The 144,179-nt window shown below is 32.6% G+C and overlaps 5 protein-coding genes and 7 long non-coding RNA genes across 23 annotated transcripts; 7 read left to right on the forward strand and 5 right to left on the reverse strand.

The window, feature by feature from the left end:
- Positions 1-9,200: 9,200 nt before the first annotated feature.
- On the reverse strand, positions 9,201-13,154 carry LOC107950498 (auxin-responsive protein IAA9). Of its 4 annotated transcripts, none has more exons than XM_041089633.1 (7): positions 12,920-13,145; positions 12,611-12,659; positions 11,384-12,050; positions 11,059-11,285; positions 10,808-10,949; positions 9,689-9,750; positions 9,201-9,494 (listed from the first exon to the last, which is right to left on the reverse strand). In XM_041089633.1, the coding sequence occupies exons 3-7, from the start codon at positions 12,022-12,024 to the stop codon at positions 9,433-9,435; spliced, it is 1,134 nt and encodes a 377-aa protein (XP_040945567.1). In that variant the 5' UTR covers positions 12,025-12,050; positions 12,611-12,659; positions 12,920-13,145; the 3' UTR covers positions 9,201-9,432. The 4 variants fall into 4 exon arrangements, with proteins under 4 accessions (XP_040945567.1, XP_016740836.2, XP_016740834.2 ...); XM_016885347.2 differs by having other exon boundaries at positions 11,384-12,053; XM_016885345.2 differs by lacking the exon at positions 12,611-12,659 and having other exon boundaries at positions 11,384-12,053; positions 12,920-13,154.
- Positions 13,155-18,882: 5,728 nt separating this feature from the next.
- On the forward strand, positions 18,883-21,724 carry LOC107950495 (biorientation of chromosomes in cell division protein 1-like 1). Its single transcript, XM_016885342.2, has 2 exons — positions 18,883-19,646; positions 20,795-21,724. Exons 1-2 carry the CDS (start codon positions 19,017-19,019, stop codon positions 21,563-21,565), a joined length of 1,401 nt encoding a protein of 466 aa, XP_016740831.1. The 5' UTR covers positions 18,883-19,016; the 3' UTR covers positions 21,566-21,724.
- A 930-nt stretch (positions 21,725-22,654) lies between these two features.
- LOC107950496 (transcription factor bHLH93) lies at positions 22,655-24,401 on the reverse strand. Of its 2 annotated transcripts, none has more exons than XM_016885343.2 (4): positions 23,557-24,401; positions 23,303-23,473; positions 23,045-23,212; positions 22,655-22,969 (listed from the first exon to the last, which is right to left on the reverse strand). In XM_016885343.2, exons 1-4 carry the CDS (start codon positions 24,226-24,228, stop codon positions 22,883-22,885), a joined length of 1,098 nt encoding a protein of 365 aa, XP_016740832.1. In that variant the 5' UTR covers positions 24,229-24,401; the 3' UTR covers positions 22,655-22,882. The 2 variants fall into 2 exon arrangements, with proteins under 2 accessions (XP_016740832.1, XP_016740833.1); XM_016885344.2 differs by having other exon boundaries at positions 22,655-22,962; positions 23,557-24,395.
- Positions 24,402-42,735: 18,334 nt separating this feature from the next.
- LOC121215304 (uncharacterized) lies at positions 42,736-44,063 on the forward strand. The gene is made up of 2 exons (XR_005911034.1): positions 42,736-43,342; positions 43,680-44,063. It is a non-coding gene; the product is annotated as an uncharacterized lncRNA (long non-coding RNA).
- Positions 44,064-62,954: 18,891 nt separating this feature from the next.
- On the forward strand, positions 62,955-68,818 carry LOC107950494 (uncharacterized). 7 transcript variants are annotated; one of them, XR_005911039.1, is made up of 7 exons: positions 64,742-65,099; positions 65,465-65,538; positions 65,666-65,783; positions 66,462-66,528; positions 66,996-67,074; positions 67,697-68,034; positions 68,123-68,818. It is a non-coding gene; the product is annotated as an uncharacterized lncRNA (long non-coding RNA). The 7 variants fall into 7 exon arrangements; XR_001698084.2 differs by having other exon boundaries at positions 64,743-65,099; positions 66,993-67,074; XR_005911038.1 differs by having other exon boundaries at positions 64,733-65,099; positions 66,996-68,034.
- Positions 68,819-73,648: 4,830 nt separating this feature from the next.
- Positions 73,649-74,651, forward strand: LOC107950493 (uncharacterized). The gene is made up of 3 exons (XR_001698080.2): positions 73,649-73,928; positions 74,179-74,263; positions 74,348-74,651. It is a non-coding gene; the product is annotated as an uncharacterized lncRNA (long non-coding RNA).
- Positions 74,652-89,841: 15,190 nt separating this feature from the next.
- On the reverse strand, positions 89,842-94,174 carry LOC107950492 (glycine-rich domain-containing protein 1). 2 transcript variants are annotated; one of them, XM_016885340.2, is made up of 9 exons: positions 94,089-94,174; positions 93,789-93,957; positions 93,467-93,584; positions 93,132-93,386; positions 92,593-93,048; positions 91,959-92,500; positions 91,506-91,701; positions 91,006-91,161; positions 89,842-90,907 (listed from the first exon to the last, which is right to left on the reverse strand). In XM_016885340.2, the coding sequence occupies exons 1-9, from the start codon at positions 94,114-94,116 to the stop codon at positions 90,110-90,112; spliced, it is 2,718 nt and encodes a 905-aa protein (XP_016740829.2). In that variant the 5' UTR covers positions 94,117-94,174; the 3' UTR covers positions 89,842-90,109. The 2 variants fall into 2 exon arrangements, with proteins under 2 accessions (XP_016740829.2, XP_016740830.2); XM_016885341.2 differs by having other exon boundaries at positions 93,789-93,954; positions 94,089-94,144.
- A 9,758-nt stretch (positions 94,175-103,932) lies between these two features.
- On the reverse strand, positions 103,933-106,485 carry LOC121215305 (uncharacterized). Its single transcript, XR_005911041.1, has 3 exons — positions 105,377-106,485; positions 104,614-104,687; positions 103,933-103,988 (listed from the first exon to the last, which is right to left on the reverse strand). It is a non-coding gene; the product is annotated as an uncharacterized lncRNA (long non-coding RNA).
- Positions 106,486-108,423: 1,938 nt separating this feature from the next.
- Positions 108,424-111,818, reverse strand: LOC121215306 (uncharacterized). Its single transcript, XR_005911042.1, has 3 exons — positions 111,777-111,818; positions 108,675-108,747; positions 108,424-108,578 (listed from the first exon to the last, which is right to left on the reverse strand). It is a non-coding gene; the product is annotated as an uncharacterized lncRNA (long non-coding RNA).
- Positions 111,819-112,881: 1,063 nt separating this feature from the next.
- LOC121215307 (uncharacterized) lies at positions 112,882-117,102 on the forward strand. The gene is made up of 2 exons (XR_005911043.1): positions 112,882-116,115; positions 116,835-117,102. It is a non-coding gene; the product is annotated as an uncharacterized lncRNA (long non-coding RNA).
- Positions 117,103-119,199: 2,097 nt separating this feature from the next.
- LOC107950491 (L-type lectin-domain containing receptor kinase IX.1) lies at positions 119,200-121,411 on the forward strand. The gene has a single exon (XM_016885339.2). The coding sequence runs from the start codon at positions 119,243-119,245 to the stop codon at positions 121,274-121,276; it is 2,034 nt and encodes a 677-aa protein (XP_016740828.2). The 5' UTR covers positions 119,200-119,242; the 3' UTR covers positions 121,277-121,411.
- A 2,060-nt stretch (positions 121,412-123,471) lies between these two features.
- LOC107950490 (uncharacterized) lies at positions 123,472-124,453 on the forward strand. Its single transcript, XR_001698079.2, has 2 exons — positions 123,472-123,770; positions 124,106-124,453. It is a non-coding gene; the product is annotated as an uncharacterized lncRNA (long non-coding RNA).
- Positions 124,454-144,179: the final 19,726 nt, after the last annotated feature.

The following is a 144,179-nucleotide window of genomic DNA, read 5'->3' on the forward strand; positions in this document are numbered from 1 at the left end:
TTTTGCCCAAACCCATATTTCGGGCCTATATTTTTACCCGAATCCTCCCATATTTTGAGCGGGCCGTCGAGCCGGGCCGGGCCACCCGGCCCATGAACACCTCTATTCATATCAATTAGTCCAAAATTTTTTTTACCTAAAAATATTTTTTGTAAAAAAGGTGATTCCAACCACAAATAAATTTTATTTATTTTTAGAAAAATAATTTTCTATTTAAATTATGTCTGACTTAGCAGTTAACTATACTCATAGTAGTTTTCTTTCGTTCACATTATATTTAGAAACTATAAATTTAACTAATAATTATAATTTATACATGATAATATTTTTCTAAAGCTTTTATAATTATCCTTATTATCAATTTAATTTACGTATACGGTATAAAATTTTAATTATAAAAACTTTAGAAAAATCTTATTATGTATAATTTATAATTATTAGTTGAATTTATAGTTTCTAGATATAATGTGAACAAAAGAAAATTATTATGAATATCATTAACAATTATGTCAGACATACTTGAAAAAAATTATTTTTCGAAAAATAAATAAAATCTATTTCCGGTTGGAATCGATTTTTTACAAAAATACTTTTTGGACTAATTGGTATAAGACTTCTCTATTTTTGGTGTTGAAAGAGAATAATAAATAATAAATAATAAATAAAGAAACATATTTAAAAATAAAAAAATTATTAAAGAATATATAATTAGGAATAATTATTAAAAAGAACAACTAGATTAATAACTAAAATATATTAAAATCTAGATTAAAATAAATGTAGGCGGAGTGCATGGTGCATAGGGATAAAATCTAAATAGAGAATCCACTTATGATTTACAAAGAATTAGGCTATATCCTAAAAGTTTCAAAACATTAATTTTACCATTTCAACCAAAATTTATACAATCAATTCTCTCTATAACAGTTTCATTTATTTGTCGAGATTTTACCTCTTATAGAGAGATTATCATTGTAAGCTTACAATAAAATTCATATCGTGAATTTTCATAAAGTAAAAAAGAAGAAGTAAGAATTATGTTCAAAAAAGGGAAAAAAATGATAATCAAATTAACAAAAATAGAAGACGTATAATAGATGCATGTATTATTGCTTTTATGCATATTTTATTTTAGATTCTTTCACATGATTGATTATAAAGTTCATAAATCTAACAAGTTCAATTAATCAATATGAGTTATGGAATTAAATTAATTAATTAATTTATCATGAGTTGTTAAATTCAAATAATCAATTTACAAGTTTATGGTGTTCGAAATTCATAATAAAATATTTAATAAATGATAATGATTAAATTTGCTTATATGAAATAACTATAATTTTACTTAAAAATTTAGACTATATGTTGCTATAGAGAACTAGTTTAATAAAGAACGTACTTCATAACTACAGATGTTGATGTTACAAGTGAAACGCTATTATGAAAAGTTAAAATAAAACATAAAAATTAATTTTTTTAGAAACTTAACTGTTATAACGAAATGTTGTTATTGTTATTATTAGCGAGACTTAAAAAAATATGTGTATATATATATAAAATGTTTAGTAATGGTATGTGTTCTTGGACACATGCTATTCCCTTTGACCACACTCCATTGATTGGAGAGTTCAACCCCATAAATATTATAAATAAAAACATGATTATATGCTTTTCTGAATTTTATAACCAAAGATGTAAGCATCTTGTTGGTGGGGACTATGAAAGTACTCATTTAAAATTTACCCTGGATCAAGCAACTATAAATAATATTAATAAAATTCCCAATACACCTGATCATATAATATACATATGAGCCTTTAATTGGACAGAATTGCCCCCCCCCCCCCCCAAAAGAAAGAGTAATAGATTTCATTGCACATGATTTTGGGTCCTTGGGAGGCATCCCATAGGATGATTCTACACAAAATTTCAAATATCAAGGCTCCTTTTAATATTTTAGTATGGAGAAATGTTTGTGGTTAATGTACCTAAAATGTATGAGTTAATTTTGTGTAATAAACCCAAGGTGGCATTTAGAGAGGATTATGCATATTGTCGCCTTAATGAAGCCTAGCTATGGAGCATAAGAGATTTAATTTCAATATACATTTTCCTTTAGTGTCAACCAACATTTTGGTGTCCATATATTTGGATCTCAAATGTTGAAATACACAATAAAGGGAACTTCTTTTTTAAAGGCTCCAATATAATTTATTTTGGTATTTGAGTTAGAATAATTTTAGATAAAAATTGTATATCGTGTAATTTATGTCAGGTACAAATTTAGATATAGGATGAGACTCAAATTTAATTATTCAAAATTTGAAATTTTCATTTTTATCAATTGTGTTAAATTTCGGAATTGTTCAAAATTTGTTAATAAAATATATTTATATTATTTAAATTTTGGTCAAACTACATCTCTTTGACCAAAATCATATTATTTTATATTATTGAGGGACCAATGTTTATTCAAATTAGAAAAGAAAACAAAATTGCTTTTAAATAATTTTGGTGAAAACATAACTTGATATTAGTGACAGATTATTCTAGTTCTTTGCTGTAAATTAAATATAAATTATGAAAAGTTGTTTTTGTTTATTCAAGAAAATTATGTCTAAAGGTTTTAGATTTTATATACATGTATTTTATAAAGTATAATTAAAAATAATAATAAATATATAAATAAATGAGATACTCGTCACATTTTTAACTATGTTTATGGAATATAAAAATTCCACAAGTTGTGTATTAAATAATTACCCTTCATTTATCAACAAGTTAGGTTAATTATTTAATACACAAACAGTGGAGTTTTTTTTACTTGACAAGTGGAGTTAAGAGGTCGACAAGTAAAAAATATATAAAAAAAATGAGACACATAACAACCCTTTGTTACTCTTGCTTATGGAGTTGAAAAACTTTATCACTTTCGTATCAAATAATAGTCCATTTAGTAATGTTTCGGTTGTTTGAAGTTTAAGCTGTTTAGGGTTCAAGTTTTTCAGGTCTGAAGCTCGAGTTTTGTCGGTCAAGCCATTACGAGTTTGAATCATTTCATGTTCTAGTTAATTCATATTAAAGTCATTTTCAATTTAGGAGATTTTGAATTATGACAATTTCATGCTCGAGTTGAATAAGTTTGAAATTTTATCAAATCAAGTTGGTTTAAGTTTAAATTAATTTGATCGTTTTTTCAAATTAAAATTGACTAGTAGTTGTGTGTTAAATTATTAGGCCTCCTTTGGATGGCCAGTTAGCTCCATTTCAGTGTGTTTGAACCACTTTTTGAGTTCAATTACTCACAGGTGATTTTTGCTTCAGTGCACTCAATACAATTCTTTTTTTTTCCAATTTTACCCAAGGCCCTTTTTATTTTCTTAAAGTTTCTTTTTCCTCTTAATAATTTCGTAAAATAAAATAATTTAAAAAACTTCTATTATATCATTTTCAATCTAATATCCTTAATACCCAGTTTCTATTCTCATCTTATTGCTACAGTTACGTTTAAATTCAAACACACGTCCATTCACTATTTCTAATCTCACCGCTATAGTAACTAATATCACAGCCATCGTTGTTTTAACCTTCACCGGAGGAAAACACACCGCCCATCCAAACTAAACCTTAGTCAATTACTATATATTCTATTAATTCATAAATTGAACCGTAAATAAAAAGATTGCCCAAATTCAGTATGGTCCGATCTTTAATTTGGTCATAATAATTAAAATAAATTTGAAGCATTAGGGAGTAGAGCAGAACATTCCATTGTATTTGTGGGGGTGCAAAAGTGATAGCAAAGGGTCTCACAATCAGACAGAAATCAGTGATATGAGTGTTACTTTAAGCTAATTAACATTTGAATTGGCCTCACATGTCCAAACAAATTGGGTACATTAATGGACATAATTATGACAAAAAAATATTTTTTAAAAAATCAAAGTTCAATCTATTGTGAAGGATTATTGGTTAGGATCATGTAAAGATGCCATTAAATTTAGGTAAAGTCACATGAAAATAAGAATTTATAGGATTACAAAATTTTCCAAATAAATTAATAGTGTGTAGTGACTTTAATAGAAGAATTAATTATAAAAAAAATCAGAATTGTAATTATAAAACACAGTTATATAGTATTGAAATGTAATTTTAGTGGCAACTTAACTTGCAACTTGCTTTAATACACGTATTTGGAGGATTTTTAGTAGTACTTTACTAAGTTAAATCGTGAATAGAATAAAGCGCATATTGAAGATTTTATTGAACAAAATTCAATTTCACATTTATTGTAGTTTTGTAAGTCAATATATAAGATTTGTTGTAAAATAAATTGTTTTCGTTACTTAGTTTATAACTAAACTTTTAAGGGGAAGGCTTAATGAGAATCACATATAGAAATAGATTTATAGTAAATTATTCTCTCAACAAGGCGCTTGCACCGTAGACGTAGGAAATTTACAAACTACGTGACAAACTCTTGTTTATATTTTGTTTTTTTTATTTTATTAGTTAATTAGCCCAGTTGCAACTAAACATGCACCTGAAAGGCAGGTCTCATACATGATGTGACTTAAACCAATATAAATCTTCAAAAAAACAAAAAAACTCATACATGATTTACAGAAAATGAAATGCGGTAAAAGTATCATGGAGGCCCCTATATTAGAAGTCAGACTGCATTTTGCGCCATCTACTAAAAAAATGGGCACATTAATCCCTGTACATTAGATTAAAGAGCAAGTTGATCTTTTTTGTTAAAAATTCCATCCATTTATATTGATAAAATTTCGCATGGCTAGTAGAATAACCAGACAGTAACACATTGTGTGTCACATGTACCTCACGCTAATGACAAATATCGATTTTTAATAACAAAAATAGATGAAATTTTTAACAGAATGATCAGTTTGCTCTCTAATCTAACGTAGAAGGATTAATTTGTCCATTTTTTTTAGTAGAGAGGGCAAAATGTAGTTTGACTCTTAGTATGGTAGCTTCACAATACTTTTACCCATGAAACGCAAACAGGAAATCTTAAAAGGATTAATATAGAGAGAGGTACCTAAACTTGGCAACTTATACCTATTTGGTACCTAAATTTAAAAATCGTAAGTCAACTTGATACTTTTTTTAGGTACCTCACTAATACTATTAAAACATGCTAACGTGACCCTAACTACCAATTGCTTACTGTTATTTAAAAAAAAAAAAACATGACATTAAATTCAAACACGTTATTTAGATACATTTTAAAGGTAGAATGAATAATTTTATTTCCATGGATATGTATGGAATGTGGTTGGTGGTTGAGTGGCAACAATTATTAGGGCATATGCCCTAGAGTCCTACACTAATTACTCCTAGATCTTTTATAAAAGAGGTTAATTAATTATTAATCCATATCTTTTAAAATGCTTTTATTTATTTATTTTACAAGTTCAAAAGTAGAATGATGTAGATTACATTTGGTTGGATCCAAATTATCATTTAAAAATATTAATTTAATTATAAAAAAAATAAGGGTAAACTACTAAAATAGTCACTTTTGTTTGTCTCAAGTTACATTTTAATCATTCATGTTTGAAATGTTATGTTTTAATCACTTACGTTATTGTGTTATAATATTTTAGTCACTGAGTCGTTAATTGTCGTTAACGGTGTAATGGTAAGCTGACGTGGCATGTTAAATCATCACTTCAAACAAAAATTTTAGGTTAAATTCTACAATTGATCTCTATATTTTTTTCGTTTTGAGCAATTTAAAATTTTTTTCTTTTATGTTATTTCAACTTTTCTCTTTTTTTTTTTCTATTCTCTTATGCTTCTCCAATTGTTTTCCTCCTTTCTTCATTTTTTTTATGTTTTCCATTTGTTAAAATAAGTCCACAAGCTCGCCTCACTCGAAAAAATTAAATTGTTCAGAAAAATAAAAGTATAGGGACTAGTTTTAACAAATGGAAAACATAGAAAAACTAAGTTAAAAGAGATGGAGAGTGGAGGAAAATAGAGGGAGAAGCAGAAGGGAATGAGAAATAAAGAAAAAAACATAAAATAAAAAAATTAAATTGTTCAAAACGAAAAAATATGGGAACCGATTGTATAAATTAACCTAAAATTTTTGTTTAAAATGATGATTTAATATGTCACGTCAGCTTATCGTTACACCGTTAACGACAATTAATGGCTCAGTGACTAAAATGTTACAGCGCGATAATGTAACTTGAAATAAACAAAAGTGACTATTTTGATTGTTTTCCCAAAAAATAAATATTGATATAATCACAAGGTTAATGCATCTCCTGTAAAATGCTCTAATTATTTTATTATTAAAAGAAAAGTTAGAAAAAGTAAGAAATTAATGAGAGGGCATCAATAAGATGAAAGAAATATTGGACTGTCGAGAACTTAGCATATTATAAAATTTATATGGGAATTTTTTTTGTTCCAAATCTGAACAATTTTTTAACTTGAAAAAGTTAGTTTAATTTTGTTGTTAAGTGGAATCTTTGTTTTTGTGTTGTAATCTAGGACGGCTATATACATTGTACAATGTTAATAATGTTGTAGATCATTAATTAAGCTTAATTAATGATGATTTTGTCATCTTTGTAATTACTCAAATCAATAATTGATTCCTTCAATCAATTCTCTAAAAAACCCTAATTTTAAGCCTAAAATGATATGTTCCCACAAGGTAGCTACATTACATAATTAAAGTTATTCTATGGTCGGGTTGAGTAATAATTCGATTTTGAAAATTTTTAAATTTAGATATAAATTAAGTTCGTCTTGATCTAATAAAATATTAAAATTATTTTTATAATAAATTTAAATTTAAATTGACAGATCAGATCTGTTAAAGTTCAACTAAATGAATCAACCATTAGCCGAGTCAAGTTCGAATAGTGCAAAGCTCGAGCTTAAGCACAACTCGAAATTCGAGGTTTAATACTCAACCTGAGCTTGACTCCAACATCAATATAAGCTTGAGCTCAACTCAAGACACAATCAAGCTACTCAAGCTTGACCTCGATTATACTCCTTTATCATTTTTTGTATTCAAGTTGGAACTCGAGTTTGATTAAGCTTGTTTATTTTTAAGCTCGAGTGTTCTTATAATTAAACTCTTTCAATACAATAAAGGTAAAAATATAATTTCATAATATAAATATATAGAGAAAATGAAAAGCTCAATTAAGCTTATAATTCATTCTAATCAAGTATTGCATTACCCGAATTTGACTTGATTATTAATAGTTCAAACTCGACCTGATAATTATCGAACCAAATTTTTTTTATTCATACTCGAATACCTTGCAATATATTAAACTACATTAATGTATAACTTCCTTAGCTCTGGAGTCTTACAATTAGGAGGACAAAGACAAATTGGGATGTGAACAAAAAGCAAGAATTTGTGTTCTTATCAAACAAGTAACCCACTTGCATGTTCAAGTGCTACTCACGTTCTCCCTTTTACAAAATCAAAATTCCCAATCATGAGAAACATGAAAACGCCCAACATTTATATACATACATCAAACGAAGAAGTTGGAAGATAAAAACAAAGACTTAGAGATCCCAAAAAAAGAAATCTCCCACTAAAAAGCTATTATATTCATGCACTTCCATGAGTTAAATCAAAAAAGACTTGCTTACACAACTTGTGTAAACCAAAGTTTCAATTACTCTCTTAGTGGAAAAAAGAAGGAAGTGTTTTGGTGCAATGTTTCTAATTTATCAGTATTTTTTTCAAATGCTTTTTCTAGTTATTTAACAAAATTTATTTGAGTGAAAATTTATGTAAAAAGTATTTGTTGACATAAAGAGTTTGGCGATGGAACATGCAATGGTGGATGTAAGATCGGTTCACTCGTGCGAGTGGAAAATCATCGAGTTAGGGCGTTTTGAGTGTTTTTGACAAAGTAGTTCTGAGAGGAATGGAGAGAGAGATTGATAAGATAATAGGTTGTCTCTATCTTCTCATTGGAGTGAGATAAGTTCATATAAGAATGTACTTTTTACGAAAGTGCTCAAATAAAGGTTTCTCAAATATTGTATATCAAGTTTCAAATTATGTTGACTGCTTTCTTTTCTTTTCAAACAATATTTGATTCAAGTGTTATGTGTTCAATTCTAAACACATATGCATTTAACTAGTTTTTTTTTTTACAAATTAGATTGAAGTGCGTGAAAAGCCTTTATTTGACCATTTATGTAAATGCTAGATCCTTATTTAATCATTTTGAAAACTTTAATCCTTATGTAACCCATCTCTAAAAGGTTAAGTTCAAAGTTAAGCATTTACCCTTTAAAGATTTTATATAAAAAAATATTAAAAAACAAGAACATCTTCATAGTAATGTTTTGTTATTTAAAAAATATATATATTTAATCTCTTCCTGAGTACATAATATAATAACATTTCAAATATTAAAATTTTTTTAAGTATGGAATATATATATTACACACAAATAAAAATTGACATAATGATAAATTTAGTCTTTAACATTTAATTTAATTGTCACTTTGGCATTCAACATTCAAATGTTAGTTAAATTACTTTTCTTTAAACGAAAAGGTTGATCGAACTGTTAAAATTTTAATAACATTGACATGATAATTTTATGTAACATCCATGTGTACTTCATTACTAGCGTGAAATTTTTTTTAAAAAAATTTTTATCAACTTTTTTTGAAAATGTTGAAACATTGTATTAATTCTTTATTTTTTTTTCCAAAAATAATAATAAAATGTACGCAAACTGCCACATACCACGACACCATTAAAATCTTAACATTTTAATCTCTCAAAGAAGCAATTTAACTAAAACTGGAGCATCAAAGCGAACATTTATACATGTTCGGATTTTAAAAATATAGATATTTAACATCCAAAATTTTGAAATATGAAATAAATATAGAAATTATCAATAAAATAACAGAATTCCAATATGAACTTTGTGTGAGATTCTGGGCTTCTACATGCGCCTCGATTGTACTCATTTCCTCTCTTGAAAGTTGATGAGGTGAATGAGCTTTAGAAGCAACTTATGTCATCTTCACGTAATTTTACCTGTGCTTAAGATATTCGATATTTTTACGTGCTTCCATACATCAAAAATTCGTGTACTTATGTCGTGTTTGTATTATTTTACTTTCTGATCATTTTACGGTATCGTGTAATTGTGTAGTGATGAAGGAGAAGCAGGTACTAGCTTTATGATCAAACACACATTCAACACACAATAGAGAGCATGTCTTAAACGTTACAGGTTCCTACGAGATCATATGATATCTATGAGTAAATTGTTCTTGCAACTAAACTATAGATGAGATGAAACATGATATGATCTTTCACTCTCCACAACACACCCTACAGATTTCACCTCTGAATTGTTGGTTTGGTTCGGGTTTGGCACGAGGAAATTAGCACCCATATCCAAATTCTTTTTTGTTGTTGGCCTTGGATTTCTCCATTGCTCTAGGAGCTGTAAACCGCAGAAAATACAATCAACATCAAGCCTATGACTTCGCACATCAGTTCAAATTGTAAGACAAAAGATGAGCATAAAGAAACAGAAACAAAAGCTGATAACACATTTGTCGATGAAGTGATGTATAACAAATGTAATGATCGATTTGATCACATTTTTGGGAAGAGTTCGGGAAACCAAATAGTTACCTAATCCAATTGCATCAGAGCTCTTCATGATTTTCAACCTCTTGCACGTTTCGATAAACATCCTGAGAGAAAATCAGAGCGCAGTTTCAACACAAGTACTTCAAACAAGATTTGAAAAAAGCCAGGAAGGGGGGGAGGATGTTATTGAACAAAGATTGATTCAACAGCCACCAAACAAATCATGCACATGAGCATGTCAATCTAGATCCTCAAACTAGAAAAACTAGCCTACAACAAAAGTGAAGAACTGAACCTAGATCTAGAAGAAATAAGAACATAAAAAACCAGTATTCCTTAAAAAGGACAAAACATTCTCAAATTCTACCCTTTTTATCGAAAAGAATAAGTTTGAAATTATCAGCACAATATTTTCTCTTTTTTTACCATTGTTGTGAAAAGGAGATGATGTCTCAAATATTTTCTCTGAAAACCCGTATTATGACTAAAGTAACCTTCATGCAACTTTATCGTGCTTTGCTATGTCAAAACTTGGGTGAAGTGAGTCGAGAAATTTCTCCTTTTTTGGTATTATGACTAAAGTAACCTTCATTCAACCAAAGGTGATGCCAGATTATTACAATTAAAATTATGGAATTCTTAGATTCTTATACATAATCCATCAATTTTAACTATATAAGTAATCCGTCAATTTTGCCAATAAAGAATTAAACATGCAGCAGTTACATAGCATATTTGTTTCAGTATGACAGTGTGAAAACACGTGGATGGCAAAGATATAACAGAATAACGGACATAAACTAGATCTATTAGTTCATTTGCTTTCCCCCATTGGAAAGAAATGGAAGAGCCAATGTGCACATGGAAAAAAGTAATAGTAATACATACACATGCATCCATCCAATCTTTAATATGTTGTTAGCCTCTCATTGGTACCAATATGAAGCCATAACTATAATTACAGAGGTTCAGTCTGTAAAGGATACTAGAAAAAATTCTGCTCAGGTACAAATGAGAGCTGAACATCTTCTCAAGAGCAGAAACTTACTCCCATTTACTCTAATATTAAAGATTCTGCTCAGGTATAAAACTTATTTTATAGAGTAAATAAGGAAAATAAAATATTAAGGCAACCGGTAAATTTGAGTGACTGAAACTTACTCCCATGGAACATCGCCGACAAGCATCCAGTCACCATCTTTATCTTTGTATGTTACCACATATTCTGATCCATGCAAAAGATCCTTCAACCGGCTCTCACTCAGGGTTTCCTTCCCGGCAGTACCATTAGACCCACATTGACCTAAAATCATAACAAAAATGCAGTAACCAGATCTATGCCAGACAGTTTTTGTATCGGGAACAGTTTGAATTGATATTGCCACGGGGCTAGGAAAGCAGTAACAGCTTACCAAGGGTAAAACAGCTGAACATCTTCTCAAGAGCAGAAGACAGTTCCTGATATGTAGAATAAGTTCTCAAATCTACCTTCCTCAGATAAGGAGCTCCGTCCATACTGACCTTGACAAAAAGAGCACCAGGACCGGGCTTTCCATCAACTTCATCATTGTTCTTTGAAGAAGCAGCCAGCGTTTTAGTCCTAAATGGTCTTATTGGTGGCCAACCAACAACCTGCGCCCTGTCAAGGATGGCAAATCATACCAACAGTCAAATAAAAAAGGTAGATACAAATGTATAATGTCCTTTCTTAAAAGTCCTTTCTCAAGTAAATTATACTTGGCAGCAGGTGCACCGGTGTTGTTGTTAGAAATGACAGTTTGCTTGAGACTGGTTCCATTAGTAGCACGAGGTTGCTCTTGTAACACATTTGCAGGCTCATCTTGCTTTACAGATGCTTGAACTCCCGGAGACCTTGTTGACAAAATCACATTAACCCCTGAATTACCAGGATATTTTCCATGTCCCACAGATTGTGGAGATTCAGAATCAGAACCAGCTTCATGAAACATCCAACTTTTCTCAGTGTACACGTAGCCTTTCACCTCGGAGAATCCATCCATGGTATCAGAAAAACCCCTTTTGTTTCCAGTAACAACATTTTTCTGAGATGATGAGCAGATTCCATCTTTGGAAGGGAGTAGAGGAAATAGTGGCTTCTCGTCAAGTTTTCCCAAGTTCAACAAGCAAAGCTCTGTTTCTCTCTCAGGGGATTGTGATCCAGGAAGACCAAGCCTAAGCTCCGTAGCCTTCAAATTCAGATTACTCGAGACACCGGAGCTGTCAACTGAAGAACAATCTGATAATCCAAGATAATTACGCTCCTTTAACCCCATGCCATTCTCGGAGATACATTCAACAGAGGGAGAAGAAACACTACTCTGCACTTCCTCCTCCACGCCCAGCAGTGGTGGAGACATCAGAAACCAAAACTTCTCAAAACAGCCTACTACATAGAAAAAGAAAAACAAATCAAAATTTTCAACTAACTTCAAGAAAAACACTTTTTAAGCCAAACCATTTAAGAAAGGAAAAACAAAAGATTCAACACCACTAAAAATACAACAGACAGATCCTGGTGAAAAGCCACTTCAACCTTTTTTTCTTAAGAAACTCCAGCTACCATGGTTAATTTGTGTCATTTTTATGGCTTCCATTCTAAAGGATAAATTACTGAAAGTTTTCAGCTCCAAAGCTCAAACAATGGTGTAAAGCCCTAGCTAATCTGCATTCAACCAGTCTTACTTCACAAAAACTAAATCGCATGCTAATAAAAGAATATACAAAAATCCTTAACATATGGAGAATAATCTCTACTCCGTGACTTAACAAGAAAAAAGAACATACAAAAATCTGAGTACAATTTAAAAATAATGCTACGAAAAATCAACTACTATTAGTATTGTTTTTCCAATAGGTTGCTGCTGATGAGAAATAATAGAAATAAAAACACAAATTTTGTTTAGATCATGAAAAAGGGAAAAAAAATGTTCACTGAAGCCTTACTGTTCTATGCATTAAAATCCTTTTTAGATAGTTGAGTTTTCCATTTTTCCTGAACAATAAACAGAACAAAAAAGAAAAATAAACCAAACAAAAAATAAGCAAAAAAAAAAAAACACGGAAGGTTCTAATCTTTCTCCATCCATTTTCTTTCGTTTTCCGGGCAACCAAACAGAACAAATTGAATTTAAGAAAAAAAACTGGAGATCTTACAGTTGAAATGAAGCGGAACTGCAAAACAGAAACAAACGAACAAAAAAAAGGAAAAAGATGCAAATCTAAACAAAAATTTCACAAAAAAAAGGAACTCACCGAAGAAAAGTTTAGTTTAGGGAACAAAGAGAAGAAGACCGATTACTGCTTTCAAAAATTGCAGGCGAAAAATGCACGAACTGCAGAGAAAATGAATAAATAAATAAATAAAGCTTTAAGGCCCTTCCATTAAGCAGAAAGTAACAAAAGCCGAGGAACTTGAAAAAATAAAAAATGGAGGGGCAAAAGCGAAAATAGAAATAAAAAAGGTGGCGTAATTTTTATGATCCCCTTTGAAAGATTGTGGACCAGGTCGTTATGCTGCGCCGATCAAGAAGTTGGAGTGAGGGGAATCTTGATCTAACGGTTGAGATTGGCTTCTGTATGGAGGTTCTAAACCGTTTGATTTTGAAAAAAGAAAAAGAAAATTTGTATTTGTTATTCTTAGTTAATTTATGCATTACTCGTTGTATTATGCATAAGTTATGGATTTAACTATTGTATTTTTTTATTTTTGAAATTTTAGTCGTACTTAAAAAAATAGCTAGTGAATTCATTAAGTTTTGTTATTTTCAAAATTTTATGCGGCAAACATATTATTATATGTCTAATTTCATGTCAATTTATTATTTTCACTTATTATTCAAAAAATATATATTTAACGATGATTATTTACGTCAAAATTTAAAATTAAAAAATTCGAGAATATTGATTAAATCTACAACTTTGCTCCTAATATAAAACTAATAGCATAAAATATAGAGTTTGCATACAAAAACTAATAACACAATTTGTCTACTACTATTATTAAAATTTATAATTTCAATGGAAATTTGTAGCTATTATAGTAAATGCATATTTTTAATAATTTAAATGTAGTTTCAAAAATTAATGACAATATATAATTTGATTTATCTCTGATTAAACAATTGATATTCTATTAATTCAATTAACGTAATCAGCTGATAAATTTAATTAAAGCTTTTTTATAGTTTTTTAATTGATTTAACTCAAATTTAGTTAGGAATGAGCTTGGTGGATTTTGAATCGATAAATTCTATTCGGAAGGTGGGGTGGATTTTTTCTTTTGAATAATGGATCTGGGGTGGTTATGGTAATGTTTGCCCTGTATCGACCTACTTCACTCTATGAAATTACCATTTTATTCTTGTGTATGTAAACTATTAAAAGGATAAAAATGTACTAACGTAATATAAAAAATTATATATTTTATGTTTAATTAATTTCTGAAGAATTATGTTTAAGTATTTACTTAATTTTAAAAAATATTAAAAACGATAAGCAAAAATTAAATTGAAGTGAAGCGGAATAAGGGTGGGTTTGGATGGGCAATTGGGTGCGGTGCGGTGCGTTTAGTTTACTTTTTGTCTCACGCTATAGTGTCGCTACAGTATCTAATCTCACCGCCACCGTTGTTTTTACACTAACCGCAGGTAAACGCACCATCTATCCAAACTCGTTTGAATAGTGTGATTATTTTGTACGAGCGTTCTAATTGTTCTATTAAAACAAAGGATGATTACAGAAAGAAAATAAAAATGGTTAATTATTAATTAAATTAAATAAGTGTTTCTCTTAAATATTTGGAAGGATAAGATTGAATAAATAAATAAATAACCGAAGGTATTCAAATCTTAAATTTCTAAGCTCTTAAAAAGAAAAGGAACAATCATTGGCCAAAAATGGAAGAAAATAAAGTGATAATCATTAACCAAAATATTTGTTGATTTTCTTGTAAGACTATAATCATACGCAATATTTTCTCTTCATATTAAAATTATCAGTAGAATATTTTACTTTCACAAGTTAAGACACCATCACATATGGGGAGTTTTGTTTGATTCCCATTAAATTTTGTAAGTTCTTTTAAACCCCTTTTGAGATTTTAAAATTTTTATTTTGATATTATAAGTAGGGTATAAAAATAGGAAATATTTGGGTTTGTCCCCTCAAAAGTTTTTTAGTGTTTATTAAATTTGATTTTTTTATAGATTTTATTATAAATTTAGTAACATATTTAGTTTAGTATGATAAGCTAATACAAAGTAGTATTTAAATATTAGTTTAGTAAAAGTAAACTTAAATAATTGCAATATCTAAGTATAAATACTATCTAAATATCATTTACATAAAAAACAAATCGAACATTTAACTTATTTTGTTTTTCTTTAAATTTGACGATCAAGATTACCCCATATTTAAAAATATCTTATTGAAAGCATGCCCGACCCATAAACATATATGTTTTAGATAAATATCCCCCTTCTCCCATCAACATTTTAAGTTTTGTAATTATAAATATATGTCTGACCTGTTACAATGTAAAATCTAACCAACATAGTGCAACAAACTAAAAATCGAAAAAAATAAAACAATACAAAACTTACATATGACATATACACATCGTAATTGATAGGATGGTAGAACTACAACCCAAATCTTCAAAGTCTGAAACTTTAATTTTTACTAATTATCTCTTTAGTTTTAACTAATTTTTGATTTCCTAAAACGAGGGGACAAAACTCAAAAAGAAAACAGGGGAAAGGAGATGTTGTGATTGGGGGACAAGAAAGCGGCATTTTTTGACATTTTAAGATCTCTTTTTATATCTCAGCTTTGCATTCTCATGCAAAAAAGGGGGTTATTCATTGTTGCTTTGCTCTCTCGTCTCTCGAATCATTAGGGCAAGGGTTACTGCTTGAGCACGCCTTGCCTTGGGGGTTGGACTTGGGGGTCATCAACCAGCTCTGCTATGCCAGGGCTCACCTCAAACCATCATTCGTCACCCTCACATCACCTCACGTCATTCTTTGTATTTGGTATTTAACCAATCTTTTTTAAGATTAATTTAGTATTAGATTTTTTTTTTTAATTTCGTACATAAATTTAACTTTAATATTTTAATTAGTATTCAAACCAAACGACCTCGTATGACTTAATGAATGGTTAATATATGTATTTAAAAAAAAACATATGTACTTAATTGATATAAAGAAAAAACTTAAGTATCAATTTAAACATTGAAACTAAACTCAGTTATCAGATTGGCACAAAAATGCTTAGGTACCAAATTGAAAAAAACGTAGGTATCAAACTAAAGATTGAAGACAAATTCAGGTATCAAATCGGAACAATAAAACTTAAGTACTAATTTAAATATTGAACTAATTAGGTACCAAATAGTATATCAACTCTAAATATTTAACATACAAATAGAGTCTCTTTAGAACAATAGTTAAAGATGACACATGTTTAAACTATGCTATTCTTTTCTATTTTCCTTAATTTTGTAACGATAAATAAATAATATATAAATGGAATAGTATGATTTAATTTTTAGTTCATCTACATGTTTGATTTGAAAATTAATGTCCAATTAATAACATTATTAATCAACTTCAATTAAATTGAATGTCAAAAGTTTGATATAGAACTTGTCCCATTAATAACATGTATTGTTAATATAATTTCGATTTTTAAATTATACAAATAAATATAGTAATTTATCGAAACCAAAATTGGATGGACTGTTTTCCTTTTCCTTTTAAATTTACCTCGACTCTCCCTCGTACAATTCTTGATCTTGCCCATGATGCAAGTATTACTCATTAACCCTCTTTAAATATTATAATATATATTTTTTAGGATTTGGTAATTAATTTCATTTTAATATTTGTATATTTTGTAAATTTTGGCATCTAAACTTAATAGTTAGGTTGGTTTTGACTTCTAAATTCGGATTTTGTAGAAGTGTAATGACATGAAATTATAGGATTATGTCATTTCAAATTCTAAAAAAAACATTATAACTTTTATAAATTTTAGGTGATGACGTGACATAATTTTAAAATGACACATTATTGCATATTTATAAAATTTAAATTTAGAGATTAAAATAAAAAAATTATCAAATTCAAATATCAAAACAAACAAAAAAATTCATACGCTAAGTGAATATAATTTACCAAGTACCGGAATAAATAAAAATTACATTAACTTTTTTTAATACAAATTGGTTTTACTTTAGCATAAAATTTAGAGATTTTTTTGCCATTAAAAAATATCATTAATGAGTACTCTAAAATATTAAGTATTATTGAAAATTAAATATTGATTCAGGCATATTGGTTTAGTTTTAATTCGACTGAGATAGATATTGTTGTTAATGTAAGAGAAAGTGAGTTTGAATGCGTTAAAATATATTATCTTTCTATTTTTGAGTTAAAGAAAGAGTATAAATAATTTTAAGCACCGTGACCCCGCAAATAAATATTAAAAATAATCGTATGGTTGGGTTAGGATTGGTCCACACACCTCTTCGTCACCCTCGCATCACCTCACGTCATACAAATTGTATTTGGTATTAAGCCTGGTTTTCTTAAACTAGTTATGGATTTTATATTGGAATAAAACGTTTAATTATGGCACAGTCTGAAATTTTTGGATATTTAAAATTTAGTATTTGAGTTTTTAATTCTAGGAATTTCTTTAATTTGTTTTTTTGATTTAAAAATTAATCTCTAATTGATAATACTATTTATAAATTTATAAAAATTTAAATATATGGTATTTTAATATTAAAAAATTGATAACATGTAATATCAATTGAAATTTAATTTTTAAATAAAAAAAGAATTTAATTCTCAAGATAAAAAATAAATGGATTAAATTTCAAAAGTTCAAAAAACAAAAAGATTAGAGGCATAATTAAGCCGAATAAACTTACATAATATATAATATTAATATATTAACATAAGTTATTTGTAATCAACTTTGTAAGCAAATTATGCTTCTTGGGTGGGTTTGAAATATATATGCATAACAATGAAAATAATCTTTAATTTTAGTAATTTAATTTATTTTAGTTAAATTCGACCGTTAACATTTCAAAAAGAATTAAGTTGTACTTTTTTAACGAAATGCTGAGTAAAATAACAATTTTTTATAATGTTAGCGTGTCAATTCACGTGATAGTCATGCCGATATGATATTATTTTTCTTATATGTCACGTCAATAAAATATTTAAAAATTATAAATATATTCAAACAACAACAAAATTAAAAAAGTTCATGAAAATTAAAAAAATAACATTAAATAAATATGAGTTACTACGTTTTAATCAATATTTCCGTAGTTAAATTTATCATTATCTTAAATATATATTTCTTGAATTTAGTTAGTGTAATTTGCAAAAGTGGTTTTAATAATTAAAACTCCAAAGTTACTGCAATATACCTAAGACATAAATGAAGTGATAGATTATTTGCAGACAATAAGTTTCTTTATTAATTATTACATACACCACATAGATTTCACAAAGGTAATGAATGAGCATAAATATGTGAATGTAGCATCATTTATATTTATAGTATATGTGGGTTTAACTCAAGTATGTGAGATACATTTATATTTGGGAGTTATGATTATGAGTACAGTCCATTTATATTTAGGTTTAATTCAATTATGGGATATACATCTATTTATTTAGATTTTTGATTTTAGAAAATAGGCATGAATGTGATGAAATTTATTACGGCTCCACGGTCGTTTTGTTCTACTTCATCACTACACTTTATTATGAACATCTACTATTAAAAACTACAATTAATTTTACGAACATTGAATGCATTCATCTCCATTGTATACAGTTTCGTTGATTATTTATAATATTTTCAAATTTCTAAAGACAAATAAATGTTTTTACATACGAGTTTTTTTAACATATTTTTACATTTTTATCTTCTTGATAGTTATAAATATACATAAGTAATATAGTGATTTTATATAATGAGGTGGAACGTGGTAAACAATTACAATAACCACTCTATAGTTATAGTTATAGTAACAAAAAAAAATCATCTCGCCTTTCACTTAAAAGAAAAATTGTTTTATTCAAATAGAAGCTGTTTGAACAGGTATGGCCCATTGAAAAAAATGTGGAAAGGAACATAAATAGCCCATTCCTACTGAGCATGACAAGGACACACGTGTGCACTGTTGCACGTGCGAAGCCCGATACGTTAACTAGATGACCTAAATTTGAACAGCGGAAGCCATTTTCCCTCTCAAAAGAACCCCCAGAATGTGAGCTGAATTATAAAAGGAGAAAAAAAAGCCGACCAAGTGTTTGGCAAAATGCTTACGAGAAACTCCGTTTCTGAAACCCCGCAACGAACCTCACTCCGCAGGTCCGCAAGGCTTCTTAATAAGAAAACTCCCATAAAACCAATAGATTTGGATACCCCAAGGTCGAAATCAAAGGAAACCCGCGCTCGCTCCACGGTTGAAGTTTCCAGGAAACTGATAACGTCAAGTTATGGTTCATCAGATTGCGAGAATTTGAAGTCTAGGTTGCGAAGATCTCCAAGGTTGAGCAGTGCATCGAGTGCGCTTTCAAAAAGTTGTGTGAATTCGACGTCTGGGTTGCGAAAATCTTCGAGATTGAACAATGGGTCTTTGTCTAACGAGCCAGAGGATACCGAAATTTTCGAGACGAAAAAGGACGAGTCTAGGAAAAAGAAGAGTGTGAAGGGGGAACCGTTGGATGAAGAGAAAAAGGAAACTAATGTTGGGTTGAAAGCGGTTTCGGTGGAACGGAGAGAAAGTGAAAGAAATGAAGATTTTTCGGTTAGGAGAAAGAGGAAACCCCTTGTGGAAGCTGATGGAAATGTTCAAGGGTGGAGTAGGGAGCAAGAATCGATTTTGCAAAAAGCTTATTTTTCGGCAAAGCCAACGCCTAATTTCTGGAAGAAGGTTTCAAAGCTGGTATTTTTTCCCCATTCCTTGATCTGGATTTTCTTTTCTTTTCTTTTTTTTTAATAAAATATGACATAATGTTGTAGATTGATGTGCATATTCTTTGAAGCTAAGGATTTTTGGTTACTGGTCTTAAGTGAAATTCATCTCAACTATACATATATATATATTATATGTCAACTAACTTTGGCTTTAATCCTAATGGATGATGTAATGTTCACATTTGAGGTTATAACGCCGCATTTTATTAATCTTGAAGCTAGGGGTGTAAATGAGATACGGGTGTTTGCAAGCTACTTGAGTTCGAGCTTGATTATATGTTGAGCCGAGCCTGAGCTTAAAAACAGATGTTTGATCGAGCTCGAGTTGAGTATCGATCTTCAAGTTTCAAGTTGAGCTCGAGCTTGGCAGTATTTGGGCTTTGCTCGGCTCGGTTACATCCCTACTTTAAGCTAATCCATGAATTATGATGTCATTTTCTAAAATATACTAGGGTGAAGTTTGGACCTATATTACTTGGACTCGGGTGTGAGTGTTGAATACGGATATGTATGCGACACAGATATGGCTAGTTTTTCCATGTATTTGAAGGATCCTTGGAGGGCATATCCCTATATCCACGTATTGGACACAAGTGTCGGATAAGGTACTTTATGAAAAATGAAGAGTCCAAGCAACATAGGTTTGGACTTTCAAGCTGCTTATATGTTGTGTTTGTTTCCTAGATGTCTAATTTTATGTAATTATTCATGAAAATGCATATTGTTTTGAACATAGGATGCATATGATTTCTCTTACACTATCTCAGTCACATAATGTTTTGTTCATGTATGCTTCTTGTCTAGTTCTACAAAAGGAGCCCTGAATTAGGGTTATTTGTGTAAGATCCTTCCCAAATCCGGTTGATTACAGAATGGATTAAATGTCAGATATGAATTATTCATAAAATCACTAAGTAATATCTTCATTTGTAAATCTACTCTTATCCAAAGACTCGCTGCTACGATGTGTTTTGGTGTCAAATAGTCTTGCATTAGCTATTATGCTGTAAGTATTAACTTATCTACTTCAAATGCTGATGTGTTTTACCTAGAATATAATTTTTTTCCCAGTATTATTGACTCGGGACTTGATTACCCGTCAAAAATCTGTTGCAGGTGCCAGGAAAATCTGCACAGGATTGCTTTGATAAAATCCACTCTGACCATTTAACTCCAAATCAGCCTCAGCCTCGATCAAGGTCAAAAAGAAAAAACTTATCACCCGTTGAACATTTGTCATTCTCTGCAAGCAAATTGCTTAAATCTGTTTCGTCTGCGAGTAAAGGGTCAAGGTCTAGCAAACATAAAAGCCATCTTGTACAGAAAAGAACAGTGAGACATTTGTTGCAGAAGCAATGTTATGTAGACCAAGGTGATGAAGCAGATCTATTCCCCATTCTTGAGCCCAACACAACTGCATCTATGCATGCTCTATCAAATGCTACGTTTTCCACCCCGGAAAAGTTATTGGTAAAACAGGGATTTCTCCGTAAGTGTCCCGAGAAATCTTCTTCTGGTACTAAGAAGCACCGTTCAAAACTTGGCAACTCTTCTACAGGAGCCCTTATTAGTCCCCCAGTGCTGAAACAAATTAAAAACAGAGCTTTACATGAGAAGTATATCGACCAACTACATTGCAGGGAAGCTAAGAGAAAAGCAGAATCCTCACGAGCAGGGAATCAAGTTCTTGGAAAGGAGAATTGGGGATCTCAACTTCATGGAATTGATAAGGTTCGAGCAGCGAAAAACACATTGGTTTCCGACACTAAATATGTCATTAACCAGCTGCAAAATCTGCAGAACTCTTCTGTCGATAACTCTTTGGATTTGGATAACGATGATGGTGAGGTAGGCAGTAGTGACAATGAAGGTGATCTTCAGCTTTAACAAATTCTTTTTTGATGTTTCGGTATCTGCCATAACTAGCATGCTAATTAGAGCTGTTGACTTGTGACCCTGTCGTTTTAGCCTAAACCAAGGCGTTGGAAATTCTATGCTGTAAATTTGACCCATATAATAATTTCATTTGTAGATTATTAGCTGCTATTGACTATTTGGAAGGGTTTATGGTAAGTGTTAAAGTTTTAGCGGTTGTTGGTAAAAGTATTGTGGTGGTCTTTGTATTAAAAGTTGGGCTTTAGTTTGCCCCCTCTATTGAAAAAATGAGCGAGTTAGTCCAATTAAAAATTTTATCCATTTTTACGGTTAAAAACTAGTTTTTGTGCACTAAAATGAGGTACACATAGTATGTCACGTGTAATTGTTTGATTATTTTATTAGTTACACTAGTTTTTAACAGAAAAATGGATAGGCTTTTTACCAGAGGAACTAGTTTACTCTTTGATCTATTGTACAAGAATTAATTTACTCAATTTGAGTAGAAGGGGTAAAATACAATCCGACTTCTAATATAAGGGTCTTCATGGTACCTTCAATTGTTAGAACGAGAAGCTCATATTTGATGCATTGTGGAAATAGTCATTATTAGTAATATTGAGAAGATATTGTGTACTTTGGGAGACTGGTCTAAACAAAAATAAAAGTATCTATTTTTTAGGGGTCGGGAATATGATCTTTCACATATATGAAAACGATCTATAAAATTTAAGCATATTTATTTCAAACAAATACCTATAGTTTATGTTTACTCTCGGGTTCGAATATTAGAGACGGCATTGTTGAGAGGGATAATTATGAACTCAAAAAGATTAGTCTTTATGAACAGTAAGACAGGCCTAGAGGATGCTTTGATTGTACCAAAAATGATGCTGTTGATGTGTATACATTTGCTGGTCCTAGTAAACTGTTGCTTTTATTAGTGTGGTTTGTTTTATGCAATTAACAATTGCATATCATATGCTTTTTCCATGTTTTAAATAACAAGAAGTCACTATCTCTTACCAATCTAGATTTTAATTATCGGTTGGTTATGTCTGCTACAGCAATATGAAAATGAATAATTAGAGCAAAAAGAAATTAATAGACCACTAATTTCTGCACACATTTTCCTCTAAAATACATTCTTGTTCCATTAAAAATATGAACAAAATTCCCTTTTTTTTTCAACCATCTAATAGTGTACAAGAAGAGAAAAATCATAGTTATATCATAACATGCTCCATTTGTGAGATTTTTGATTTGATGAATGAGCAGAGCTTTATTGATAGGAACTTGATGTTGTTGCAGATCCTCACTTGTAATGTTCTATAGACATGTTCCTCCATAGCCTGCATTTCTGAATAATGCTTGCTTTATGTCTTCAGTACTCATCAATGTCCTCTGTTCTGCAACCTAAATAACCATTACAAGACACACTCATTTGAAGTTCAAGGACTTGCACAAACAACATGAATTCCTAAACCATACCTCTGAACAAGAAGCTTGCATTGAGAAATCATTGAAGCAACTTATAACACATTCTTGAATCTCAAGGCCTAGTGCTTCCAATGTGTTCACAGTAGATAATAGTAGTCCTGGTTTGGTTGCACACTGGATATCGATTCGAGTATCGGTCTCTCTCCTCTCTACATCAAACTGTGATGAAAAAAGAAAGCTCAATGTTTAAAGGATTAATAGGCTAGAACCTGAAACACAAGCAGAAGCAGAAGCACAAATCTGGTTTACCTTGGGGGAGTTCCTCACCAACATTTCATTTGGTTTTAACTCTTTCATGTTGTTCATTAGGCTTAAATGATTTGAACCCAGTTTTGTTTTATCTTCCTTGAGTTTATTGACCTTTTCTAAAAGCTCTTTCATGTAATCTATGGTATCTCCAAGTATAGATGTTCTATCCATCTGCATGCATCATTAAATTGCTTAGATAATGAAACTTTTTTTGAACAAATTAGAGAAAAAAGTAAAACCAAGGGGTAAGTAACCTTGCTGATCTTGGGGACTATTGATCTGAGCATTGAAAGCCTGTCATTTAATCTCTTCCTCCTCCTCCTTTCAGCCATTAGATTCTTTGAGGGTTGACCTTCTAATCTCTTGGCTTTAGTCTTTTTCTCTACAAACAAGCCCATGTTGAAACCTTGAATGTTGTTGATAGTTTGCTCCATTTCAACTTTGCAACTATGCTTCGTTTCTTCCAAGCTGTGCTGCTGCTGATGATGGTGGTCAGTGGTGAGAAGGCCAAGCTGATCTTCATCATCAACCATTGATGGGTAATCTTCATGAGCAGGTGGGAAAGGTGAAGTTGAAGCATCCATCTCTGATACTGAAAACCCATCACCAAAAGGGTAAGGTTGGTCACTAAAAGGACATTCAAAGCTTGGGTTTTCAATTTCATCAGTTGTTGTTGTAGAGAACCCTAAGAAGGCAAGATTTGGTGGTGTAGCATCAAAAGATTCGAAGTTCCATCCATTAGGGAAGAACTCGGTCACCCCATTTGAAAAAGTGGTCCAACTGTCCCTTCTTGGAGCAGCAGCCATTAACTCCTCTAAGAAACCATGCTGTGAGAGCTCCATTTTTTCTCTTTCTCTCTCACTCACACACACTATCTGTTTTAAAAAATGTCTCAATGAACTAATCCAAGGAAACCATGAAAACATGAAGCTGCAACAAGTTATATATATAAAAATAACAGCAGAAAAAAAAAAGGCTTTAAGAAAGATTAATACTGGGGAATCTGCTAGTTTTCACTCTCAAGGTGAATTCATGTCTTTTTCACCAAAATTTTTAATCAGACAAACCTTAAATATTTATTTATTCCCCAAGCTCCCCCTCTGAAGTGCTTTGACCCACAAATCTGTCTTAACTGAAAAAATAAATTAAGAAAAAGGGTAAACTACACCCAATGTCACTAAACTATTAGTAAATTTACATTTTGATCATTTAACCTTAAAAAGTTACAAAATAGTCACTGAACTATTCAAAAGTTTTCATTGAGTCACTTGGCTGTTAAAATCGTTGTTGTATGGCATTCGCACCACTTGCATAAATCAAAAGCTCTCATTCCTTCTTTTTTTTACCGTTCAACTTATTTTTTCATAAAACAACTTTGAACTTCACAAATTTGCGAATCAAAATCCAAGCAGCTTTCTCCTAATATTGATCATCATATCGACTTGGATCTAAGGTATCCACCTTATCATTCATCAAATCATCACTTGAAGCTCACTAGCCAGACTTTTTTGAAAAATAAACTTAACAACTCAATGACTTGAATGAAACTTTTGAATAGTTTAACAATTTGAATGAAAATTTTCGAATAGTTTACTAAGTATAAGTGATCAAAATGTAAACTTATTAATAATTTAATGACCTTAAGTGCAGTTTATCAAAAAAAATAACTTTAGCTTAGCATCATCCTCACCTAGTGTCTACACTGTTTCATTTCATTACCTCATTTAATATTAGTATACTATAGTTATTACCTATTATCACCCTTAATAATGCATGCCCTTTTTATCTATCTTTTATTTTTTGTGGTTTAATTATTATGATAGAGGAAAAGTACTGTTTCTTCACCATCATACCCAATAGAGCTGCCTATAAATATAGTTAAAACCCTATAAATTTTAAATTTTAAATTGAAAATGGTCAAATGATGGTTTTGGTCCTTCTACTATATTCAAATTTGAGATTCAGTCGTTATATTTTAATTTGGCATAATTTGACTGTTTATTTATAATTTATGGTAGGTGAATGTATTTGGCAGATCCTTCTATTATGGAGATCGGATCGAATTAGTCTCTTTACAATTAAATGGTATAATGAAAAAGAATCAAATGATATCTAATTTCCATAGAGAAAGCATTTTATGGTTCAAAAAATGAAAAAAAAATAGTTTTTTTAAGTCATTTTCTAAATAGAAAATGTTAACTCTATTACAATTTGATTTTATTTGAATATTTTTAAGAGTAAAGGGATTAAATTGATGATCTATTTAATAGTAAATGAATTAAATTGATCTAGTCCTTATAATAAAGAAACTTGGCGGGTACTTTGACAATTTATAATATAATTAATTAGTTTAAATAGTTAACACCTTTAACTATATTCTGATTAAAATATTTATTTTAATGCTCATTTCAACTTATCATACTAACAATTTTTTCAACAGTATTTTTTAAAGAAAAATTCAGCTTAACATTTTAATTGAAATAGTTAACATCGTTAATCTTCTAGATTAAGTTATAATATTATAAAAACTAAATTATAAGACACAGGTGGTTGAAAAAATATAAAAAAATTATATTGGTAAATTTTTTTAAATAATAGACTTCTTAAGACACAAATACCCTTATAGAATCTATTATTAACTTATGAAAAGACAATTTTTAAGTAAATTCGTAACATAATTGGTCTCATTTAACTTAGACCTTATTTGATAAATTGTTGAACAGATTAACTCAATTTACCATAAATATTTTACATACATTTGATAATTAATAATAAAAATAATTTGATAAATGTATTTTATACAAAAGTGTGTAAAACAATAAATAGATAAGAGCTATTTATCACTTATGAAGAATATTTTAAATTAAATTAATTTATTTTAACATTATATTATCTTGTAAAAAAATTATGTTTATTTTAAATAAGGTGAAATATTTAAAAATTAAAATAATTTTTTTCATAATTTAAAGTTCATATTTATCAGACATATTTTTCATAGAGGACAAGTTGACTAAGGAGATAATTGCTTAGAGTAATTTTAGGGTATTGAAAATCGATTATTTCTTCCTTGTTAGTTAGAATATTTAAATGAGAGGTCTATTTATCCATTAACACAGCATGACATATTGCTATGAAAGAGATTGTCCTCATCTAATGTGTGAAAGATGTATTTTATGGGGTCTATTCCGTTATTCGCTCAATTAGTACGAGATTATTACGCTCAACTAAACTCTATAAAGGTTTCAAGGTAGTGTTTACATTAAATGACTGTTCATACCTAAAAAGTAGGGGTGAGCGTTCGATCGAATTGAATCGAATCGAATAAAAAAATTTCGAGTTAATCGAGTTGATGAATCATATTTTATCATCCTAATTTGATTTGAAATTTTCTCTAATCGAGTCGAGTGAGATGGAATTCGAATCAAATCGAATCGAATATATTTGTTCGAGTTAAATTTTAAAAAATAATTTTGGGTCCTTGTAATCACTGTCACCCATCGTAATAAAATTTGTCCATCTTAATCAAATTTTTTATTAACTTTCATCACCTCATAATTTATTTATTAATTTTTTATATACTGGTTAGCTTCTTTGCTTGCTTAGTTGTTTCAATTATCTTTAGATTCTTGTCACTATGCATTTTGGAATTAAAAAATATATTAAATGTAAAAATATAATTTTTAATAAAAGTTATTTTAAAAATAAAATGTGAAATTGGTACTATTATAAAATTTTAACACGAATATTTTGTGGCATAATTAATAATTCAATCTTAATATAAATATTCAATATGACTAAACAATTCAATAATATAAATAATATAAAATGTGAAATTTAATTTAATAATATAAATAGTAGATATAAATAAAAGTTTTGAGGGAAAAGTAAAAAGGTTTGAGAGTTTGGGGTAAAAATGTAAAATCTTATAGTTTGATATTTGAATTATTCGAGTTATTCGAATTCGAAAACTCAACACGATTCGAACTCGAAATTTGAAAAAAAAATTCGAGTTGATTCGAATAACTCGATTAACTCGAATAACTAGATTCGTTTAAGTTGAAATTCGAAATTTTTTTAATATTTTCGAGTCTAATCGAGTTTTACTCACCCCTACTAAAAAGCGAATGCTTTGACATCTTGAGGACAATAGATGGGGAAAGCTTCTTATTGCAATGGTTGAAAGTGTGGAAGGTCAATACCTTCCGTTTTAAAGCGGGTGGTCGAGAGAAGTACTTTCTGAGACGAGATCAATGGGAAGTCAACGCTACTTGTACTGTTACCACGTGTCTCAGGGGTGAAGGAATATAACAATAACAAAAAACCAAATTAAAGTTTATAAAGTAAAATTTAAAAATAAAAAATTAATCTATTTAAATATTTGTAAAAGAAAAAATCTATTTTGTATATTAAATAATAAGTCGAATCTCAAATAGTGCCCCTAAATTTAGGCTTAGATTTGCCTTTGGTTTTGGTTCTTCTTCAATTTTCCCCCCTAATGGCTAAGGCTAGGGAGAGAAATATTAGGCCTAAATTTGTCTTTATCTTGACTTAATAATTAAATTAATGTTTAATTTTGTTTCCTTTTGGTAAAATTTGGTAAAATATAATTCCAATTGCTTGAGAAAGGCATTTCTTGCCATTTTCAAAGTTGGAATCTTAAAATAATACTCTAAACATGGACAAAATAATTATAGATAGTTTATGTTTTGAGTTAATTATAGATGTTTTTTTTATACAATACTTATAATTGCTATAATTTTTTTTACCCTTAAATATAAAGATAAATACGTTTTTAGCATGTTCAAACTTATGTTCTTCTACTCTGACAAATACTAATTGAGCTAAGATTCAATCGACTATTTTCTGCTTTTTAATCATAAACATAATACATGAAAATAAATATATTGAATTTTAAATATAACTACTAAATGTGCTTTTATAATGTCTGCGAACCGTATTATATTAAATTATGTTATTAAACCTGACTAGACCCACGTTGAAGTGTGTTATATTTTGAGAATTATATCTAATCACTTGCAAACCTACAGTTTCTATACAATAAACTATCTTAATTGAATCTTTAAAATATTACTATAAATCAAATATTCTTTCATTTTAAAACAATGTCCGGTAAATCTCAATATTCTATATGAGAAAAAATTAGTGCAAATTTATATTTGATGATTTTTTAACAAACTTATTATAGGTTCTGATTGTATATACAATGTCTACCCCTAATTCTTTCTCAACCCGTAAATAGGAGGATAATGCATTTCAGCGCACTCAAACCCATATATGGAGCATTGACCACAATGTTCATACTAATCGAACTAAGACTCAATCTATGAAGTAGCATTTTTATATGTTAAAAATTGAATAATACTGTTTACTCATACTTTTAATGAGAGTTACTTTTAGAGATTATAAGGCTTAGTTTGGATGTGCGGTGCGTTTACCACCGGTTAGGGTAAAAATAACGTTGATGATGAAATTAGATACTGTAACTGTAGAGCCCAATTCTTGCCCGGGTTCGCACCAAATAAGCAACCCACATAAACCAAATCAATAAAATAGTTTATTACAGTACAAACCCAAATTCCCCAAGCCCAAATCAAATTAACCCTAAGCCCAAACTCAAGGCCCAACGAACTAAAAAAATTTCAGCAAAAAACCCTAGCAAGGGCCTCCAGCGCCGCATGCCCCCAGCCTGGTCCCTTCACGCTGTCGCACATGGCCTCCTCACGTGCCCGCCGCTGCTCGCCAATCGCCACCTTCCCATGCGCGTCAGAACACCTGCAAAGAGTAGCAGACAGTAGAGCTGGCCCGACGGTCCACCCAAAATATGGGAGGGTTCGGGTAAAAATATAGGCCCGAAATATGAGTTTGGGCAAAAAAATAAGGTCCGTTTAGAAAACGGGTCGGGCATCGGCCAGCACTTTTTTGGCCCGGGCCCGGCTCGGCCCGAATATAATAAATATATTTATTTTTTATTTTTTATTTTAAAATATTTTTAAAATACTTTTTTTAAAATTTTTTATTTTTAAAATACTTTTTTATTTTAAATTTTTTTGGTGTTTATTTAAAAAATGGGCCGGGTCGGGCTCGGGCTTATGATTTTTTCCGGGCCAGTCCTGGACAAAATTTTAGGCCCATATTTCAGGCCGGGCCCGAGCCTAGGACAGGGGCCGAAATTTTTTTCTGGGCCTGGCCCGAACCCGGCCCATGAGCACCTCTAGCAGACAAATAGACAACCAAACAAAGCACAAAACGACAAACAAACACAATCCAAATCGGAAACGACAAAAAATAGAAGTTTAGGGGTTGTAAAAATCGGCTATATAGGCCGAACAAGAACACTGTACTTTTTTTACGTACATCAGGAAATTGAAAAAGCAGAAACCGAAACCAAAAAGGTTGATTGTAGTTATTTCTCTTCGTTTTTTTTACTTTTATTTGTTTTTTAACTTATTTTTAAAAGAAATATATCAAAGAAAGTGAAAAGAAAAGGGTTACCTAAATTGGCCCTTAGGCCTGTCGTCGATGGTCCTTTGTTGTCGCCGGATGCGGGTTTAGGGAGGGGCCAAAGCTTTTCTTTTTCTCATCGTTTCCCTGTTCCAAGGCCTTGATCTCTGAACGTGCTTCAACGTGTTGATAGGAGGTGCCCTCGCATAACTCCGACCACCAGGCAGTGGGGAAGCGAGACGGCGGCAGGGTTCCAAGGCTAGGCCTGGACTTTCGTATCAGGAGGAACCATTTATCTTGAACGAAGGACACCGATAAGGGATACTACGGAAGAAATGTTAGGAAATCTGAACATCAATGCCATATTCAAGGAAGAACTCGAAGAAGGAAGTATATCAGGTATTCGCCCTTATGAACCTGGAAGTGTTCTAGACAACTGGACTGTAGAAGAGATCCCTGTAACATTTAGAACTAATTCAGAGTAATATTCATAACACTTATTGCCCTAAGCTTGGGGGTAATAAGAATCTTTTGTAAAAGGCACATGTCCAACATCTTATTTCAATAAAAACTCATCATTCAGTCTCATTTTGAAAAAATATTCTTTCATTCTTGTCAAACGATTTATAATCATATTGTGCATACAATTATTCTTAGATTCTTTTTTTTTCGGACCTCCCTTCGTCCCAATAACAGGTCCTCAAATATCAATGATGTGAGCGATGTTGTTACTAGCTCAGAATCCCTATTTGAACAAGACATGGGTACGGATGATCCTTAGGATTTTGAAGATGACCAAGACAGCGTCTTATCTCCTAATTTGTTAAGAATGGTAGAGCAAAAAGAGAAACAAATCATTCCTTATAAGGAGTCCGTGGAAATGGTGAATTTAGGAGAAGGGAAAGAAGTAAAAATTGGCGCTTGCGTTACCGAAGAAACAAAGCGAAACCTCGTTGGGTTGCTTCAAGAGTTCAAAGAGGTTTTCGCATGGTCTTATCAAGACATGCTTGGCCTGCATACTGATATTATGGTACACCGACTGCCTATAAAGGAAGAATGTAAACTGGTGCAACAGAAGCTATGAAGGATGAGGCTCGATGTTTTGTTAAAAATAAAAGATGAGGTCAACAAGTAGTTTGATGTGGGGTTCTTACAAGTGGTTAAGTACTCTGATTGGGTAGCCAACATAGTCCCTGTCCCTAAGAAAGATGGAAAGGTGCGGGTGTGCGTGGATTACAGAGATTTGAACAAAGCTAGTCCAAAAGATAACTTCCCATTACTCCATATCGACACTTTAGTGGATAACACAGTAGGTTACTCACTCTTCTCCTTCATGGATGGCTTTTCGGGGTACAATCAGATAAAAATGCATCCCGAAGACATGGAAAAAACCACGTTCATAACTATGTGGGGAACATTTTGCTATAAGGTGATGCCATTCGGATTGAAGAATGCAGAGGAAACATACCAAAGAGCCATGGTAACCTTGTTCCATGATATGATGCATAAAGAGATAGAAGCCTATGTTGACGACATGATTGCGAAGTTTAGGACAGAAGGAGAACATGTGCAAGTACTAAGAAAGTTGTTCTTAAGGTTAAGAAAGTCCCAGCTAAAGCTTAACCCAGCCAAATGCACTTTCGGGGCTAGATCAGGAAAGTTGCTAGGATTCTTAGTCAGTTGAAAGGAGAATCGAGATTGACCCGGACAAAGTTAAGGCTATACAAAAATTGCCTCCGCCGCGCACTCAGAAAGAAGTTCGGGGTTTTCTAGGGAAACTAAATTACATTGCTTGGTTTATTTCACAGTTAACTGTGAAATGTGACCCAATCTTCCGTCTTATTAGGAAACACAATCCAGGTGTATGAGATGAGGAATGCAGAAAACTTTTGACAAGATTAAATATTACCTGTCCAACGCCCTAGTACTAATTCCACATTGCCCAGACAAGCCACTGATACTATACTTGGCAGTATTTGAGAATTCCATGGGTTACATGCTTGGCCAACATGATGAGTCAGGACGAAAAGAAAGAGCGATCTACTATCTCAGCAAGATGTTCACTGAATGTGAAACGAGATATTCGCCAATTAAAAAATTATGTTGCGCCTTGATATGAATTACTCGGAGATTGAGACAATACATGTTATACCATGCGACTTGGTTAATCTCGAAGTTGGACTCTCTGAAATACATTATGGAGTCAACCGCTCTAAACGGAAGGATGGCCCAATGGTAAATTCTACTGTCTGAATTCGATATAGCCTATATGAATCAAAAGGCCGTAAAAGGGAGCGCAATAGCAGATTTTCTAGCTAGTAGAGCCCTGGAAGATTATCTGCCTTTGAACTTTGATTTCCCAAATGGGGATTTGATGTATGTGGCAACTGCTGAAGCAGACACACAAGAAAGCAATGCTTGGAAATTAAACTTTGACGGAGCCTCAAATGCTGTGAGTAACGGGATCGGGACAGTCTTAGTATCTCCAGATGGTGATCATTATCCGTTCACTAGCAAATTAGATTTTGATTGTACAAATAACATGGCGGAGTAAGAAGCATATATCATGGGAATCCGTGCGGCTATAAAACGTAAAATCAAGGTACTTAAGGTATATGGAGATTTCGCATTAGTGATTTATCAGCTCAAAGGCGAGTGGGAAACAAGAGACCCCAAGTTGATTAGTTATCGGAAGCTAGTCCTGGAATTAATTGAGGAGTTTGACGATATCACCTTCTGTTATCTCCCACGAGATGAGAATCAGATAGCCGACGATTTGGCTACATTGGCTTCCATGATCAAAGTAAATAAACAAGAGGATGTGAAGCCTATCCAAATGAGCATTTATGAGGCTCCAGTCCGCTGTTGTAACATTGACGAAGAAGAAGAAAAAGACGACCACCCTTGGTATCAAGACATATTGTGATACGTGAAAAATCACGAATACCCAGACCAGGCAACTGAGAATGACAAGAGAACGTTGAGGAGGCTGGCTAATGATACGCCTTAGACAGAGAGATCCTATACAAAAGAGGAAAGGATCAGGTGCTGCTAAGATGTGTGGATGCTATTGAGGCTAAGCAAATCTTAGAAGAGATCCACGATGGTGTCTGTGGAACACACGCTAACGGTTTTACAATGGCCAGGAAAATCATGAGATTTGGGTATTATTGGTCTACTGTGGAAGGTGACTGCATCAAGTATGCTAAGAAGTGCCATAAGTGCTAGATTTACGGAGACAAAACTCATGTGCCTGCCTCACATCTTCACGTCATGACTTTTCCATGGCATTTTTCTGTGTGGGGCATAGACGTTATTGGGCCGATATCACCAAAGGCTTCAAACAAACATCGTTTCATCTTTGTAGTGATTGACTGCTTTACTAAGTGGGTAGAAACTACGTCTTACGCCAACGTCACGAAATCGAAAGTCAGTAAATTCCTAGAAAAGGAGATCATATGTCTGTATGGGATGCCCGAAATGTAGGGGTGTTCATTCGGTTAACCGACCGGTTAGCCGACCCGAAATAACATTAACCGAATTAACCGACCTTTTAAAATCTTTAACCGTTAACCGAACCGAAATTTTTTTCAAAAAAATTAACGAACCAAAATTTTATCGGTTAATTCAGTCGGTTAACCGAATTAACCGAAAATTATATGTTTTTTTTATTTTTGGTTAAAAATTAACCGAATTACTCGAATTACCCGAATTAACCGAATTACCCGAATTAACCGAATTAACCAAATTGAATCACTACATAATTAAATTATTTTTAGACTTTTAGACTTTAGTTTTAGTCTTAGTTTTAAAATTTTATTTTTATTTATTAAATTATTTGTAATTTAATTTTATGATTGGGTTGGGTTAGGTAATTGGGTTTAGATTGGGTTTAGATGAATAGTGGGCCTATTTATATATTATAATTTTATTTATTAATTTTTTCAATTAACCAAAAAAATTCGGTTAACCGACCGGTTTCGAACCGAATTAACCGTTAACCGAAAAATCAAAAAATAATTAACCGACCCCCGACCGAAAAAATTCGGTTAACCGACCGATTAACCGAATTCGGTCGGTTAACCGAATTTTTTCAGTTTTACCCGAATTTTGCACACCCCTACCGAAATGATTATATCTGACAACGTGTTGAACTTGAACAACAGCACGATAACGGAGGTCTATAGTCAATTCAAGATCAAGCACCACAACTCATCGCCATATCGCCTAAAAATGAATGGCGCGGTGGAGGCAGCTAATAAAAACATCAAGAATATTGTGGGGAAAATGACTGAGACTTATAGAGATTGGCATGATAAGTTACCATTTGCCCTCTATGCTTATCGAACGTCTGTCAGGACTTCTACCGGGGCAACGCCGTTCTCTTTGGTTTATGGAATGGATGCAGTGCTGCCAATCGAGGTTGAGATTCCCTCTCTCCAAGTTTTGTCAGAACTAAAGTTAGATGAAGCAGAATGGATCCAATCCCGATATGATCAGCTGAACTTGATTGAAGAAAAGAGGCTGAGAGCTATCCGTCATGGTCAAATGTACTAGAAGCTACGAGCTTACAATAAGAAGGTTTATCCTAGAGACTTCCATGAAGGGGATTTGGTACTGAAGAAGATCCTTCCCATACAAAAAGACTTTAGAGGAAAGTGGATGCCAAACTGGGAGGGACCTTATGTAGTAAAGAAAGCCTTTTCTGGAGGGGTGTTAATTTTGACTGAGATGGATGGAAAAAGCCTGCCTAATCCTGTGAATTCGGATTCAGTAAAGAAGTACTTTGCCTAAAAAAAATGAGAGGCCAAGGCGAAAACCCGTAAAGGGCGCTGTGAGACCAAAGGGGTTTTGAATTGAAAACCTAGGAATGGGTAATTAAATTTTTTTTTTATCAAAGGTGGGGCATGCGGTAGTCTTGTCATCTCTGAATTAATAAGAAGGAGAGATGCAACATTTTGGGGCATCAACAAAGTCTTTTAGGACTTCTAAACACATATCAAGTTCAAAAGGGTTTTCAAGAAGTTTGGGGCAGAGAAGCTCATGCTACGATATCTGGGGCACCTATTTCCATTTTATTAATTTTTGTATTTTTGACAAAATACGCCATATTGATTAATTTATTCTCATTTTGTATTCTAGTGAAATTTTCTATCTTGGTTAATTCATTCATTTCGAGCTTTGCTCTCAACAAAACTTCATCTTGTCCATTTTGATAATCTTTTTCAAGCATTTTTTATTGAAGTAACGATTAATGGACTGACAATATTCAAGCAGAAGAAGTTCTCAATATTACTCTGAAAGCTTCTAAATAGTACGAGGACCTGAAACAAGGCTATTGTTTAGAACTAACCAACTTAAGGGTTAAAAGCATTGGAGAAAGAATAGTCGAAATTACGACTATTTCTTTGGGTTTGCTGTCAAAAATACCGGCTGAACAAGAAGGCATTAGTGATAGCACCTTAATGAATAGTGAGTAATGACAACCTAAGCATTAAAAGAGGATCATTCTCGAAAAATGACATTTTGCATTCATGAAAATATCATTCAATGCAAAAATCATACATACACATCTAGTTAGGAGCATTTGATTCATTCTAATCATGACATCCTAAACGCTAATAGGTCCATGAAATGAATTTTGCAGGTCATGTTCCCTAGAGAATAGATGAATGAAGTTACCCATACCTGAAGTTGCAGTGGGATGGATTGAAGTCATCATATCAAGTATTATCTCCCTAAAATTGCAGCGGAGTGGACTAAAAACAACAGATCTTATCTTCCTGTATTGGCAGCAAAGTAGATCGTAGATAGCAAGTCTTGTTTTTCTGTATTGGTAGCGAAGTAGACTGAAGATAACAGATCTTATCTTCCTGTATTGGCAGTAAAGTAGATCGAAGATAGCAAGTCTTGTCTTCCTGTATTGGCAGTGAAGTAGAGTGAAGATAGCAGATCTTATCTTCCTGTATTGGCAGCGAAGTAGATCGAAGATAGCATATCTTGTCTCCCTGAGCAGTAGTGGAGTAGGTCGAAGATTGTAGATCTTGTCTTCCTGTATTGGCAGCAAAGTAGATTAGAGATTGGAGATTGCAGATCTTGTCTTCCTGTACTGACAGTGAAGTGGATCAAAAAAAACTAGTCCTATCTCCCTGAAGTTGTAGTGGAGCGGATTAAAAAACATAGATCTTATCTCTCTGAAGTTACAGTAGAGCAAATCGCGTCCAGTCTTATCTCCCTGAAGTTGCAGTGGGGCAGACAGAAGAAACCAAATCTCACCCCATGGGGTTGAAGCAGAGTAGATTGAAGTCATATCTCTTTAAAGATGCTGTGAAGTGGATCAAAGCAATAAGACGCGGTGGACTGAAATGAAGCTACCTGAAGAAGATGAGCACCAACAAGTCAAGAATTGGTGAGACTGGGCAAAATTGGCCCTTTTAAAGTCTTTGCTCCATTCCCGTTACACGATAATGAGCAAAGAGTGGCAGCTGTAGAGCCCAATTCTTGCCCGGGCTCGCACCAAATAAGCAACCACATAAACCAAATCAATAAAACAGTTTATTACAGTACAAACCCAAATTCCCCAAGCCCAAATCAAATTAACCCTAAGCCCAAACTCAAGGCCCAACGAACTAAAAAATTTTCAGTAAAAAACCCTAGCAAGGGCCTTCAGCGCCGCATGCCCCCAGCCTGGTCCCTGCACGCCATCACACGTGGCCTCCTCGCGTGGCCGCCGTTGCTTACCAATCGCCACATTCCCATGCACGTCAGTACACCTGCAAAGAGTAGTAGACAGAAAGACAACCAAACAAAGCACAAAACGACAAACAAACACAATCCAAATCGCAAACGACAAAAAATAGAAGTTTAGGGGTTGTAAAAATCGGCTATATAGGCCGAACAAGAACGTTGTAATTTTTTTACGCATATCAGGAAATTGAAAAAGTAGAAATCGAAACCAAAAAGGTTGATTGTAGTTATTTCTCTTCGTTTTTTTTTACTTTTATTTGTTTTTTAACCTATTTTTAAAAGAATTATATCAAAGAAAGTGAAAAGAAAATGGTTACCTGAATCGGCCCTTAGGCCCGCCGTCGATGGTCCTTCGCCTTTTTTTTGTGTTCTTTGCAAAAAAATGAAACAGCAAAAAAAAGTAAAATTTTTAGCTTTTATGGTGATTGTAAAACGGCGCCGTTTGAAGGAGGGAGATCTGCGCATTCTTGCCCTAAATGGGTAATTTACGCCATTGGCCCCTCCAATTCTGCGGCACATTCAATGCAGCCTTTTATTTTACTTAATTTCGGCCACAGAATTTTGCGTCTGTTCCAATCTAGTCCTGCGCAAAAAAAGACGCGCATAAGGGACGGGGAATATTCGCAGTCAGTCCCCCATGTCCTCAGCATATTTTATTTTGGTCCCTCGTAACCATATTTTGTGTATTTGCAAATTTTAGCTCTATTTCAACCACATCCACGGTACATTTAATTTATTTATTATTAAAATATACTATTTTATCATTACTTGTTTTAAGTCTTTATATTTATTATTTATTTGAAATTGTCTTACATTAAATTTATTTAATTTTTTTATATTATTGATTATAAGTTTATACATGAATATTTCTCAAATCTTTATGTACGTATATATCTTCAAAAAATATTTATATGTTTTACATATATATATTTTCTAATTGTTTTCATTGTTATTTATTTATTTTTATTAATTTTTAATTTATATATATATTTCGTCTATTTGAATCGTTTATCATTTATTTTGAATCGTCTTCATTAATCATTTGTCTTTTAAGTTATTTTTTCTTTGAATTGATTTATATATTATTTTGTTTTGTTTGCTTTGATTATTAATAGTTGTATTTGGTGTGTTGTGTGATTATTGCCATTGTGTATTATTTCATTTACTCATATTTTCATGCTGTAACGATTTATTCGTGTAACATGTTGTTCGTAAATTGTTTCCCCATATTGTATATTATCATCCCATCAATATAGTCCTTCATTCACACTCTATTTCAAACATTACATTTTTTTTACCCAAAACATACAAAAAATGAAAATTTCAAAGTAAGACAATATTTTGCGTTTGGAAATTCGAGAAAACGTGCCCTAACGTGCTGGGTTTCGATTTCTCGTTCGACCAAATAGCTAAATATCCTTTTAAGGTTTCAAAGTAAGGCAATATTTTGCGTTTGGAAATTCGAGAAAACATGCCCTAACGTGCTGGATTTCGATTTCTCGTTCAACCAAATAGCCAAATATCCTCTTAAAATTTTAAAGTATGGGTTGTGGAAACCATAAGGTAATCTTGGTTTCGATGGTTTAAAGTATCGTGTCCTAACGTACTGGATGTGATATTCCTTCGGAACAAGAGAATCTTAAATTTCAATCCATGTTATTCGAGGTTTTTTTTAAGGATCGTATTTTTTAAAACTCTTCAAAATTTTCAATTTTCGACACTAAGACACTAATTAATCAACCATGTACTAATTTTGGGCGTTACGAGGGTGCTAACCCTTCCTCGTACGTAACCGACTCTCGAACCTGCCTTTTTGAATTTCGTAGACCAAAATCGTTGTTTTAATAGAAATCAAATCGTTTATTAAAATAACTACTTTTCGAGGTGATCTAATCACACCTCATTAAAAAAAAGATTGGTGGTGACTCCAATTTTCGTTTTCATTTTCAAAATTCAAGTCGACCCTATTTTCACAAAAAAAAAGATATCTACAGTAACGATACTATATCGTGAAATAAAAAAAAGAGCTAAACGCACTGCATTAGCATGATGTAGTTGAATAAATTTAAAATTTCATATAAGTAGTTATATAAAATCAAATGATTTATTATATTTTATAGTAAAAAAAGGACACATTTCTGGAGGAGAATAAAAAGGGGACAAAATGAGGAGCCCAGGACCATGTGAATCTTCTAAGCTTAAAACAAGTGGCGATTTGTTTCCACTAATTAAGTATTAATTAAGCTTAAGCAACATTAATTTATAATTTTCCATATGCGCCAAAAATTTAACCTATCACCAATTTAGCTTTATTCATTTTATTTTTATTTTAATAATACCACAATATTTTTAAATATGGTAGGCTGTCAAAGGAATGCTACTTTGGTCCATTTCTTTTAATACCCCATTCATCAACTTGATTAAAGAACAACTTCTACTCTCATTTTTAAAATATTCGCTTTTTAAGGATTATTTTTGGGTTTTTTAAATTTAGTTATTTTACATTTAATTTATCAAATTTAAAAATTAAATTTTATTAATATCTTATTTTTTTTAATACGTGCTTAGAATGCATGTATTTTACATTTAATTCCTAAATCGATAAATCAAGATTATATTGGTTTTGGTATCCATTTAATCAAAATTTAATTTTGTGTTGTACTGTATTGTAAACGAATTAAATGTGTGGGATGAAGAAAAAAAGAAAAAGAAATCCTGGGGCTGGCGGTGGCAGCCCACAATATATAAAATACCATTTTCCTTCTTCTCAATACCGCTTTTCACAATCCACATGGCAAATTTATTTACTTTTACATATATGCATGTATCCAAAATATTATTTGTATTTTTAATATTAGGTTGGTTTTATAGTTAAAAAAATATTTTTTTTCGAGATTCATGATTTTCTCTCTAAAAAAAATATAATTTTTAAATTTTTAAAATTTTTTTGAGAGTATAATATGTTTTATCATTGCGCTCAACACTTGTTAGTATAAATAAAGAAGAAGCTACGGAGCTATAACTTTGTATAGGGGGAGAATGAGATAAAATTATAAAATTTTGAATGGATTAAGATTTTTCTTCTTCGAAAGTCATTAATTAAATAATTAAGGGGCTAAAAGTATAAAAATTCAATTTATACAAGTGAAAATTTCCCCTTTCCCTAGCTTTTTCCATTATTATAAATTCAAGCGTAGACTACATTTAATGTTGATAAACTATTAATAAATTTAAATTTTGGTTACTCAACTTCAAAAGGTTACAAAGTTGCCATTAAATTATTCGAAAAAATTTATTTAAGTCACCGAACTGTTAAAACCATTGCTATATGGCCTTCTCCGTTCTCGCATTCAGCACCAATTGAAAAGTTAAAATTTCTCTCATCTTCTACAATTTAGTTTTTTTTTTCATTAAACAACTTTGAGCGTTAAAAAATTACGAATCAAAATCTAAATAGCTTTCTTTTCTGATCGCTGACATCGACTATTAGATCAACTTGGATCTGAAATATATATTCGATCTTAAACTAGAATAAATTTAAATAAGGCCCAATACATAGCAAATCATAATAAAATTTTGTGAACAGTTACGCATAATAAAATTTGAGCTTTAAATTTCAAAATTTTCAAGAACTCAACTTTATAAAAAAAACTCGATTAATATTATTTTCGTGAATAAAATATAAAAGAAATGATAATTAAATTAAAATATTTATCGTAGAAAAGAGTACAAAATGGACTAAAAATTACATTAATATATGATATTTATTTAAAAAATATAGACACACGTATTAGTACTCGTCTGTTTTTGTTAGCTTTTGTTTGGCTGCTTTGACTGGGTTCCAAGTCTTCTATAATGGATCTTGGTTGTCCTTTGTTTGATACTATAATTTTGACCATTTTAAGAATAATTTTATACCTATAAAAATTATAATACAAATTACTAAATTTATAGGCATGAGCGAGCTAATGTCATGAAATTTTATTGCAATTTTTGAAATCATTGTACAACCAATTCTTTCATTATTCCTTTGCATGATTAATATCCTGAAATGGGATGATGTATGTTTTAGGTTTTTTTAATTCAGCTCCACCATATGTCATTTTTTGTTTGCTTTTGATATTTTGTTTCTTTTTAATTTTGTTGATAATTTCGGTCCGTTGGTAAAATAAGAAATGTCTAAATAGATAGAAGTCATGATTGTTGCATAACTTAAACTCAAAATTTTTAGCACCTCAAATTTGCTAATACTATGTTTATTTCAATCAGATTGGATCGAAAATTAATTAAGATATCGATCTAGAAATATGTATTATATTGATTGATCCATGAATCAATATAAATTAAATAGATCTATGAATTGATCAAACTGATAAACCGATAACTTGACCGGTTGAATCAATTAAAAACCTTATCTAAAAACCCTGCAGACTGAAAGGTACATTAACAGTACAAGTATCATGGTATTGGGAAATCAGTTGGATTATGTTTTTGATCATAGAACAAGTTTGATATATCTTGTTGGCATTGGACAAGCAGATAGATTATGGGTATTTTGGACAAAGATTATGTTTTATATAACAAGACAAGAGAAAAGTTAATTGTCTGCTTCTTGATCGTTTGCAGGTGTTAAAGACAATTTGATTAGTTTTTCTTTTACTTAAAAAAATATAAATTGCTTTTAATTTTTTTTTAAAAAATTCAGGTTTGTTACATTCTCATCATTTTATTATATAATTATTAAATGAATATTTTTTTTTAAATTTTAAAATGATGCATCAATAAATTTAAGGATAGACTTCTAACAGAATTAACAATTAGAGTTAAATTTTAAATTAAATAAATTAAATTTCACATGTATCAAAAATAAAAAAAAATTAAAACATATTTTAACTTCTCAATATAGATTGAACTTGTTCAAGGGGTGAGATTATTTATTCAACTCGAGCTAGGGGTGAGCAAAACTTGATTCGACTCGAAAAAATAAAAAAAATTGAATTTCGAGTTAAACGAATCGAGTTATTCGAGTTAATCGAGTTATTCGAATCAACTCGAATTTTTTTTTTCAAATTTCGAGTTCGAATCGAGTTGAGTTTTCGAATTCGAATAACTCGAATAATTCGAATATCAAACTATAATATTTTATATTTTTACCCCAAACTCCCAAACATTTTTACTTTTCCCTCAAAACTTTTACTCATTTCCACTTTCCCTTTAAAACTTTTACTCCCCTCCCAACCCCCTAATCTACTCAAAATTCATTTCCCACCAAAATTTTATTTTCCCATTTACTTTTTCTCAAAATTTTACTCCCAAAACCCCTCAAAACCTTTTATTTTCCCCCAAAATTTTTACTCCCTCCCACTTTTCCTTTAATACTTTTATTCCCTTCCCATCCCACCTCCCATCTACCCCAAACTCTCCCCCCTCCAAATTTTTTTAAATACTTTTCCTCCAAAATTTTACTCCTCTATTTACTTTCCCTCAAAACTTTTATTCCCAAAACTTTTTATTTTCCCCCTAAACTTTTACTTCTCACCCTTTACTCTCAAATAAAAAATTAAAATTATCCAAAAAAAATCACTAAACATAAGTAGTAATAATTTTATTTATATATACTATTTATATTATTAAATTAAATTTCACATTTTATATTATTTATATTATTGAATTGTTTAGTCATATTGAATATTTATATTAAAATTGAATTATTAATTATGCCATAAAATATTCGTGTTAAAATTTTATATTGGTATCCATTTCACATTTTATTTGTAAAATAACTTTTATTAAAAAATCATATTTTTACATTTAATATATTTTTTAATTCCAAAATACATAGTGACAAGAATCTGAAGATAATTGAAACAACTAAACAAGCAAAGAAGCTAACCAGTATATAAAAATTAATAAATAAATTATAAGGTGATGAAAGTTAATAAAAAATTTGATTAATGTGGACAAATTTTATTACGATGGGTGACAATGGTTACAAGGACCCAAAATTATATTTTAAAATTTAACTCGAACAAATATATTCGATTCAATTAGAATTCCATCTCACTCGACTCGATTCGAGAAAACTTCAAATAAAGTTAGGATGATAAAATAAGATTCGAAAACTCGATTAACTCGAAAATTTTCGATTCGATTCGATTCGATTCGATCGAATGCTCACCCCTAGTCTTGCCCTCTCTATTAAATTATAAATTTATAATTTAACCTTTTAAAAATGAACAAAAAAATTTGTTTAGCTATTTTAAAGATGATGAAATTATAAACTAAAATATGATAAAATTATATTTTGACTTCTCAAAAAAATTATAAATTAATTCTAGATTCTCTTAAAAAATTTTCTTATGCATTAAAATGGTTAAATTTTTTTATAAAAAAGTAAAAATTCCATGTCAGCTTTTGTTTTAAACCAAAACCAACCAAATTTAAACACGTAGCTTTGGTTCTTGTTTCAATCATCATCACTGTTCATCAGTTGAAACCACCACTATCGGCATCTTCTTCTCCAACACCAGCCTCCAAGATCTCTCTAACAATTATGCTTCTTCAATCGTTTCTCCGCCGTCAACCACCATCTTCACCCCTTGAGTCTTCTCCAATTTCCTCTCTTTCTGCTTCTCCAACAATGGTTGGCTTCATCTCTTATGAATCCTCTAAGTGTTGCGGGTTTGAACAGGCACTCACTCTCGCTAGCGATTGGAAATGCTCTGCTTTCTCTTATTGTTCATTACGACCTCAAATCCCTCCTAGTAATTCCATCGAACAACTTCAAGACCAACCCACCAACACCATGTTCTGGACTTTATAATCCCCCTGGTAACTTTTTCAGCTCCACTCTATCTCTATATTCCTATCATTTCACTTCTTTTTTTTCCCTTTTTTCTTTGGTGGGGATGTTTTAGAGCATTCTTATGAACCTTCCTCAGACTCTGAATTTGTTAAGCATCTCAAAGGCATTATTAAAGTTAGTAAAAAAATATGTTCTTCAATTCAATGCATTGAAATCGCTAAGATTACCTGTCAACTGCTGCATTTAATTGTAGTATCATTAGGACACTTGTTAGAGAAAACCCACGAGCTTATACTCTTAATGTCTCCTTTAGTACTTGAAACTTGAAACTGTGCCTAGTGTGCTTTGAAACCATTGCTGCAGAAACAGAAAGAGAGGAAGTGGGAGAAGATTTAAGGGGTGAAGATGGTGGTTGACGGCGGAGAAACAATTGGAGAAGCATAGTTGTTAGAGAGATCTTGGAGGCTGGTGCCAGAGGTCGGTTCGGAGAAGAAGATGCCAACGGTGGTGGTTTCAACTGACGAAGGACGATGATGATGATGAAACAAAGAAGACAAAGCTACGTGTTTAAATTTTATTGGTTTTGGTTAGAAATTAAAAGCTGACATGGAAATTTAAATATCGATTTAATTTAAAAAAATCCATATAAGATTTCCATTTTAACAAGTGGTTCAAATGATCGAATTATGTATTTAAATTGTAAACATATTTATTTAGAAGTTTAAAATGAAAATTTTTAATAGTTGATTGATAATTTGTATAATTTATCTTATAAAAAAATTTCATTAAAATAAGTTTCACTGTAATTAACAATTGAAATTAATTTATATTTTTATGGTAGAAAATAACAACATAAAGCGATATATTGGCTAGTTACATCTTAACCCGCCATTGATCGAGTTAAATTGGCTAATAGCAAACTTTTCACTGAATTCGGGGATCATCGTATACTTGCAAACTTGAAACTCCAGGAATATAACATTGAGCCATATGATCGGCCACTTCATTATGAATTCTTAGAATATGATGGATTCTCACTCTCCACCTCATTCTCAGGATTTGATGCAACAAATCTAACTCAATCAAACTGCTATTTTTTCCCCCACCAACTAGAAATAACTTCACCAGTAGTGCATTATAACATTCAACCTCTTGACTAAAAATCATAAGCACGAAAACAAAAAAAACTTCTAACATGATTTGAATATTAAAATTATAAAGAGTATTATTGATGTGCTAATATTAAAATTTGGGTTAAATCACTAGTGCATTTGACAAATATTTTCATACTGGGTTTGAATGTTTTTTAGTTAATCCTTAAGCTTGGTATTTGTTCTCACGCTAGGACTTTAACTTTAAGATTTTCAAGAAAATATAAAAAATTAATTTAAACAAAAAAAATCAAGAAATAACTTAAAAAAAATTCAAACCTCATTTAACCTTTAAAATTTTTAGGTATACTTGTTTTAAAGATGGGTTTATAAGGACCTATACTCTTAAGAATTTGTCCTATCTTATAGATCACGAGAATGTTTTTATAAACTCTAAACAAGTTAAATTACGGAAATCCAAGAAGCTGCATATCATGCCTTTAGCATATAGAAGGTGCAACCACCATGCAGGGCGAAGCCAAGAGCGTAAATCAATCATAAATGTTTTGAGAGTTACCATTATTTTTGAAGAGGTCAAATGGCAGATTTACCATTTTTAGTATCCCTTTTGTTTACGCCCTAGTTGCCATGCTTAAACTCTTCAATTTCTGTAGTTTAATTTGTTCACAACTGTTCATGACTCTTATCATGACCACACCAAAATTTTAAGCTCCCGATATTTTTATATGAACTATTTTCACTTATGATTCTCGGTATAATCATATAAATTTGAGTTTAAAGTTTAGGGTCTGAATTTTTTTATAGGCTTTAATACCTCGTGTGATGTATAAATCCTATGACGAAGTAAAATGCTAAACGGTGAGAGCGATGAAACAATAAGCCATTGGAAGAACGTGAGGTAACATGGAAAAAAAGAATGAAAGGGCTATCATGTTGTACTCTGGTTCTTGAGCTGTTTGGGTTCAAATGGAAAATTGAAAAAGATAAAAAATAAGATGGAAAAAAGAAAATTAAATGGTGACGAACGATGACATATCCCCTAACCAGTCAAATCATCACATGAAAATGACTCAAAACTGACAAAGGGTGCCATCAAAAGTCGTGTAATTTCACTAACACGTACCAACAATTAATCAACTTGTTCATTGGTTTGCAAAAATAAGAAAAAAAAAATCGATTGGTTTCAAATCTTTTTTCACAATTTGCCAAGTAAATTATCATCTTTTAACTTCGGTCGTTTCATTGTTAATTCAACTGCTGCAAAAGATATGGTTGATTGATTCACTAAAGTTAAATTTTGCTGGATTTGTGAATTTAGTAAGTATATAGTATATCTTAAAATCTGATATTAGTTTTCTACCATGTGTAGCCTATGTTTTTTAATTTGATCATTTTTAATATGGTTAAAGTATGTCATGTACTTTTATATTTTTTTGCATATTTTAAAATTTAATTTCTCTATTTTTTTTAAATTTAAAAATATAATTAAAATTATTTTTGTTAAATTTAAGTTCATTTTACCATTGTTTTTTTGCTACATAACTTCTAAATGAGTATTTTTTATTTATTTCAAAATGCCACACTAAAGAGGTTAGAGTTTGCGTGACCCGAATCCAGTCACTTGTTGAAGAAATAAATACAGTGACAAAATAAGAGAATCTGTGAGGTGAAGGCTCATAGATGGAGCTTGCCATAGATCTCCATTAAGCACAAAACAGGATTGGAGTTTCACCTCTGCGGTACGGACCATACAACACAAGTTGAATCTCTATAGAACTATTATTCTTCTATTTGACTTCGATTAGAATAGAGTTTTTCAACCCTTAAATAGATGTAGTTGAAACTCTTCTTGTATCATTCATTTTTTTTTGTGAAATTGTATCAGTCGTTTTTTAACATTAATTTTTTTATTGCTTTGAGATCGTTCTACCGCGATTATCAATGTTTATTATTATAACAAAAAAAGTTTAACAGAAGAATTTTAACGGTGTTAACAATTAAACCTTTTCACTCTCTATACTAAATCAATATAGCTCTTATATAAATCGATTAAAACAACGTAACTTTCTGTAAAAACTAACATGATATTACAAATGTGATAATATATTTACAGCATAAAATTTTAAAATAATATAATATAATTTAATGGATTTAACAGATTAAAATTAAGGTAAATATTGAAACCTCAAAATAAAAAAATAATTAAAATACATAATATCTTTGTAAGGCCTTTGCATATTTAAACAAGAAAGGTGTAAAGGGAATTTATGGGGGTCTCACTTGTTTGATGTAACAACAAATGAAAGATGACAATTTGTCATAGAATTTTTTCCACTGTTTTGATAAGGATTTTTCACGGTTGTAGTTGAGTTACTTCTGCCTTGAATTATTTACACTCATCTGTTTTTTTTTTTGGCTCAGTATTTATCAGATATCTATCGTTGCTTTTTGAGATTCTTGTTTTCTATAAACGTCATGTACCCTTTTTTTCTTTTCTCATGCAATACATAAATGGGGGTGAATGAGTGTCTCTTTTAACCTTCAAAGTTCATTTCACCATGGAGACGGCTAGGTTATATAATGAATCATGCGGTGAATCTCGTGTTTGGTCTATTAGTAACCTAAAGTATGAGTCTGAGTCGTAATGTATACGTGATAGTATTTGCTCTTGTTGAGAATGTATACGTTGTACAAAGAAAATCAATAATGCAGTACTGTTCATGAATCATGAAATCAGTTTTTTAAAAATGGAAGATGATGTAGTAATAAAATACGTTGCACTCTTAATAAAAATACATATCCGTATACCTTGATTAATCTTATAGGTAGAGGTCTTGCCCTGATCAATCCCGTGCAAAGAATAGTTGGATCCCCACATATGGTCGTAGTAGCAGCAATTGTGAAGGCCAAGAGAGACCATGGTATAAACCGTCACCTTAGTTACTCTATCGAAATACTCTATTTCAGATCTATTTTCAGATTATAATAAATTGCAAATATTTAGGTGTAGTGGGGCAAGTGGGGGGAGCAAAAATGATGATAAAATTTCAGACCCCGCCAGGATCTAACATGACTCTGCCCTACAATGATGAAGAGAACTGAAATCTTTTGGTACGAAATTGAGGATTAATTAAGCAATGTCATGACTACCACTTGAGTTATGCTAATTATGGCCAAGGAATCAAACTTTTCTTTTCTTTTGAGCATCAAAAAGACAGTATAAAAAGTCAAATGTTTTGCACTTTATTTTTGAAAATCAAATTGTTTTTGCACTGTTATTTTTACCCTTCTTTCTACTTATATTTATAAGTTTGTTTTAAAAGATAAATTCTATGTTATGATTATTAATTGCATGGAGACATAAAAACCAATAAAAATTTAATATTGTTGGCACAAACTAATGTTTCGAGTTTTATGTTTAAATTTGAGCCAAGATGTTAAATTATGTATTCTGTGATTTGTGTATTATAATAATAAATAATAATTTAATCATTATATAATTATAAAGCCACGAATTGGTTCATGCATTTGTCAGGTTTATGTAAATTATATATGTATAGTCATTTTATCACTCACTGAATCTTACTTTATTCTTGTGGTTGAAACTTCAATGTCTTTTAGTTTAGAGTCACATGTCGAAAATTACAAAATATTCCGCCATAAGCAATTGATCTTAGTAAAAGTTTATCAAATCTTTCAAGAATTTCAAAGCTCTTTGAAGCACATGTTAAGTGTTTATTGACTTTAATCGTAACATAAACTCCAAATTTTAGGATTTCAGTATATTGATGTAAATATATAAAATATGTATTATTTATTGTTTAGATTGGGTGATGAATTATTTCGAAAGTTTATAATATAATTTTTAATTATAAATTTTGGAATTTGAGGAATTAGGTTTTAATTTTATTACGTGGATTTTTAATTTAAGTTTAGATGTATTTAGGTTTTTAATAAGTTATGATGTCGTGTTTGTTTTTATAATAATAAAAAAAGGTTGTGTTTACTTTATAATAGTAGAAATCGCGGACTATTGAAGAGGGCTATGATTTTGTAAGGGTTAATGTATAATTTGATATCTAATTTTTAATGTGGTATATGTGTTATTTTTGGATTCAATGTAGTATATGTATTTGTCAAAAGTTATATATTTTGGTACCTAAAGGTAACAATATTAACTTTTTAGTGTTTAACTCAGGTTTTAGAATTGATTTGATGAAAATTCATAATTAGCTAGTAATATTAGCAATTAGCTTTAATCAAATCAACCCTAAAATCAGAATTAAATCATATCCGTCGAACTATATTTGACAAATTAAACGTAAGATTAAACAAATTTGTAATTAACTCTACTATTCTATTAATAAAATCATAAAAAATCCAAACTTAATAACATTAACAATTAACTTTCATCAAATCAATGCTAAAACCCGAATTAAACATTGAAAGATTAACATAGTTATCTTTGGGCACCAAAATATATAATTTTTGTTACATACAAGTACCAAATTGAACTAAAAAATAACGCATATACCATATTAAAAAATAATCAAACTCGAGAGCTTAATATACAAAAAATCAACTATAAAACAACCGATTAATTCAGTTGATTAACCTCAATGGATTAAAATGTTTCAGAAATCGGCTTTTTCCCGAAATTAAAGCATCTTTATTAAATATTCCTTACATAATTAGATAACTTATAAAACAAAAAACATTAATTGAAAACAGCCAAAAATTTGTTCGGCCGACAATGCACTAATTCATCTTATGCCTAATTAGGCTTTGTTTGTTTGTAGGAAATTCGGCCACAGGAATATACTTCATAGGATTAGCGTCTACATTATAAAGATTAGTAAATAGAAGGGTCGTAAATTACAAAAAGAATTGAAAAACCAAAATCAATCCAAACTGATGATGTTTGGTCGGTTTTGGATAAAATTATAAAATTACCTTATTCAAATCGACTTAAATTATATGTTGAATTTATTATCATGTAAAAATAAAAGTTAATTTTCGTTATTAGTCTTTGTATTATGTGTAAGTTGGGGATATAATTTATGCATTTTAATTTGGTCATCTTTGCTCTCTTTCAATTCTTACCAAACAATAATTGTTAAATTCATTAATTTAAATTTTACTATTTTCAAAATCTGATATGACAAACATATTATTATATATATAATATCACGTCAGCTTACTATTTCCATATATTACTCACAAAAAAGTCAATTATGAAATTTCAAAATTTGAAAAATATAGGTATTAATAAATGATCTAATTGGAGAACATGAGCTGAATCTACAACTTTAGACATAGTGTAGGACTAATAGCAAAATTTAACCAAACGGATTTAACTACTACCATTTAGTTAGGACTGAAATGTTAAAACTTGAAAAGTAAAATAACTAAAATTGGCCAATTCAAAAACTACAAAGACGGATTAAATCAACAATTTATGCAGAGTACATAGACTTATATCAGAATTTGATAAAAATAAATATTCTATATTAACCATACCCAACCCAATTGTTGTACCAAACTAAATTTCAAAACAAAGCCCAAATTTACATAACTTCAGGGACGTTCAATTTATTTAAACTTTTAAAATAGAATCAGTAGATGCTCATTCATAGCAATTTACCCAATATCCCATTTTATTATTAATATTTTAAAATTGAATTTAAATTAAAAATATTTTTATTATTTAAATTAAGTTAAGCTGACCATCAACGATTTTTGGTAACTGTTGGGATGCCCAGTTTCGCGGACTGGTAATATGAAATTATAGATGGGCTTTTGAGGTTCAAAGCAATAAATAGTATTAAGAGGTAAAATTTAGCCAATAAACTCCCAACTGATTTTGGACCTTACTTTTTTGAAGTTATTGTTATGCTTATACATAATTTTGTGTTTAATTTTTTAGTGTTTAATTTAGTTTTGAGTATTGATTTGATGAAACTTAATTGTTAATATTATTAGGTTGATTTTTTTTCTGATTTTGTTAATAAAATAAATTTAGTGTTTGTTGATGATTTTCCTCTCCTCTCCTTTCATGGGATTTTTTATAAGGTACGGTTATTTGACGGGATATGTTAGGGGATAATTAGGTGCCATGCATGATGACATGTTATCCCTTCTAGTCCTTACAGGTATCCTTGCGGGTGTACGAATAAGGAGATGGCGAGCTATGGCCATCTGGCGGACATCAGGCGGAGTTGTGTAGATTTCCTTAGTCAAGTCGTCATTTGGACCGGGTCGCAAGACATGTAATGATAATAATATTAATTATATATTTATTTAATTCAAGGTACATGGTTTGATTTGTAAAATTTTTTAAACCTTGGTAAAAAAGCCAGGTGGTATTATTTTAGAAAGGAAAAAAGAGAGAATATGACAAGTAATAATAGTCATTCTTTTGCCGACCGTGGTTAAGGCTTTTCTTTTTGTTTTGTTTCCGGGGAAGTAGTTTTATAGGGAAGGAATATGTTGTCTTATTTTAATAGAATTCTTTTATCATTTTATATGCTTGTTAGTTAAGTATATTATTATAACTAAATTATAGTACATTATATTTTATATAAAATAACAATGAAATGGTAGAATTAAAAGAACAATAAAATAAAATCATATAATTTATTAATGATGCGGTTGTCTGAATCACAAATAAAATGATAATTAGTTTATATTCAAGTTATCTTTCGAGAAAATATTAAGTTTTTAATTCATTCTAATATCAAATTTAATTTTTGGACTTTTTTCTCAATCAACAACCATAATTCACAATTACAAGTAATACATATTATTAATAGAATAGATAAATATAAATATAATTATAATTACAATCAATATATTTATTTAATTAATATCAAAATCAAGTTATTATAATTTATAAATGAATGAATTGATAATTAAAATATAATTTTTGACTTAAACCAAAATAAATTTAGATAAAATCTACACGTGATGAAACTCGATTTACCCCAATTTAAATCTCATACCTTAAACTATTGAAAATAATGGAAAAAAGAAGAAGAAGAAGCAAATGGGTTAATCTATTTCTTCATTATTTTCTGAGATGCTGATTGTTTGAATATATTTCTTACCCCAGTTCTTGGAAATTTAACCTTGTTTGGTGCTATGTAAAAATGGAATGCCCATAGTACCCAGATGTTGATGATGATGTTTGTGTTAATTAGATTTTTTTTGTTATCTTAGTTAGAAGTTTTATTCAAATTAGTATTAAATAATTATCTTGATTTATTAGTTATTTTGTTGAGTAAAGAGTTCTAGTCTTTAGAAATTGTTAGTCTCATAAAAATTTGTAAAACTATTACAACATATTATTTTGTTCTTCTATATAAACTCTAAAGAGTACGTTGATAATGAGATAATGATCAGGACAAGTTTTTCTTTAGTAAAAAAGATCTAAAGTTCTCCTTCTTTATTATTAAAATTCAACATCTAGTATCAAAGCCTGAAGCAGATGGCATCTGATAGCAATGGCTTTGTACAACTATCAATTCTTTGTTTTGATGGTTTTTATGATCATTGGAGTATGCTGATGGAGAATTTCTTTAAGGTCTAAAGAATACTAGGATATTGTGGAGAGTGGTGTAGCTGAATCAACAACAAGAGAAACGCCTACTGAAGCACAAGCTAAGGCTTTGGCACGAAAACTAAAAGATTTAAAAGAAAAAAACTACTCATTTCAAGCAATTGATCATTGAATTTTGGAAATAATTCTCCAAAAGAATACTTCCAAGCATATTTGGGATTCAATGAAAAAGAAGTTTTCAGGATCAAATAGGGTTAAGCAAGCATTGCTTTAATCATTGACAAGAGAATTTGAACTGCTTTAAATGAAATCATGAGAATTTGTCATGGATTTCATTCGGAGAACAATGGGAATTGCAAACAAGATGCGCTTTCATGGTGAAGACATGGAAGATGCTAAAATTGTGTTGAAGATACTGATATCACTGACTCCAAAATGAAATTATGTTGTTTGTTCCATTGAAGAATCTAAATATGTTAGTCGTTTGTCCATTGATAAGCTGTAAAGCTCTTTAATTTGTCATGAGCCCAAAGTTAATTAACCTAACATTATAGACGAGGAAACAACTTTCAAAGCCTACACCGAATCTTCAAGTACAAGAGGAAGATGTCATGGAAGAGGTGGTTGTGGAAATAAAGATGGCAGATATGATAATTCCACTCTTGCTTCTAAAAGAGAAGATTCCCAAAGAAAAGGAATAGGGTATTTTGACAAATCTAAGACTGAATGTTACAGATGTGGGAATTATGGCCACTACAAGAATGAATGCTGCACAAAGCTACCAAAAGAAAAGGAAGAAAAGTCCAACTTTGTTGAACCGAAGGAGGATGAGACACTTTTGATGGCCTTTCATGTAATAAAATGAGTTTGATCAAGAAACCTTGTAACGCCCTAATTAATTTAATTTTGTTTCTGTGAATTTTGACATAAATGAGTATTTGCTTAAGTGGTTTAGTGATATGGATGTGTGTTTGAGGTATTGGGTTCAAGTTCCATTTATGGAAAATTCTGTTATTTTTAACCCTAGCTTATTCCTTGGTGATTGGGTTTATATTTTATCTTCGGTGAACTCATATTAGAATTAGCCGGCTCAAGTGGTAAGGTGTTAGCTTACCCTAAGGTCTTGTGTTTGAATCTTTGTACGAGCGTGGGTGATAATTTTTGTTGCGATTGTGTGATATAAGTTCGGTGGAAGTGGAATTCTGAGGTAATTGGATGTGGTTAGTGGGTAGAATTTTGGGGGATTTAGGTATTAGTGGGAAGTTAGGATAATTTCTTTTAGTTTAATTTAATTTAATTTTTATTTTTCTTTTTCCCAAAAATCATTGGTTTCTGACTTTTTTTTCCTTTCTTCCCATTATTGCGCTCTGTCGATTTTCTTCCTTGGTTCTGGCATAATTCTTTAATCATATTGCTTTGCTTTGAATTCATGGTTCCTTCGTTCGGTTTGGTAAGTGGTGTGTGACTTGTTGTTTCTGTTTTCACTTTCAATCTCTGTTAACTAATTGTAGAGTTTTTTTCTGAAATGGCGTAGTGGTGTGAAGTCAGGGAATCTGATTTTCTACGAATCTGTTGCGTAGGTGAAAGTGGTGCAGCAGCAAATTTCACTCTAACGATCTGGTTGGGGTTGTGGTCGTATTTGTTAGCAGTAAGTCCGTATGTGTAGTTGGTTAAATTGTGTTAGATTCGTAATTGTTTGCTAAATCGGTGTTTGGGTACTGTTTTTAAGTTTCGGAGGTCTCAGGATTGCTACCGTATCAAAAACGAATTAGGTGTGTAACAAAAACACGAGAAAACGAGGTTCGACGAAAGTTGAAAATATGGCATGTCGACGCTACACTGGCATGTGCCTGGTCGTGTGTCGTGTGATGTGATAGGCTAGTGTGTGGCCGTGTGGGACACACGGACCAGGTCAATTTGGGTGTGTAGGCCACACGGGAATGACACATTGGCGTGTGGGCCCACACGGGCATGACACACGGGTGTGTGAACTGTGGGCTAGGCCGTGTGGGCCACACGAGCAAGGCTAAGTTGGGTTGTGTGGGCCAGACAGGCATATAGGCCAAAAATTCTGAAATCTTTCCTAAGGTCATATATGTCGTTCCGATCGACGGTGGGCCTTCCGTAAGGTTGGTATGGGCAAAATAAACCCTAATGCATGAGATCTGATATTTTGATAGACTGGTTTAAGTATTTAGAAATTGATATGTATGATTTGACTGGTTCGTAATAAAATGTATGTTATCTGTATATAAGCATGCGGGACATGTTAATTCTATTATATCTGTTATTTGTATCTATGGATGAGGTAGGATCTGTTTATTAGAGGAAGTATTCTATGAGGCGATAATTCGCTGTTATTCTGGCAGCATTGCTGTAAATTATTCTAATAAGGGTCGTACGGGCACTATGTGGTGTGTAGGGTTGGGTGGGTGTTTTAAACCCCACATGGTGTGTTGGGATGGTCGGAGATGGTGTGTAAAGGATGAGGGTAAGACTTTGCATATCTGTGTGATTTTGTTGATCTGATTTTGTTGAGGACTTATGTCCGTATCTATATCTGTTCTGTATTCGAAAAATCTAAGTTTATGTGCATGTATGACTTTGTTTAGTTACACACTGAGTTTATGAAAACTCACATCTATTTGTCTGTTCTGTTCAGGTAATCCTCAGACATAAGCGGGTTGGTGCGACGGATTCTCAACGGTGGCCATTAGTTCATGAACTGATTTAATTATTGGTTTTTTTTTAAATTCTGGATTATTTTGAGAGTTTGTAATTTTTGAGACTTTTCAGACTGTTGGTTTTAATTTCGGGATTTTGAAATGGTTTAGATTATTATTCCACGACTTTTAAACAAAATAATTTACGAAAAGAATGGTTTACGCAAACAAATATTTTTTTGAAATCAAGCTCAGTTTTCAACTATAATGTCTTATAAATTTCCGCTGTAAAATTTATGTTGCACTTAAAAGGGAAATAAATAACGGATTCATTAAAGAGAATAATAATAAGTTTTTTTTTCTGAAAATGTGATACCTTTTAGAACAATTTATACGAGAAGTTTTAACTTGAAAGTTATTTTTTCAAAACCCTTCTTTGTAACATTTCCAGGTTTGGCCATAACGTCTGGGCTGGGTTTGGGGTGTTACAAACCTAGTATTTGGATACAAGCTACATCAATCACATAACTGGTTGTAAGTCTTCTTTTACTAAATTAGATGAAAGTTTTCATATAGTCGTGAATTTTGGGGATAAGTCAACTGTTCAGGTGATGAGAAAAGGTGATATTCGGATCAGAACCAAGAATGATTTTATTGAAACAATTTCAAATGTTTTTTATGTTTCTAGTTTGAAAGCTAATCTTTTGAGTGCTGGTCAGTTACAAGATAAAAGATACAGGATCACGATTTTCAATGGAGAATGTGAGGTGTAATATTAAAAAAAAAAGAGGGTCTATTACTATTGTTAAAATGAGTGTAAACATATTATTTCCTTTGAAGATTAAAATAGTTCATGATTGTCTGCTGGCTAAAGTAGATGATTCATCATGGAAGTGGCACTCTAGATATGGTCATTTGAACTTCAATGACCTAAGGGCTCTTTAGCAAAAGCAAAAGGTTATTGGGTTTCCTGTAATCATTCCTTCATCAAAGCCCTGTGAAGAATGTATTGTTGGAAAGCAACATAGGGATTCTTTCCCAAGCGAAAAAGCTGAAAGAGCTCAAGTTGTGCTTGAATTAGTTCACTCAGACTTATGTGGACCAATCAATCTAACTTTCAATAGTAACAAACGATATTTTATATAATTTATTGATGACTTTAGCCGGAGAACCTGGATGTGTTTTATGCAGGAAAAATCTAAAGCATTTGTTGCTTTCAAGAGTTTTAAAGATTTTGTTGAAAATCAAGTTGATAAAAAAATCAAAACAAATAGATCATAGAGGGGAATTCTACTATAACGAATTTGTTGCATATTGTGAATCTAATGGCATAAAGAGACAATTGATTACTCCATATTCACCACAACATAATGGTATATGTGAAAGAAAGAATATGACCATTCTCAATATGGTTAGGAACTTGTTCGCAACAAAAGGAGTTTTAAAAAAATTCTAGCCTAAAGTAGTGATGTGGTCAATTCATGTTTTAAATAGAAGTCCAACATTGGCAGTGAAACACATGACATCTCAAGAGGCATAGAGTGGTAAGAAACCTGTTGTTGATCATTTTAAAATATTTGGATGCATTGTATATGCACATATATCTGATGAAAGAAGAATGAAACTTGATGTCAAAAGTTAGAAATGTGTATTCCTTGGAGTTAGTGAAACTTCAAAAGCGAAACTTCGGAAGCTTACAAGTTATTTAATCTCTCAACGAAGAAAGTGATAATCAATAAAGACATGTATTTGATGAATAAGCTATATGGGATTGGGTTGATGACAATTCAGTTCCAAGTTTAATACCGAATGAGGATGTTTCAATTGATGAGGTAGAGGCTGGTGAAATTCAAGGTAAAACACTAGCATCACATGAGCAACAATCAACTTTACCTCAAATTCTAGCTCAATTTGATAAAATTTTAGAAGAAGAAGAAGAAGAAGAAGAAGAAGAAGAAGAAGAAGAAGAAATGAGATATAATTTGAGGGATGAAAACTCAAGGAAAAGGCATGCATGGGTGATGTGCGATGATATTAGTACAGATGATGATGCTTATTGTGTATTATATGTTGATAGTGATTGATCTGCCACAAATTGATATGGCAAATCAGGCTTTTTTGACATACTTACGGAGCTTTTTCTCAAGAAAAAGGTCTTTTATATATTTATATTTATTATTTTTAGATTTCTAGTTAACAAGTGAAAATGGCTCGTTTTTTCCCATTTTTTTACCCAATTTGGCCAATAGTGCTATTGGGAGGTCTAATGTGTGATTGAGTGGTGTAAAGACGTGTTGGAGGTAAAAAACAAGTGAGAACAATACCAAGTGAAAGGATATTGTGATATCCACACCTTGGGATCGCAATATCTCTAACAATATGGAAGAGAAAGACTCCCATCAATGGTATTGCAATATCCTCTTTGGGTATCACGATATCCACCATTCAAAGGTGACCCCAAGGCTCGACATTGCCTGAGATGTCACGATATCCAATTTTGGGTATCGTGACACTGTCTTTGTTAGGGGGACAAACTTTGACAAAAAATGTAGCCTTTGTCCACCCGATCCACCAATCATATAAGGCCTGTGTAGGGGCATTTTTGGTAATAAAAAAGTATCAGGTGACAGCTTAAAACAACTGAAATTGGCTGAGGAGGATACATACTTGTTTAGTTTTAGGTTTAGTTTTCTCTAGGTTTTTCTTAGTTTTCTGTACTTTTTCTAGGGTTTTTATTTTTTTCTTCTTCTTTCTTAGTTTAGAGTTTATTTTTCTACATTTACTTCTTGTTATTGATGTTTTTAGTGTTAGTTAAGTTAGTTATCACTGTAGCTAAGGTTTATTTACATTTTCAGTCCATGTACCTTAGTTTCAAGACATGTTAAGCTTTAGTTTAATGTATTTCGGTTTCTTTTACTTTAAATATATTAAAACTTGTTCCGTTTATGTTTTTTACTTTAGATTTTCTTGTTAAATGCTTTTAGTTTGATGTTATTTAAGTTTTCTTCATAAAAATATCGACTTTCATGTTTTTATTAAGTTTTACTTTCGTGGTTGTTTCGTTTTCCATCTCCATATTCATTTCTTTTAGTTTTAGCATGAGTAGCTAAACATCAAAGGGGTTGGTAAATGGAGATGTGGGTAAATCGAAATCTTTGGACAAAAGACAAAATCATAATAAATTAGACTAAATTGAATAGACCTAAAAACTTAGAAAGTGACGCCTCTAAGGGAATATCGAGGCAAGTGAGATTGGAAGGTAATCTTGTCGCACACCCATTCATTAATCCCAGATTAACCGGTGAGATCGAAAGATAAATCGGAGCTAATTCGTCTTAGTTGGTAAAATTGAGATCAGAAAATAAAATGGAGCCATTTAGTAATTTACAAGATTTAAGTCTATTGTTTGAAGGCCGGTGAACCACATCGAAATCAATCAACCACTATTAGTTATTTACTGAATATTCCCTTAGTTTTATGTTCTTTACAATTTAGTCATTAGAGTAGCATATTTAATTTTCTTGCAATCTTTTCTTGAAATGAATTGTCATACTATAAAATCGTATTATTAGCCCCTTAGACTCGATAGTGTATGCTAGCTATCACTTAATCGCCACCTCTCTTGGTTATCCTAGCTATCCTTGGAATGCTCTAGTGTTTCATTATAACACTATAAATATTACAATTGACTTGTACGCTTGTAGAAAATCAGACTTTAAAAATTATTTTTTAAGTTCATTATTTTATTGCACATGCGCGATGCATGTCAGTGATTTAATCGCTTTTTATGATGCTGTAAAAGAGAAGAAATGTCATGAGGCAACAGATAAAGAAATTGAGTCCATTGAGAAAAATCACACTTGGGAGCTGAGAGATCTACCCGAAGGATTAAAATACATTAGTGTTAAATGGGGTTTCAAGACGAAGTTGAATGAGAAAGGTGAAATTGACAAACACAAAGCTCAGTTGGTGGAAAAAGGTTATAAGCAGGAGCATGAGATTGATTATAAAGAAGTTTTTGCTCCAACTGTAAGGCTGAATACAAACATATTAGTGATTTTGCTTGCAGCACAACATTCATGGTTGATTCTTCAATTAGATGTTAAGTCTGTATTCTTGCATGGCAACTTATAAGAGGAAGTGTTTGTTGATCAACCATCTGGTTATGAGAGGATAAGTTTAGAACAGAAGGTTTATCGACTAAAGAAAGCTATCTATGGGCTAAAGCAAGCACCAAGAGCTTGGTATAGTCGCATAGATGCTCATTTTGCAAAGTAGGGATTTGAGAAATTTCCTTTTGAGCATACCCTTTATGCCAAGTCTGATGGACGTAAAATGCTTATTGTTTATCTTTAAGTTGATGGCTTGATATTTACTGGTAATAATGTTGATATGTTTAATGAGTCTAAGCTGTCTATGATGAAAGAGATTGAAATGATCAATCTAGGATTAATACTTTCTGGGATTATAAATCATTCAAACTTCTGTTGGTAATTTTATTTATCAGAAGAAATATGCTCATGAGATTCTTGTAAAGTTCAAAATGACAGATTACAAGCCATTTGCTACACCAATTGAACCTAATTTGAAGCTGCACAAAGATGATGAAGGAAGGAAGTACACAACACTTATTTTAAGCAAATAGTTGGCTGCCTCATGTATTTGACATCTACCAAGCCTGATATCATGTATGCAATGAGTTTAATTAGTAGATACATGGAAAAGTCGATTGAAATGCATCTCAATGCAGCTAAAAGAGTTTTGAGATATGTGAATGGTATAGTTAATTATGGTGTGTTTTACAAAAATGATATTGATGTTAATTTTTTTGAGTATACTGATAGTAATTATGCATGGGTTAATTTTTTTGGGTATATTGATAGTAATTATGCAGGGGATATTGATGATCGTAAGAGCACTTCCGGTTATGTGTTCATGTTTAATTCAAGTGTAATATCATGGTTGTCAAAGAAGCATCAAATAGTTACACTTTCCATAACCGATGTTGAATTTGTGGCAGCAACTTCAAGTACGGGTCAAGCATTGTATTTTAGAAATATGTTCAAAATACTTAGAGTTGAGCAAAAAGGTCTAACAATTATAAACTGTGATAATATGCCAACTATCAAGCTGTCAAGAAATCCAGTGATGCATGGGAGAAGCAAACATAGTGATGTTCATTTTCATTTTTTGTTGGATTTATGCAAGGAAGAGAAGATAGAGTTGTAGTTCTACAAGAGCAATGAATAGATTGTTGATATTTTGACCAAACCACTTAAACAAAAAGCATTTGAAAAAATAAGAAAGATGCTTGGAGTTTGTTCTCCTTAAGGCATTGATTAAGGATTTCTCAAAACAAATAAATCCTAAACTGTTTTAAGCAAAAATCAGTTTAAGGGAGGGTGTTAATTATATTGTTTTTCTGTTATCTTAGTTAGGATATTTAGTCAAATTAATATGAAACAATTATCCTAATTTATTGGTTATTTGTTGAATAAGAGTACTAGTATTTTGAAGTAGTTAGTCTTTTAAAAATCTGCAAAATTGTTACAACTGATTTTTTTGTTCTTCTATATACACTCTAAAGAGTATGATGAAAATGATGATAAGTCTTTTTTCAGTAAAAAAGATCTTAAATTCTCCTTCTTTACTATTAAAATTCAACAGTTCGAATGGTTTGAGATTTTTGTCTAAACTAATGGCAGCTTAGAGACTCATATTCTTCTCAACCTCAACCTTATCATTAACACTGGGAATAAAAAAATTTCCTCTTTTTGTTTTTTTTTATTTTGTGGATTATTGAGAGATCTAAGGGTGTGTGCCAACACTAATTTCATTGATACACTTTAAAATCTAAGATTGAACAATAAGGAGAATAGAAGAAAAAAAAAAGAGAAAAAGAGAAGTTTTCTGTAACTTTTTTGTGTATGTATTTCGATAACCATTTTCCCTTACAACTAAAGGTTAAAAGAAGAAGAAAGCAAACGTGGCAAAGTTAGTTACAATTTCTAGTTAGTCTGTTGATGCTGTTCATCATTTCACTAAAGACATTACGCAGCATTTCACTAAGTTTTATTCTGTGTTTACAACGCACCATTTAACTAAAAGCAAAACACACTGTTTAAGATCCTTTAAGTCTAATGCACCGTTTCATCCCATACATCATATTTTCTTGATTGAAATTCTACCCCATAACAATTACTGCCCTCTAGGAAAATATCATTGTCCTTAAAGACCAAAATGAGGAAAATTGGCTTGAAACTGCTGCAAGGATTCCCAGGTAGCATCTTTAAGGAAAGAATTGATCCACTCCACCAGGACTTCAGTCACTACCTGTTTCACTTTATTCACCATACTCTTGTCTAAAATTCACACTAGTTCTTTCTTCAAGTCCCCATGATCATCAATCAAAGGTAGTTGAACCTGAACTAGAGCTGATTTGATGTGTTTTTTCAGCTGAGACACATGAAAAGTTGGGTGAATGCGTGATCCTGGCGTAATTGGAGTGTATAGGCCACTTATCCCACCTTCTTAACCATAGGCAAAAATGACCATAATACTTAGGAGATAGTTTCTAATGAATGACCTTTTTTACTGTTTGTTGCCTATAGGGTTGCAATCGCAAGTAGACCAAATCACCAATCTGAAAACTCCTGTCAATTTGATGTTTGTCAGCCAACTATTTCATACGAGTCTGAGCTTTTTTGAGGTGAAACTGCAAGAATTTCCTATTAGCCTTTCAAGGTTGTAAACTTCTATCCACCACTGTCACAGGTGAAACTCCTACCAAATAAGGCATATGTTGTGGTGGGGATTGTCCATACAAAGCCTCATATGGAGTGAGCTAAATGGTAGAGTGAAAAGATGAATTAACCACAATTTCCCAAGGGGTAACCAACTTGACCAATCAATAGGTGATTCTCCAGTCATACACCTTAAGTAATTCTCTAGGAAACAATTAAGTACATTGGTTTGACCATCTGTTTGAGGATGATATGTTGTAGACAAGAGAATTTTTGTACCAGCTTTTCTAAATAATTCCTGTAAAAAACCAGTTATGAAAATCCTGTCTCTGTCAGAGGTAATCGAGTCAGGCATTTCATGCAATTTTGTACACATGGTTCAAGTATTATTGAACTACTTCTTTAGCAGTAAAAAGGTGAGATAAAGCTAAAAAATGACCATACTTAGTCAAATGACCTACTACAACTAATATGGAGTTCTTCCTTTTGGAAACTGGCAAACCCTCAATGAAGTGTAAGCTAATAACATACCAGGCTCTTTCTGGAACAGGTCGAGGTTGTAAAATGCCTGGTGAGGCTACTATCTCATTCTTACATCTTTGGTAGACTAGACATTCCTTAGACCAACGCTTGCAATTTGGTGTTAACCCCTTCCAATACACCAAACTAGACAAATGTTTCCTCGACTCGTGAATACCTAAATGACCCCCAACAACACTAGCATGAAAGTGCTGGAACATTTCTTTCCTCAAGCTCTCATCCTTCCCTACTACAATCTTCCCATTCCTTATTAAGAAACGTCCATCCCACGAGTATTTTTGATGTTGTAGACTTTGCTGCTGTACACCCTATATGATCTGAACCATCTTGTCATTTGATTGATAGGATTGGTGTACCTTTCCCAAAAGACTGGAAATAACAGAACTACTGGATAATTGAAATAGTTGTCCTTGTTCAAATTGAGGTTGCCTAAAGAGAGCATCAACCACCTTTTTGTTGATGCTCTTCTTATAAGTTACCTCAAAATCGTACCCCAACATCTTAGCTACCCACTTTTGTTGGAAGGGAGTTATGGCCACTTGATCGGACAAAAATCTTAAACTTTGGTGATCGGTTCTAATCTTGAAGTGTCTCCCAACTAGATAAGCATGACACTTTCTAAGAGCTAGTAATACTGCCAACATTTATTTTTCATGGATCGAGAGAGCTTGGTGCCTGACTCTTAAAGCCTTACTAAAGAAAACCACTGGTCTACCCTGTTGTTGCAAGATTGCCCCAACCCAAAGCTACTTGCATCTGTGTCCACTGTGAATTCCAACTAAAAATTCGATATCACCAATACTGGTGTAGAGCATAAGGCTTCTTTCAGAGCCTGGAATGCTACTGCAGCCTGCTTAGTCCAACACCATCCATTCTTTTTCAACAATTCTGTTAAAGGCTGAGCCAAATATCCATATTGTTTAATAAATTTTCTATAGTCTCTAGAGAGGCCAAGAAAGCTTCTCAATTTCTTAACAGATTGTAGAATAGGCCATAAGAAGATACATTCAATTTTATATTTGTCCATGGACACTATTCCCTCATGGATCACATGTCCTAAGTACTCAATTTGTGAAGTACCAAAGCAACATTTACTTCTTTTAGCAAACAACCATTGGTTCCTTAAAATGAGGAGGACTGCCTTCAGATGCTGCAAATGGCCTGTCCAAGAGTTGGAGTATACCAAGATGTCATAAAAAAACCAACACTGACTTCCTCAACAAGGGTTTGAAAACTGAGTTCATAAGAGCTTGAAAACTGGAAGGGGCGTTAGTGAGGCCAAAGGGCATTACCAAGAACTCGTAATGCCTTTCATACGTTCTGAATGCTGTTTTGTGTACATCAGGTTCCCACATTCTGATCTAGTGGTATCTAGACCTTAAGTCTAACTTGGAGAACACCTTAGCCTCCCCCAACTCATCCAACAATTCCTCAATTATGGGAATATGAAACTTATCTTTGATTGTATGTTGATTGATTTATCTATAATCAATACACAAGTTCTAGCTTCTATCTTTCTTTTTGACCATCACAATTTCAGAGGCAAAAGAACTGTTGTTGTCCCTGATTATTCCAGCTTGGAGCATCTCTTGGATTAGCTTTTCTATTTCTCCTTTTTGAATGGAAGGGAATCTTATGGTCTTGCAAGGGAATCTTATGGTCTTGCAACCGAGATGGTGGTAGTCTTTTTGGTGTTTGAAAGACATCAACAAAGTCATCCAATAAACATTGAAGTTGTTCATCATTGGCAGCAGATACTTCTGTGGAAAGGGTGACTTGGTTTGGAGAACTCATCACCAAGGTACAAGGTCTCAATGTCTGACCAACCACCATAAAACACTTAGAGTTAGAACCAATGGTTTCCACTGCTAATGAACTAGGGACAATTGCATGAATAATGTATGGTTTACCCTTAAAAAAAGTTGCATGGTTAAAGAGTCAAAGTTCCAGATTATATCCTTCAAGGCCAGTAACTACTGAACTTCTAGCACCATATCATAACCTTTAAGTGGAAACACCATGAAATCTGTGTCAAACCAAGAACCTTGGACTTACCATCTGACCCTCTTACTCAGCCCTCTCATAAACAAACAACTACCATTTGCCACAGTGACCTTCAACTGATCTTGTTGCAACAAAGGAAATGACAGCCTGTGCACTGACTTCACATATATGAAATTATAAGTACTGCCTGAATCTACCAAAATAATATCCCAGATAGACCCACTTGAGTAGCTACTCGTATAGTGTTGTGGCCTTGTGAAACCGTAACCGCATGTAAGGAAATAATAGGAGATTTTGATGGACTATCTTTAGAAACACCTTATTCTAGCTGACCAGAACATTCCTAGAATTCCTCCATCTCACTATCAGAAATAGGCTCGAATAGGAACTGGTACAACTGTAATTTGACACACTTGTGTCTCACATGATACTTGGCTCCACACAAAAAACAAAGTCCCTTCTATTTTCATTCAGCCATCACAGCAGGTGAAATGGATCTAGAAGTAGGTTTACTAATTGGAACATTCATCACAGATAAAGTCTGAAAAGTAGAGACAGATTTCACAGGTGTTGAAGATTTCCTTGATGCAACAAATGGGCTAAAGAAGGATTTAGGAGAGACATTCAAAGGAACTAAGGTCCTTTTTAGGGAATAGGATAGAATCCCCTCAATCTTCTTAGCTAATTGGAACCCTTCCATTAAAGTTGATGGTTGAAACAGATCAAGGTAGTGGCCAATTTCTACCTTCAAATTACTTATAAAAATACTAAGAGCATATGCTTTAGGAAGATGCATTTGGTTAAGTAAGCTAACAAAAACATCTTGGTATTGTTCGACTGTACCTTGTTATTTTAGACTAACCAACTCCTTCATAGGATCACAAAAGAAGTTGGATCCAAATCGATCTTGTAGGCTTCTAGCATAGGCTGCCTAAGGGCTCGTTCTTTTTCCCGTTTCAGAATCACTTTTTCACTCAAACGGCCTTTTCTCTTAAAAGGAGCAAAGAACAGCCTCCTTTTCTCTTAAAATTTCTCCATCAGAAAAGTGCTTTTCTCTAGACGGAGAAGCTAAAAAAATCTCCTTTTCCTTCGGCTGAACTGCTTTTTGATGAAAATTGACCAAATTAACCTATATTCTCCCCAAACGTTTTTCCCCTCTGCTGGTGAGCCGGAGCTTTATACCCAATTTCTTTTCCTCATTTTCGACTTTCAAAGCTCTATTTTTTGTTATTTGTTTCTCTTCCGCAGTAGGTTAGAATTTCTTTTATATTTCTTCTTCTGTTTAATTAGTTCCTCTTCTGTTTAATATTTTCTTTCGCTTGAATTTGATTGCCATGCTTCATTGTTATAAAATACTCTGTTCTTTCGCTGAATTTTCTTTCAAAGCTCCATTTGTATTTGTTGTCTGTAAAATGTCCCCTTTTATGGTGTAAAAATAACAGAAGCAAGTTGATTCCCTTGAGATCTTTTTAGAGTGAATTCTGAGACATTTAATGCCCTATTATTTTCTCTATTATTATATACGTAGGTTGCTGAATGAGTGCTGAGGAATCACATATTTGTTCACTTGAATGACAACAATGACAAGTTTAATCTGCTTATGTAAGTTATAGAGGTTCTCTTTACCCTAGCTTCAACTTAATATTTTAGAGTAAACTTGTCACGTACTGTTGCTCCATGAACACATTCTTTGTACCTTTTTGTTTTCTGTTTAACTTCTTCTTTTCAGCTTTATGGTGCAGAAACTTTTCTCGCTTGTAGATCAAACTTCTGCGCCTGATAACTCAGATTCTTTGCAAAATCAGGAAATTTTACTGTCTGGCCATCTAATTACAATTTACCTTAAGGTAGACAGACTTTTAACTATTTGAAGATTTTTTCCCTTTCTTTTACTCATTTAAAATATTTAATGAATCCATGAAATCAGGGTAATTTATTACTAAAAGTATAATGATATGCATCAACCGGTTGACCTTTCGTAATTAGTTTGCAGTTAATTTCATGTGATTTGCATGTGAATTGCATTATTTATTGTTTTAATTATTTTACTAAAATAATACTATTTAAATGTTATTTTTATAAGATGGGAATTCCTTCAATGAGTAATCTATGTAATTTTCAATTATGGTTAGTTATTTGATTGACAAGAATTATAAATTTTTCTAAGTTTGTATTCCGGCATAACTGGATTAGGACAATTAATTAAATACATTTATTGTAAATAAAATTCAAACTGACATAATTGATTATTGAATTACATCAAAAGCTAATGGTTAATATAATCTTCACCTATGTTTTCTATCCCTTAAGCTACATTTATATAGTATACATTATTCTTTTAGTAAACCTTGCAGTAGTTCTTTGATCGTTGGAAATAATTTTTTTAATCAGGATTTGTTATCATTGTTCTCTTATTTTATCCACTAATGCATGGAACAGCTAGCAGTACATGTACCATGTTAAATTAGCTTCGTTGATGTAATTTCACATAAAGATTGGTTTTAACCCATCATTTATTTTTTCAGGAGAAACTGGAAGATTGGTTGCGCAAAGGAAAAAAGCTTGTTGAAGATAAGATTAATAACAACAGCTGTATGTTATGCCTTGCCCATTCTATATTTTCTGTAACCTGCTTTCTCTTTCTGCACCATCATGTTCTGTTTTATAGCATTTCTAATATTTTGCATCTTCTGCTTCCTGTTGGTGGCTGAAAGCTTTACCATTACTAGTTTCATTCATTTCTTTTGAACCACCGTATACTTTAATTCTACTGTAGTTAATTGTTTTATGATCAATACTATTGTTTCCATTGAATGTTCAATTTGGAAGAAGTTGGATAAACCTGATTTAAGCTAAACTGGAATCGACTCTTTTTTCTTAAGAAATGTGGGAATGTTTGTTGTGTACCCTGATAAGAGAAAAAGCTTGTGTTTTGCGGTTAGCATAAAGGGTCTGCTGCTGTTGCTATTTTGTTTCTTTCTTTCATGTTATTTGTTGAAAATGGTCTGCTGCTGTTGTTGTTTTAGTAACAGAGTAAAATGTTGAAAATGGTGCAGAAGTAAGGGGATATTATTTGTTGCAATTGATCAAAATAGAACTCTTTCAGACCAGGGTCCTTTTGATATTGTATTGCACAAGGTTAGTAGATATTTCTCTGTATATGTTTAACATGTCCTTGGAATCTATTGCTAGAATATACGTTCATTACTCATGGGATACCAAGTTCTAATTTGTTTTCCTCCTAATCTGTTTTAATCCAGTTTTTTAGCAATGTTGGCGTACGTACTAGTAAAAGTTCTAGCGCTTGGCTAACTTATTCATGTTAAATAAGTTCTATGATGCAATATATTTTAATTGGCATATAAGTTATTCATGTTAAACAATTTCATTACACTGCCGAATGAAAAAAAATTAGAAATATGCCGAATGGTTCAGTTTAAGCTTGTCTATGAATTTTTATGCTCTATGAGTTACAAATCCACTGCCGTCCTAAACAAGTATGACTGCATGATGACAAATATGGTAGCATGATGACTGCATGCTTTAAGTTTGTTTATTTATCTTCTCTTTTTCACAGTAAATTATTGTAGCATGAAAAGCTTCATTATTTGGCATTGTTGTTTGCAGTCGGGTCCATTTTTTGGTAAAATTAATATTAGAATATATATTTTCATACACATGTAAACAAATATACTTATGTGACATTTGATTTTCTTGATTGCTTTACTGGCTTCAACGAATATGTTCGTATACACAATAGATGAGTACTTCGGCGGTTGAAGTTAGTGGTGAAAAGGTGAAAGCAATGTGGGATAAGAGATTGATAGAAATATTTTTTGATATTTGTATTAAAGAGATATTGAAAGGCAATAGGCCTGGTACTCATTTTACAAAAGATGGATGGTTGAAAATAATGACCAGCTTTAAGAAAGAAACGGGAAAGGGTTTTTCACAAAGACAACTTAAAAATAGGTGGGATGCCCTAAAAAAGAATGGAAAGCTTGGAAGAAACTTAAAGGCGAAGATACTGGTCTAGGGTGGGATCCTATAAAAAGAATTGTTGATGCATCGGATGATGAGTGAGAGAGTAGGCTACAGGTACATTAATAATTCTGAATATTTTTATTTTTTCTTATTTATGAGGTTATTGATAATTACTGTTATTAAACTATCATTTTATATATAGGTTGTGCCTGAAGCTCAAAAATTTCAAACTTCGGGCATTGATCCCGAATTTGGAGGGAAGTTAGATCAAATGTTCATGGGGATAGTTGCAACAGGAGATAAAGCATGGGCACCTTCTTCTGGTACACTCCGGAGTGATTTTTTTGAGGATGTTACCGACTAAATACCTGAAGAGAATGAAGAAGAGAATATGAGAAATGATGTTCACATTTCTAATGATGTTCAAATTAACGGGAACGGTCAAAAAAGAAAAAACCCTGAGATATCAAGTTCACATTTGAAAACTGGAAGAAAGAAATCCTCAAAGCAAATTGGAGGGGCTGCAAGATTGTCTAGTCAAATAGAAAAATTATGCAATGCAGCTGACGATATGAGTCAAGCCACATCTAATTTGACTCCTGTTATGGATCCATATGGTATTCTGCAAGCAGTCAAAGTGCTTGACAGCATGTCGGAAGAAGTTCCAGAAGCTAGTCCGCTATACTTTTTCGCACTTAAATTATTGCTTAATATGGACAAGCGAATTATGTTTTTATCAATTAATCCCAAGATTAGAGCTTTGTGGCTTAAGTCGGAAATGGAGGATAGTTGAACATGTGCTTCTCTCTAGGGTTTAGATATATCTATTATGTGACTAAACAACAATGCTAAACTAGTTTTATCAATAGTTATTTATGTTTGGTTTTTGGATATTGAATTTATGTTCTATTTATTTATGTGTAATCTAGTTTTATTAATAGTTGTTTATGTTTGGTCTTTGGATATTGAATTTATGTTCTACTTATTTATACTAAATTAGTTTTATCAATAGTTGTTAATATGATTTTGGGTATAAAATTTATTCACAGGTGATGAGTATAGTTGAGAATTACAGCGGTGATGAAAATGATGATAAAAGGGAAAAGAAAGAGATTTTACAACGCATGAAATGTTTTAATCGATTATTTGTTGCTGCATCTTCTTCCATGCAATTATATTACGAGAAGTATGTATCCAGGCAACCATGCATGGATTCAAAACAATCAGGTGAGACATGGATCCGAGAGATCCTCGACGGTCATGAATCACGTTGTATGATTAATTTTAGGATGTCTAAAATGGTATTCACAAGTTTGTTGAGAGTTTTGGAGACAAGATACAACTTGCAAACTTCAAGAAACATATCTTCTAGTGAAATGTTGGGAATTTTTTTATACATCTTGGGCACCGGCGCAAAAGTTTCCCAATGTCGAGAAAGATTTCAGAGGTCTGGATCAACAGTAAGTCGACACTTTGCAACTGTACTTGAGAAAGATTCAAGGATGGCCACTGATCTAATTGCACCCGAAGATCTTTTTTTTAGCTCAATACCCGAACAAATACGCAATGATTCTAGATATATGCCGCATTTTAAGGTTAAAATTTAATTTTATATTATTATATTTTAATATTTTTGGTTGATTAAAAATATGCACGAGGGTAATATGATTATTTGTTCAGGATTGCATTGGTGCAATTGATGGTACTCACATTGCCGCTATTCTTCCACCAAATGAACAAATTCCCTATATTGGAAGAAAATGTATCCCGACTCAAAATGTTATGGCAGTATGTGATTTTAATATGTGTTTCACCTTTGTCATGGCTGGATGGGAAGGATCGACACATGACACTAGAATATTTCTTGATGCAATTCGAGATCCGAAATACAAATTTCCGCACCCACCAAATGGTTAGATTTTTTTATATGTGATTTTTTAAATAACAAAGTATAAGTTCTTTAATTCATAAATTTAATAAAGTAATATGATTAATTGTTTGTTATATTATGACTTGTAGGAAAATATTATCTTGTTGATTCTGGATATCCTCAAATGAAAGGTTATCTTGGACCATATAGAGGTCAGCGATATCATTTACCTGACTTTCGTAGAGGTAGACCAATATCTGGTAAAGAAGAGATATTCAATCATTCACATTCATCATTACGTAGCGTGATTGAACGAACTTTTAGTGTTTTGAAAAAAAATGGGTCATTTTAAGGGATATGCCAAGTTATAGTTTTGAGAAGCAAACGATGATCGTTGTTGCTACAATGACAATACACAATTTTATCCGAAAACATGTCGGTCGAAATGATGCAGATTTTATGGAATACGAAGACTGGGCATATGAGAATATTATTGATTCAGAAAATGCGCATGGTTGAGAAAGTGATGATGACGACGACGATGACGATGATGGTGATGATGACTGTGAATCAAACAATTTAAGTGGTTTTGAAATGGAATTAACAAGAGATGCTATAGCTTCTAGTTTAATGAATTCACTTTAAATTGTAAATGCTATTGTAAAATTTTTAGTATTTATATTTGATATATAAATATTATCCCTTTTTAAAACTTTAATCCAAATATATGTAATATTTTAATTCGTTAGGTTTATGTTTTCTATGTTATGTTAGTATATATATGAGTTATATATTCAAATACATTTTAAAATAAAATAATAAAATATGTTAAAAGCATTAATTAAAAATAAAAAATAATTTTTATAATAATATAATCGTGTCAATATCTAATTACAAATATTTAATTTTTATATTTAAATATTTAAATATTTAAATATAGTTTATATATTCTAATTAAATTTTATAAATAATTAATATTAATTACTTAGAAATTTTTAAAATTAATATTATATATTAAAATATTAACAATAAGTTATAATAAATTATTTTTTTTATATTTTTGCTAAAATATCATAATATTAACTAATTTGAACATTATTTAAATACATATTTGTTACTTTATAATCTCATGTCTAAAATGAACATTTTATTCTTCAAAAGCACTTTTTAACAGAAATGCCAAACACTCAAATTTCTCAAAAGCACTTCTCAAAAGCACTTCTCAAAAGCAATAAAGAACTGGCCCTAAGTCAACATGTGTAAGCCACCATTCCTTTGAGAATAAAAATAGTGACAGTCTAGGGCTCGACCCTCCAGAGTTAGCATCACTGTATGAACTTTGCTTGTCTTAGGAGTTCCTTTAGCCTTGAAGAATTGCTCCAGCTTAGGCCACCATCCTCTAAAATCATTACCATTGAACTTTGGACACTCGAGCCTACTAGGTCTGTCAGATCCATCAACCAAAGGCGAGTAATTCTGCAGGTGGAAATTGCCTATGTCAATAGGTAGAGCAACACTTACCCCAGCAGTAACTTGACTAGCATTTGGCACAACAAAATCTTTAGGAGAAAAACCAGGTGGTGCTCCCCCCATAACGCTCTTTCCCTTGCCAATGACTCCAGTAGTGGGTGGTCCAAAATATTGGCCAAGAAAGGTTTGAAGGTCCCCTCTAAACTTGTCCTTGAACTCTTGGAATTTAGTGTCCATCTTATTGTCCAGTCGAACCAATTCCTCTTGAATCTTGGAAATTTCTTACTGCATTCCACTGATCTCTTTTTGTAAGATAGTAGAAACACCATCTCCAGCCATAGTAGGGATTGAAGTGAGCTCTGATACTTTTGATACACTCTAAAATCTGAGTTAGAGCAATAAGGAAAACAGAAGAAGAAAAAAAAGGAGAAAGGGAGAGAAGTTTAGTACAACTTTTTTGTGTATGTATTTTGATAACCACCTTTCCTTACAGCTAGAGTTTAAAAGAAAGAGAAAGTAGACGTGGCAAAGTTAGTTATAATCGCCAGCTAGTCCGTTGATGCTGTCACCATTTCACTAAAGACATTACCCCTTAATTCTAACGCACTGTTTCATCCCATACATCATATTTTCCTGATTTAAATTCTACCCATAACATTAAGGAAAACAAAAGAAAAAAAAGGAGAAAGGGAGAGAAGTTTTCTGCAACTTTTTTGTGTATGTATTTTGATAACCACCTTTCCTTACAGCTAGAGTTTAAAAGAAAGAGAAAGTAAACGTGGCAAAGTTAGTTACAATCGCCAGCTAGTCCGTTGATGCTGCCACCATTTCACTAAAGACATTACCCCTTAATTCTAACGCACCGTTTCATCCCATACATCATATTTTCCTGATTTAAATTCTACTCATAACATTTACTTTAGGCAATGTATACAGCGAAGTGTCCACCCACATCATAAGCTTCAAAATCTAACATTAAAATCTGTTCAAATCTATTGTTGGTTTTCAAGGGACCTTTTTCTATTATTATACTGGGATGAAGAATATATTTTTTCACGCATTATACTCTTGAGCATTTGAAAATCATTAACCAGGAACTTGTTTCGATCATTCCAATCCAGCTTCCTATGGGTTTATGATGATTGCGCGTTCGATGTTTGGGTTTTTTTTTCAGTAGTTCAGGGTTATTGGATTTGAATTGGGTGGGTAAAACGAAAATTGATCTTGGGGAAGTTTTATTTTATTTGTTATTTAAGTTTTTATTTGAAGGAAAGTAAAGATTAAAAATTAAATTATACGGACCAATAAGAATTCGACACTTGAATTATTATTAATATTTTTTCTTTTTCTCACGTAGGGAAAAATAAATGGAAAACGAAAATTAAAAAAAATAAATTATTTTAATTTTTTGAATCAAATTAATTTACTTAATATCGAAATCCCACAGTTTCTTTACCTAAATTTCTTTACTTTGTTTAGAAGATGATTACGAAATGCTGAGCTGTCTCAGGAATCCAGAACTTTTGCTTACGCCACTCCACTCGTTTCTTTTAGCAATCCAACGGCCACCTATCAGAAAATCATCACTTCGCGTAAGCAGAGGCAAACCTTTTTCTCTAGCTGCACGTTATCGCTTTGAGTTTAAAGGAGTGCCCTAAGCAATTTCAATAAAAACCCAAGTGACATAGACGGTGAGAAAGTTTGAACTTGAGAATAATTGACTAAAATTCTATAAACAAAACAGTCGAATAGTAACAAGTTATATATTTATATTTTTAAAGCTTAAATTCTACAAATGAAAATTAAAAATTAAAATCTAGTTAATGCCACTAAATTATTAGTAAATTTATGTTATAGTTATTTAATTTTAAAATATTAAAAAATAGTTATAAAATTATTCAAAAGTTTTCGTATAAGTAATTGAACTACTCAAAATATTTTATTTAAATTATTAGACTTTTATGTTTTCATTTTCAAAAAAAAAAAAGAATTTAACTAGCAAGTTTCAAGTGATGATCGATATAAAAGATCAATACCCATCGATGAATAGAAAACATACTTTAGATCTAAATTGGTCTGATGCTTAGTATCAAAGAGTGGAAAAAATATATTTATATTTTGACTCATAGATTCATGACATTTAAAACTCTTTTATGAAAAACAATTGAACCGTAGAAAAAAAAGGGAAATAAAATTTTTCGATTAGTATAAGCGATGTGAATAAAAAAAATCATACAATAATAACTTTAACAGTCCAGTTACTTAAGTCAAAATTTTCGAATAGTTTAATTATTATTTTGTAACTGGTTTAAAGTTAAGTAATCGAAATAAAAATTTATGGATAATAAGTAGTTTAGTAAAAAAATAATATTAAAAAAATATTACTTTCCGTTTAGGTGTTAGACCTAACTAGATTTCAAAATTAATCAAAAAGAAAAAGGGAAAGAGGAAGAAAGAGAAAGGAGAAGAAATAAAATTCCCAACACCCAAAGTCCAAATATAATAAATCTATACCAAACCATATTCAGCACTATATAATCTATAATTCCAAGCTAAAACTTGTGTCCCATCTATCCTTTTTTTTTCTTGGTATTTTCTAGAGGCTTTGCAAGTTTGCAAAAAAAAAAAATGAGTGACCCCAAATATGCTTATCCCTACCCTGCTCAAGGTACTCTTTTCTTTGTTTTTTTATGTAAATTTCCCCTTATAAAGCCTCTGCAAGTTACTTAAGTTCTCAGTTTTTACATTACTGGCCATTGTTTTTATTTTTTCTCAAGAACTTCCTTTGTTTATGGCGATGGGGTTTTATTTTTAGGGTGATTTGTGTTTTTTCTTGGCCGATTTTCCCTTTGGATTAAAGGAAATATTAAGGGTAGATTTTGGTGTAATTTTGTATTATAAATTTTTTTGGTTAGCAGGTTATTATCAAGGTCCCCCAGTGATGGCACCACCGCAATATGCAGCTCCACCACCTAGGAGAGAACCCGGTTTCCTTGAGGGCTGGTATGGTGCAATATTTTTGAATTAATTTTAATTTATTCTTTTAATGTGTAAATTTAATTAATTTATATATTTTATTTTTGGCAGTCTTGCAGCTTTATGTTGCTGTTGTCTTATTGATGAATGTTGCTGTGATCCATCCATCATCTTTATCAGCTGAGAATAAACAAAAATATTCTCTGTAATCTCACTATATATATTGTGATGCTAGGTTTAAATTCTTAGGAGGATTAATCTTTTTAACACTAATAAAATTATAATTTATAGATAGTGATGATGGGTGTGTTTGTGTTTTGTGGTTTGAAGAACTTGTTGCTTTAAGTTTCTGTTTTTCTTCATCTTTGTAATTTTCTTAAGCAATGGAAGAAAATAATCAGCGAATTTCCAGTAATTATTTTATTTTTCTCTTTTCAATTAATTAATTATGTGGCTAATGAAAAGGACATTGGTGGTTCAGATTCATTTGAGCTGTAAACCAATTCATAAATTGTGCAGTTACCTATTTGGTCCTAAAGTGATTTAAATGTCAATAAAAATAAATGATTGAATCAAATCACTTTGAACTTTAAATGAGTGTAAAAGGTTGGACTTTGGGAATTAATAAAGGTTAACAAGCGGGATGGATTCGGATGATTTCGGGTTTTTTATAAGACGAAATTGAGTTAAGAATGTGTTGGAGTTTGTACTCCCAAGAGGTTGTTCAATCGTGGCCAATCGTCATGCATGCGCTAAACCGGTTGTAATGAGGCGTAAGCCACTTAAAAATGAAAAGGGGGGGGGGGTATTCGATTCCGATAATGGCAATATATTATTTAGTCTTGTTGATTAGTGAGAGGTAACAAGGGAAGAGGATGATGGTTTGATAAAGAAGAGGGGAGTATGAAGGTTGGAAGGAAATTTTGGCCACATGGAGATAGTTTACAGGTTCAGTGCGGGAAGTATTTGAGAATAGATTTACATGAATTATTTGCATGTCTTTTTTATAGTGGGGACAAACTTAGCTACGTACCCTCAGTTTGTTGACATGGAACTCTGATTTGATATCCTTGTAATGGTGGTGATATAACGTCCTAGGGTGAGACATTTTAGGACGACTAACAATCAATTACTCTGAGTCTCCATGTGGTGCTCATATTGCCTCAGCGAAGGTGCACCGTTCTAAAGTTCGCCAGGCTATGGTTCGCAAACTAGCTTTAGGTTCGTGGTACCATTGGTTCCATTGGAAGACACATGTCAAGTTCTTTATGTTGTTCTGTGAGGTTCGCAAGGTTCGCTAGACAAGGTGCAACAATTTCCCCCCAGGCAAGTGAAGGTTATAAAGTGACCTTCGTGAGCCTGGTGAAAAAGTCTCAGCATGGGTGTTTATGATGGAAACGTCTTAAAGATTATGATGAAGTGTTATACATTGTATAGGGGTTCTCATTCTAAGTTTGAATATATATATTTTAAATTTGTAGTTTAAATTTTAAAAAATTGAAAAATTTAAACTATTTAAATTTATAGTGGGATAAATGATTGTTATTTGTTTGTTCATTTGAGTTGAATGATGAATTTGGCAAAATGTGCTATGTGTAACGATGTGTTGATTGAATTTCCAATGAAATCGTCATCATCTTTAATATTTAGATACACATGCTGTGTGTTAATTGGAGGGACCTTTCTTGTGCACATGTGATGGTGCATGCATGTGCACGTGATAACTTACCTAAGAAGTTTCATAGTAATCAAAGGGTTTCACCTTATTTATAAATATGGATAAATTTTTAAGCCTCATCACCATTTGCTTTCTATGTTTTTAAATTTCTACAATTCCTCTTTCTTCTGTGTTCTTGGTGCAATTTAGTTTGATAGGTTCTAATCACTTCAATTTCTTTATATTACTTTTTCATTTTCCTTTTTATTGTTAGCAAAACATGGTTCCGAGATTGCTTAGTGTTCCTGCTGAAAGTAAGGAATTTGAGTGTACAACGTTTGTAGATGAGATGTGAAAATTGTTGGAGTGTAGGGTAATTACGTGTTTTAGTAATTTTAGATACAAATTTTACATTTTGAAGGGGAAACATTCGATTGAGTGATATGAAAAATTGTAAGAGAGAAAATCGTTGGTTTCTTTTGCCCTTATACGTTTTTGAAGTAGGGTTTCATATGTCTCTGTATCTTTTCTTTGTAGAATTGTTGAATTCATACGAGGTGACTCTTGGGCAATTAATGGGTTCCTTGTGGTGGACTTTAATGGGTATTTATTAGATTACCAGCTACATGGAGAATAAACTTCTGTAAATCTATTCAGAAGAATATACATTGTAACCCCTGCTAGTGAAAGCAATAAAAAAGGGTTTGTAATGTTTGCCACTCTAAGGGGAGGGAAAGCTGTTGTAGATAACACCACCAACAACTTGCATTTGGCGAGGGATATATATATTGAAATTAAGTGAACTTATGGGGAATTCCCTTTTCTTTTGGCCTGGGTTAAACCTTCCACTGAAAAAAGCAATTGAGATCCTTGTTCGTTAATGTTAGAGTATGCCCAAAGACCAATCATAAGATGATTGTAATCACATACTCGTTTTTACCTTATTTTTAATGCAAGGCATTGCCATTGTTATTTCAGTTTCTTTTCTGTGTGTATAAATAAACTAGTTAATAATAAAGTATCATATTCTAAAAAGGTCATTCGTCAAGTTTTATTATGGGCTTGGACAATGATAATGCATTGAGACTAATGTATAGTTGATTGATGACAAAGTGTTGTCATTGACATAGGGACGTCAAACTCAATATATGTGTATGTGTTAGAGAAAAACATACTAGACTAACCTGCCATGAGTATGTTTCTTGGATTATTATGTAATAGCCACTAATATTACTCATAGTGATAACTATGTATATGACCCTCAGACTTGAGATCATCATTGTCTCAACATCGTGAGTCGTATATGTTGATACAATCAAACATATACCTTAACAAGTTGTACTATAAAACTGATCTTGGATATACCACAATCCATTTAGTGGGATATGGTTGATCAAGACATGATTTATCCCTCTTACATAATGGGATCAATATTTTAGGTCTCTTGATGGATTATGTAGAAGCCGATATGTTATTGTTGCGACTTGGAATCGCCATCTCCGAAAGGGATCCTATCAACAACGTCATTCATTGCTTTTCAGTTTTTGAAAGGTATATTTTCAACCTTTGTTTCAACTTGATTTGTTCCTCGTACATGGATCCTTGGTTGACGATCGCCAGAATAATTTTTCCGCCGCGCCATGGGGCGTAATGATGATCCAACAGTTAAATGCAGTAGAAGAGGCTCAATTCAAAAGATTGCAAATAAGTCCGCCAATTAGGTATAAGCAAGTTCACAGCTTGAGGAACGTTTGGCGATTCAGCTTAATGGAGAAAATTCAAAATAGTTGAGATGATGTGGACTTCAATACCCTCAGTGAAGCTCAACTTGATGGAACAAATCCATGTGATGAGGCTTGAACATATATGGGTATAACAATGTAATAGCATAAACTCTTTTAGGATTATTTAAAGAACCCAAAAATTGGTTATTTGAGTATGCCTTTTGTCAATAGTGTAGATGAGACTATTGAAGCCAGAAAGGAGAAAGAAAATGTGTAGCTACGAGGGTTCCAAGAGCTATAAAAAGAAAGAAAACTGCGTAGGTGATTGAAGTTTCACGAGCTATTGAAACCATTTAAGGAGTTAAAATTGTTGATGTTACTCAAGAACCAGCTGAGGGGAGTGAAGGACCTAATTTGGAGGTTCGTAAAAAGAGAATAAGAGATCCATATTCAAATTCTCTTCCTTTTGTTGGTGAAGGTCCCTCAAGCGAGAATATGAAAGATACCAAGTCTCATGCAGACTTTAATACACAATCTAGTATTGGAGGTATTACTTCAAACTTTCTAATTTGTTGCATTTGTTTTCGCAGGTTTTTTTTTTATATTCTAGGCAAGTGAACTATTGTAACCAAGTGAAACATTCTCATTAAAGATGAATAGTCATAGTAAGGTATCTGGAGCTAAGATTTATCCCTTAAGTGTTTCATTAGGTTGTGAGATTTTTGATGAAGTTCTTTGTGAAAGTTTTAATTGGTTTTCTAGTAGTAGTTCCGGTGTGTGTAGCTTTTATTACTTATTTTTTTGCTAGAATTTAGAGTACTAACTGTTTGCGAAGAACTTATGTGGAGGAGAAAGTTTACTTGTGTCTTGAGATAATTCGATTGATATGCAAGTGTATACAACCATTGACAAGAAATAAAGTGATAAGTAAAGAGTATCATCTCTATAGGGATTGTATAAGAAAATTTTGTGAAATAAGACTTAGCAAATTGGTATTGAAAATAATTAAGGGTCAATTAGACAAACTACTCTGTTTAACTAAAAATCACCTAAGAAAAATTAAATGAAAGAAAAACACAGATAAAAGCAACAATTCACAAAAACAAACATCAATGACATAAATGTGCTAGATTAATTATCTTATTTAACTATGAGTTATTAAAACCTAGTAATGACGTACAGAAAAAAACCCATGGCAACTCGACTGTTCATTAACTCATGAAATCATACTTATTAAATTATTAAATTTTTATAACACAAGTTTATGTTAAATCAACTTGGTAATTTTCATAAGCGATTATTCATATTAAGTGAGGTAACGAAATATTTCTATGCTGAAATAGTTTAATCACATTAATTCTAGGGTTATGAAAGGTAATAAGTTTTTTCAATATTATTACTAATTTAACCTATTTTATCATAAATAAGATCAAACATGCATAAATTAGATAGTGTGCCAATTAATTTCAATCTAGGTCTGATTAAATTATTAATTCAGTTGCACCCACACATTCATAATACACATATAACATGTCATGATTTTATTTGACTGAGTGAACAGCCAAGACACATAACATCATTAACAACATTTTAATAAATCTAAGCTAAAAAACATAATCAATGTAACAATAATAAATTTAAGTCGTTATGATTAAGCTGAAAAAAATATTTGACAAACATGTTCATCAATGAAAAACAAAGTAAAAGTAAAAATAGGAAGAACAAGAAGACAAATCCAATGTTTTTTTGCTCATGCTCCCTTATTTCTTTTTGCTTTGCTCGTATTGCACAAATCTCCTTAGGAATGTCAAAAATTTTCTTCCCAACACGCATTGGAATTTCTTCTCTCAACTTTCTACGTTATTCTCTCAAATGGGAAGTAGAAGAATGAAAGAGAGGAAAATAGATGATGAGTGAGTGAGTGATGAGTTGAGTGATCAGATAGGGCCTATTTATACATGAAGGGAGTGGCTATTTTTAGCAAATTGAAGCCTTGAAAGTATCTCCCCCATGGCCGAACCTTGCTTTAAGGGAATGAAGTTAATGGCTTTGCTAAATTTAGCTTGGTAAATGAGAGAAGAAGCTTTAAAAGGGGAAGGGGTTTGAACAAAAATATGAGGTAGTTTTTTGGTTGTTTTCTAAATACTTTAATCAGCCTTGGATGGTTGATTTGGGCTCGTTGATGGACAATTTGGCCTCTCTCCCTTAATAGGAAATTCGAGCTCTTTTCTTCGTAGCAGACTGTCTAATTTTTCTCCCCAAATTCTGAGTTGGGTTAAGCATGTCCATTAATCCCTTAATTGGGGCTTCAAAACCTAATTATTAATCATCCCTCCTTTGCATGGCTTGTGCTATAGGGATGCTACAATATTTGAGTTTCAAAACACCACCTTTAAGACTGTCCTTTCTTCAAATGCACTAAATTGCTCCGAATTGGAAAAAAATATGTAATTTTAGCATATAAATAATTAAAATTAGAGATTTAGATTTAATTTTTTCCAAATTAGATATTATGTAATAAAATTACAAAAATATGATAAAAAACACTTGAAAATTTACATGAATTATTAGTTTGAAAAGGCTATAAAAGTCTATATCTTTTGGAGTTATAAACATGCAAGAGATAATAAGGGTATTTCTATTAACCTTGAGGTTCTTGCTACTCTCAACATGTCCACAGCACTTGCCTCAACATTTCCTATAACTCAAACGTTCATTTCTTTAATTGCCTCAACAAGTTGTACTTAAATTGCTTCTGCCTCGATTGTCTTTAGTTCACCAATTTTAGCCACTTCAGACTCAAACATTAAGGAATTAGTTAATAAAAGTCTAAGTTCTGTAAAGAGTGAACTCATAAATCATAGGCCTCCTATTCCTTCCAAGGATCAACAACAAAAGAAAAAGCAGAAAACTGTTATTCTAGGAGTTCAACCACACAAAATCAATCCCCTTTCACCGCCTCTTCAAGTAACTCTAGCGAAATCACTCATATTATTCATTCTCTTCCATTGAGTTTATGTAACGAGTCTGCTCCTTTAACTGGCTTATCTTCAAGTTCGCAGAGCTTATTTAGTGGCTTTGTTTCCTTAAATATATCCGGTAATAAGTCTATTATTATGCATTATTTTCTTGATTAGTATACCCACTATTTTATTTAAAACTAACAACTTAATTTGATTCTCTTTTAGTAGGTTCTTTCCCTAGTATATCCACCATAATACACAACTTCAAGCTCATCTGCATCATCAGTTGCTCTTTATTCAACTTTTTTAACTTTATCAATTCCTCATTCTATTGGTGTTTCAATAACTTGAATAAACTCTCTTTCTGTTGGCGTTCTTTCTACATCTAGAGGACCTTCTCAAAGTTCTCCAGCCATGAGCAGTACTTCCTCTGGGATTTAACCTGGTGGGATAATGGAGAGTCTTATAAGCCCTTATTCCTGCTATTTTCTTTAGCGAGGATTTGAAGGATCATGCATCTTCTTTCATCCTAACAAAGCAACCGAAAAAATGTTGGGATGGTTTCTTTCAAAATAGATTGAGGGCCCACCTGTAATGTACCCTATGGATTTATGGAAGAAAATTGACATTCAAGAATATGAGAAGAATTTTGCGCACCAACATATGAGTAAATCTTTAAAGCAAAAAGAAGTTCAACTGTAAAACTTAAATACTAAGAATGAGGTTTTGAAGAAATTAGTTTATGAAGTCACCTCAAGGTAAGCCATTTTAAAAGAAAAAAAATTAAACCTTTTGAAGAATTAAATATGAAATTGAAGGAAGAAGCTACGAAGCTGACAGGAGAAAATGAGGGCTTTCAAGAAGGAGAAAGTTGAATTTGAAGCTCGCATGAAAGAGATGACTTTGAAGTGTGTGAATGAAATTGCTTCTTTGAAGAGATCTCACAACGGCGAAGCTGCTCAACTTAGGGATGAATATAAAGCGAATATGAATGTCATGAAAGAAGATATAAAGAAAAGTTTGAAGAAAAAAGATGTTGAATCGAATCTCTTCAAGCTGCCATTAAAGCTCTCAAAAAGGAGAAAGATATTGAAGTCACTTTAGGTAAGGCAAAGAAAAACAAAGTCATCGAGGAAGCCATAACTACTGCAAAAGCTAAAGTTAAAAGCACATTCAAATGGGCTCAGCATGGTGCTACACTTGGCATTCAAGTGGCTCATGACCCACTCAATGTTTCCAATGTTCTATTGGGTAAATTTTGCGATACTATAATGAACTTTGATATACTCAATCCTGTTGGTCTTTAATGGGAGGCTTTTAGAAAGGATTAAGAGCTGTTGTATTGTTTCCTCCTGGTACTCGTGCTAACTCAACCCTTGGAGAGGAAGAAATAGATGGTGGAGGTGGAGGTGGAGGTGGAGAGGATTAAGAGCTCTTTGATTTATTTTGTAATTAAAATGATTTTCTTCAATCGATCTATTCATTTGCTTTCTTAATGTAAATTTATTTTTAGCTTGACTTCTTAAAGATAACTCATTTCTTTAAAGTGAATTTAGATAACACTTATTTAAAGTGGCTTTACCTCTTTAAGGTAATTCGTTTCTTTAAAGCGGACCTAGATAGCACACTTCTTTAAAGCGACTTTACCTTTGTAAGGTAACACACTTATTTAAACATGCTTCTTTAAAGCGAACTTAGATAACACACTTTTTTAAAGTGGTTTTACCTCTTTAAGGTAACACGCTTATTTTAAAACGAACTTAGATAGCCCACTTCTTTAAAGTGGCTTTACCTTTTAAGGTAATACGCCATTTGATGAAATCTTAGTTTGGCGAGCTCTAAGGTTTGGCGGACTCTTTTGTTAAGTATTTGCCCAACCCAGATAGTTTGGGCGACCTCATTAAATTCGCAATTGTTTAGTTTTGTTTATTATTTTTGTATGGTGATTTAGGACCAGTTCTTCATTGTTTAAAAAAAGCACTTCTGATTCCAAAAGCACTTTTAAAAAAAACTGTGAAGAACAAGCTGCTTTTGGCTAAAATTTTTAACTTTTCAGAAGTGCTTTTCACAAGCACTTATGAAAAGGAGAAGCTAAAAATTTTAGCTTTTAATCTCCCAAAAGCACTTTTGGTGCTTAATTACTTTTTCACCCCTCCAATAACATAGTATTTTCCTTTTTTTTCTTGGTGCTTAATTACAAATGTGTTAAAATCATTAATTAAAAATAAATTTTTTAAAAAATAATAATAATTACAAATATTTAATGGTTATATTTAAATATTTAAAATATAGCTTATATATTATAATTAAATTTTATAATTAATTAATATTTATTGCTTAAAAATATTTAAAATTTATATTTCATATATTAAAATATTAACAACAAGTTATAATAATTTTTTTATATTCTTACTAAAATATAATAATATTAACTAATTTAAATATTATTTAAATGCATATTTGTTACTTGATAAAAACATGTCTAAAATAGACATTTTATTTCTTAAAAGCACTTTTTGACAGCAATGCTAAACATTCAAATTTTAAACCAAACTTTTCAAAAGCACTTCTCAAAAGCATTTTTCCACAACACTTTTCAAAAGCACTTTTTCAAAAGCAATGAAGAACTGGCTCTTAGTCAGTCAAGTTGAAGTCTAGTTAGAATAGAACTAGACTATTGTATATGATAAGACCTAAATTTTGTTAAGTGCACTCAATCACGTGAATTAAGAGAGTTAGTGGAATTATATGATTTTTCCACTAATTCTTGTCTCTCTGCTTAAGTATACAAGGATAGCGCTTGTCTTTCTGAACACCTTTTATGTCTTATTCTTTCTTGATTTTCTTCTGAAAGTCTCTAAAAAGCTTAAGTTTAGAGAACTTCTTCAAAGTGAAGGTTTGCAGTATCTAGTCAACATATACGTTAGTACCAGCTCACTGATAATTTTCGATGAACCCTTAGGTTATCATTGAAGTCATTTATGAGTTTTTCGTACTGCATGCTTAGACGCTAGAATGGTGTGTGAGGAATGAAACTTCTTGATTCTGGATTAAGTGTTGTTGATTCTTGCATGCATGTTCAAATTTGATAGATTGATGATATGATATGCATAAATATATTTATTTTAGCTCAATAAGCTAACGAGGGTCCAAGTGATAAAGGCAAAGGACCTGCTTTTTAGATTGTGCTAGAATTTTTGGTGAGTTCCTTCTTACTTCCATGTATTGTAAATTTCTTGTTTAAATAATTCATGTAAGGTAATTAATCCTCATCTGTACTGGATGAAATGAGTATATGTGGATAATGGATATCCAAAGTCATCAGTCTGAGTTCAGTCAGTTTGTGATATAAAATAAGTGTCGTTCTTCATGCTTAAGCCATTACCATCTTCTTCTGAAATGCATGATATGATCTGGTTTGTGGTGCTGGAGAAGATGAGATATGTTTGTGTAGCCTCCGGTAGGACAGCTATATTGCAAACCGGATTGGCAGGTAACGATAAAACATGCTATTCTGAATGAAAATGATATAAGATATTAAGGAGGTGAATGTATGAAAATGAGAATGTATAATATGCTTGTGATTTTGAATTCTTGATACATGGTTGGCATGAAGATGTGTTGTCTAAGTTATGTTAAGTTAGTGAATAGTATACTCCCATGTGTTAAGTAAGTTGGCGTACCCAGTCTGTTTATTTTCGGTATACGCCATTAGGCGTACTATGTTCATTGTGTGTAAGTGTCTCTGAAAGGTTCGGTTGTATTGTAAGTAATGTTATGTATGATTTCTTTTTGGAACTCACTAAGCTCATATGAACTTACTCTGTTACTTTTTCCTTCTTAAGCTTGCTGACTGAAGGAAGACTTTGTTAAAAGGACTACGCCATAGTGCTGCTGCTATTGTGAGCTGACTATTTTGTTCTATATCATGCATGACTTTTGAGGGTGGCATATAAATGTATTTTGGAAATGAACTGTATAAATAACTTATATTTTGAAAAAAATATGTTTTTACAAGATTTCTATTAAGTATCAATGTCTGGTTGTGAATTATTGCATTCTGTTTAATGAACTATTATATTTGAACTTATACGCCAAATGGCTTGAACGCTATTTCAAATTGTTAATGATTTCATTTAAACTTCAGTAAAACCACAACTATCATATGTTTATATGTATAACTTTGTAATAATTTTATAAAGTTTCTGCCAAATTGTTTTGCTATAAGTTAGTCCGATTTGAGTAGTGACACATCAAGCTCGTATCTTATCATATGCTCGGTTTGGCATGTTCTAGGGGCTCATTTTTATACTTCATCATTAACCCAGAGGATTTCATTTTTTGAAAATCATGTAAATGTTTTTCTAACTTCTCTACTTTTTGTTCCAAAGTATTTTGACTAGCACAATTACAACTATCATCATAATCCTCATCATTATCTTTATCATCCATATCAACATCTTTATGTAACAACTCGAAAGTCAGTGGAGTCAGAAACGATGATTTCGAAATGTTGTTTTCTAATGATAGAATTTATGGATATTATTTACTAATATTTATGAGGGTATTACAGTATTATATTGTTGTTTGGTCTAATAATTTTAATTCTTTGGAAAGTTAGACAATGTACAAGTGTATCGGTTCTAAAGTCAGTGATTTTGGAAATTGAGGTATCGGGATCTTGTTTCTGTAAACTGGACTCGTAAATATTTTTATTAAATATTTACATAAAAATATTTACGGAGTTATATTAGAGGCGAATTAAATTTTGGATAAGTAAATTGCATGAATTAGGAACTATTATGATACAGGGACTAAATCACGTAAATGTGAAAAGTTGAATTATAAGTTTAAATAAATAAAAGGGACTAAAGTAGTAATTAAACCACTAATTAAATGATGTTGGATGGTTGTGGGGCAGTTGATGATGATAGTGTTATAATATTAATTAAATTAAACAATAAAACTTATGTTTTAATAATAAATAAAATGAAAACAAATGAAAAGAATATTAAGGAAAGTGGAATGAAAGAGAATTTTCAATTCTCTTTTGCATGCATTCGGAACATAAAGAGAAGAAAGAAAGAGTTGAAAGACATTAGGGGTTTCAAGCATTTCAATTTCAAATTGGTTAGTTTAATTTAATCCTTTCCTTATAATTTTTACGTTTTTAGAATCTCGGTATTTAGGGGTAGTTGACCCATGTTGAAATTTTTAATATTGTTCAAGATTGATAATGTTACCATTGTTGATTAGTTGGAGTTTTAGGGATTAAATTGATAGATTTTTAAGTTAGAAGTGGAAAAGAACTAAATTATGGAATTAATTGTTGATTTTGAGCAATAGGGACTAAATTGTGAAAAAAAATTGAAATTTAGGGGTAGAAATAAGAATTAGGGAATTAAATTCAGCTTAGAGTGAATTTGATATTAAAATTTAGGGTTAAATGTAGAAGTTAAGTTAGTCCCGACTTTAGGGACTAAATTGAATAAAGTGTAAAAGTTATATAAATTAGCAATTAAATGTGAAATTGTTTGTATATAAATGATATGCATGGTTTATTTATTTCCGTAGCTAATGTCGACTCAAATTCCTCGAAAAAAAAAGGGAAAATGCAGGGTCGTCGATGAAAAGCTCAGAGATTACAATTTGTATTTCTATAACCTAGATCTTTTCAATTGTTACATTCACAAACTGCGTTGCATGATAATGACATATGGTAAGGTGGAAATGTTAGAACGAGCTGAATTGAACTGATTCGAATTACTTATTGACATAATGACTAAATTGAATAGATTTGAAAAATATGATATAATATTACAATTGTGTAATTGAGTTCAATTAGTGATGAATTATTCTGTTACATATGTGATTTAATGATTGATTGATGAAATTATATTGTAGAACTGAGAACTTGAGTATAATGAAATTGAAACAAGGGTTGATAATGGATATTAGTTTATAAGCTCAGTTTAAGATACGTAAATAGATTGAATAATTAGATGATGTAATAGAACTTGTAGTTTGACATATTAAAATGCATTATAACCTTTATAATATGTTTTATTGTTCGATTATAGAAATACCACTGAGTTTTTACTTAGCGTGCGGTTTTGTTTTCCGTGCGCAGGTTAGGTACTTTTCAATTTGCCTCAGATTCAACATCCAACAATGCATCCCAGACTCAAGTGTGGTGATGATCTATTTTGTAATGGCATGTACCTAGAAGGTCCTTTTTTGACGTTGTTTATAATGTGTTGATATTTTGGTTTTCTAGCTCGATAATGGTCATTTATATATATATGATTCTGGTTGAAGCTATATTTGATATGTTAGCTTGGCTTAAGGTTTTGGTCTGTGTTTGTAGCTTAAAGCTTGATATCCTAAGTAGCTAGATGTTAGTTCAATATTGGCAAATTTGGTATGAATGAAAGCCTTGAATGGTTGATGTGTTGTTGATATGTTGGAAGATATAAAATGTGGTACCAATGAGGGTACATTGGTTAGACACTTAGGATGATTATTTTGACTTGTTTTGAGCATATTTAATTGAGTTTTGAATAGGTTAAATGACAGGTGAATTGGTTGCTTAGTGTCCAAGTAAACACAATTTGATAAACTTGAGTTTTAAGGTACATTTAAGGACACATGGCTGTAAGTCACACACGGGCAACACACATGAGCGTGTGCCCTGAACGTGTAGAATAACAACATAAGTGTAGTTTCCACACGGCCTGCAACATGGTTGTGTGATCCAAGTCAGTGAGTTACATGGGCGGAGACACAGTTTGGGACACGGCCGTTTGTCCCAAATTTGAAAGTCACACGGCCGTGTGTCTCCTGTTTCTAGGTATTTTGAGATTTCACCCTAAACTTCTAGAATTGTTTCAAATTAGTCCCTGCCTGTTTTTAGACTATTTTAAGGTCCTGTAAACTTGTATTAAGGATTGTAAGAGTAATTTTTACTCTGTATTGGTATGATATAGCATAATTCATTATTAAATTGCATAGACACGATTATAGAAATATTAAATTAGCATACATTACTCCTGTATCATGTGATGTTAATATTTAGCTTGCACCATTGCTTGTGATGAAATTAAATGCTCTAATTGGTTAGTAATGCCCGTGACCCTAATATGACATCGGTGAGGGTTTAAGGGTGTTACACCTTATCTACTAAATTTTCATTACATTGGTCGGCATGTTGTCGGTCTTGCCCATAATTTATGAATTTTTCCTTTTTACGCTTGGGATTTTACTCTTGATTCCTCCTATTTGCTTTAAGCTCCTTAATGAGCTTTTTATTACTTTCATTTCTCTCATTCACCTGCTTTTGCCTTTCCATATGCTCCTAGATGAATTTTTGTTGTTCATCATATTTATTTTGTTTAGAAGGCATTTGCTCCTTCATAATCCTTAATCTTTCTTGCATGTCCAAACATTATTGACTATCAGACTGATAATGCCGAGACCCTTGACTCGTCGGTGATGCTTCAGTATGGTGCTAGTTTTAGGGATTACAATACCGTGAAGGATATTGATGAAAACACTGGCATGGATTTTGCTAGTAGGGATTTTTTTGATTTTGGCTTTGTGGGTTATTTTGATTATTGCGGGATTATGTTTTTGTTGCCATGCAATGAATCTGAATGTTGGGTTGCTCTAGCTTGGTTAACATTTGCTTCTATGTTGTGACCGACGGGATTAGAAACTTGGCTATTAGCTAGGTCAAACCTCTATTGGGATGATCATTCCTGAATTTAACATGGTTTGTCTACGCTTACTACACCAATTGTCGACCAATGAATTAAGAAGGGAAGAGGATGATGGTTGATGAAGAAGGAGGGAGTATAAAGGTTGAAAGAATTTTTTATCTCGTGGAAATAGTTTAGAGGTTTAGTGTGGGAAGTATATGAGAATAAAACTATGTGAGTTGTTTGTATGACCCTTTTATAGTGGGGGCAGACTTAGCTACGTGCCCTAAGATTGTTGGTGTGAAAGTTTGATTTCATACCCTTGCAGTGGCGGTGATGTGACGTCCTAGGACGAGACATGTTAGGACAACTAGCAATCAATTACTTTGAGGCTCCACGTAGTTCTCATATTGCCTTAACGGAAGTGCACAGTTTTAAAGTTCATCAAGTTATGGTTAGCGAACTAGCTGTGAGTTCGCGGTATCGTTGGTTCCATTAAAAGACACGTGTTAAGCTTTTTATAAGTGTTTTGTGAGGCTCGCAAGATTTACTACACAAAGTATAATATATTTGCACATTAGTTATGATGTGAGATAGAGAGGCCCCATGTTTAGGTATATATTACAATTATTATCATAAAGTTATATTCTTGGTTCCATCTCTATGGTTTAATAATGGAGTCTTTTTTAAAGGATGAATGATGAGTAAGATACCTTAGTTGATCAAACAACCCAAATAAGGACATTCATATAAGAACATAAATCCTTCAAAAAAAAAACATAAAACCTAACACCATTAAAGATCATAATCGATGAACATGTTTTAAGGGTGTTGTAGTGCTTAAGCTGTACATACAAACAACACTTCTCCCTATGAAATTCAACTTCAAACTCGAATCTAAACTAATATGACGTGATGATGAAAAATTTAAAATTTAAATTTACATAAACTCAAATTAGCACATTTACGAAACTATTTAAATTTGAAATAATTTAAAATGATTTAATACTAAAATTTTGAATTCTAAATCCAAATTCTAATGACTCGAACACAGAACAAGTTGAAGTTGAAATTAAAATTGGCACAAAGTCAACTTGATTTGCAATTTCTTTTTTGAACATAACTACAAGTGCCATACATTTTATGATTTGAGATTAACCTTGCTTGTAATGACCCGAACTGAAATTGGCACAAAGTCAATATCTTGTAACTATAAGTGTCCTCATTTTATTAAGGATTATATGGTTTGGGATGAATTCAAGCTTGAAACTCATATTGACATAAAACCATTTTTTTTTTAAGTGTCATTTTGTTCAGGCTAAAGATGGTATGATTTGAAATCAATACTGTTCGTAATGACCTGAACACAAAGCAACCATTGTTTTTTTCCGACAACTACAAGTGTCCTCTTCTTCTTCGGGCTAGAACAATATTTAGGTAAAATATTTTCAATAATAACAAATCCAAATACTTGGAGGAATTCACTTCCAAGTCTCATAACACTATTGATAAAGCATAACATGTTCGACGCTTTTAAAGATAATAAATTCAAAGAGAAACAGTATGGGATAATTCACTGAAATTCGACATTAACAAGAACTTTTAGATAGTTGTATTACAGAGTATTGTATTACTTTTTTTCCAGGAAAGTTTATTTTTGAAGGAAAATAGATATGCAAAGCCAGAATCTGAAAGAAACACAAGCGAAATATACAAACTTCATATAATAATAGCTGTACTTATTCACCAGGAGGAAATGGAAATAAGCAGCAATAAATGCAATGATTTACTGGACCATCATTATGAATAATGGTGAAACTCCCCATGGACCATCAAGCTTTTATAGCCGCCTCCATGTATGTGGGATTTTCACACCCATTACTTTTTACCACACCTCCGGTTCCGACACAGGTATTTATAAGGTTGCCACACCCACCGCCACAACCACCGCAACCACCACAGCCACCGCTCTCCTCCTTGAGTCCACAACCACTGCTATTCACCATGCTTCCACAACCTCCGCCGCACCCACCACAGCCAGAGCCACAGCCACTGCTATTCACCATGCTTCCGCAACCTCCGCCACACCCACCACAGCCAGAGCCACAACTGCCGCTATTCACTATGCTTCCACAACTACCCCCGCACCCACTACCGCAACCACCACCACAGCCACCACCACAGCCACCACTCTTCACCATGTTTCCACATCCAGCACCACAACCACCGGCACCGCAGCCGCCACTATTCACTATGCTTCCACAACCACCCCCACATCCACTACCGCAGCCACTACCACAACCACCACTCTTCACCACGTTTCCACATCCAGCACCACAACCACCGCAGCCACCACTGCTTACCGTGTTGCCTTTCTCACTTCCACAGTCCCCATTGCATGAACCATCTTTTTTAGGTATCACTGCATTTTCTAATGTCACATCCGAATGGACTTCAGTTTCCATGGAGGCATGCTGGTCGTTGTCAACAATTACCTTTCGTGTTGCACCATCTATCTCTTTCGTACTTTTGCCATCAACAGTGAAGCCAAAGCGTCCTTCCTTCTTCAAAATGTGAGAAAGTATAAACATCGATACCAATCCGGGCAAAACAAACCATCCCTCCTTTGCCTATTCATTTTCAATTAAAAAGTGGAACCAGTAAGTAAATTTCATCTTTTTATAATTGTATAGTTGCATGTCTAATAAATGGCAAATAGCTAACCTACCTTCAAGCATCTAGATTTCAAGTTAAGCAATGCAACAGCTTTTCCGTATGGATGTTCAACAGAAAATTCAACAGCAGTCATAAAGTCACCTTCGTTCTTCTGCTTCTCACAATGTTTGGGTTCGTAATCCAGTTTTCTACCAGAAAAAACCTTTACCTGTTCAATAATCAAAAGAGTGGGAAATTTAACACTAATCATATATATATATGCACAACTAAAACATGCAGACGCTCAGGCAGCAAAAATCAAAAGAAAGTAACAATAAGATGCTGGAGTATGATCTCCCCGAGCGTTGTGTAAGAGGTGAAAGAATGATTTATGTAGCCAATGAAACAAACTCCTAGCAAGTTCAAGATATGTCAGGATGGAAGTTAAGGTAAAAACAACAATCTCTATTACTTTACGCTTTATTTGCGTAAATGAAGGTTCATCATGTATAACAAACTTTACAATATCATAAGAGATTTATATATATGATGTGAAAATAAATGGATGCATACCGTCCTATTGCCTTTGAGATCAAAGAGATGACCATTTTCACCGACTTCTGCATTGTGAAGAACCCATTGGGAATTCATCAAATTCCAATGAGTCCCTAGAAACTCTGCTACTGTATGAGTTTCTCCATGCTTTGTGATACCAATTACTTGCTTACTCGAGAGGCTGTTCTCTTTCATCTTTGCCTTCCCGAACTCCCTATAATCAAGCCCCGAAATTGTCAAATTAATTCCAAGGTTTACAAGTCTTGAAACTAACAGTGGTGAGAAAACAGAAAGATGCATAGGTGCTATAATTGTTTTCCAAAGAATTATCATATGTAAACAGCACGGGCTAAAGACACAAAAACACTCGGCTTAGACGGTATATAAATATTTAATAACTTGTAAAAATACTCGGAAGTAAGCTTAAAGTTAATTGCCAACATTTAACTTGGTGTGAATGCATGTATATACCTCATTTGAAGTCTTATGACCTCAGCTTGAGTTTCATCAATGACACGGGTATAGCTCTTGCCACTTGGGACAGTTCCGGTAAGAGGGAGCTGAAAACAAGAACCTTTCGAAAAAGGATGGGATCGAACCATGTGAAGCACATGTGGTGCTGCTGTAGGAACTGTGAAGGAAGCAGCAACACGTAGGCCAATCGGTTTTGAAGATCCATTTCCAGAAGGGGGTACCAAGTCCAACCATTTCTCCACAGCAAGTTTGGAAACCGGATCTAGAAACTCTTCTATGGAGAGTGAAGCAGTGCCTAGAGTTTTGCATGTCTTTGTTACTGGTAAAGTGGAAGCTGAATTTGATACGAGTTCGAAATGCAGTTCACCAGTAGGTTCACACTGAAATAAAAGAACCTGTTTCTTCCCAGACTCAGATAAAATAGTCAGTTTCTGCTTAGTATTACAGAATACATCGGGTTGAGTTTTACTTAACAAGACAAAGAGATTCCCCTTCTTTTCGTCCGGTAAGTTCTTAACTGCAACAATCTCCAAAAGTACCTGAAAAAAGGCATCAAACATAATGAGAAATGACCTTTAAAATACGAAAGCAGCATTGGTACCGTGGTCCAGGTTAAATATAGGTAAACTACCTCTACAATCCTCATCTCAGGAAGCTTAATAATGTTCGGAAACTCATTTGTTGCATCTATTTTCTTAGGTAAAATGTCGGGAATGCAAGGAATAGCTGCAAGAGGAGATGGAGAATTCCCTCTATACATGGCCCCCGACTTCGAGTATCTTTTGCCGAATGTATCCTCCCACTGTTTAGTAGTCCCCGAAAATCCGACATCAAGCTTCTTCCCCTTAGTTCTGTCTGAGTCTGTATCATCATGCTCCAATATCTTACCAAGTACTGTATTCAAATCTTTGCAGTAAGAGACAGGATGCAACTGGTGTGTGTGCCAGATAAGGTCGATGTCATAGGTTGGAACGCAAAAGCGCTTTGTCGAATTCTCTCGATTCCTCTTGATCAGATGAAGGAAACCCTTATACCTAGCTACAGCTTCTTCGATAAAGATATTGTTATTCATATGCGCTCTGGATACCTAGAGCCGAAAACAAGATTAGGCAGATTGTCAAAGAAGAATGCTACTAAAAAGATAACGATTTAGATCATTCCCGGACTCACCTGATAAAAGAAAGGACTCTGCCTTTTAACAGCTGAAACTAGATCATATTCAGTGTGTTTTTCAAGTCCAGAAAGTGTTTCAGAGGCATTTTCAGACAAGGCTTTGGTGAAATCAAAGTCATAAGCTTCATTCGGATAAAGCCTGTTCCAAATTTCTTCGGTTTGCCGTTTACATGCGCCTCGAAGGGAAGACACAACATTAGTATTGTCAAGGATCTTCCCATAGAGTTCTTCACAGTCAGACTTGTAACGAACCTGATTTAAAAAGACAAGAAAATGCCAACTTCAACTTACAAAAAATAAAACAAGCAAAAAATTTCAGCTTAGAGACATACTGGGTTTAGCCTATGGCAATGCCAAATCCATTCACAATCAAGAGGAACAACCAAAGGCCCTTCCAAAATGGGTTCTTCATAACATTTGGCTAGCAAGGGAAGCCAGTAAGCATTGTACCTAAAAATTAGCATATATAAAAAAATCAACAACCCAAATTTTGATTCAAAATGCACATCAATTAAAAGGGTTTAAGCTAGGAATCAAATGCAAAACTTGGAGAAACTTAGACAAAATGAAATCCCCAAAAAGACCCAGAATTTGAAAATGGTAAAAATGATGATTTTAGCAACAATCAAGAAATTGAGCTGTGAAAGTGATCACCTGTAAATGGCTCTATGGAGAGTAGGGCCATCGTAGAGCCAACGGTTCCTATCGACAGCAGCGAGGAATTCAAGCTGGTTCTTGGCAGCACCTGCAAGGTTCAAACTAATTTCGATCTTTTGAGCTTCGATCCATTCCAGTCCTTGCTCTTTCTCCATTTCCATCTCTTCTATTGCCACATAGAAACAGAATCCCATTAATAGAAAAACAAAATCAAAGAAGGAAATTAATAAAATGACATAAGAATTATAACTGATTTTTTTTGTTCATAACTGATGATGAACAGATTGAGAAGAATACCGGAAACGTATTTCACTTGGCTTGTCATTGCTTTTCTCAGTTGTGATATTTCGCAATATCTGTCGAGCTATATATTGGAGATTCTTGTCTGAAACTCTTAACTGAAGTTCAAAGAAAATGACCAGAATGTCCTTTTCATTTTTTTGTTAAAATTTCCTATTATTCCTCGTACTTTGTGAAAGTTGTGGATTTAGTCTTTGTACTTTAGTGTAATCAATTTTAGTCTTTGTACTTTTCGGATATTGAAATTTTAGTCCTGAACCAAATAGTAGCAGTTAAATTTGTTTGTTTAAATTCAATTACTAGTTCTATACAACGTGTATCGTTGTAAGTCCATATTCTCCAATTGGATCATTCTAAGTCCTTATACTTATTGAGCTTTGAAATTTCAATCTTGACACAGATGACAGTATTTAATCCATTAACTAGATTTTTAGTGTGTAGTGTGTGGAAAAAACAAGCTGACATAGTAGTACACATATGATAATATGTTTGCCACATCAGATTTTGAAAATAACAGAACTTAACTAAATGAATTTAACAATTATCTTTTCGTAAGGACTGAAATTAAAAAATTAAAAAATATAAAGACAAAAAATGACCAAATTAAAGTAAGGGATCAAATCCATAACATAAAATATGGGGACTAATAGCAAAATTTAATCTTCTTCTTATTTTCTCTGAAACGTGATATAGAATAATATAACTGAGGACAAGGTAACATTTAGCAAATTTTCCGTTTAGTCTCTAAATTTTTTTTATCCATATTAGTCTCAAAATTTGATAGTTTTTCAATTTGGTCTTTAAATTTAGATTCTGTTAAAATATGATGACATAATACTTTGAAATTGTGTCACATTATCACTTGAAATTTTATTTTCAAAAAAAATTAATTCTTCAATATTCATTTATAATTTATAATTATTTATTAATATTTTATATATATTATTTTTAAAAATTATGATTGAGCAAGGATATAAAAGCAAGGGTTGTCTTTTATGTAGGGTCTCCAATGGGATAATATTTTTATTTCTCTAAATATTATTTTCTTTTGTATGGATAATATCAAAGAAGAATAATTTATAGTAAATTAAGGAATAAACAAAGATTAGTAAGCTATTGATAGGGATTTGCAACTTGCATTGAAATTTTCTAATGATGTTCTGTTTCTTACATCTTTATATAATTTTTTATTGAATTTTCCATGAAGTAAGAAGGAAAATGCCCAACGGAAATCTTACTATTTTCAAACTTGAAGTTAAATATGACTATTAAAGATTTGACACTCATATTTTTTAATAACATTTGTTTAGTATAAATATACGCAAATGTTAATTTTCAAAAATTAAATAATCATTTAAACACTCCCATTCGAATCGATTTTTTATTTTTCAATTTTTCTTAATGAGTATTTATTTATTTATTATCGCGAATATAAATGGATAATAAACAAGACAAAAGGAAAATGGGTATAATAAATGGTAAAATGAAAATAGGATTTTAAGAAATAAATAAAAATGAAAGCAACGGTGGAACCAACCGCCTGTCAGGGTGAGGAAAATGACGTTGATTTGTTTCGTGTACGAAAACGCCTGTGAAGTGAAGAGAGCTCAGTTGGTACTTGGTACTACTACATCTAACTCAGATGTGCAGTACAATTATCATTTTCTTTTTTTTCAAAATTAAAGTATCCAAAAATGTATGTGGTCGGCTATAAAATCTATTTTATTCGGATTAACGAACTTATATCACACTGTCTGGTTAGATTAGACTTGTTCATGAGTCGGGTCATTTGGCCCGGTCCTAAGGTCCTCCTGAAATATACGAGGGTTTGAATAAAAATATAAATTCAAAAAATAGGTTTAGACAAAAAAATAAGGCCCGTTTAAAAAATTGGCCGGGCCTCGAATAAAGCATTTTGGCCTGAGTCTAGCTCAACCCGGCCTAAATTCACTAAAGGACAAAAAAAATTGTTTTTTTTTATATTATTTTCTTGTTGTTTTCTCCTTATGTTGCAACCATTTTACTATTATGTTGTTACTATTTTGTTGTTATTATTTAGATATTGTATAAAACTTATTTTATTTTTAATTTTGTTATTATTTTAGAGGTTAAAATTTATTTTCGATTTGTTGAGAAATATTTATTTTGATATTTTTAGTATTTTTGATGTATTATATATATATATATTAAAATTATATAAAAATAATATAAAAAGTAATATGGGCGAGCCGGGTTGGGCTGGGTTTTAACATTTTTATCTGGGTCAGGCTTGGACAAAATTTTAGGCCTATTTTTTGGGCCAGGCCTAGCGAACGGGCCTAAATTTTTAGTTGAGCCCGGCCCAAACTTGGCCTGACCCAGCCCATGCACACCTCTAGTTAGTATTTTATATTTAGCACATTTGGTTTTAATGTTTAATTTGATATAAGTTTTTTTTGTTTCAATTCGCTATTTGAATTTAATTTTATATTGAATTTAGTAGTAAAATATTTTCAAATTGATACTTGTGTTTTTCCTTGTCCCATATAAGTACTTAAGTTTGATTTTAATTTTCAATTTAAAATTTAAGTTTTTCTTTTATTCCAATTAAGTACCTAAAATAAATATATCGAATATTTATTCCCGTAACTACCATTGATTTTAGGCTTCTCAATATATATAAAGGATTAATATTCAATGCATTCAGATCACTATCAATTAATCAAATGATTATGTAAAATTTTAAAATTAATTAATTAACTTCATTTTTAATGATATATTATCAACAATGATTGATTAATTATGCATAAAATTATATCTCAAAATTAAGGGTTCCTTTGGATGTGTATTTACTTTTAGAGCGGTGTGTTTAACTTTATTTTTGTCTCACGCTATAGTATCGTTATAGTATCTAATATTACCACTATTTTTATATTAATCACAAATAAACGCACCGCTCATCTAAAGAAACTCTAAAATTATAAAAATATGATAACGTGTGATCTAAGCCCGCCTTTATTTCCGAAAAAGTTTAAGGAAAGCTCTGCATAAATGAGATTTCCATGAGCTTTTCAGTTGGGAGTGTAACTTAAATGAGTTACTTAATCGAATATTGGTGCCCCTTTCACGTTAGCATTCCTTTTAATTTCATTAATTGTTTTAACTTTTTAAATAATTTTACTAATATTATTTGTTGTTTTATAGTAGAAAGTAATTATTATAAAAAAATAGTTTAAATTAAATTTTATTATATAATTTATAATTATGTAGAGATTTTAAATTCATTCGTGTATCACTAAAAAAATGAAAAAAATTTGCTCCAAATAATAATACACAAATAATAAATCAACCTGCAAGTAACTATATAAAACAAATTATTAAAATATTAATTGTTTTAGGGTGGGTTTGGATGGGCGATTAGGTGCGGTGCGGTGTGTTTAGCTTACTTTTTTTCTCATGTTACAGTATCGCTACAGTATCTAATCTCACCGCCACCGCTGTTTTTACACTAACCGCAGGTAAACGCACCGCCCATCCAAACTCACCCTTAATAAATTAAAAAAGTTAAAATTTTAATTAATTAATTTATTCAGTAGAAAAATGAATTCTAAATTTAATTTTATTAAATAATAATTTCTTATTTTATAGTAATAATATTTGATGCAGGTACATAAGTCTCATGCACCACGGTGAAAAATAACAAAACGCATCATAATTAAATTAAACAAAAATAGAGGACTTATAAATAAATACTGATAATTTTATTTAACCATAATTAGGCAGTACTGTAACTTGGCAGTAGACTTGACAGGATTTTCGTGTAGAACCAGTTCGATTTCCAATGCAGCTCTTGATTTAGCTGCTAGTAGTAGCAACCCATCAAAACTCATAATGATAGATTAATCGACCGAACTAATCTAATTCGGTTACTCAGTCGGTTAACTGATCTAGTTCGGTCGGAGGTCGGTTAAAGATTTTTTTTGAATTTCAATTAACGGTAAATTCGGTTTAAAATTGGATAATTAACTGAATTAATCGAAATTAGCAAATAATATTATATATTATATGTATTAGGCTATTATTAGTTTCGGATAATTTGATCAAATAAACATTATCAAAAAAATTTATATGTTTTATACTTGTTTTAACCAAAAATAATAATTTGGGTAATTTTTTTTGAAAAAATTTCGGTTCGGTTAACTGTTAAAAGATAAAAAGTTGAGTTAATTCGGTAAATATTAGTTCGGTTCGGTTAACCATTTGAACACCCTAACTCTAAATCAAAACTAAATCTAAACCCCAAACTAAAACCCAAGTTGAAACCCCTGAATTGGCGGTTTTCGACAAATTTGAGTAACTAAATTTAAGGCATTTGTAAAGCATTCTATTATTACTCATTCTACTCGAATGTTGAGTGACTTCTATTGCATGAATTGAATCTTTCCATGGGTATGTTTTTCTAGCCAAATTGACTTCTGCGTTAAAATAATTAAACTCCCACAGTAACCTACTAGAAATAAAAGAGTGAAAATAAAATAAAAGAAAGAGGCTGAAAATGAAAATAATGCATTGAATTAAGTTACAACTTAATTACAAAAAATGAGGAGGAGAGGGAGAAGTTGGAAGTTCATCAAAAATAAAAGTTCATATCTTTTGTGAAAGTGACTTATTACACGTTTGTATATTGTGAGTTGTGGTTGGTAGTCATTCATTTGTTGTTTTTTCTCCCCCTTAAAATGCTAATTAATCAGCTTCCTTATTATTTTTTGGGACATTCAAAAATGCACCAAGAAGGCGTACCTAACTGCTAACTAGAAACTGAATGAATTATTCATGCCTATTTCATGAATAACAATCGAGTATGCAAAGCTTTTGAACAGAGAAAGAAATTTTAGATAATTAAATAGGCAGATAATGGCAGTGGGATGTGGGGGCAATTCAGGACGATAATTACGCGTCGGCCAACTTTTAAAAACATCAATCTCAACAACTAAATCATTAATCTGGGAGCAGCAGACTTGACAGGATCTTTGTGCAGAACCAGTCAGATTGTCATTGCAGCTCCTGATTTAGCTGCTAGTAGTAGCAACCCATCAAAACTCATAGTCAACACAACCCCATGGTTGGCTCATAACTGAGTCAGATCTCCTCAGTCGTTGTTTCTTCAACTAATAACGTCTTCATCCTAAATCTGCAGTCTTTTCTATCACTTCTCATCTCCACACATAGCTTTAATGCCCACACTATTCTCTTCCCATGTTTAGCCATTTCTCTTGTAATCACCTCACTCCTCTTTTCAGCCTCACCATCTCAGAAGGACCCTTTTTAGCCTTTAATTGGACTCTTCAGATTTCTCATCTTTTTAGCCTTTTAAGCCTTTAATGGCTTAACCTAGTTGCGATCATTTGGCTTCAATTCATAAATGGAATTAACTCAAGTTTCCCAGTTTATTCATCCCAACTCAAACATCTCCTTTCCATTTCACAAATTCAGCTAAATAACCTTGCCTTTGCCTCTGATGTCGGTAAGCTGTTCGGGTGGCTTTTAGGCAGCATTGCCAACAACTTGCCCATGTGGTTGGTCCTTATCCTCGATTATTTAGTTGAATTTGTGAAATGGAAAGGAGATGCTTGAGTTGGGATGAATAAGCTTTGAATTTTGAGTTAGTTTCATTTATGGATTGAAGCCAAATGATCACAACTAGGTTAAACCATTGAAGAAAACTTCGAGCCATGACCAAAGCCAAATGCGAAAGGATATGTGTAACACCCCAAACTCGGCCCAGACATTATGGTTGGATCTAGCGATGTCACATGATAGGGTGTTTGAAAACCGTGTCGTCGCGTTAAAACCATTTCCATCGAATTCATTATCTTAATATCTTATTAGTTCCAAAATTGTGTTACTCATTTAATCGATAGTTTCAAAAAGTTATTCGTTTGCGGAAGCTTTTAAAATAGATTAAACAAGTGTGCGTTTAGGAAAAACATTTGTTTCTTTTAAAAACTGAGGTTTCCTACTACTAACAGTTGTAATCCATAAGGTAAAGATAATTAAAACCCAAAACTAAATTCCAAAAGTCCAATTACAACCCAAAAACTTAGCCAGTAAAAATAGAATAGAAATAAAACCAATTATCAAAAATATGGGTTAAAAACCATGAAAGTCCAAAATCGTGGTCACCGTCGAGTCCTCCGCCGCACCAATCTGTCTAGATTTGGGTATTATCTGTGCACATTTAAATAAAATGGGTGACTTTACGAAAACTCAGTGTGTAATCCCACAAAAAACAAACAATAGCAAATCACAGTGCACAATTAAATCAGTCTTGAGCCTAGGCCATTTTTCAGTATCAGTAACAGTTTGGGCCTTAGCCCATCTCACTACAGTATCAAATATGCAGTAGGGCCTTAGCCCATCACAGTATCAGTTGCAGCCATGCAGTATTCAGTAACAAAGTCCTTCCCAACCAACCTCTACACACCATCTCCATCCAACCCCACACTCTATGTGGGGATCAAATCAACCCACTCATCCCTACACTCCAGGTAGTACCGAATGCGGCACAAAACAGTAATTTGCAGCTGAGCTACCAGTATGTTAGGCTTAAGAGCCTTTCAGTACACTTCCTCCAAATATAATTAACCCAACCCCATGCAATGCAACATTAGCAATCAATTCAGTGAAAATGGGCTCACACGCTCATGTGGTCTGCCAGTGTGGGCCCACACGCCTGTGTGGCCCACTCGACCCAAATTGGCCTTGGCCGTGTGATTCATTTTTAATGTAACCCGTGCTAGCTAAATATTCATATATGTTTTCACTATTTACTTATATGTTCACTACACCAAAACAGGTTTTTAGCGACGTTTTTTAGGCCTTTAGCGACGCTAAGCGCCGCAAAAAAGGCCGCTAACGTTTGCAGCGTTTACAAAAATAAACGCCGCTAAAGATCATGTTCTTTAGCGGCGTTTTTTCTGAAGTGCCACTAAAGAACATAATCTTTAGCAGCGTTTTTTTGGACTGCTGCTAACGAACATGATCTTTAGCGGCGCTTCTAAAAAAGACGCCGCTGAAGATCATGTTCTTTAACGGCGCTAAAAAAAAAACGCCGCTAAAGTTCATGTTTTTTAGTGGCGCTTCAAAAAAAATGCCGCTAAAGATCATGTTCTTTAGCGGCGCTTCAAAAAAAACGCTACTAAAGAAATGTTCTTTAGCGGCGCTTTATTCACAAACGCCACTATTTTTGGAATATTTTTTTATATAAATTTTTTTACTTTTTCAGCCCTCCTGTAGCAACAAATCAAAAGCAATCAGATCTAAACCAGCCAAAAGCAATAAATTTATATAATATTTCAAATTAAACGAATAAAATAATATTGATATCAATAAATAAAAGTGAATTCATATTGTTTTTGCAAAAATGTTATAAAGTTAAAATGATAAAAATATTTATGCAATACACTATGGCGGTGGAAGTTGCGACTGAAACATCTTCATCATAGTCTGAAGCTGCTGCTGGAGTTCGTCGTACTTTTTGCTCTGCTCTGCTTCTCTCGCTGCAGCCTTTGCTTTCCTCGCTGCCACCTCTACTTTAAGTTGTAACTGGAGTTCTTCATATTTCCTTTGAACCTCAACTGTGGTCGCTTGCATCTGAGCCATCTGGTCTTTTAACCTCTAAACTTCACTTGAGCCTGACTCTTCGAAGCCATGTATTACTGCGAGCTGGATCCAAAATATTGGGTTGGGCTAACAAAAGATCCTTGAAATCGAACTGACCATACCTTTCAGGACCCAAAACTTCAGTAATAATCCGGTTATCAATGTCTTCAAGATGAACAGAACTATCACTAGCAGCAAACGCTTCGTACTCCGCCTTTTTATCCTTTAGTTTTTCCTAATAAATAAATCACATAGTTAGGAACGCAATATATATTAAAAAAACAAATGCAACATAACAATAGTCGTATTACAAGCAATGAATTAAACCATTAGAAAATAAACACTATAAATAACTAAAACAAGTCAAATCGTATTAAGTAAACGTACCATAATTTCACCAGCTTTAGGATTCATAGCAAATCCATCTTTCTTCCTATGTGTAATTTCAAAAAGTTGAGGGCGTCCAACTTTTTGACCGGATGATAGTTCCTACAATATAGTAGTAAAAATATTATTTAATGGAAAGTTATACATATTTGACAATATTAAAAAAATTAAAAATACCTCTGCCTCAGCTACACATGCAAAACTTCTCGACCCGACTGTGTGAGTGAATTTTTGTTTCTGTCTGCTGCTTTTTCCAACTCGTTCACGATCCTACGTTATGAAATTTTTAGTACGTAAATAGTAAATACTATAAACCAAAATAATTACAATAGTTTGGAATTACATCATACCTCGCCTTTCTTCGAATGCCAAAATCTAACCGCATCTTCCCATTGGTACCTCAGCATACCCGGCGGGAAATTTTGCAATTTCTCTTCGAGGGTTGTTTTTGTCTTATAATACTCTTTCTTTAAAGTACTTTTATGGTATCTCCATCTTTTTCCCAATGCCTTCTTTACATAAGCATCCGAGACCTCTAAAGTAAACCTTGCCTACAAAAAACACAAGTTAATAAAGTAAATATAAATGAAACTATTTCCCAAGCATTACAGATGACATTAACCTTAAGTTACCTTAATATTATCGAGGGCTTGGTTTTTGTTGCTATCGGGCATTTAATGCCATGACTCGTAGTTGATAGGCAACATATTCGCATTTCGTGCTAAAATGCCCATATATCATGCTAAAAGTCGAGCTTCTGATCCAACAGGCTGACCAAAACTGCTTCGTCCAACTTTGACACGCTCGACTGGATCTAACTCGTTTAACTCTTTAAGTAGCGTACATCCTCGACCTCTGCGCGTCCCACCATTTTCAGCTACAAATGGTATATTATAATATAAGAATTTGAAAAATAAATCAATTATAAGCCAACACGCATGTAAATTAAATGTAAAATTACTTTGAACTTCTGTAGGATCCTCAGCTGTAATCAGAACATTCGAAGATCCAATTATTTTCTGTTGTTCAGTACTATTTGTTTCTGTCGAGTTTGGATCATTTTGAACAATGCTTCCCCTTAGAATTTTTCTTCTAGGCATTTTATCTGCAATACACATAAAATAGTTGAAAACTTAATAACTAATTACAACAATAACAGCACATATAAAATAGTTGAAATATATAATAAGACCAAGAATTAAATTATGATATTACATATAATTAAATAATCGTAAAATCATTATTCGTAAATATCTTCATCTGTATCCTGACGAACCCATTGAAATTGTGCACTAGTACTGGGGATATTATCGTTTAAGTTTTGTTCTGGAAAGGGAAAAGTTTCTGATCTGTCGTCGATGTTATCTCTACTTCCACTGCCCATGTCAAACAAGTCTCTAGGGATGTTACGGAGTACAACGTACCAACCCTCATTAGTTGGATCTTTTGAGATGAGAATACATACGACTCATCTATCAGTTGTTGTCCTGTGTGAATCAATCGGGCGAAGTTCACCATTGTAAAACCAAATTGATCTTGCTTAATTCCACGAGTAGTGTTAACATCGGCCCAATCACCTCGAAATAAGACAACTTTCCATTTGCCGTAGTAATCCAACTCAATTATGTCAGTAAGAAGTCTGAAATATTCCACATTTCCTTCAACAGGATTATTGTCCCTAGCACTAGCATAACTTGTAATTGAGGAATTAACAACTATTCCACAATTTTGCGTTCTCTTCAACCTCTCGCGATATTTTGTATGAAATCTGGATCCGTTGATGAGGAACGCACTATATCTTTTAACCACTCGATTTGGACCTTGGGAGAGCCATTTAACTTCGTCGTTTACGTTCTTCCCACTCCAAACCTATTGAATGGAAAGTAAACTGAGTAATTAAAAATGTTATGAGAAAACATTATTATTTGTAAGCGAAAGCTCCAACTGCATACCGTTTGGCTTAACTATTCATGAAAAGATTCTGTAAACAACTTATTGATATCTCGATGTTGTGTTCTTCGGGAGCGCGAACGAAATAGCCATAGACATTCGCACAACATGGCATTATCTCTAAATATTTGATTTAGATGATCACTATTGACTATGATTATTTTTAAAAAGTATGTAGCCGAAATAACCATCACATTATCAACTAAAGAAGTCTCAATGAAATGTGACATTATCTTGTATAATGTAAAAAATATTTCGATTTATACTCACTTGAACAAGGTACATGGAAAAAGATGTGTCAACATTTGAAATTATATTGAAAAGCACACCATCTATTGTTGCACCAACAAAATGTATAATTTAATTTTCTTAACCATTTGCCTAAAGCTTCATGTTTTTTTTTTAAAAACCACATCCCCTCAATTTGCAACTTTTATCATAAAGCAAAGCTCAAATTTATCATAAAATGATGCTCAAATTATGCAAGTTATGAAAAACGATATTGCATAATGTAAGAACAAAAAGAAGAAAAATGATATTATACCTGATAACTTGTTATGGATTATCTAACCGCAGCTTCGAGAGTGGTCAAGTTTTCAATATTTGATGGGCTTTCACCTAAAAATATAAATTAATTGGTCAAAATAGCTTCCTGCTGTAATTATGTTATCTTTGTCTGTGTATTTTTTTAAATTTATGTTTAATGTCGATAGCTAACTTAGAAGTAATCATAAGCCATTATCTATAAACTTAACTTTGTCATTACATAACAATGGTCAAAACACTCATATTTTAACAACACTGAATTCACTGAATTTTAACAACACTGAATTCACATGGCAATTTTAGGTTAAATTCCAATTTTAATCCCTTTGCAGTGTTTAACATTGATATTTAATATTTAGTATAATTATTTGCATTGCTAAAATAAATAATTAACACCGTAAAATACCGATTAAAATACTTTGGTTATGATTTTCATCAAAAGCCATTTAATTACTGCCATGTAAATGCAACTGAAAAAAATCGTCAGAAACTAATGTACAATAGGTACAGTCATGATTTTCACTGCTCTCTTAACTTCCTTGGTCACGAAAAGAATAGGGTCATAATTTTCTACTCTCTTCTCCAATCTCATGACCCAAATCATGACATGTATACATACATAGCTTATCTGTTACATAATCTACATTTTAAAAGTAATTAAATTAAATTACAACAATTTAAAATATCATAATTGGGGCAGGAAGAAGAAGAAGCAAGTATGGACGGAGATTGTTGCAGCAAAAGATATCACAAAAACTTACCGATTGTTGCGGCAGAAGAGATTGACGGACGGAGACAGTGATGCGCCAGAGGAAACAGCAATGTTACAAGAGATCGGGTTTGGGGAAATATGGATTAAGGGAAATTGTAGGGATTTGAGGGGGAATGGGAAATATGGATTAGGGGAAATTTTAGGGATTTTGGGGAGAATGGGATTTTGGGGGATAAGTCATGATAGTTGGGGTTGAAGTTTCGGTAAAATGTGTGGGAAAAAAACGACGACGTTTTTTAATGAAAATGAAATCATTTACGGCTCTTATAAATAAGCGCCACTAATATCAATACAAATGCAGTCGTTTAACACACATTAAACTAAAACTTGTGGCGCTTAGAGTAAAAACGCCACTAATAACATGGACAAAACGACACCGTTATAAGGTAACATTAAACATTTTTACGGCGTTTTATCTAAAGCGCCACTAATAAAAATAGGAAACGGCGCCGTTACCTCAACCCCTATTAAATATTTGTGACGCTTACGCTAAAAACGCCACTAATAACATATACAAAACGGCACTGTTATAAGATAACGTTAAACATTTTTGCGGCATATTAGCTAAGCGCCACTAATAAAAATAGGAAACGACGCCGTTTCCTCAACTCGTAATAAATATTTGCGGCGTTTTTGAAATGCGCCACTAAAAGAAAACAAAAAAACGGCACCGTATTTGTTACACTTAAAGGAAATTTGCGGCGTTTCTTCATAAAACGCCGGTAATACATCACCTTTAGCGGCGTTTTTGCTGAAGCGCCGCTAATGCCTTCCTCCAAGATTGAAGTCAAATTGATCCAAAATTAAAACAAAATTTATAAATTGAAATTATTAATTATATAATATGGGTGTAGTACAAAATGGAATGAATCCCAGTAAAATCCAAATGTTCTTCAATTTCCAAACTAAACCCTAAAACCTTAAACTTAAACCTTAAACCCCAAACTCAAACTCTAACACATAAACACTTAACCCAAATTAATAAACATTATACCATAAACCTTAAACCTTAAACCCTAAACCGTAAACATTAAATCTTAAATTTTAAACCGTAAAACTTAAAATAAAATGATGGATTTTTCTCAACATTTTGCGGCGTTGAAACCCTAACCCCTAAATCCCCTAACCCCTAAAGCATAACCCCTAACCCTAGTTGCTTTTGTCTTTAAGATAAACCCGACCCCGAATCCCTAACCCTAAACTTTATTTAATATATAAATTAAAAAACACTAATTAATCTAAACCCTAAATCTTAACCCAATCCTAAATCCCTACCCTTAACCCCTAACCCCTAACCCCTAAACTTTATTTAATATATAAATTAAAAAACACTAATTAATCTAAATCCTAAATCTTAACCCAATCCTAAATCCCTACCCTTAACCCCTAACCCCTAACCCCTAAACCTTATTTAATATATAATTAAAACACACTAATTAATCTAAACCCTAAACTCTAATCTAACACCAAATTTATAAACCCTAAATCCCTAACTCTTAACATTTAACCCCTAACCTAACCCATAATCCCTAACCCCTAACCCTTAACCCATAACCTTAAATCACATTAACCCTTAAACCAGAATCCCTAATTCATAATCCCTAATTCCATAATCTATAAAACTTAAAATTGTAACTCCTAAACCGGTCTTAAATCCTAAATTAACCATATATATATACCTTAAACCATATTTATTAAACCCTAAACTATAATAATAATAATTAAATTAAATATTTTAAAATTAATACTATCTCTTTTACGATTATATAAGAAATTATTTAATATATAAACTAAAAAAATCAGTAATGTATCCAAAAAAACTAATTTTTACCATTTTTAACAAATATTTTAAATTATATTAAATCCCTGAGCATTAGCGGCGCATACTTAAAAATGCCACTAAATCCCCGAAAGCTCAGAAAACGGCGTCGTTGGGCTTTGGTATTTTTGCGGCGCTTTCTCAAAAACGCCGCTAAATCCTTGAGCATTAGCGGCGCTTGCTTAAAAACGCCACTAAATCCCCGAAAGCTCAGAAAACGATGTCGTTGGACTTAGGTTTTTTTTGGCGCTTTCACAAAAACGCCGCTAAAGTCCTGACTATTAGCGGCGCATACTTAAAAACACCACTAATTCCCCGAAAGCTCAGGAAACGGCGTCGTTAGGCTTAGGTATTTTTGCGGCGCTTCCCAAAAAACACCAAGCCCTGAGCATTAGCGGCTACTTAAAAACACCACTGAATCCCCGAAAGCTCAGAAAACGATGTCGTTGGGCTTAGGTTTTTTTATGGTACTTTTTTAAAAACGCCACTAAAGCCCTGAGCATTAGCAGCGCTTTCTTAAAAACACCGCTGAATCCCCGAAAGCTCGAAAAACAGCATCGTTGGGCTTAGGTATTTTGCGGCGCTTTCTGGAAAACGCCGCTAATGCTTATTTTCAGCGGTGTTTTCCGTGATGCGCCGCTAATGATCGATATTTAGCGGCATTTTTTATCCAACCGCCGCTAAAAACGCCGCGAAAAGCCTATTTTGGTGTAGTGGTTCTTTCAAAGCTGTCTACTTGAGTCATTGTTACTAAATTATTTATCTCTTGAGCTACAGAATTCCAAATTAAGGTCTGCTTGATGTCTTTGAAACTATACTCAAATACCTTTCTACCATAAAATGTTTAGAACTTTTGGTTCAGCCAATAAGTACAGTAACATATTCAATCTTACCCCTGTTCTGCTGTCTGATAGCTTCAACCTTTCTTTGCTAAAAATTAATTATCTCTTAGTAAAAAATTTGGATGATGTTACCATTTGTTTTTATTGAAAATAGACTCATTAATAATTTAAACATGTAAATTTTAACCCCTAATTATTTTTATCCAATTTTTGATGATTTTCCAAAATCAGAACAGGGGAACCTAAATTCATTCTGACCTTGTCTCACAAAAATTATTATATATCACGATTTAAAATTCCATTAATTACGCCGTTTCTTTTATGAGAAACTAGACTCAATAAGCTTTAATTCCATATTTTGTTCATCCTCTAATTAGATTTCCACAATTTATGGTGATTTTTTAAAGTTAGCCTACTGCTGCTGTCCAAACAGCAAGCAATTTCGGCTTTTCGCTGAATCTCATTTTCTGCGTTTCGGGTACACACCTGATTTTGTTTGATTCTAAAACAGTCTCCGAGCACTCCAAAGCCTATAATTGAATAGATAACACTAATTTAATCTCACATAATGTGATCCCAAATCGAACTCGTATTGAGGTTTTAACCCATAAGCGACTAAACCTTACCTTCAACCGATGAACAGTAATTTCCACACAAACTAAGACTCCGATTGGTGATTATGAGCCCTTGAATCGTCCCCTAATTGGCATAAACAAAACACTTTAGAAGAAAGTTAACAAATAGAGACAAATCACTTATCTAAAACTTAGCGAACGATCGCAGGCAAACGTGGAGCGACACGAGGCAGAGTGGGAAAAGAAAAATCAAGAAGATGAATGGTGAAAGAGAGCAGAAATTCGGCAGCAATGAAGAGAAAAATGGTAAGAGGGTGGAGGGATTTTGGGGAAAGTAAAAAAAATGAAAAAAAAAAGATGAACAGAATATTTGATAAACTCTCCTGGACGCATGAGCAAAAGTAATGCCCACGTCAAGATTTAAACACAGGATCTCCTTCACACCAACACTCCACTTATCCATCAGACCAGCAATGTAACACCCCTTACCCGTATTCAATACCGGAATAGGGTACTAGGCATTACTAAAACACATGCACTTGTAAACGTATTTAACCGAGTTATAAAATTTCATCTAAATTAAAACTTTCAAAATAATTAACATGCTCCTATAACTTTTCACAATATATCCTCAAAATGTTATAATCATAATAATTAGGGCTTACGAGACCCGATACATACTCATGCAATTCAATGCTTCATTTTCATTTCCTTCAATTCGCAATTTCTCATGCTCACGATTTAGATCATATCACTAGCAATTTCCATTTAATTCACGTACAATTCAATGACATCAAGTTCAACACTAATACGTATTTACCATTTAACTCAATGTTTATTGATTATACCATTCAATAACACATTTATGAAATTCTCAATTTTGCAATGAAAATATCACTTTAGCTTGAATAACAACATCGTCCTGATATAAATACACTACCACTTATCCATTTACTTTAATCCTTTTGGGTCCATTTGTCACTTACCATCCTTAATCAAATTAGGGAATGGTTACGGAAAATTGAGTACTTCACTTTCACTTTGCCATAGTATAACTATGGTCTTACGTATGATCACTTATCACTTGTCCTTGATCAGATAAGTGTAGCTAGGCTATCACTTATCACTTTGTCACTTGATCAGATAAGTGTAGCTAAAGCTACCACTTATCACTTTGTCACTTGATCAGATAAGTGTAGCTAAGACTACCACTTATCACTTTCTCACTTGATCAGATAAGTGTAGCTAAGGCTAACACTTATCACTTTGTCACTTGATCAGATAAGTATAACACTTATCACTTTTTCACTTGATCAGATAAGTATAGCACTTATCACTTTTTCACTTGATCAGATAAGTATAGCACTTATCACTTTTTCACTTGATTAGATAAGTGTAGCTAAAGCTACCACTTATCACTTTATCTCTTGATCAGAAGTACTCAAATCCGGCGTTCCGCTTAATTTGATCATTTATTTGATTTTCGCATTTTTATTTTACTCTCATTTCAAAAATGAATACATTTCATCATACATTGTATAATTCATGAAATTAACATTTAATCATTAAATTTCAGCCATATGAACTTATTATTTCATTATCTTTCCACACTTGTTTCTATGCACATCACACAAGATATAAGCATATCATTCAACCATAGTTGCAAGCTAGTGTATTTAAACATGACTCTTTTTGGAACTAACCACACAATAAACCATTTCAATGCATAACTTATAAATTTAACGTGGCATAATCTAGCCACTACTTGGCCAAAGTTTAAGCATATACACCAAATATGTTAGCCAAATACACGTATAGCATAAGCATTATAAGCATGGATGAGCACAACATTTATTTATGTGTCAGGCTTACCAACATGTGTTAATTCATAAACCATTCATGACATTATTTCATGCCAAATCATATACCGAATATACCATACACATACTATGAAACTTTTATTTTCACACATGAGCTTAAACCATGACCAATAATGCACAAATATAAGCATCATTTCTATTTCATCGTTTATCAATTAAAATCAAGCATATGACCAATTATACACAAATCATTCATATATTTCCCAATTTTCCTCCTCCTCCTCTCCATTCCACATCCTTAATATGTATAACACACTTAAACAACATTAGCTATAATTTCACTATTCACTCACATGTATATTCAAAACTGTTTATCCGAGTCAGAGTCACTAAATTATTTTTATCTGGAGCTACAGAGCTCCAAATTAATAGCCGTTAATTTTCCCTGAAACTAGACTCACATATCTTCATACCATAAAATTTTCAGAATTTTTGGTTCAGCCAAATAGTACAGTTTATTCTTTAAATTTTCCCCTGTTTCGCTGTCTGCTAGTTCCGACCACTCTTCACTAAAAATTAATTATCTCATTGTACAGATTTCAGATGATGTTTTTATTTGTTTCTTATAAAAATAGACTCATTAAGGATTCTAACCATATAAATTATAACTCAAAATCATTTTTTTACAATTTTTAATGATTTTCCAAAGTCGGAACAGGGGAATCCAAGTTTATTCTGACATTGTCTCACAAAATCTATTATATCTCATGATTTACAATTCCATTGCTCACACCGTTTCTTTTATAAGAAACTAGACTCAATAAGCTTTAGTTTCATATTTTATTCATCCTCTAATTCAATCTCTACAATTTTTGGTTATTTTTCAAAGTTACACTACTGCTGCTGTCCAAAACTGCTTTTGTGCAAAATGTTGATTTCCATTTTGCCCCAAATTTCACAGTTTATACAATTCGGTCCTTTCTCAATTAACCCCACAATTAATCTAATTTTCTCAATTAATACTTTACCTAGACATTATAAGTTGTTACACAACTATTGAAATTCAGAATTTCCACATATAACTCTATCTTCAAACTCTTTTACTATTAGGTCCCAAACATTCACTTTCTATTCAATTCTTTCAATAAAATCAGCATATGAACAATTTAAAGATTTAATTTCATGATAAATCATCATATAATTCCAGCACATATTCATATCAACTTTCAACTTCTTTCATAAAATCAAAAACTAATGAATTTAACAAGTGGGCCTAGTTGTAAAAGTCATAAAAATACAAAAATTTCAAGAAATAGTCAAGAATTGAACTTACTTGTAATAAAAATATGAAGAACCAGCTTGAAGAAGCCCTTCCATGGTGTTTTAGCTTATGAGAATTCAAAAAAATGAAGAGAAATCTAGATAATTCCACTTTGGTCCTAACTTTATTAAGCAAATTTTACAATATTCCAATTTTGCCCTTAATTCTTCTTACTTTCTTGCTGATTTCATGCCTTTGCCGTCCAGCCCAAATAGACCTTGGGTCTATTTTCCTTTTAAGCCCTCTTCCTTTTATCATTTAAGCTATTTAATCATTTCTCAAAATTTTGCATTTGTTACAATTTAGTCCTTTTTGTTCAATTAATTATCGGAACTTTAAAATTTCTTAACTAAACTTTAATACTAACTTTTTAACACTCCATAAATATTTATAAAAATATTTATGGTTCGGTTTAAAATCCCCGAGGTCTTGATACCTCATTTCGATTCTAATTATTTTAATATTTATTTCTAGTGCACTATTCACTATTTCAAAAATTTTCCTAACTTCACATTTAACTTATACTTACTAAATTAATAATATTTTCTACCCATTTGTCGAATTTAGTGATCTCAAATCACCGTTCCGACACCTCTAAAAATTCAGGCCATTACATTTTTTTTTCTCGTAGGATTTGTGGTCCCGAAACCACTGTTCCGACTAGGCCTAAAATCGGGCTATTACAAGCAAGCCCATTTTGTTAATTATTTGCCAACTTTTACTTAAAAGCCTACTGACCAAAGATATACCAAAATTTGCTTAAGTCCTAGCTTGAACTTGAGACCTTCCAAACACACTCAAAATACATAATCACTAAAGCAGAAATATATTTTGTGTCACATCACAATACCCAAAATTAAAATTTTGGGGCGTTACAAGATGTAAAATTGAAATAGACTTGGGGTACTAATGGCGTATTTAAAGGAAATGGGAGAGATGGAATAAGTGTTTTAGACATAATCTAGCTAATTTTAGATATAATCATAACTCGTTAATTTATTTTTGATTTTTAGAGGTATTTTAAAGATTGTGATTCCATTTGTAGCCTATTTTAGTCCATAGTTGTTGAATTGTTTGCTATATAAACACTAGTTTTAGTTCAACAAAGCACACTCCTTCCATTCCAATTACTTTTCCTTTTTTCTTCACTATGTTGTTTTCTCTTTCCAATAATTTTTTCCAGCTAAATCAGGAGCTGCAATAAAAATCTAACTGGTTCTACACGAAGATCCTGTCAAGTCTGCTTCTCCCAGATTGATGATTTAGCAGCTGAGACTGATGTTTTTAAAAGTTGGCCGACGTGTAATTATCGCCTTGAATTGCCCCCACATCCCGTTGCCATTATCCGCCTATTTAATTATCTAAAATTTCTTTCTCTATTCAAAAGCTTTGCGTACCCGATTGTTATTCATGAAATAGACATGAATAATTCATTCAGTTTCCAGTTAGCAGTTAAATTTAAAACTATCTTTCTATTCTTACGGGAATAATTATAAATTTACCACTTTTGAATATTCGTCAATTTTACTTTTATTTTTTAAAATTAAATTTGATTGTCATTTTTTTTAAAAAAAAATCTAATTTCATCGTCAATATTTTAAAAAAAGAATTAAATTATTATTTTAATAAAAAAATATGGGATAAAATATTAATTTTTTTAATATAGCAATTCGTATAAAAGTTCATGTGTAATTGATGTTTTTCTTTTATCAAATTTCATTTTCTTGAATTTTTATTTTTTTGAATGTTTTTATATATATATTTTAAATTATTTATTGATGTGACGTGTAAAACAAATAGTGTCATGCTAACATTAAGTATACATAGATTAGTACGAGGTTTGCCACGCCAACGTTGTTAAAAAATTAATGTTTCAGTTAATATTTTTGTTAAAAAGTGATTTAACTCTTTTTAAGAGGTTAACGACTAAATTTAACTTAATAAAAGAATAAGTGTTAAATTGAAAAAAAATTAAAATATTAAAAATTAAATTTATCATACAACACCCTACCCTTGACTCGACCAACGAATTTAGATACAGGATGTCACGTTCATCACCAAAGTAACTAAAAAATAGACAATAAATCATAATACCGAAGCCAAACAAAAAAATCGTGATATATTAATGAGCAAATAAAGTATTAAATGCATGAACAAGATATTAATAGAGCCCACACGCAAAAGTTTGTAATCAAGGTCAATAAAAATTGGGGTTAAGTTATGATTCTTGAGATAAAATATCAAAATATAGGGTTATGTCTCGAGACATGCTTCCATGTTTCACTGTTTTTGCTTCAAAGTTTGAAATCTCGAGACAATGACCCTTATGTCTTGAGACAAGTCCATAAATCTCAAGACACTAGACTGAATTTTCAATACTTTAACTTCGATTTTCTTTGTCTCAAGACTTGACACTCTATGTTTCTTATATTTTATATGGTTTGTGGTGTATTTCTAGTTTTGAATTTCAGTTATGGGACTTATATTATTTTAAGATAAACGTTGTTGATGTGTCATGCAATAGCATTATCTGCTTGTCAAAATTTTAAGTATCTCGTTCAATATTGTTGTCATTTTTGCATCAAAAGTTTAAAACCTTAAGAATATATATTAAATTATGGCACACTCACAATATGGGCTAAACAGGCAATATATGTCTATTTTTTTATTGGTAAAAAAATAGGTCATTTTTTTTCAAGATTTAGGAAATAGGCTGATTTTGGAGAGAGAGAGTGAAAGTGTGCCTAGATGGCGCGCTTTCACACTCTCTCTCCTTGGCCATCAATTTGTTAAGGGTTTTTAGGATTAGGGTTTTTTCTATTTAAGAATTAGAATTTTCATTGGTTTAGGGTTTTTTGATTTTTTTATTTTTGGAATGTTTTTATATATATTTAAATTATTTGTTGATGTGACGTGTAAAACAAATAATGTCATGTTAGCATTAAGTATTTTAGCCACGCCAAAATCGTTAAAAGATTAATATTTTAGCCAACATTTATGTTAAAAAGTGGTTTGACTCATCTTAAAAGGTTGATGACTAAATTTAGCTTAATAAAAGAGTAGGTGTCAAATTGAAAAAAATATAAATATTAAAAACTAAATTTATCATATAATACAGGATGTCACGTTTGTCACCAAAGCAACTCAAATAGGTAATAAATCATAATACTGAAGCCAAACAAAAAAAGTGACATATAAATTAATGAGCAAATAAAATGTTAAATGTATCAGCAAGATACTAATTGAGCCCACACATAAAAGTCCGTGATCAAGGTCAATAAAAATTGGGGTTAAGTTATGATTCTTGATACAAAATATCAAAAAATAGGCTTATGCCTTGAGGCAAGCCTCTATGTTTCACAATTTTTGCTCCAAAGTCTGAAATTTTGAGACAATGACCCCTACATCTCGAGACAAGTCCATAAATCTTGAAATACTGGATTGAATTTTCAATACTTTAACTTTGATTTTCTTTATCTCAAGACTTGTCACTCTATGTTCCTTGCATTTTATATGGTTTGTGGTATATTTCTAATTTTGAATTTCAATTATGGGACAAATATTATTTTAATATAAAAGTTGTTGATGTTTCATGCAATAACATTATCTGCTTGTCAAAATTTTAAGTATGTCATTCAATATTGTTGTCTTTTTTGCATCAAAAGTTCAAAACCTTAAGAATATATATTAAAGCATGGCACATTCACAATATGGGCTAAATAGGGAATATATGTCGATTTTTTATTGGTTAAATAGACCATTTTTTTAAGACTTAGGAAAATAAGTCAAGTTTAGAGAGAGTGTGTGAAAGTGCGTCCAATTGGGCGTGCTTTCACACTCTCTCTTCTTGACCACTGATTTGTTAAGGGTTTTATTGGTTTAGGGTTTTAAGAGTAAAACTGTGAAAGTTTATAAGTAGATTTGAGGGGTTGGGGAAATGATAACGCCTCTTAGAACACATGCATTTCATATATCATGTAGGGATAAGACTAGTACCTTAGAAACCCATCCTATGGAAGTCAGGTTTCAGGGTGGCAGTACTTGATATGGTCACGGGTTGAAGTCTAAGTGGAGGTCCCAGTCATCGACCGTTATACGGTCATGAGTTCAAGCATTTTGGATACCTGCAAATGATGCATTATATATACCATACATAAGATTGAGGCCATAATCATAGGAAAAACGAAGGGCCTTTCGATGTAGTCAACATAATTTTTTTTCTCTATTTCTAGGTAGCCGGTATCTTTAACCTTTCATTCTTATTCGAAGGCTGACCCTGAGATGGACACAAGAGAGCTCTTAGGCGGACAGCAGATGTTCCGACGGAAGTAAAGGTCAAACTCGGGTCAACGTATGTAACATCCTATTTTTCAGTGGTGTCAAAAACAGTAGTTTCGTGAACCACAAATCTGACGAGTGGGTCTGTAAATATTATTATTTAATATTTACGAGTCAATTATAAAATTATATTGAATGTTGATTTAATAATTTTTGCAAATTGAAAGAAGTGCTAAGTACAAGTAGTTGTCCCTAGAGTTAAATGGTTTTAGAAAATAAGCTATCGGGACCTCGTTTCTATAAATTAATCTCGTAAATATTTTTATTAAATATTTACAGAGTAATTATATAGGTGTATTGAATTTTGGTCCAAAAATGTTGACGTTTGGATAGTTGATTAAAGATAAAGGGCTCAATCGTAAAAATTGCAAAAGTTAATTGCTATTAGTTTATTTATGTTAAATGTTTATGAAATTATAAATTGTGGGCCTTAATAGGTAATTAAACCATATATAAAGATAATGGACGGTTTGGTTTGGTTCATCAATGAATTTTTGTTAAGTTAAAAGGGTAAAAAGGTAATTTAATTATTAATTTATCTAAACATCTTTATTTGGCCAAAAATTGATTCCTCCATGAAAATAAACATAAAGCTTTCGGCCAAGTTAAACCACCTTGCATGGTATATAATTTTATCTGTTTTTAGTTGTTTTTATATTTTTGACATCGTTGTAATTTAATTTAACTAACCTGAGGATTAATTTGTAAAATTTTTAAATGTTTTAAATCAAGTGGTGACCAAAGAGGGCAGCAACATTGGTGGTGCAAGGCTAGGGGCGTAGAGGAATGGGTGGTGGTGGGTTGAATCAGTAATAGCAAAGGACCTTGGCTGAATAAATGGACGTGGCCGATGGAAAAAGCTCTTCCTAAGGAATACAAAACGAGAGAGAAAAGTAGAGGGACTTCGAGAGAGTCAAAGAAGAAAGATTTGCGTTCATTGTGACAATTAAACTTAGAGATAGTCAAAGAAGAGCAATAAATTTTCGATTGTCCTTTGCTAGAAAGACTATTACATTGTGGGTTTAAATTTCATGATTCGTGCATGCATTTTTTAAATTTTGTTAAAACATAAAAGATATAAATTTGTTAAAACAGATATGAAAGATATAAAAGAATTAACTTTTAATGATTTTACAACTGAATTAAAACTAGTTAATGGATGAAATTAACTTAATCAATATAGATATAAATAATATGGAAGTCCTATTTCTAGAATGGGGACTTTTTTTTAATCTTTCACATCCGTTTTATAATCTATGATTAGGATTCATAGTTACCCTTTTAATAATATCTTCTTTAATATTCGAACATACATTCTTTATTTTAAAGTGATTTACTATTATACGCAATACTTATCAATAATGAACGAATATGTAAACTTTAGCAATGCCTTGACAATTGTATTTGTATTATTCCCTATTCTTGTCTACATGACAAACTTTATCATATTTTCAATATTAAAGGGAAAAAAAGTGTTAAATTAAGCAATTAAATAGAATCATTACGTACGTAAGACTTGGTCTACAATGAATATGATACGCTAATTACTAAACATAAAAATATGCACAATAACATGCTAACCGAGTCTTGGCATAACAATAAGGTTCACATTTTAGAACACTTGAGCAAATAAAAAGCATAAAATTGTAATCTGAACTTTTTAAAAGAAATTAAATACGAAATTTTAGTACTAATATTAACATCAAACAAATTTTTATACTTTTCCTTTGTACATAATTTTTAATGCCCATTTGTTTATTCATTTGTTCGCGAATCCTATTCTAAGTAACATCACAACAAAATCCAAACACAAGGAACCAAAACTTTATGCTGAAAGAATCATCGCCTACCCTTATGTATATACCATTTTTTGGTAGAATATATAAAAGGGTTTGTGCTTGGTCAAACAATTTTAAAAATTGACATGTATTTTTTCTTTAAAATATTTATATTTTAATATTTTATTATATCTATAGGATACTTATCAACCTCTTAATCTTTCTCATGAAATTTAAAAACTATACTCACAGTATACCAAATAATTTTCTTATATATAAATATATATATATGTAAAAATATAATGGAGGCTTTTGTATTAAGAATTAGATTATATTTTGTGTCATCTACTAAAAAATGACACATTAGTCTCAGTTTTTTACAGTAAAAATTGATGAAATTTTTAACAAAAAGATTAATTTACCCTTTAGCCTCACGTGTAAAAATTAATTTACTAATTTTATGAATAAAATAAATAAAATACAATATTAAGTTTGAACATCCATTTTAATTCTTGAGTTGGAGCAGATAGAACCGCGTTTACGAAATTACCAAAAGCAACTTGGATTTTAACGCAGGCCGCCTTGGCCTCATCATCATTAAATAATTAAAATTCTAAATTAGCTGTTTTGGTATCGTGCAAAACTCTGTTAAAACTGACATCATATTAATTAAACTTTTGGGTTAATTCCACAAAAACATCTCTTAACTAAGGATTTAGATTTAATATTGGCCATTAAACTTTAAAATAATTTAATTGAATCTCAAAATATTAATATCGTATCAATCAAGTCCTTTTATCATATAGCTTTTGGCATAGAATTTAAAATGCTAGCTTAAATATAATGCTAAATATATTTAAAACAAATTAATCAAATTCAAAAGAGATAAACATATGCATATCTCATGTACAACTTGGATTTGATGTATTAGAAAAAATTTCATACATATGCTTGAAATATGCTTTATGTAAGATTCAAATCAGATTTTAATGCCCAAGTTAGAATTAGACTAATAGAAAAGCTTGATTGATACAATAGAGATACTTTGAGGACTTAATCAGAATATTTTGAAGTTTGGAGATAATTTAACCCTAAAATTTTGGATTATTTGTATATATATAGCAATTACCTTTTATTCAATTTTAATCTCTCTTTATGCCAAATTTGAACGAGGAAGAGTTCAGCAGATAAATTCTTTAGCTGATCACCTTGTTAAAATAATCAAACCTATCAATTAAAAATACATTAATTAAATTAATAAATTGTTAATAATTAATATAGTTCAACTACTCTAATAGGCCATGAAAAAGCATCTTCAGCTCCATTCTTTTTCCTCTATGCCTTTCAAGTTTCAATTCAACCATGGCTTCCAAGATCCTTTTTGCTTTTCTTTTGCTAATAATCCCTTATGTCAATCCGCTTTCCTTCAACTTCCCTAGCTTCTCTCCCAATATGCAAGGCATTCGATTCGAAGGCGATGCTTTCTCGTCCAGTAACGTTCTTCAGCTCACGAAGAACAATGCAATCGAGAGCCTTACCGGTAGCATCGGACGTGCCTCGTACGATCAACCGGTTCGTCTTTGGGACGCTAGTAACCGAAGGCTAACAGACTTCACCACACACTTCACCTTCATCATACAAGCCGTCAATCTTAGCGAATACGGTGATGGACTATCCTTCTTTATGGCACCGTTCGAGTCTGAAATGCCCCGGAATTCGAGTGACGGGTACCTTGCGTTATTTGATCCGGACATGGCTACCTCTAACTTCTCCGAAAATAACATCGTTGCAGTGGAGTTCGATAGTTTCCGAAATGAATGGGATCCAAGTGATGATCATGTAGGCATCAATGTCAATTCCATCATATCTGTTACAAATGTAACATGGAAAAGTAGCATTAAAGATGGGAGAAGGGCTAACGCATGGGTAAGTTATAATGCTACCACAACAAATCTAAGTGTGTTTTTAACTTATGCTGATAATCCAGTTTTTAGTGGAAACTCTAGCCTTGCACTTACTGTTGATTTGAGGGATGTTTTACCGGAATGGGTTAGAATAGGTTTCTCGGCATCCACGGGTCGTCAAGTTGAAATTCACAATATTCTCAATTGGAGTTTCGATTCGAGTTTGGAGACCGGTGAAGGGGAAGGGAAGAATTTAGGGTTGATCCTTGGTTTGGCACTCGGTTTTGGTCTATTGGGTGGCGGGTTGTGTTTGTTTTTCTTCATCATGCGGAGAAGAAGGGCACGTTTGAACGACAATGATGAGGCCATCGATGTCACTATGGATGATGAATTCGAGAAAGGGACGGGACCGAAGCGGTTCACGTATAGTGAACTAAGTCGTGCGACGAACGCTTTCGCTGAGGTCGGAAAGCTCGGAGAAGGAGGATTTGGAGGGGTTTACAAGGGCTTGTTAAGCGAGTCAAACACAGAAGTAGCAGTAAAGAGGGTCTCGAGAGGATCTAAGCAAGGGAAAAAAGAGTACATATCAGAAGTGAAGATTATTAGTCGTCTGAGACATCGAAATCTGGTTCAACTACTCGGTTGGTGCCACGAGAAAGGCGAACTCCTCCTTGTTTATGAATTCTTACCGAACGGAAGTCTTGATTCTCATCTCATTGGGGGTAAAATAATGTTAACTTGGACCGTAAGGTACAAAATTGCACTTGGTTTAGCCTCTGCTTTATTGTATCTACATGAAGAGTGGGAACAATGTGTGGTACATAGAGACATAAAATCTAGCAATGTCATGTTGGACTCAAATTTCAATGCAAAGCTTGGGGATTTTGGTCTCGCAAGACTTGTGGACCATGACATGGGTTCACAAACAACTGTCTTGGCCGGCACCATGGGTTACTTAGCCCCCGAATGCGTCACTACGGGTAAAGCTAGCAAAGAATCAGATGTTTATAGCTTTGGAGTCGTGGCCCTTGAGATTGCCTGCGGAAGAAAGCCGGTTGAAACGAGGCAAGAACCGAGCAAAGTAAGGATGGTAGAATGGGTTTGGGACCTTTACGGTAAAGGCCAACTTCTTGAAGCCGTGGATAATCGACTCGGCGACGACTTCGACGAGCAGCAAATTGAACGTTTGATGGTTATTGGGCTATGGTGCTGCCATCCTGATTATACTCTTCGGCCTTCGATAAAGCAAGTTATAAATGTCCTGAACTTTGAAGCTCCATTGCCTAGCTTGCCGTCAAAGTTACCAGTGCCGATGTATTACGCACCTCCCATAGATCTCTGCAAATTTTCTTACACGACATCATCAACTGGTGTCACAGATTCAGAGAAAGATCGAACTCAATGTTCTTGTAGTAGCTGTTCTAAACGTGCATATTCAACAACATCAACAAGCTCTGGGACAGCTCTTTTAAATTCTCAAAAGAGTAATTAGTATCTCATTTGTAAATCTCCATTTCATACAAATTTAGGTAAATATAGCATGACATGTAAGTCTGTGTTATGTTCATGTAGAATATATCCTTTTTGGAAATTGTGATAAATGGATATACTTCAAATTATTGGTGCATAGATCAATACCATCAAACTCAATCAATTGCAAAAATATGTTATTTCGATACTTCAAATAGTACCCAAAAATTAAGAAAAACATCAACTTAAAAAAATATATAAAGGTAATATTTTTTATATAATTTTAATTATAAAACTAAATACAAATATATCTATAAACTAGATAAATAAAACATGGTGCAATATTGCTAATAATATTCATACCAATCGAACTAAAACTCAATCGACTATAAATCAAATTTTTTTTAAAACACTTACAATTTTTTTATTAAATATATAATAATCATTGTTGACACCAGTTTTTTTGGATGAAAATGGAGTCGACTTGGGTTTTGACGAAAACAAAAAAATGGGAGTCACCATCAATCCTATTTTATGAGATGTGATTGGATCACCTCGAAAAGTGGTTGTTTTTAATAAACAGTTTGATTTTATTAAAGCAACAAGTTTAGTCTACGAAATTCAAAAAAACGAGTTCGGGAGTCGGTTACGCACGAGGAAGGATTAACACCTAGTTGATTACTTAATGTCTTAATGTCAAAAAATGAGAACTTTGAAGAATTTTAAAAATACGATCCTTGAATTAAAATGTTGAAAATTTTTGAGAAAATGGGAATATTTCACGTTATTCGAGAAAGAGAATTATATTCAGTAAGTTAGGACACAATGTCTCGAATTCTCGATACGTGAATAAAAAAATGCTTATTTAAAAGATATTTAATTATCTTGGATTTAAAAAGGGATCACGACCATTAAATTAGGACACGATCTTTTTTAATTCCCGATATTATTTAAAACTTGAGCTAAAAAAATTCGTGTAATAAAATTTAAAATAATATTTAATTGTTTAAATCAAATGAAGAAATTACAACCCAATACGTTAGGACACAATTTTTCAAAATATTAAACATTGAATATTGCATTTATTTTAAAAATCTTCATCTCGAGGAGTCAATGTGTCACATCCAATGCATTAGGACACGACGTATTGAATTCTCGATAATGAGCTTTTTATTTATATTTTTTATAAAAGAGTAATCTCGATTATTTTGATTCAACGAAAAAAATCAGAATCCAATACGTTAAGACTTGATCTTCTCGAATCTAAAATACGAGATTTTACTTTTTTGAAAGTCGAAACTTATGCGTTGAGATGAATTAATCTAATTTGAAATGATAGAAGTGAAACATGAGATTAATATGCATACAAAGCAATATTGAATGTGATAGTAAAAGGGTTACAAGCAACAACAATAAAAATGAATGGACAAAGAGGACAAATTAATAACATGTAGAACAATAAACATATGAACACATTAGATTGAAATAGTCTTTTAAAAATAATAGTGAAAACGTGAATAAATAAATAAAATGAACATGAACAAAGTAATATAAAAGTATGAACATGTACATATATGTATGTGAAAATTATAAAATATAACAAAAAGACAACAAGGATATACGTATATATATATGTGTATGTACATCTATAAATTGTAAAGTATAAAATATATAAGTACGTACATATATATAAATTATAAAAAATATGTAAGTATGTGTATATATATATATAAAACAAGATTCTGGAATGAAATATAAAAATGTAACAGGATAAATAAAAACAATAAATAACATTAAACACATCAATATTAAATGAAATATAAAAAAGACAAAATGTGAAAGACTAAATTGAATTTCAAAGTAATATTTGGAGTCTTAAGTTGCAAATACATAAAATAAGGTTGTAAGGGACGGAAGTAAAGCGCGTTCAAAGCATGAGGGACTCGCGAGGAAATATTTCCCAGTCTCAATACGCTGTGTTTTAACCGAAGGGTAGCATATGGTCTAAGGACCAAATCGAAACAGAAGCTAAACTCACGGGCCGAATTTATAAAATAAATAAATAAGCAAAAGAACGAAATCGAAATAAATAGAAAATGCGGATGGATCGAAGGCGCAAATAACCCACTCGCACAAAAACGCGCGGACCCTGGGTTGCGGGTCGGGTCAACTCGCGGGTAGGAGGGGATAAAACGGCGCCGTTTTGAAATGTTTATTAAAACCAAATTTTTTCCTGCTTCATTTTTAATTTCAACTAAAAAACAAGCCTCTCTCCCTCCCTCAAAGTTTCCAGCAGCCAAACATGGCCACGCCGGCGAGCGGCCGTTCTGAGGCCGGGGCTCCGTCACGGGCGGTGGTCGGAGCAAGAAAAGAGGGGTTTTGAACCCCGTTCTCGACCTCCACCTTAAGGCCCGATCCTCCAGACGCAACGAGCCAAAAAAGGAGAGACCTTTCATCCATTTCTCGGTCCGATTCCAGCACCGAAGACGGTCTCCGGGGACAGACTTTCGAGACCGGTAAGAATCCTTTCTCTCTTTTGTTTCGTTTAAAAAGTTATAGAAAATAAATAAAAAAGGAAGAAAATAAACAAAAAAGAAACGCAAGAACAGAAAAGAAAATAGACTGAGATCAACCTTTTTTGCTTTTTGATCTTCTTGTTATTAATTCGTTGTATTTTTGTGAAAATGTTACAAAAGAAAAAGAAAAGACCCGATTACCGTGATGAAGCCCCCCTGCTTTCGGTTTACAAATTGATTTTTATACCCAAAAGAAAATAAAATAAAAAATCAATCTTTGCTGTTGTCCTTTAGGTCTTTGCTTGTTTCTCTCTGTTTGGCCTCTGTTTTTGCAGGAGTAGGTGCGGCGTCAGAGGCAGGAGCGTACGGCACACATGGCCCTGGCATGCGGCGCTGGAGAAGGCAGGGAACCCTAGGGTTCCCTGATTTTTAATTTTTGGGCCCAATTGGGCCAATTTAGTTTTTTGGGCCTACTGTTTTTGGGTTAATGGGCCCGGGCAAATTTGGGCCTATACAGTCATGATTCTGACATATGGCCCAAATAGATAGTTTGCACTCCCAGTCCCCTCTCTTGGTATCATAAGTATCTTTTAAACAACTCTAAAGCTGCTTAATTTTAAACTTTCTTTGTATTCTTTTAATTGAAAACATTTCAAATATATATTATCCAATAAGTTATAAAAGTTTCCGGTTGTCCTCTACTTTTTAGTATAATGTCACCAGTAAACATTAAATGATTAAAGCTGTATGCAAAACTACAGGGCAATTTTTGTGCTCTTTTTGGACTGGGTTTCGGTGAACTGGGCTTCAAGAGGGCTGAAAATGATGGGCCTGCAAAATAGAGAAAGATTAGCCATGGTGGCTGTTGAGACTTTAACTATCCAGTCCACATTGTTTGAGACAATACTTGGGATAGCTTGTTTCATTCCTTATTCGATTTGGGACTGTATATTGGAACAATTAAAGTGCAATAAGTTTGTTAGTATTTTTTATTTGATTTATCTTGGTTAGTTTTCTATCAAGAAATGATTCTTGATTTGAAGTTACAATTATTTTTCTCTTGATTTAATTTGGAATGAAAGAAATAGAAGAGAGGTTGATTAAATGCAAATGTTATTCTTATTTATTAAGGCTTAAATCAATTTATTTTCCTTGGAGATAAAGTTGATCAGATTTACAAACATTTTCGAAAATTAAATGGGAAGATTTTGTGGATTATTATTTTAGATTAATATGCTGAATTATCTCATCAAAATTACTTGGAGAAATTATTGATTTTTAACATACAAATAGGTTGCATTACAGCACATACGTGGGTGAATTTTGAATGCTTTTGTTGATTGTTTTATTGATATTTTGCTTTGTATTTTTGTGCTCTTGTGCTAGTATTTATTGGAGAGTAAACCTTGATGTAATTGAGGTTGTTTGAGGTGAATGATTGTAAAAATTTGGTTCATTGTTTGGGTTGCAATTATCATTGTTCTAAAGATAGATTGGGTTTTGGCCAATAAGTAATTTAGAAAATTATTGAATAAAATCATTTACTAAGTGAGGCTTTGTAGAATAAGATTGGTGTTAAAATAGCAAGAGATACGAAGGGCGTTAAGATGTAGGTACAGTAGGTTGCTTCTTACAAGGAATCCCAAGTACGAGTTTAGTGTTCATGTGGGGAATCATAACTTAAGTTCTATGTTTAGGCCTCATTTTGGTTGGGGGAGACAAAGACTTCACTTGTCGTTATTCTTGTTAGAAGCAGGGTTCACTTGCCGCTTCACCAATTTGTCATGGACTTGTTGAATTCCTATTGTTTGGCACTCGAGCAATTGGTTAGGGGTTTATGGTGGTTAATAATTGGATTTATGATCAAATGTAGGTAGAAAGGGATATGGCCTTTTGTGTTGTTGTTCTTGTAACACCCCAAACACGGCCTAAACGTGATGGCCGAATTCGGAGTTGTCACAAGGTAAGGTTTTGAAACTAGGGTTGTTTCGTCAAATAATTCAAGATTCATAGTTCGTATTCGTTTATAACCATTTTCGAAAGTGTTATTTAATTCATTTATTTACCAAAACATAATTTACAGTGGAAGTCTTAAAACCGTTATATTTTAGAAATCCAGTTCGTGTTTTTAGAAAAACCTTTGTTTTCGTAAAATCGTGTTTTCCATCATGCATTGCAATGAAAGAGTCAAAAACTGCATCCAAAACCGAAATAAAAACCAACAGTCCAGAGAGCCCCCAAAATTACAAAATCTTAAATAAAACCAAAATTATAAGTAAAAATGTAATTTACTAAGTAAGATAGTTCTCGATCAGGTGGTCACCGCTGAGCCTCCGTCGCAACGACCTGTCTAAGTCTGTGGATTACCTGAACAGTACAGACAAACAGACGTGAGTTTTCGTAAACTCAGTGTGTAACCCAACAGAAATAGACATGCAATACATACAATAAACTCATACACAGTCAAATACAGATTTAGATTCGGACCTAAGCCCTTTACAGATTCAAATAATAGAACAAATATGCAGATAAAAAATACAGAATCCTATCCCCATCCTTTACACACCAACTCTGACCATCCCATCACACCATGTGGGGTTAAAAACACCCACCCATCCCTACACACCACATCGTGCCATTACGACACATGTCAGATAATGTGCAGCCAAGCTGCCAGAATATAGACGATGATAGCCATACAGAACACTTCCTCCACATATACAAATCCCACCCCAATCAGATATATATAATCAGAGTTATCATGCTCACATGCTCATATATAGATATCAGATATATATAGTTAGACTAATCAGACATGCATAACAGTATCATATTTAGAACAAAATATTAGACTAACAGATCACATAGTTTTAGGGTTTGGTTAGCCATTACCGACCCTACAGTAGGCCCACAGTAGGTCGGAATGACCCGTGCGACCCTAGGGAAAATTTTAAAATTTTGGGCCCACATGCTTGTGTGGGCCCAACGACCGTGTAGCCCATACTCCCAGATTGGCCTTGCCCGTGTAGTTGACACGGTCTGGCGCAAACCACACGTCTGTGTGGCATGCTCGTGTGGGCTCACACATCGAACTTGGCCTAGCCCATATGGCCCACACAGCCACACCTACATCGTCACATAGCTATGTCTAGCACATGGCCATGCCCTCGTCAAACACACGGCCGTGTCTCGCACACGGCCAACCACACGGCCAGGCACACGCCTGTGTGGCGTCGACAGTAAGGTTTTTTAGCTTTCACCGAAGCTCTATTTTCTACGTTCCAGGTACACACCTGACACGATTTCGATGCAAAAACACCCCCGAAACCACCAGAACCTAGAATCGACAAATCAACTCACAAAATCAGTCTTAATTCAAGATTATTTTGAACCATAAAACTGAAAATAGTTCAATTCACATAATCATTACTTACCCCAACACCCCGAACGATTTCACTACGATGCCGCAAAAGGAGAGCCCCGTTCTTCGCGATTCGTTGTTGCCAAAACCCATAAATTAAACTAATGAAAATAAAACAACATCTTTAGAACGGCACTAAAAGAAAACCCCCTATTAACTCGAGCAAAACCTTACCACCACTTGCCGCAATGCATGAAAACAATGAGCTAAGAGCACTGAAATTAACAGGAAGACGAAAACAGGAAGAACAAGAAAAGAGAATTCGACAGAAAAATGGAGAAACAAAAATTAAAGTCAAATTTTTGGAAGAATGGAAAAAATTAATTAAAATTTGGAAAAGAAAAATAAAAAGATAGCAAAAGCTACCCAACCTACTAGATCCTTTACATAAAAATAAGGGTAAAAAGAAATTTTATCCATCTCTGATTGTACACCCAATGGATTATTTGATCCATATTGATGCAATGCGGCCAGATGAAGAAGACTGGCGCCTACAAAATAAAGGGGAGTAAATGATAAAGACTAAAAAAATGATTTAAGGTGGCATTGTCCACGGAGAAAGCACCCCAAAGTCAAGTCACTATGGTATCCCCTACTACAGGTATCCCCTTACCACTTGAACCAGCAGGCTCATTCTAATATGGATTAACAAACAATTTTATGTAAACCCACTCCTCAAAGGTGAGGCTTGAATTAGAAAAATAACAAAATTGGCAAAAGGGAGACTTGAACCCAAGACATCACATACACACCCAAAACACCTAACCACTGAAGTAGATACATAGTTATGTTAGAATTTACAGATACAAAAATAAATTTATCAGGGCGTTACAATTCCAGTATATATACACCCTTCAAGAAAATGAAGAGTATGAGGAGGTATACTTCGTAGTTCGAAGAGAGGGGGTTGAACAACTCATTTATAGAGGAGTGGGGAGTTTGAACCCAAATCCCAAGAAGTACATTTTGGTATAGTTAAAGTTTGGGAATTCTTTCCGGTTTCCTACTAAATGGAGAAGACCTATGCCCCATTGTTTTCTTCATCATCCTTGGTGGGAGGATGTTCTTAATGGGGAGAATATTTATAACCTTTTGAATCATAATGTCTTCTTAGTTATCCCTCATGACATTTCCCTTCGTGGGAAGTTTCGCTATTATCTTCGCAACAAGAGGGCTATGAGGAACACCCTTCCAAATTTGATAGAGCTTTGAGGGATGTTGGGCTATAGATACAGCACGAGAACTCCAAGCCGTATAACTTGAGACATGCTATTTCCAAATATCTTTGAGGTTATTTTTTGGAGCCCTTAAATTTTTTTCAAATTATGTGGGTTTCTGAACTGTAAGTGGCAATTTCCTCTCGTGTCTCCACACAGGGTGCCTATTTGAGACCAAACTTGAAGCAGTGACCGCCTCCAAATGTGCGAGCATTTAGAGTAAAAATAGTGCAAATAAAATATTGAATGAAATGCGATATCTGCAAGTAAACATGTCAAATTGTAATATAGCTTTGTGTTACAATAGAACACTGGTAAGCATTCTGAGGATTATACCTAAGGGAGGTTGAATTAAATCTAAAAATGTCTTCTACAATAGCAGGTCTAAACAATAGTCACTAAAAATTATATTTACAACAATTAAGAATAAATATTAAAGTCATAAAATAAAAGCAAAACTACTAAAATGAAGTTGACAAATAAAACAACTCTTGAATAACAAGCAGAAGATTAACTCACTTTGCAATTAACTTCAGAATTTGGGTTTTATTAGTGAATTAGTTATTAACTAACTAGTATTACCTCTCGGCCTCTACTAATTAATTAATTGACCAATACTCACTAATCTCTCAACCTCACTTTTGTGATCGGGATAAATCACGATTTACTTGGAAAACTTATCTCTTGACCTAATTAAACCTAGATTACTTCCTAGGGTCATCAATCCTATGGTTTAAGCACATATAAATTTACACCAACTAATTCGTATGGGAAACCCTCATTCTTTCGTTAACCACCTCACATCAGCTCGTTAATCTCTCTAAAGAACTTAGTCATTCATCGATTCAATAACCATCTTCTTTAAAATTAAATTAATCATGCAAGAACACAATAAATTAAAAGAGAGGAAGATAGAAATTGGTCCGTTTGAGAATCTTGATGTGCTCAGATTTGCAAAATCCTTTAACAATTATCGTGATATCATCATTTGCAAGAGAAACGTAAAGGAAAATTATGAAAATACTAAATAATGAAGACTTGGAGTCAAATCAAATCCAAGTCGAAGAACAAGAAATAAAATTGTTTTTAAAATAAAATAGAACTAATTTAAAATCCTAAACTATTAAACTAAAACCTTAAAACGACTTGGCAAAAACTCTTCAAGCTTAACCTTGCTTAACTATTTATAGGCAAAGTTAGTAGCCTAATTTAGGTCAAAAAGCCTTAACCACACTAAATATGGATTGTGCAGATCGAAATACCCTTAATTAATTTTTGCCTTCCATCAAACCTATGTCGCGACACACAACTTCAAATGTAAAATCTTGAATTGGCTTGGTTGTGTTGCGACACCGGAAGCTTGTGTTGCGACTCGATTGTTGTTCCTAATGCCTTAGGGCCTAAAATTAGATGTCCTGCACACTCAATGAAAAGATTAAAACTACCTTAAGGCCTGTATTGGCCCAATAGGTCAACTAACTCCAAATACTGCGTAAAAATATTTATTTTGCAATAATTTGAATCTAAGCTAAGAAAATTGAAAATGCAATAAAAAATACTAAAATGACAAGAAAACAAGCTTGTTAAGTGCCGAAAAATACCTAAACTGTAACATCCCAAAATAGGGTCTAAACGAAATAGTGGTTGCGAAACCACAAATCTAAAATAGAAAAGTTTATTACGATGAATTATCATGATTTACCGATTGATTGGATGCATGTGTTAGACTACCGATAAGAATTTTATAGATTGCATGTTTAATTTGTCTATTAGGGCTTATTTGCAAAAGTTGCAAAATATGTGTTCTAGTTCATAAAGTACTTAATTGAAATGGGGGTTTAAAGTTTGATGGACAAAAATAGGCATGGTTAGTAAGTAAGGTATTTAAGGGCATTTTGGTAAAATGCCTTAATTAATGAATAAAGACAAAATAACATGAAATAAGCTATCATCTTCTTCATTTCTTTTCTCCATGGCCGAATGTATCAAAGGAACACCATGGCTAGGGTTTGGTCATCTTCCAAGCTTCATAGTAAGTCCGTTCTAGCCTCGTTTTTCATGTTCTTTACATTTTTAGAATCTCAGTAACTCGCTTAAGCTAATTCTACCATTAATTAAAGCTAGGATTTATATTTGGAAAATCACCCATAGATGAAAAGTGTGTATTTTGATGTTTCATGATAGAATATGAAGCTTAGAATTATGTTAAACAATTTTTGCTAAGCGATTTTTAGTGTAAACGTGTGAAACGACATAATCGGTAAAAATATTATTGTTCATAATTGCATGTTAGAGCAAGAATTTGATGTTTCCATAGAAGGGAAAAATGTTCATCATGTCATAAAACATAAGAAAAAGGAATAAAGTTTAATTTCCGAGCCCAGGGGAAAATCGTAATTATGCAAAAGTTTAGGGGCAAAAATGTAAATTTTGTCAAAATATGTTTTAGGTCTGAAATGATTAGTAAATTGATTAAATAAGTGAAATATGATGTTTTAGATCCTAGAAAACGAGATTTGGACCTAGAACGGGAGAAAAAAATTGAAATTCGGGAAAGTTGATCAAATGGTCGTTTTGGTATCGAGGTAAGTTCATGTGTTTAATATGCATTTAATTAAGCATGTTTCAATGCTAAATTGATATATTAGTTATAAATGCTTTAGTATTGATTTTTGAATATAATGATAATAGTTGAGAAATGTTCGATAGTGATTCGACATTAAAAATGAGAATTCGAATAAGTTTACATATAAGGCCATAGTTGTAATGTGGCTTTGTATAAGATCAAGAAAGTATTGAATAGCATAATTTGAGGAGAGTAAGATAAATTGAGGATATGATGAGATTGAGAATGTAAGTATGTAAGTTTAGTAGCATTTTACTATTATGCAATTGTTGCTATTATTATTGTTATTATTATTATTATTGAGTTATGTGACTGACCTTGAGAATTTGAGCAAGTATGTTTCGGCTATGGTTTGTCAAGGCATTGATATCTCAAGGTCCATGTTTATAACATGGCAATTAAGGAAGAATTGACGGAAAAGTCCATGTTTATAACATGGCAATTAAGAAAGAATTGACGGAAAATACCATGGTTGAACCATGGCAGTAAGTGTGCCAGTGTAAGACCATGTCTGGGACATGGCATCGGCATCGATATGTGATCCCATGTAAGACCATATCTGGGATATGGCATTGGCGTCCTACCAGGTGTACGAAATATCTCGAACATCCCTAATATTACAAGTAGTTCAACGAGAAGTTCAAGGAGTATGCTCAAGATAAGTAAGAGTAGGATATGTGAGTATTATGACTAGGCACAGGTATGTACATAAGGCTTAATAATATTGAGGTTATAAGTTGATGATATTAAAAGTATTTTAATAAGTATATTCAAGTATTAAATAAGTTATAAGTTTTCAGTTATACTTATGACGCTTTGTGACATGATTGGCAATATGCATATATTATGAAAGAGTATTAATGTGTTAAATGAGATGTTGCAGGTACATAAGCAAGCTATTAAGTAAGGTGCTTTATTTTTTTAATTCTGAGCTTTTGGTAAGGTTACCGATGAGTAAAATGGGAAAGTATGAACTTAGCATTATTTATGCAAATTATGAAAGCTTAGTAATAAGCTAAATTCATTACTAATGATTGTTATTTTACATGTGAACTTACTAAGCTTTATAAGCTTACCTCTTTCCTTTCCTTTGTTCCAGAGTCTTATCAAACAAGCTCGGGTTGGAGGTCGTGGAAGATCGATTCACACTATCAACTATCAAGTTACCAATTGAGTATTTTCATTTACAAACGTTTTAAGTTATGGCATGTATAGGGACTTAGTCATTTTGTGTGTATGTCTTTATGAAATAGCTAATTAGGAGCATGTTTGATGTTATGTATGCCTAAATGATAGTTAATACAAAGAAATAATAAAAGAGTAAAAAATTGCAATGGTATAGTTTTTGGACAGCAACAATGATTTGATTTTGAAAAATCACCAAAATTAGTAGAAATGGAATTAGAGAGTGAATGAGATATAGAATTAAATCTTATTGAGTCTAATTTCATATGAAAGAAACAGTGCAGGCAAAGAAATTTTATATTATGAGATATTTGAATTTTAGTGTGATAGGGCCAGAATGGTTTCTGAAGTCCCCTATTCTGAATTTAGAAAATCATTAAAATTTTTAAAGAAAGAATTATGAGTTATAATTTATATGTCTTGATTCCTTGGTGAGTCTATTTTCAGTAGAAACAAGCAGAAGCACCATATGAAATCTGTACAATGAGAAAATAAATTTTTAGAGACGAGAGGTCAGAACTGCCGAACAGTGAAATAGAGGAGACTTTAGCTAATAAACTGTACTAATTGGCAAACCTAAAAATTCTGAAAATTTTATGATAATAATATATATGAGTATAGTTTTAGGGAAAATTTACGGATTTAAATTTTGAGTTTTGTAACTCGAGTTATAATTAATTTAGTGACTGCTGTGCAGTTGGACAGTTTTTATTTTGAACAGTGAAATAAATTATTTTAATTTGTTTAAGTATTTGGAAAATTTTTAATGTTCCCTATTTGGACCCGAACCATTCTCATTGCATGTTTTACGGTCTCGAGGATCCTTTTTAGGGACATATTGATTGAACGTGAGCGAATTAATTTTAAAAGTAAATTTTTATGCTCCGAATTAGTAAGTTAAGTTAGGTAACGCTTCGTGCTCGATTCCAGCAACGGTCTCGGGTAAGGGGTGTTACATAAACTGCCACTATGACTTGTGGCAGGTCAAATACCCTCAAACTTAAGTCGCTACTTGTCCTCAAGCAAATGGAAAAGAAAACAAAAGCAGACATAATAAAAATATAAAAAAATACAAGTACTTATTCAAAAAAAATGTAATATCTTATTTTTCAGTGGTGTCGAAAATAATGATTTTTGGGACCACAATTCTGATATGTGAAGTCTTTATTAAGTTACATTAGGGTCGTATTAAATTTTGGTAAGGAAATTTTAATGTTTAATTAGTTAATTGAATAAAAGGACTAAATTGTAGAAAACTCAAAACTTAGTAATTATTGAATTGCACTAACTTAATAGTTTAATTATTTAATGGAAAAGGGCTTATGAAATAATTAAGCCACAAGGTTAATAGGTGGATGGTTATGGGCCTATTAATTGTTAAAATTGTAAGTTTAGAACTAACTATAAAATTGTAATTATAAAATAAAACTAAAAGAAATAAAATACAAATGATGAATCATCATCTTTCTCTAATAGCAACCAAAAGGGGGGGGGTAAAACACCATTTTTCTCAAGCTTCAGGTTCGGCCATAGCTATTGGGTTGCATGTGAGCTCATTTTAAATATGTTTCTAGTAAATTTTATGTTTTTTGAAATCGTTGCAACTAGGTCTAGCTAACCCATAGCTTCGTTTTTGAAACTATTACCATTGAAGAATTCTTATTGTTTATGATGTTAAATAGATGATTTGAGGTCTTAGTTGTTAATTAAAAGTAGTTTATTAAGTAATCTTTTTAGTTTTTGAATTAAGGATTTATTTGTTGAAATGTTAAAATTTACATAGTAATCTTGTGAATTTTGAATAATTATGGACTGTAATAATATGGAAATAAATTTTCCTAGCTTAGGTATCTGGCAAATTTTGCTAAATTTGGGAGATTTTAAGTTAGGGACTAAATGGTAAAAAATGTAAAAGTTTAGGGAAAATGTGTAATTAACGAAAAGTTAAGGGTCTTATGCATTAAATTGAGTGTGAAATGTATGTGAATTTAATAGAATGTATTTAATTACTGTATAGATCAAGACACAAGTCATAAAGACAATAATCGAGAAAAGAAAAAAATTGCGGAGTAGTCCTTGCGTTTGAATTCGGAATGGATCGTAGGTAAGATTATAATGTTTTTTCTTTAGATTTGTAATTTATTTGTGTTTTAGATTACTGATTTCTAGTTAATTGATTTATATATAAATGTGAAATTATTTTGGTTATTTATATAACCATATGAATTGCAATTATTTATGTACACACTTCGCTGCCCCTGTTTTAATTGGGAATGGATCGTAGGTAAGATTAGAATCTTTTTCTTTAGATTTGTAATTTATTTGTGTTTTAGATTATTGATTTATAGTTAATTGATATAGATATAAATGTGAAATTATTTTGGTTATTTATATAACCATATGAATTGCAATTATTTATGTACACACTTCGCTGCCCCTGTTTGCACATCAGTGCCCCTGACTGCATCTATGATGTCTCTGAAAATGGAATAATTATTGAGTATGTGAATCGGGTACTACTGATTTAGACTAAATGTTATGGAGTCCTACGGACTAGTTATATATGTGTATGTAAGGTTTATTTATGAATTGTTACATGGAATAGGTAAAATCCTATTATCATAAATTTCTAGAGAAGATGTCCACTTTGATTTGGTTGATTGTGAAAGTAAACGTGCCATGTATTTGAAGATTAGGATGAGCATGTTATAACTTTAAATTGATTATTTTAATTAAGTTAAGTAGATTGTTGACACCATTTTTTTGATTGAAAACGGGGTCAACTTGGATTTTGACGAAAACGATAAAAAATGGGAGTCGCCACCAATCCTTTTTAATGAGGTGTGATTGAATCACCTCGAAAAGTGGTTGTTTTTTAATAAACGGTTTGATTTTATTAAAACAACAAGTTTGGTCTACGAACTTCAAGAAAACGGGTTCGGGAGTCGGTTACGCACGAGGAAGGATTAGCACCCTCGATACGCCCAAAATTGGTGCCTAGTTGATTAGCTAATGTCTTGATGTCGAAAATTGAGAACTTAGAAAAATTAAAAATACGATCCTTGTATTAAAATGAAAATTTGAGAAAAGGGGCACATTTCACTTTAATCGAAAAAAGGCATCATATCCAGTAAGTTAGGATACAAGTCTCAAATTCCCGATATGCGAATGAATGCCCAAAATTTTACTTATTTAAAAGATATTTTATTACCTCGGGTTTAGAAAAGGGATCATGCCCAGTAAGTTAGGACACGATCTTTTCTTAATTCCCGAGATCGTTTAAAAACTTGAGTTTGAAAAGATTCATGTATTTAGATTTATTGTGAAAATCGAAACCCAGTAAGTTAGGGTACGATCCTCTCGAATCTAAACACGAAATATTATTTATTCAAAACAAATTTTATTATTTCGAGTAAAATAAAACACGAAATCGTAGTAAAGAATGTGAAAGCAAATTACATTTTTATTATGCATGGCAAAACCATAATGAATATGAAAGTGTAAAAATGATATGAACAACGATAACAACATAAAATAGATAAAAGTCAACCTTACAACATACAAACAATAAAATATATAAACGAACACAATTAAATCCTTCATTCAAAATACTAATGAAAATGAAATAAATAAATAGTGAATACAATTGTAAATGTAAAGAGATGTATATATATATAGAGGAATAAATTAAAATATGTATATATATAAGTATATGAATATTATAAAGTATAAAAAAAACGTGAGTGCATATATATATATAAATATACGTAGGTATATATATACATATATTATAAAAATAAAATTTGAATAAAATTAGCTAACATACTAATCAAAACAGTAACGAATAGGCATAAAGGAAACAAAACTAATGATAATTACTAGTAATGACAATAATAATAATAATAATAATAATAATAATAATGAAAATGATAATAATATTAAAATAATGAACAAAATAGTGAAAATGCTAAAGTGGGGCTAAATCAAAGTAAAAACAAAAATACTGAGCGAATTCGGAATAAAAAAAACAGAAGGGACTAAATTGTAATGCGCGCTAAAAAAGGGGGGACCAACAATGTAAATAAACCCAAAACCCCAGAACGCTGTGTTGTAATAGACCAAATTGAGACAAAAATAAAAATTTGTGGCCAAATTAAAAATAAAGAAAATGACGAAATAGGACCAAATTGCAACGCACTGCAAAGTTGGAGGGACTGCGCGTGAAAATATCCCAAAAGTTAAAAACACGCGGATTCCCCGGGTCGGGTCGGGTCAACGCGCGGATCCCCTACCCAAAACGGCACCGTTTCATTTTGTTATAAATCCCAAATTTTTTGATGATTTTTCATTTTTTCTTCTTCTTCAAAAAAAAGAGTTTCAAAATTCTCTCTCAACTCTCCCCCATTTTTCCAGAAACCGGCCAAGAGTTCGGCCGAGAGCCACCACATCGGCCGCCGTCTGCCGACGCTGGCGCCGCCGTGCACGGCGGCAGGGAGACCAAAAGTCTCCCCTTTTCTCTCCAATGACTCTCCTCGACCTCCTAAGCGCTTCGGTGACGGCAAAAAAGGTAAAAGGCTTCTCCTTTTTATTCTTTTTTATTTATATATTTTTGTGTTAAAAATGAAAGAAATAAACTTGTAAAAAAAACAATAGTAACAGTAAGAGAAAAAAGGAAAAACGAGCCGAAATGGATGTTCAACCTTTTTTTTATTTCTATTCTTTGTAGAAAAATAGGGGTCGAACCCCGTTTTTCGTTTTTGCTATGGCTTTATAGCCATTTTACAACTTGTTTCTCTCTTTTTTCTATTGGTACTACTATTCTTTTATTGTTTGCAGGTACAAGTTGCGGTGATTGAAGCAGATGGTTGAGGTGACGTACGGCGCGGCGGTGGCAGCATTGGCAGAAAAGATGTGCGGTGGCAGTACTAGGGTTTTAGAAAAGCTGAAACCCTAGTTTGACAAAATGGTTTTGGGCCTAGGGCATTGGGTTTGTGGTTAGTTGGGTAGTAGGCCTGGTTTGTGGTGTATTGGTAGTTGGGTTTGGGTGTTTTTTGTTTTGTTTGTTGGGCCCGGGTAAATGGGCTTGTATAGCTGCCCCTCTTTGCTCGTTGTCATGTAACGAGAACAGAGCAAAGACTAAGAAAGACCAATTTACCCGGTCTCGCCGAGTCTTGACTTATTTAACGCTTCTCTTTTTAAGTAGCTTCATTCTAGTCCACTGTGTCTTATTGCGTCGATCCACTTCACTACAACTTCAAAAAGACAAGACTTGTAGCTTTAATACGCTCTGTTGTAACTTCAGGGGGTGAGGTTCGTGGTTTTAGTCTACTCCACTGCAACGTCAAGGAGATAAGACTTGTTAAGGTTGATTTAATCCGACCTACTGCAACTTCAGAGGCATAAGATCTGTGGTTTTAATCCACTCCACTGCAACTTCAGGGAGATAGGATTGATTTCTTCTGTCTGTTCCACTATTGCTTAGGTAGATAAGACTTGATGCGATTTGCTCTACTGCAACTTCAGAGAGATAAGATCTGTGGTTTTAATCCACTCCACTGCAACATCCGGGAGATAGGATTAATTTCTTTCGTCTGCTCCACTACTGCTTAGGGAGATAAGACTGGATGCGATTTGCTCTACTGCAACTTCAGAGAGATAAGATCTATGGTTTTAATCCGCTCCATTGCAACTTCAGGGAGATAGGATTGATTTCTTTCGTCTGCTCCACTACTGCTTAGGGAGATAAGACTGGATGTGATCTGCTCTACTGCAACTTCAGAGAGATAAGATCTGTGGTTTTAATTCGCTCCACTGCAACTTCAGGGAGATAGGATTGATTTCTTTCGTCTGCTCTACTACTGCTTAGGGAGATAAGATTGGATGCGATCTGCTCTACTGCAACTTCAGAGAGATAAGATATGTGGTTTTAATCCGCTCCACTGCAACTTCAGGGAGATAGGATTGATTTCTTTCGTTTACTCCACTACTGCTTAAGGAGATAAGACTGGATACGATCTGCTCTACTGCAACTTCAGAGAGATAAGATCTATGGCTTTAATCCGCTCCACTGTAACTTCAAGGAGATAGGATTGGTCTCTTCTGTCTGCTCCACTACTACTTAGGGAGATAAGACTTGATGTGATCTGCTCTACTGTAACTTCAGAGAGATAAGATCTGTGGTTTTAATCCGCTCCACTACAACTTCAGGGAGATAGGATTGATTTCTTTCGTCTGCTCCACTACTGCTTAGGGAGATAAGACTGGATGCGATCTGCTCTACTGCAACTTCAGAGAGATAAGATCTGTGGTTTTAATCCACTCCACTACAACTTTAGGGAGATAGGATTGATTTCTTTCGTCTGTTCCACTACTGCTTAGGGAGATAAGACTGGATGCGATCTGCTCTACTGCAACTTCAGAGAGATAAGATCTATGGTTTTAATCCGCTCCATTGCAACTTCAGGGAGATGGGATTGATTTCTTTCGTCTGCTTCACTACTGCTTAGGGAGATAAGACTGGATGCGATCTGCTCTACTGCAACTTCAGAGAGATAAGATATGTGGTTTTAATCCGTTCCACTGCAACTTCAGGGAGATAGGATTGATTTCTTTCGTCTACTCTACTACTGCTTAGGGAGATAAGACTGGATGCGATCTGCTCTACTGTAACTTCAAAGAGATAAGATATGTGGTTTTAATCCGTTCCACTGCAACTTCAGGAAGATAGGATTGATTTCTTTCGTTTACTCCACTACTGCTTAGGGAGATAAGACTGGATGCGATCTGCTCTACTGCAACTTCAGAGAGATAAGATCTATGGCTTTAATCCGCTCTACTGCAACTTTAGGGAGATAGGATTGGTCTCTTCTGTCTACTCCACTACTACTTAGGGAGATAAAACTTGATATGATCTGCTCTACTACAACTTCAGAGAGATAAGATCTGTGGTTTTAATCCGCTCCACTGCAACTTCAGGGAGATAGGATTAATTTTTTTCGTCTGCTCCAATACTGCTTAGAGAGATAAGACTGGATGCGATCTGCTCTACTGCAACTTCAGAGAGATAAGATCTGTGGTTTTAATCCACTCCACTGCAACATCCGGGAGATAGGATTAATTTCTTTCGTCTGCTCCACTACTGCTTAGGGAGATAAGACTGGATGCGATTTGCTCTACTGCAACTTCAGAGAGATAAGATCTATGGTTTTAATCCGCTCCATTGCAACTTCAGGGAGATAGGATTGATTTCTTTCGTCTGCTCCACTACTGCTTAGGGAGATAAGACTGGATGTGATCTGCTCTACTGCAACTTCAGAGAGATAAGATCTGTGGTTTTAATTCGCTCCACTGCAACTTCAGGGAGATAGGATTGATTTCTTTCGTCTGCTCTATTACTGCTTAGGGAGATAAGATTGGATGCGATCTGCTCTACTGCAACTTCAGAGAGATAAGATATGTGGTTTTAATCCGCTCCACTGCAACTTCAGGGAGATAGGATTGATTTCTTTCGTTTACTCCACTACTGCTTAAGGAGATAAGACTGGATACGATCTGCTCTACTGCAACTTCAGAGAGATAAGATCTATGGCTTTAATCCGCTCCACTGCAACTTCAGGGAGATAGGATTGATTTCTTTCGTTTACTCCACTACTGCTTAGGGAGATAAGACTGGATGCGATCTGCTCTACTGCAACTTCAAAGAGATAAGATCTATGGTTTTAATCCGCTCCACTGCAACTTCAGGGAGATAGGATTGATTTCTTTCGTCTGCTCCACTACTGCTTAGGGAGATAAGACTAGATGCGATCTGCTCTACTGCAACTTCAGAGAGATAAGATCTGTAGTTGTAATCCGCTCCACTGCAACTTCAAGGAGATAGGATTGGTTTTTCTGTCTAATTAACTGCAATGTCGGGGAAGCAAGATTCACTGTTACAGCTTCAATCTATCCCATTGCACCTCCAGGGAAGTAAGATTCGCCGTTGCGGCTTCAATCTTTTAAATTGCAATGTCAGGGAAACAAGATTCGTCGTTACGGCTTCAATCTGTCCTATTGCATCGCCAAGGAAGTAAGATTCGCCGTTGCGACTTCAATCTTTTAAATTGTGATGTCGGGGAAACAAGATTCGCCGTTGTAGCTTCAATCTGTTCCACTGCACGCTAAGGAAGTAAGATTTGCCGTTGCAGCTTCAATCTTTTAAATTGTGATGTCGGGGAACAAGATTCACCGTTGTAGCTTCAATCTGATCCACTACATCACCAAGGAAGTAAGATTCGCTGTTGTGGCTTCAATCTTTTAAATTGTAATATCAAGGAAACAAGATTCGCCGTCGTAGCTTTAATCTGCTCAACTGTACTGCCAGAGAAGTGATATTTACCGTTGTAGTGTTAATCTTTTTAATTGCAATACCGGGGAACAAGATTCACTGTTGTAGCTTCAATCTGATCCACTGCATCGCCTAGGAAGTAAGATTCGTCGTTTGGCTTCAATCTTTTAAATTGCAATGTCGGGGAAGCAAGATTCACCGTTGTAGCTTTAATCTGCTCCACTGCACTACCAGGGAAGTAAGATTCGTCGTTGCGGCTTCAATCTTTTAAATTGCAATGTCGAGGAAACAAGATTCGTCGTTGTAGCTTCAATCGGTTCCACTGCACTGCCTGGGAGTAAGATTCATCGTTGTGGCTTCAATATTTTAATTGCAATGTTAGGGAAACAAGATTTGTCATTGTAGCTTCAATCTGTTCCACTGCACCGCTAAGGGAGTAAGATTCGCTGTTGTAGCTCCAATCTTTTAATTGCAATGTTAGGGAAACAAGATTTGTCGTTGTAGCTTCAATCTGTTCCACTGCACCGCTAAAGGTGTAAGATTCGCCGTTGTGGCTTCAATCTTTTTAATTGCAATATCGGGGGAGCAAGATTCACCGTTGTAGCTTCAATCTGTTCTGCTGCACCACCTGGTAAGTAAGATTTGCTGTTGTGGCCTCAGTCTTTTTAATTGCAATCTATGGTTTCTTCGATCTGCTTCGCTGTCAACTTAGGAAGGAAAGACCTGCCATCTTCATTGATCTTTTCTTTAGGGAACATGACCTATATAATCTATTTTATGACCCTATTTATGCCTAGTGATTTTGATCAAAATGAATCAAAATATCCTGGCTAAATGTGGGTGCATGAATGTAAAATGTCAATGATCTTTCAGTGTTTGAGTTGTTATTGCCCATTGCTCAATTAGGCTTTATTGTCAACACGTCCGAATGTTATCTTATTCGGTTGGTAATGCTCATCTCTTACTTGGTCAGATTGCCCCCACTGCCACTGGATGCAAAATTTGAATCATCTTTCTCCCTCTATAACCCAAGGATAGAAAGACCTGGCCTTTTCTCGATCCTCTGTTATCATAATTCAATGATACAGAATGTGAAACTCTTTGGCCTCCTACACCATCCCCAGGGTGTCATACCAAATGTTTATGCACAATTGCAAAAAAAATTCTCCGAGAAATCCTCTTCTCATCACTCGGTGATCATTTCTTGTCTGTTCATTGAAGCCTTGGCATCTTGTGATTTTGTTTAATCAATATTTGGACAACAAAATCTGAAAGGATAGTCTTTATTTAGACTCTTCCTTTTTAGATATTTCACCCTTTAAACTTGGTGTGTTCTAAACAATAGCCCTGCTTCAGGTTCCTATATTATTTAGAAACTTCTAGAGTAATATGCAAAACTTCTCTTGTGAAAGTATTATTAGTCCATTAATCATTATTCTAATGTAACATGCTTGCAAAAAGAACATAACGATGGATAAAATAGAATTAATTTGAGAGCATAGCCCGAAGTGGATAAATTATCAAGGATAGTAAGAATAAAAAGGGAATTAATTGGGAACACGTATCTTGAAAAAGAATGAAGTATTCCAAGAACAAAAAATTTAATATATAAATAGTATGGAGGTTAGGTGCCCTACATATCGCAGCTTGAACTTCTCTGTACAAACTTTCTGAAGACCTTTCTGAGTTTGACATGTGTTTAGGAGATCTACTAGACTTTGTTAATGCCCCAAGATGTTGCCTACCCCTTCATGTTGATTCAGGTATAGCAAGATCATCACATGCCCGATCTGATCAAAATTTGAGCTGCTCTGATCACCTCATGCCCTAATTTGATCCAAAAGTTGAGCCACCCTTTTCGGGTTTTCAACTCAAATCCCCTTTGGCCTAAGGTGCCATTTGCGGGTTTTCCCCTTAGCCTTTCCATTTTTACTTTTTCATTTTTTATTTTTTTTATTTTTTTTGTTTGACTCAAAGTGCCATTTGTAGGTTTTCACCTTGGTCCTTCCTTCTTCTTTAAACGAAGTGTTTCTTAACTGGATCCGAGTTTATAGGATTAGCAATCTCATTCAGGATCAGTGCTCCTCTGAAAATGGTATTCTTTACAACATAGGGACATTCCCGGTTTGGCATTCATTTCCCTTTAGAATCATTTCGTTAAGGAAGAATCTTTTTCAACATCCAACCCTCTCGTGGAATTCTTTGAGACGAGCCTATTTATTATAGGCTCATATCATTTATTTTTGGTACATCCGACCCTGATGAATAGCTTTTAACCCTTTTCCTAGGGCCAACTGATCACATTACGATTGGATCCCTCCAACAAGCAATGAGGGGATTTTAATAGGTAAAACTACCTCGGCCTCCTCGGTCTCCAATGACTCTCCTCGGCCTCCTGAGCGCTCCGGTGACGGCAAAAAAGGTAAAAGGCTTCTCCTTTTTATTCTTTTTTATATATTTTTGTGTTAAAAATGAATGAAATAAACTTGTAAAAAAACAATAGTAACAGTAAGAGAAAAAAGGAAAAACGAGCCAAAATAGATGTTCAACCTTTTTTTTATTTCTATTCTTTGTAGAAAAATAGAGGCTGAACCCCGTTTTTCATTTTTGCTATGGCTTTATAGCCATTTTACAACTAGTTTCCCTATTTTTTCTATTGGTACTACTATTCTTTTATTGTTTGCAGGTACAAGTTGCGGTGATTGAAGCAGATGGCTGAGGTGATGTGCGGTGCGGTGGCAGTACTAGGGTTTCAGAAAAGCTGAAACCCTAGTTTGACAAAATGGTTTTGGGCCTAGGGCATTGGGTTTGTGGTTAGTTGGGTAGTAGGCCTGGTTTGTGGTGTATTGGTAGTTGGGTTTGGGTGTTTTTTTGTTTTGTTTGTTGGGCCCGGGCAAATGGGCTTGTACATAGATGATATACTATGATCTTACTAAGCTATTTAAGCTTATTTGTTTTTCTCATGTTATTCTGTAGTTATCAGTTGGAGACTATTTGGACGGATCGATTGAAAAGCTCACATTATCCAGTCATTTTTGGTAGCTTTTGTATCTCTTTTTGGGTTATGGCATGTGTATATAGGTTTTGATTGTAAGTTGCTAATGTTAATGGTAATGGATGATTAAGAAGATTTGTTAGCTTCTTTTGAGTATGTTTTATAATGTTGGAATATGAAATCTTATGTATAAATGGAAATCATGATGTTTATTTGGTAAACTTTGTAGCATGTTCAAAATGTAATAATAATAATAATAATAATAATAATAATAATAATAATAATAATAATATGGTTAGTTTTGGGAGCTTAAATTGGAAATTGATACTAGCCAAAGTCTTGTTAGGTTATTTGAATATTTAGTTATGAATTGAGGTGTCTATGAATGGAACATTGGCCTGCGACACGGCCGTGTGTGCCAAGTTAGTGAGTTACACGATTAGACACATGGGCTAGGACATGGCCGTGTGTCCTTATTTTGAATGCTCACACGGTCTAAGTTATGTCACACGGCCGTGTGACACCTGTTTTTCAAATTTTCAATTTTTTCTAAAATTTTCTATTTTGTTTCGATTTAATCTCGAATTGTTCCTAAACTATTTTTAGGGCCCCATAAGCTAGATTCAAGGCCCATAATTG

The sequence above is a fragment of the Gossypium hirsutum genome, chromosome D03 (genome assembly GCF_007990345.1).
Source record: "Gossypium hirsutum isolate 1008001.06 chromosome D03, Gossypium_hirsutum_v2.1, whole genome shotgun sequence".
Classification (NCBI taxonomy): Eukaryota; Viridiplantae; Streptophyta; class Magnoliopsida; order Malvales; family Malvaceae; genus Gossypium; species Gossypium hirsutum.

Coding starts and splice junctions, on each gene's coding strand:
- LOC107950498 (XM_016885345.2), bottom strand. CDS start 12,024: ATGTCTCCACCACTGCTGGGCGTGGAGGAGGAAGTGCAGAGTAGTGTT. Junction 11,286..11,383: donor ACCGGTGCACCTGCTGCCAA/GTATAATTTACT, acceptor CATCCTTGACAG/GGCGCAGGTTGTTGGTTGGC. Junction 9,751..10,807: donor GTCGGCGATGTTCCATGGGA/GTAAGTTTCAGT, acceptor ATTTTCTCTCAG/GATGTTTATCGAAACGTGCA.
- LOC107950495 (XM_016885342.2), top strand. CDS start 19,017: ATGCTTACGAGAAACTCCGTTTCTGAAACCCCGCAACGAACCTCACTC. Junction 19,647..20,794: donor GGAAGAAGGTTTCAAAGCTG/GTATTTTTTCCC, acceptor AATCTGTTGCAG/GTGCCAGGAAAATCTGCACA.
- LOC107950496 (XM_016885343.2), bottom strand. CDS start 24,228: ATGTTTTCATGGTTTCCTTGGATTAGTTCATTGAGACATTTTTTAAAA. Junction 23,474..23,556: donor TAGTCCCCAAGATCAGCAAG/GTTACTTACCCC, acceptor TGATGCATGCAG/ATGGATAGAACATCTATACT. Junction 22,970..23,044: donor TGCAAGCTTCTTGTTCAGAG/GTATGGTTTAGG, acceptor ATGGTTATTTAG/GTTGCAGAACAGAGGACATT.
- LOC107950492 (XM_016885340.2), bottom strand. CDS start 94,116: ATGACAAGCCAAGTGAAATACGTTTCCG. Junction 92,501..92,592: donor CTGAGATGAGGATTGTAGAG/GTAGTTTACCTA, acceptor GCCTTTTTTCAG/GTACTTTTGGAGATTGTTGC. Junction 90,908..91,005: donor TGAAATCTAGATGCTTGAAG/GTAGGTTAGCTA, acceptor GAAAATGAATAG/GCAAAGGAGGGATGGTTTGT.
- LOC107950491 (XM_016885339.2), top strand. CDS start 119,243: ATGGCTTCCAAGATCCTTTTTGCTTTTCTTTTGCTAATAATCCCTTAT.